Here is a 144,179-nt window from a genome sequence, read left to right as displayed (position 1 = left end):
CCTGAACCCGACCCATAATGTTCCAACATATCAAACACTGAAAACAGTGAAACTACACAATGGCCTACCGAATTCTTTCCCTGGGAAAGAATTCTGTGTTCTGCACCTTTGCTGTTTTCAGCGTTCGGCATTACTGGTTCGATATTATAACATTCGATCTTTGTAAAATTCGATGTTATAATATAGACCCGACCAAAACCCCCACTGACCTTGAGTGCATTTGTTCCCTCTCCAATGGGGACTGCCGAGTGTGAGGTCAGGAGCCAACCATGGGGCTGTCTTCCAGGTAGCCATGAAATTGGTTTGTGTCCTAAATCAGGACATTTCTAATGAAGCCCTGACCCCCCACCCTATGTGACATGAGCAGCCACATTACCGCAGGATATCTCCTGTTCAGTCTGTGCATGCTCATGCTTTCACCCACATGCTAATGAGGGCCACCATCACCAGTTTGAGCCTGCTAAACACCCATCTCTGATCCTGGCCATTTTCGGTGATGTGCAAACCTGCACTTGCATGGTGCCAGTCAGACAATGGGATGGGAAAGCTGGTATCAGCTACTCAATTGTACACTCCTCCACCAGGCTGTTTCAACATCTGAACAGTTAATGAAACTTGGGTCATCCAGGTTGTAGTTAGGGAATTTTCTCTCCATGCCACAGGGCCACATGGACCTCTCAGACTTATTCAGCATACCGACAATTTCACAATAGTCTTTTCAGCTACATGAGCAGGCAAAATAAATGACAATTTACAGGTCGGTTTTGGGAATAGATTGATTAGTTTGGAGCTGCTGTTGTGGCAGTGAGGCATAAAGCCCTGACTACAGCCCAGCAGACCTAGGTTTGATTAGTAGCTCAGGCGACTGATGGCATAGCGAGGGATGGGCATTAAAATTCTTAGTGGGAAGGAGATTCTGTGAGTTTCTCTTGTGATGATCCTTGCTGGAGGCTGGAGACATCACAATTCGGAGGCATGGTCCAAAGGGGGGATAGGGTGGAGACATGGCTGAGCTGTTGTGGAGGCAGGGCAAAATATCACATATCCCCACTGCATGCTCGCTTCTCGGACAATTCCACAGGAACTGGAGGGAAGGGGAGTAATAGAGTAGGTCAAATGAAGAAAAAAATAAAAAGGTAGATGTTGATGGCCAGACTGCTAGGACACCCTTAAGATCTGAGCTGACCCCAGCCTTATGGTGCATGGGGTAGGGTGCTGTAGGATGATGCAGTGGGGAGAAAAAGCTCCCCAAAAATAGCTTGACTAGTCTGTCCTCATTCTAAATACATCATAAAGTAAAGCAAAGATCTTTTTATCTCAGCCTCAAAGTTAGTATGAGAACACAAACTCCAAAATCTTATCTACGAACAATACTGTTTTGAAAATTGTCCACACAGTCAAACTTCTTGGTGAAATTTACTGTGTATAAAATCAGTTACCTTGAAAACTAATTATAAACTTGGTTTTCTTTATACAGCTAAACAGTTTAAGTTTGATATCACTAGAGTCACAACAGCAACATTTTACCACTGACGATCCTCTATGAAGTTAAGGTGTAAGATCACCATTTGGTAGACCTGGGTTCAAATCTTGGTTGGGGAACAACTCAGCAGCAGTAGTAGCTGCATGGAAGAATGGTCTGGCAATCTACTTCTGTAATATGCCACAAAAAATCCCTATGGGGTCTTCCCATAGAGACAATGTGAGTCAATTTCGACTTGGGGGCAATTACTTGCTTTTTATCCTCTACGTTCCACAAATTCTAAATTGCATTTTTCCAATCCCTCACTCCTTGAGAAAATTTACAGAAAAAGTGCTAGGTTCATTGTTACTAATCATTTCAGGATTCATCAGTATCTCGCCTTAAAATTGTTAAATTGGTTGGAATTTTCCCAGAATATAAACATGTTGAAATTGAGGGTGTTTTCCTTCTCATTTTGTCTCCTGAACAAAAGCCCTGTAATTATGGGTCGATATTAGGTGTTCGACCACTTAAATGTTCGAAACTCTAAAGGTCGACCTTTAGAGAATGAACAGTTAAGCGATCGAAATTTTACAAAAATTAAAAAAAAAAAAATACACAATAGAAAAAAAAAAAAAACTAAAGCACCCCCCCCACACACCCCAATTTAATATACCAACTCCAAGATCGCTCTACAGTGTAGGGAATGGAAAATTTTCCATTTCTGCACTGTAGTTCACTGAAGTGCAATCTCAGAGTTGGTATATTTAAGTAGCGGGGGAGTGTGGGGGGTGCAGGGTTGCTTGCCCCCTACCTAAACCCTTTCTACATGTTTTTTTTAATATACTTTTTTACTATTTCGAATGTTTAAGTGTTCGATCTGTAAAGGTCGACCTTTACAGATTCGAACATTTAAGCATTTGTTCTAGTAATATAGATCTGTAATTATTTCCCAGACTGAATGGTGTGCTGATTCACAGAACCATTAGCCATTTACCCCGCCATTTTAAAATGTCATCACCATTACTAACCCCCTTTTTTTACATTTTCCACTTGGGGTCAGGGTGTTGTTTCAGCTGTTGCCATCTCTTTTTATTTCAGTACTCCTGTCCTGCCCACTTTGATAGTCTTGCCTTACTGTCGCAGTTCTTCTCTCAAGCATTTCCTCCATCTCTTTGCTGGACATTCTTTTTTCATTTTGCTTCCTTTCTTCTTGCCCCAACTACGTCTTCACTAAATCATCTCCTGCTTTCCAGCACATATGCCTGAACCACACTAATCTGTTCCTTCATCTTCTCTATAAATGCAGCAACTTGAGCTTCTTCCCTGATATCAAAATGTCTTCTTCTGTCCCACAGTGTACTTCTTGCCACCCATCTCAGGCACTTCATCTCTATCACCTCTGGCTTTCTCAACTGCTCTGCCTTTACTGCCCAGGTTTCTGTACCATACAGAAGTACTGGTCGCACCACTGTTTTGTACACCTTACTTTTCAGCTTCCTTGGCATTTCAGCTTCTTTGGCATTCTTCTGTCACACACAACCCCTGACACTCTATGCCAGTTTGCTGCAGCCCCTCTGATTCCAGCTTTGATGACTTCATTCAGACTTCCTTTCTTCAACCACCTCTCCTGGATATTTGAAGTTGTTAGCTGGCTCTACTATTTTCTCTTCTATCTCAGTTTTTAGCTTTTTCTGATTTTGCCCATTTGTTGCCTTGACAACTGTCTTGTTTGTGCTCAGTTCCAGCCTAAGTGCTTTCAGTTTAGCATTCCGTTCCCTTATCATTTGCTGTAGGTCCTGTTCAGAGTCTGCTTGTAATGCCACATCATCTGCATATAGCAGCTTTGTTGACCTGTCTCCTCTCTCCCTCACCAGTATGGGCTCAGAGTTGAACATGTTATGTACAAGAACCCACTGTCACAGGGAACCCCTTTGTGAGTCCAAACACTGTTCATACTTATGTTATTGCATCCTTGTGCACAACATACACAAATTCTACCAGTGTTTCTGGAACTTCATACTATCATAGGACTGTCCAAATCAACTTTCTTGGGACCGTGTCTAGGAATGCCCAGCTGGACTCTTTCCTCATCCACTGGTTCTACTTCACTTTCTAGCTGTTTGAAAACATTGAGTTGGTTGTTATGATTCCTGATCTGCATCCAAACTGCACATGCCCTATTTTACTTTTTACTGTTCTGTGTATTCATTTATCAGTCACTCTCTCCAGCCTTTTCTTGCATTATTACAGGAGTTTGACACCTCTATTTTACTCACAGTTGTGAATGTCCCCTTTGTTCTTATACACTGGTAGTAGAATGCATATTCTCCAGTCATATGAGATATACCTTTCTCTCCATACGGCTATGAGTACCCTCTAATGCCAACTCTCCCTCAACTCGCCTGACATCTTGATCATATATGCTGTGACCACATCTGATCATGCTGCTTTCCCTGACTTTGTTTTCCTTGATGATAATTTTATTCTTCTAGTGAGGGTTCTTCTTCCTTTCTCGTTGTAGGCTGTATTAGTGGCAGTACAGCTATTGTGGCGTTTTCTTCATTTAGAAGCTGCTGGAACTTCTCCTTCTGCTAACTAGTAAGTATAGTATCGATGCTATTATAGAATTGTAGTTGAAATTTGGTAATCTTATATACCATAAACCATAGAAAATAGGTACCAGGCCTTAAAGAGTCTTAGGCCAGGACTCAAAATGAGTCATGGGCTCCATTCACTAGTTGTGCAAAAAGTAATTCTTCATTACTAGCAACTTTACCTGACTATACCAGTCATGATTCCAGCTGGTTTACCTGTTTCTGCATCACTAGACATAACCTAAGTTAACTACTGGCTCATATGTCCCACCTCCCTCAACCCCAGAATTCACACATGTAACTATAAATGTAATAACTCTTAACAAGCAGTCATACAACTGTCATCCTGGGAAATTTTCACACTTACTGTGGCTCTCACAAGGTCAGAAATCACTCTAATACCAACTATTGCAAGTCACACCAGCTTTGACCATTTACTACAAAGATATAAATCGTTGGATTGCACCTTTGCAAATTCCCCAAAGTGTCGATTCTATACCCTTGCAAGGGATCACAAAAAGCTGTTGCTTTACTTCTAAGCAAGATAAGCTAGTGATATTGTTTACAGAGGTTGCACTAACAAACCAGGTACTGGTCACTCGACTGGCCCTTTGACCTACCAGTGAACTTTGAAAAACTTTTGTCTGCAGACATAAAGTATGCACATCATAGAGCAGTTTGAAACACACACTCTTTGCTTAATAAATAATCCATACAGTTTAGAAAGAAAGTTAATGCTTTGTAGCTTAAAAAAACAGAGCTTCAAAGTTTCTGGAGGATGGGAAACCTCATTGGCAGGAAATATGCTACTCATCCAGTGTTGCAGAAGTATTTGCAAAATGCATCATCATGTGACTAGAACCCCATCCATGTGACATAGCTGTGAAAATCTCTTTGGGATTTCAACCAGTTTTTCCTTTCATATTGTCACAGATAGTAAACTTTTAGTTTGCCCAAGTAATGGACGAATGGTCACTGATGGGTTGTTCCCAAATTGTATTAGTTCTGGAATGCTTTTATTTCAGTCCCTTGCAACATGCTCCTTCCTAAACCTTTAGAAATCAACCATGATCGTGACTATTCCTGAAGCTGGACCACCAAACTGTGCAGCATAGAATCACACTTCTTTGTTTCTGTCATTCCCAAAGATACTTTGGGGAGCATGACATCTGATTAAGTGAGAATTATCTTTAATTGTGTAGCCTTATAGGTGAAAATCAGCAAGACTTTTGCACAGGTCTCGACAGATAAATGCAAAAGGTAAGGCATGTTATGGTCAGCACAAGAAGAGACAAGCAAGAATTAAATTTTGATTGTTTAATTCAAATCCAAGCTTCAGGGATCTTCTCTGAACAAACACAAAAAGCCAGAAGGAGTGTCCATGGAGCAACTAAGCAAGGCAAAAGGCGTCCCTGAAAGACAGAGTTAAGAAGAATATCCCTGAAGCCAAGATGGATGTAGAATGTGTCCTGTATGTTAAGACACAAAGAACTGTTTTATGGTGAGCTGTTGGAAATACCTGTTGAAGTGGATAGCAAGACTAAGCTTTTTCTGAAGAAGTCCTGTGCATTAGGAAGGAATAAAACTGTTCAGCTCAACTATTTATTTACTTTGGTATAAAGCTAGATTTGGATTAAACAATCAAATGTGATTCCTGCTTGTTGTTTCTTGTGCTGACCATAACATGCATTACTTTTTAGATTTATTAGTAGTATTGTATGCACTCTCACTGATTTTGGGTTCTTAGTTGTTGAAATGTCTCAACAGAGCTATAGCATTCCTCAGGCTAACAAATAATATTTACAGTTCTTTTGGCTCTGGTAAGCTGACAAGTAACATTTCCAGTGAGCTTACAAATGCCTTTGATTCTGTGTCATATCAAAGGCTTCCAGGAACTTCATATCTAAATACTAGAGGAAAGCACAAATCTAGGAACAAATCCTACCTAGATACATATCATTGCCTCAGAAACCATACAAACGCATACGTTCACTATGACAAAAAGAAGTTCTCCACAAACCAGACCACATATACAAAAAAATCTAAAGATTTTGGCAAAACTTAAAGAGCCTCCTAAAAATAGGCAGAAAACCCACACCAAATCCTTTCTTATCTAAAACCAGCCAGGACATTGCAGTCAAGTTCAACAAACTTTCCAGATCCATTACTATACTTAACTCAAACAATAACAACATATAACCACCCCACCTAACCCTCCCTCTGATCATAGCTCCGCACCCCAACTCAACATAACAATCATGCAAATGTCATAAAAAATACATTAAAAAACTGAAACCCACAACACTACCTCCTGACAACCTGCCATCCGAATACCTCGGTGCAGCTGATGACACCATTTGTTACTCTATATCTGTCCTAATTAATAGAACCATTACAGAAAACTACATCCTAGCTCTAAGAAATAAGAAAAGCCTCCTTTACAATGCCTTTACACAAAGGTTGCATAACCACTGAATTGTCAAACTATTACCCTATAACAATCCTTCCTCCCCTATCCGAAATACTTGAAAAATGCAAACATCAACAACTCCTAGTCTTTCTACTTGCTAACTAATTACCTTCTCCTACCCAACATGGCTTTTGACTCCCCCAAAGCACCAACACTATCCTACTACATTTCCTAGATACCATTAATCAAAGTAAAAATGCAGGTAATTTTGTCAACACCATTTTTCTGGATTTATCAAAGCCTTCGATACAGTCTCACATTACTGCTCCTCCAAAGACTAACTTTTACTGGCCTCATAACTCTCTCAACTAGTTGGTTCACCAGCTACCTAAACAATTGCACCCAGTCTGTAAAATGGAATGGCTTCCACACCACCTTCCTTCGAATCACTGCAGGAGTCCCCCAAGGCTCCATATTTGGGCCAGTACTTTTTAATATCTCATAGACGGTTACAAGGATAATGGCCATTGGGCCCTTACAAGCCTAACCAAGATTTCTTTCCAGAAAAAAGAAACCTGCAGACTGAATCTCAAATTTATATTTTGTCCTTATTGCACATTTTAACAATGTTTTTTTTTCTTCAAATGCAGCCTCCTATACACCAATACAGGTATGCATTGTTTTAAAATGTTGCTTCCTGCAACCATGAACATTTGCTTAACATAAGAGTCAAGAATGTCTTGAGAAATTTTAAAGTATGCCAAATATCAGGCCTTGCTACTTACACTCTCCATTAACAAAATGCACAAGGAATTAAAACTTGTCACCATAACACAACATGATGACGACCCAAGCTTTAGTATGCTCAGCCCTAATTCTTCCCACCTTAGAAACCATCACACAGGAATATTTTGCTTATATGGAAAGCTAGCTAAATAAATATCAATTGCTCTTAAATCCCAACAGAACCAAAACATAAATCAAAACAGCACTGACCTTAATATTAACTACTCAAACAGCATAAAAATTTATAACATCACCAACACAAAATAATTATGAGTTATCATTGATAGCAAGTTAAAATTTGATTTTGCAAATTAATACTGCAGTCAGAATGACATACTACAAACTAAGCTCTCTTTGTAGATCAAAGTACCTACTAAGTAATCATAGTAAAAAAAATAGCTACCACCCCTATATCTGTCAGTGATATTCACAAATCTCAACTCTTCCACTAAACACACACTAGAAAGCACATACAACAAAATTAACCAATTTGCCTGCAGTCTCCCAAACTGCCCCCACCACTGCATGGTGCTCTACCTTCAAATGGCTTGACTTTCCTCAATACAGTGCCCTCTCCCAGCTACTCACAGCACACAAAACACTTCATCATCCAGTTAAAACACTTTTACTGTCAAATCTCATCCAATGGCACATACCAAACAGAACCCTAAGATCCTCAGGACTTAAATTGACTGTTACTAATAAATCAAATAATTGATTCTATTCTCTGTCACAATCTGCAAGGCACGGACCAAACTTCCAACCCACATCAGTCTTTTATAGCTGCGTTAAATATCACCTGTCAACTAATAACACTAGACAACTGCACCATGCCTACAGTATGAAGTATGACAACTGCACCATGCCTACAGTATGAAGTACGACAACTGCATCGTGCCTACAGTATGAAGTATGACAACTGCACCGTGCCTACAGTATGAAGTATGACGACTGCACCGTGCCTACAGTATGAAGTATGACAACTGCACCATGCCGACAGTATGAAGTATGACAACTGCACCGTGCCTACAGTATGAAGTATGACAACTGCACCATGCCGACAGTATGAAGTATGAGAACTGCACCGTGCCGACAGTATGAAGTATGACAACTGCACCATGCCTACAGTATGAAGTATGACAACGGCACCATGCCGACAGTATGAAGTATGACAACTTCACCGTGCCGACAGTATGAAGTATGACAACTGCACCATGCCTACAGTATGAAGTATGACAACTGCACCATGCCAACAGTATGAAGTATGACAACTGCACTGTGCCTACAGTATGAAGTATGACAACTGCACCGTGCCGACAGTATGAAGTATGACAACTGCACCATGCCTACAGTATGAAGAATGACAACTGCACCGTGCTGACAGTATGAAGTATGACAACTGCACCGTGCCTACAGTATGAAGTATGACAACTGCACCATGCCTACAGTATGAAGTATGACAACTGCACCGTGCTGACAGTATGAAGTATGACAACTGCACTGTGCCTACAGTATGAAGTATGACAACTGCACCATGCCTACAGTATGAAGTACGACAACTGCACCATGCCTACAGTATGAAGTACAACTGCACCGTGCCTACAGTATGAAGTATGACAACTGCACCATGCCTACAGTATGAATTATGACAACTGCACCGTGCCTACAGTATGAAGTATGAGAACTGCACCATGCCTACAGTATGAAGTAAGACAACTGCACCATGCCTACAGTATGAAGTATGACAACTGCACCGTGCCGACAGTATGAATTATGACAACTGCACCATGCCTACAGTATGAAGTATGACAACTGCACCGTGCCTACAGTATGAAGTATGACAACTGCACCATGCCTACAGTATGAAGTACGACAACTGCACCGTGCCTACAGTATGAAGTATGACAACTGCACCATGCCTACAGTATGAAATACGACAACTGCACCGTGCCTACAGTATGAAGTATGACAACTGCACCATGCCTACAGTATGAAGTAAGACAACTGCACCATGCCTACAGTATGAAGTATGACAACTGCACCGTGCCGACAGTATGAAGTATGACAACTGCACCATGCCTACAGTATGAAGTATGACAACTGCACCATGCCTACAGTATGAAGTATGAACTCTGCACCATGCCTACAGTATGAAGTATGATGACTGCACCGTGCCGACAGTATGAAGTATGACAACTGCACCATGCCTACAGTATGAAGTATGACAACTGCACCGTGCTGACAGTATGAAGTATGACAACTGCACCGTGCCTACAGTATGAAGTATGACAACTGCACCATGCCAACAGTATGAAGTATGACAACTGCACCGTGCCTACAGTATGAAGTATGACAACTGCACCGTGCCGACAGTATGAAGTATGACAACTGCACCATGCCTACAGTATGAAGAATGACAACTGCACCGTGCTGACAGTATGAAGTATGACAACTGCACCGTGCCTACAGTATGAAGTATGACAACTGCACCATGCCTACAGTATGAAGTATGACAACTGCACCGTGCCGACAGTATGAAGTATGACAACTGCACTGTGCCTACAGTATGAAGTATGACAACTGCACCATGCCTACGGTATGAATTACGACAACTGCACCATGCCTACAGTATGAAGTACAACTGCACCGTGCCTACAGTATGAAGTATGACAACTGCACCATGCCTACAGTATGAATTATGACAACTGCACCGTGCCTACAGTATGAAGTATGAGAACTGCACCATGCCTACAGTATGAAGTAAGACAACTGCACCATGCCTACAGTATGAAGTATGACAACTGCACCGTGCCGACAGTATGAATTATGACAACTGCACCATGCCTACAGTATGAAGTATGACAACTGCACCGTGCCTACAGTATGAAGTATGACAACTGCACCATGCCTACAGTATGAAGTATGACAACTGCACCGTGCCTACAGTATGAAGTATGACAACTGCACCATGCCTACAGTATGAAATACGACAACTGCACCGTGCCTACAGTATGAAGTATGACAACTGCACCATGCCTACAGTATGAAGTAAGACAACTGCACCATGCCTACAGTATGAAGTATGACAACTGCACCGTGCCGACAGTATGAAGTATGACAACTGCACCATGCCTACAGTATGAAGTATGACAACTGCACCATGCCTACAGTATGAAGTATGAACTCTGCACCATGCCTACAGTATGAAGTATGATGACTGCACCGTGCCGACAGTATGAAGTATGACAACTGCACCATGCCTACAGTATGAAGTATGACAACTGCACCGTGCTGACAGTATGAAGTATGACAACTGCACCGTGCCTACAGTATGAAGTATGACAACTGCACCATGCCTACAGTATGAAGTATGACAACTGCACCGTGCCGACAGTATGAAGTATGACAACTGCACCGTGCCTACAGTATGAAGTATGACAACTGCACCATGCCTACAGTATGAAGTATGACAACTGCACCATGCCTACAGTATGAAGTATGACAACTGCACCATGCCTACAGTATGAAGTACAACTGCACCGTGCCTACAGTATGAAGTATGACAACTGCACCATGCCTACAGCATGAAGTACGCCAATTGCACCGTGCCTACAGTATGAAGTACGACAACTGCACCGTGCCTACAGTATGAAGTATGACAACTGCACCATGCCTACAGTATGAAGTACGACAACTTCACCATGCCTACAGTATGAAGTATGACAACTGCACCGTGCCGACAGTATGAAGTACGACAACTGCACCATGCCTACAGTATGAAGTATGACAACTGCACCATGCCTACCCACACATTACCTCACTAGACTCCTTTCAACTTTTCAAAAAACAACTTCTATTACATCTTAACAACTTGTACCAATGCAGACTAAATGACTTCTTCGCTCTTCAGCCATACCTCCCTACGTAAAAATCACTATCTTTCCCTGCTATTTCAAATGACTAAATTACTGTACTGTTCTAAAATAAAAAAAAAAAAAAAAAAAAAAAATAAAAAAATATATGAATATATAGCTTAGGCTATTTGTTTTTTACCTATTTTTTTTTTTCGCTGTATTTTCTACTACACTAAAATGTATGCATTGTTGCTTAAATGTTTAACCTTGTTTTAATTGTGGAGCTTTTCTCCCCGGGCCTCCACTGAAAATGGAAATTATCCAGCTGGACTAGCCCGGTCAACAAATGTAAAATAAAATAAAATAAAAAATAAAAATGAAGTATGACAACTGCACCATGCCTACAGTATGAAGTATGATGACTGCACCGTGCCTGCAGTATGAAGTATGACAACTGCACCATGCCTACAGTGTGAAGTATGACAACTGCACCATGCCTACAGTATGAAGTATGGCAACTGCACCGTGCCTACAGTATGAAGTATGACAACTGCACCGTGCCGACAGTATGAAGTATGACAACTGCACCATGCCTACAGTATGAAGTATGACAACTGCACCGTGATTACAGTATGAAGTATGACAACTGCAGCATGCCTACAGTATGAAGTATGAAAACTGCACAGTGCCTACAGTATGAAGAATGACAACTGCACCATGCCGACAGTATGAAGTATGACAACTGCACCGTGCCGACAGTATGAAGTATGACAACTGCACTGTGCCTACAGTATGAAGTATGACAACTGCACCATGCCTACAGTATGAAGTATGACAACTGCACCGTGCCGACAGTATGAAGTATGACAACTGCACCATGCCTACAGTATGAAGTATGACAACTGCACCGTGCCTACAGTATGAAGTATGACAACTGCATCGTGCCTACAGTATGAAGTATGACAACTGCACCGTGCCTACAGTATGAAGCATGACAACTGCACCGTGCCTACAGTATGAAGTATGACAACTGCACCGTGCCGACAGTATGAAGTATGACAACTGCACCGTGCCGACAGTATGAAGTATGACAACTGCACCATGCCTACAGTATGAAGTATGACAACTGCACCGTGCCTACAGTATGAAGTATGACAACTGCACTATGCCTACAGTATGAAGTATGCAACCCTAACTCTGTCTGCTATTGATTCTGTACAAGTGTATTGATACAATACTTTTGATTTTACTCACAATATCTTGCAAACATGTATTTCTTTAATCTGATATGATTTGTAAATGAACCGTTTGCTTTGAAATGCCTTGCAAATAATGTTTGTTGACTGCTTTTCTTTTGAACTGCCAAAAGTATATTTCTATCTTTGTTTTGGAGTTTTTCTCCCTGGGTTTCCAGTGAAAATGGACATTTCAGTTCTTAGATGGAATTTCCCAGTAAACAAAAATGAACAACTAACTAAACAAATAAATAAAAGCATAAAGAAAGGTTTTGAAAAATATGGGTCTTGCTGACCACCAAAAAAGCTAGCTCTCCTCTACTCTGCTAGAGCTGTAATGTTGCTTGGTACGCTCCATAAACCATTGATGGATCCCCAAATCACCATAAAAAGCCTGTAGCACATAGTAAGCCCTCACGAATACAAACAGAAATGCACAGGTGTCTGGTTTGACCATCACTTGGACTTTAACCAACACATAACACTTGACATGAAATTTGAGAATCATTCTTATCTGGGCTCAAACTGTGCTACTGACTCAGCCATTTCTTATTTTAAGAGGCCCACAAAGAAGATGAAGTGAATACACATAATATAAATCTTGTGTAGGTCCCACCCCTTAGCTGCAAAGTCTGCAATTAGAGAATGTATCCAAGATGGATGCCATTGGTTGCATATGACAAACGTGTGTGTGTGTGTGTGTGTGTGTGTGTGTGTGTGTGTGTGTGTGTGTGTGTGTGTGTGTGTGTGTGTGTATATATATATATATCTATATATATATATATATATTTTTTTTTTTTTTTTTTTTGCAAATTTTTTTTGATTATTTCATAATTTCTTACTTCTTCCACTTCTCATTCAATGCTGCTGCTGTTGACCTGCTGGAGTTCCTGCGCTGAAGTGTTGGCTCTTTTAACGCATCAGTCTACTTTTCTTGGTATTTTCCAGCATGCCACATCACTACGCTGTTTCTATTATACTCATCATCTTTCCAACAACTATATGCTTGCCATGTGTGTGTGGTCTACCAACACAGTGCCTTGGAAATGCTGAACTTTGTGGTCCTTCAGTTCAGGGCCTTGGATATGTTGATCCCTGTAAGCAGGAGTTATTTTTTTGGTCATGGTTTGCTTCTAGTGTTCAGGCAATGTTTCATCAGACTTTCACTAACTGCTGGATACTGTCTGGAAGAAATGCATTTATTCAGAAACTTCAGTTGGATTACCTTTAACCATGATCTTGGTTCTGTAGGATGGCTTGAACTTGTATTTGTCCTTGAACTTAGACTTGGCAGTTTAGAGCATTGCAAATATATTAATTTCTTTTAGAGCAGATTGTCAGACTGTGGGTTTGAGCTTATATGGCCTTGGAGTCATGGAACGTCAGTGGCATTTGCCTTGATAGCAGAGCAGGGTGCCAGTAACTGTAGGCTTTCTGGATTAGAAAAGTTTTTTTGCACGTTGCTGCAACTGCTTTTTGCAGTTCTTATTCTGCAGTTGAAACTGCTCACTAAAAGTCTTGCTAAACTGTATTTGCATCCTGAGAGATCTACCTGGACTGTTACGGTTTCATACATTTTAGAAATTAATGTTTCTTCTGAGTTAATCATTTGTCTTGTTTTAGTTTTATACGTTTTTTAATCTGCATGTTACTTTACTGTTCATACTGGACTTGGAGTGCATTTGCTTTGAATAGATTATATACCTTGCAATATTTTGTTTTTAAACAGCTTCATTTTACTTTTGTATGTATTTAGGAAATAAGCACACAAAATTGAAACTGAAGTTGAAGTTACATCCCTTTGAATTTATCAGAAAAGCAAATGAAAGAAAACAAAATAAGTAGTTTTGTTCAGATACCCAACAACAGAAAGTATTATTGGAGTACCCTTTTATAAAAATAGCTCATTACCAGTAATTTGCTCGAGCAAATTTATTAAACTGCCTGTTTCAAAGACACTGCTCACCCCATGCATCTAACTTGAAGTGCAAAACAGAAACATATTTATTAAGATTGCTTACCCAAGACAATCTTCTCTTACTATGCTCCCGTTTGGATTACTTACCACCAGTGAAAAGGCCTTCACTAGGTTTGAACCTGCAGCATGAAACTGTGTCTGCCAGTCAGGTAATATGCAGCAACATCTACCAAGACATTTGTGAAAAAACTGTATAACCTCCTCAAACAACTAAATAAATGTCACTGCTTTCCAGATAAAGGATAAACAGATTAACTGCTATGAAATACCAAAATTCAGCATGAACCCTGGAAGCATACTCTTGTTGTGGTGAAAAAAAAAACATAAAGCATGTAAATATGTATTTAAATTGCATAATACTATTAAATATCTGTCCAGTGTAAATTTGTGAATTGTGGCTTAAAGGGATGAAACCCTGACCATGGCACAGGCTTTGAATGGTAAACGCGATCCCTGAGGAGTCAGTCAGGCAAATAGGAAGAAGTATCAGAAAGGAGCAATGGAATTTACAGCCACTAACTACCACTCATTGGACGCATGCAGATGAAATATACGTTGGGAACTAGGAAGGACAGTAGGTAAGACATTCCAAAAAAAAATTTTTATATATATATATATATATATATATATATATATATATATATATATATATATATAGGTTTACTTCTAAAGCCCGACTCTCGGATAACTGACTTCTGACTTTCAAAATCCCGAGATGAAAATCACAAAATCAAGATTTTTACCAAGGTAGATAAATACGTGGCCAACATGCTCTGTTCTCCACTGTAGTGCAATCTCAGACTTGGTATATTTAGTTAGGGGTGTGTGGGAGGCGTAGCCCCCCCCCCACCTAGATGGGTTTTACTTACCTTGGCATGAGTTTTGTGTACAGTTGGCCATGTATTTACTTACCTTGGTAAACATAGCTGTTTGGGTTTCTGAACTTTCGTGATTTTTGTCTCGGGATTTTGAATGTCTGGTATTTGAGAGTCAGGCTTTAGGAGTAGACCCATATATCTTTATATATATATATATATATATATATATATATATATATATATATATATATATATATATATATATATGGGTCAACCTGAAAACATCGACACGCCAAAACACCGACAATGAGGTAACCGACACCACAAAACCGACAGTTCGAAAGCATTAAACTTCACATGCCTGACAAACCACAATCCCGAAAATCAACAAAACAAAACAAATACCTTTTCCGAAAAATGCACACACAACACAAGCACACCAAAAACCTTACAAACCTACACTAAAGCTTACATACACAACTATCTATGCACTAACTTTAACCCAAAGCCTAACCCTAAGGTCCGTCACTATCACACACTCACCTAACCCGTGCCCTAACCCTAGCTCACTTAACCCACCCCTAACCCTAAAGTCTGTCACTATCACATGCTTACCTTACCCGCACCCTAACCCTAACTCACTTAACCCGCCCCTAACCCTAAAGTCTGTCACTATTGCACACTTACCTTAATATGTTGGTGTTCTCAGCATCGGGCTTTTCAACTGTCAGTCATCTCCGTTGTCGATCTTCCGGTGTCGGTGTGCTCGTCGTCGGTGTTTTGGCATGTCAGTGTTTTCAGGTAGACCCATATATATATATATATATATATATATATATATATATATATATATATATATATATATATATATATGCATAAATATGTGTGTATGTGTATAGTGCTGCACTTGCTTGATGGGTTTTTTATCAACACATGAAGTAGCAAGTAAAACCTGTTGAATCAAAATGTGTTGTCATGAAAAGAGCACTGAACCATGAACCTGCCTCTTGAATTAGTTTCATTGCCTAACTGATGGGTAGGATAGAAAAGAAAGCCTCCAAACTGAATGGACAGGCATGCAACACCTCTTTCATTGGTGTCAGAGCCACAGGTGCTTTGAAAAGATGTGCTGTGTTTCTGCAGAGTTCCTTTATTATTTAACTAACTAACTAACTAACTAACTAACTAACTAACTAACTAACTAAATAAATAAATAAACAAACAAACAAATAAATAAATGCAATTGGGGAAAAATACTCCTAGTCAAATGGCACCCTAGGCAGCTGCCTAGTTCAACTGTTGCAAAGGCTGGCCATAGCTATGCACACTTTCTCATGGCTTATTGCATAGATACATACATATAAAATATTTTTATTTGTTTAATCCCTTTGTATTGCATAGCGGTTTTGTTTGCTTTATGAGCATTGTGTATACTTACTACTACATTCGATTAGATGAACAGTAAATATATGTGATAATACATTTAGGACCACTACAAAATCAGTATAGTTTTCAAATGTTATCGTGTAATATAGACCCAGGGCAGATGATTACACACCCTGCAATACTTTGATTTTAAACTTCATTTTATTTTTTGTATGTATTTATTAAATAAGCACACTATTAAAACTGAAACTTTAGTTGAAGTTACATCCCTCTGAATTCATCAGAAAATCAAATTAGAGAAAAAATATGTATACATTCTACAAATAAATAACTGCAATTTACAGTACTCTTAAACTATTGCCCTACAGTAGGCAGATGGGGTTTGAACCCCCACTCTGCTTCCTACATCTTGAGCTTTTCTTGATAACTAATATCTTGAATGTGCTAGCATTCCAAAACTGACCCCATGCATCCGTCCATCCATCCATCCATCCATCCCTCCATCTATCCATAACCCCCCTTTTCCCATTTTTGCACATAGGGTTGGGGTGTCACTTTAACAATGAAAATCATCTAGAGCAAACTTTCACACCATCAGGTGGCTAGCTCTGCTGTGGCATTCTTCCATACCACACACTTGCAGACACACTCACAGCTATGGCCAGTTTAGAGTGTCCAGTCCACCTACTGCATGTCTTTGGAATGTGGGAGGAAACTGGATCATATAGAGGAAACCCATGTGGACACAGGGAGAACATGGGGAGAACATGCAGACTCCAGACAGAAGGCACACCAGCCGAGAATCAAACCGGAGAACCTCTTGCTGTGAGGCGGCAACACTATCTGCTGCAGCACTGTGCCACCCCAAACTGCCTGACATATTAATTTACCTGTCCTCTTAAGAGGAATACCTCTTAATACCTTTCCATTTGAAATGAATACTTTCTGCTGGACGTGACATCCTTCCTCATATTTGTCAATGTCTGATATTTGCTCATACTCTTAAAACTGATACTTAAATTATACCTTAAGATACCCTGTCTTTAATCAAATTTTGTAATTGTTCCTTTCATAAATTCACTATCATCAGTACCGCGGTTTTGATCAGAAGAGCTTTAATTTGGAACAACCTATGTTTTTCACTCAGATCTCTAGAAGAGTTTGACTCTTTCCTTTTCTTTGCTTATTGTAAAACCCTTCTGATTGTTGGGGAGGGTGACTAGAGAGTAAGATACCACCTTGACTCCTATGATAGATGACAACACTACTCTCCATCCCTTGAGTGTGATACATAATTTTAAGTTATGACCTGCAGGATCTACCTCAGTCACATAAGAAATACAGCAAGCAAACCTTATGGTGTAAACTTTTTGGAATGAACAAGTCTTTCTGGGCACATCTGGGTGAGGGTACATCTGTTATATACCCAGTACAGCTTCCATATAAGACCTATCTTAGAGGGTCTGCAAAATATTTCTGTAATAATTTGACATTGCTTGCTTTTTATAGTTATGTGTAGTTCCTGGATATATTTTACAGGAAAAAAAATAAGAGTCCTGCTAGCTGTGGCTGTAAGACACACTGTGTGTACCAGAACTATGGCTAGTGAATACTACACCATCAAGTTCTAATTTGGATGATATATTAATCAGTAATCTTACTTTACACTTCATTGAGACATAAGGTACAGGAAAAAGAAAAGCATACTATAATGACACAAAGTCAAACAGTTGGAGCTACTAACAGTTTTTACAAATTGTACCATATTTGTTACTCAATCAGCTCACTTTGTTATGTGTTAAATTTACTGTTATGCAGGAAATTATAAAACACCACCGCATGCAATCAGAAGGTAAAATAATTCTGAGATAAGATATCTAAATATTTGTACATTTTGGGACAATGAAGGTAACTAAAAGCACTTAGACAACAACAACAACTGTTGAAGTCATATCAATACACTTACATAAAGGGACTGTTCTGATAATACTCTGAGTGCTAAGAAAATCTCTCTACCCATGCATCTAATGCTGACTGAAAGAATTTAAAACACACCTTTTGTTAAGGATGTCTGGCAGCCATTTTTCCACTGGAATAAAAATACATAAACATTTGAAGGCATTTGCATAAGACCCAATCAAATTTGTTTAACAACAACATCAGGCTTCTGCTAAATAACAACAAACATATATCATTCTCAGGCTTGTATTGTTTCCTTGTAAACCCTTGCCCTGACCAGAAGCATGAGCTATCACAGTGACACAGCAGTTAGTGTTACTGCCTGACACAGTGACACAGCAGTTAGTGTTACTGCCTGACACAGTGACACAGCAGTTAGTGTTACTGCCTGACATTACTTGGGTGACACAGCAGTTAGTGTTACTGCCTGACATTACTTGGATCCCCTGTTCATTTTATGGGTGGGATACCTTCTGTGGAGGGCACACATATTCCCTACATAGCAGACTGTGGATTTTTTCCAGGTACTGCAGTTCCTTCCACATTCCAAGGACATGCCAAAGGTGAGCTAGTAATGTTCTAAAATTGAACAGTAGTGTGCATGCCATGTGTGAGCGTGTGTCCTGCAACAGATAGTTGCCATATCTATGATAGGTTTAGGATACAGCTCTGAAATGGGTATATCAGAGTAACTAAAAAGTAAAAAAGGAGAAATAAAAATGCATAGCACTTCTTAGTGATGTTAATGTTAACGTTTTAGCACCATATGATGAGTGCAGGTCCATGTTACCGGACAGTGACTCTTTTGGTACCATATGTAAAAGTAATAGTTGGGGGTAAAGGCTATGCTAATGATGTCCATAAATAGCCCAGTGCACTGCTCATTTAGGATACTTTGTGTGGTATGAAGAGCAGTGCAGAAAAATGCAGAACCACACACTACTAGGTAGCAGCAAGGACATATGCTTTTAAATAGGTGATTCTGTACAGGGGAAGCAAGATAAATTTACCATGACGCATTGCTAGACTAGCTTAGCAGCAGTCAACATGGGAGTGTGTGGCTGTGTGTGTGTGTGTGTGTGTGTGTGTGTGTGTGTGTGTGTGTGTGTGTGTGCGTGTGTGTGTGTGTGTCTCTGCACGAATGCTTATTTTGAGGGTGTGTGTGTGTGTGTGTGTGTGTGTGTGTGTGTGTGTGTGTGTGTGTGTGTGTGTGTTGGATGTCTGCTTCCTGACAAACCATTGTTCGCATGAATGGGGACAGCATATTGCACTGGATGTGCGAGGGTGTATCTGTGTACCTCTATGCACCTATGTGTTTCCATATGACTGTGTATGACAGTCACATGCCTGTGTTAATGTGTGTGGGATATGCTGTCACACAGAGTGTCTGGTACAGCACAGATGAAATCTATAGCAGTGCAGGATGCATGCCTGTGTTAATGTGTGTGGGCTATGCTGTCACACAAAGTGCCTGGTACAGCACAGATGAAATCTATAGCAGTGCAGGATGCATGCCTGTGTCAATGGGCATGGCTATACTGTCACACAGAGTGTCTGGTACAACACAGATGAAATCTATAGCAGTGCAGGTTGCATGCCTATGTTAATGTGTGTGGGCTATGCTGCCACACAGAGCACCTGGTACAGCACAGATGAAATCTATAGCTGTGCAGGATGCATGCCTGTGTTAATGTGTGTGGGCTGTGATGTCACACAGAGTGTCTGGTACAGCACAGATGAAATCTATAGCAGTGCAGGATGCATGCCTGTGTTAATGTGTGTGGGCTATGCTGTCACACAGAGTGCCTGGTACAGCACAGATGAAATCTATAGCTGTGCAGGATGCATGCCTGTGTTAATGGGCATGGCTATACTGTCACACAGAGTGCCTAGTACAGCACAGATGAAATCTATAGCCGTGCAGGATGCATGCCTGTCTTAATGTGTGTGGGCTATGCTGTCACACAGACTGCCTGGTACAGCAAGGATGAAATCTATAGCTGTGCAGGCTGCATGCCCATGTTAATGTGTGTGGGCTATGCTGTCACACAGAGTGTCTGGTACAGCACAGATGAAATCTATAGCTGTGCAGGATGCATGCCTGTGCTAATTTGTGTGGGCTATGCTGTCACACAGAGTGCCTGGTACAGCACAGATAAAATCTATAGCTGTGCAGGATGCATGCCTGTGTTAATGGGCATAGCTATGCTGTCACACAGACTGCCTGGTACAGCAAGGATGAAATCTATAGCTGTGCAGGCTGTATGCCCATGTTAATGTGTGTGGGCTATGCTGTCACACAGAGTGTCTGGTACAGCACAGATGAAATCTATAGCTATGCAGGATGCATGCCTGTGTCAATGGGTGTGGCTATGCTGTCACACAGAGTGCCTGGTACAGCACAGATGAAATCTATAGCAGTGCAGGCTGCATGCCTGTGTTAATGTGTGTGGGCTATACTGTCACACAGAGTGTCTGGTACAGCACAGATGAAATCTATAGTTGTGCAGGATGTATGCCTGTGTTAACGTGTGTGGGCTGTGCTATCAAAAAGAGTGTCAGGTACAGCACAGATGAAATCTATAGCAGTACAGGTTGCATGCCTGTGTTAATGTGTGTGGGCTATGCTGTCACTCAAAGTGCCTGGTAAAGCACAGATGAAATCTATTACTGTGTAGGATGCATGACTGTGTTAATGTGTGTTGGCTATGCTGTCACACAGAGTGCCTGGTACAACACAGATGAAATCTATAGTTGTGCAGGATGCATGCCTGTGTTAATGTGTGTAGGCTATGCTGTCACACAGAGTGCCTGGTACACCACAGATGAAATTTATAGTTGTACAGGATGCATGCTTCTGTTAATGTGTGTGGGCTATCCTGTCACACAAAGTGTCTGGTACAGCACAGATGAAATCTATAGCTGTGCAAGATGCATGCCTGTGTTAATGAACATGGCTATACTGTCACACAGAGTGCCTGGTACAGCACAGATGAAATCTATAGCTGTGCAGGATGCATGCCTGTGTTAATGTGTGTGGGCTGTGCTGTCAAACAGAGTGTCAGGTACAGCACAGATGAAATCTATAACAGTGCAGGTTGCATGCCTGTGTTAATGTGTGTAGGCTATGATGTCACACAGAGTGTCTGGTACAGCACAGATGAAATATATAGCTATGCAAAATGCATGCCTGTGTTAATGTGTGTGGGCTATGCTGTCACACAGAGTGTCTGGTTGTCAAAGGAAAAATAACTTTAAAGTGATCAACACATGGCAGGTTCAGGTTAAGGCACTTTAATCTTGCAGCAAGGAGACAAAAACGTGGTAATACAGAGTTTGTCTAACTAGAATCAGGAAGTAAAGCTATTCTTATACATTTCTTACAAGGTATTGCCTACTAAGCTGACATAATAAATCACAAGTTCTTTCAATATTATTTCACAGCAGCTGTTTGTCCATGATTTTCTGCTGGCATATCAAGTTTACAAAAAAACTTCCTAAGAAAAACAACATGGCCTTGATGACCACCGGTCAGATACAACTTCTCACTATGAATTGTTGCCATTCAAGGTACTATGGCTAATTTGAGCACAAAGCAAGTACAGATTACAGTTAATTTCTTCAAGCAGTCTTTGTTTGATGTATCTCTTCTTTTCCACAGCTGTGCATGTTCTCATAACACGAACAGGGCTGATTGTTCATATTCAATCACATTATAGAAAACAGTATTGTTCTATTCATTCACTATTCATTCATTTTCCTGACCTAGCAGATAATCACCTGCTTCTCCGTACATTTCCAAGAGGCATAAATATGAATTTTGCTGTGCTAGCAAATACTAGGTCAGAGAGCATCTTGCAATTTCAGAAAGCATACTGCAGTTTGAAAAAGCATCTTATAATTTCATACAGAATTAAGCTGTACATAAAGTAGAATGAAATGTGTTAACCCTTTTAGCTTATAATAAGCACTAAACATATACATTAATACATATTTTTCTAACATTTCCCCCTGTTAATACTTTTTATTCTATTTTCAAAAGCATAAACAGTTGCTTCTTCTCCTAACCTCTTTCTGTTCAGAATTTGCAGTTAAGAGAGTCATTCAGTTTAAACTTATGAAAGTGTTTCATTTTTCAACAGCTCTTCAATTTCAGTACTTTGATATAAAGTCTCAGAAACTGAAATGTCTATAAAATCTTTGATCAATCTTTTCATGCAGGGAATACCACAACAAACACACACTCCTAATAGGAGTAATCCCACACAAATGGCAAACAGAATGTTCATTAGGATGGTACCCCACCCCCCCAAACAAATTCTGGAAAAAGTCCATCAGTGGGCTTGGGCCTGGTTTGGTCATGGCCGACACTTGCTGAATCACCTCGAGATGGTCGTTTATTTCATGCTGGTTGTCAGGAATATACGAATAGCACTCCTCTTTTATTAAAGCGCACGTACCACCTTTTGCTGATAGGGTGAAGTCAAGAGCCATGTGGTTTTGAAGCTCCACAGTTCTCATAGCATTCAGTTCATCAGTCATTAATTCGAGAGCAGAAAAAGTTGCATTACTCATTACTTCAAGAAGTTTGGACAGTTTTCTCAGCTCTCAAATCAATTTCATTGTGCCATATACAGGGGCTATACCTGCCCACGATATAATAGTGTCACTCAAGTCCATGTGTGTCAGATTATCTTTGTTCTTTATGGAATTATGGTTTCTCCAGCCTGCTTCGATTCGTCCCACTGGATTCTCAGGCCTTCTGATTGGATTTCCAGTTTTCTTGGTGACCTCTCTGACATTTCAAATTTTTCCCTGAGGCAAGACTGCAGTGTGTCGTATGGCCAGAACCAGGTAACCCAAAAAACAACTGCCGGACCAGTTCTCAGATAACCATTTGTATGCCTTTTTCCCACAAACAAAATAACAATTCTCTACTTTTGTATATATATATATATATATATATATATATATATATATATATATATATACACTTGCCCTGCATGAAACATTTTCTTATCAATAATAGATAGTTGTTTTAAAAGAACAGGATTGCGTTGTATCTCATCAATAGTTTTATGGATCGACTCAAGATATGAGTCATAGTTTGCATCACAGATATAACCTGCATTATTGGCTTTGGTATAGCATTTGTAAGGAACAGTCACATTACAATTACTCCAACCTACCTGAACAGTATCATTTTTGTAAAAACATACAATTCTCTTTTGTGTAACAGGCAGGTACAATGCTATTTTATCTTGTGATTTTACAGTTGTAGTATCAAAAAGCAAATTTTCCCAGGTCTCATTGACCCTTAGGGGGACAGCAGTCATTAATAATGCCCAGTATGCTGTTGGTATAGCTGTGCAGATCCAGCAATTCGAAACATTAAAAGTTTCAGCATACACATATTTAATTGCTTGGTAAGTGTTAAAGTTCGGATGCCAGTCTATGAATGATTCACGTTTATTCAGTTCAGCTCGTGTGGCTGGAAAAAGGAAAGGCCATAACAAAAAGATTAATGTTATCAGTATGGCCAACAGAATGATCATGCAATACTTCTGAGGTTGTTCAGCATTTCTATTTGCTCCATATCTGGTCATTTTGTTCTTGTGTAACAGTAACAAGTTCTTTGTCCAGTTCAAAGTTTTTAACCAATTTACAGTGTGTCAGATGAATCCAGGACGCTCGCTCTGCGATCTTGACTGCAGTGGGTGTTGACAGTAGCACTTGGTATGGCCCTTCCTACTTCGGTGTGGTCCAATTCCTTTTCTTGATAACTTTCACCCAGACCCACATGCCTGGGACTACTGCTACTTCCGATGGTCTGGTTTGTTCTTTATCTGAAACAGAATTTAACTGCAAAAGTTGTTTATTACTTAAAAGTCGTCTCATATATTCTGCAAGTAACTGTCAGCCTCCTGGTCTGCAGGCATGAGAGGTTTCCACTGAGGTATATAATATGCCCTCCCAAACAGTATTTCAAAAGGAGTTAAGCCCTTTGCATTTGGAACAGTTCTCATGCTCAACAATGCCAGAGGCAGGCAGTGCACTCAGTTCTTCTGTGTCTCACTAATCAATTTCCTAAGTTTGTTTTTCAAAACCCCATTATGCCTCTCTACTAATCCTGCGGATTGGGGGTGGTATGCACAATGGTTCTTTAAAGAAATTCCGAAATATCGGCTCAACTGTTGTATGGTTTGATTTACAAAGTGTGTGCCATTGTCACTGTAGATCTTTTCCGGTATGCCAAATCTAGGAATAATTTCTTTAACAAGGACTTTTGTAACAGTAGCTGCATCTGGATTTTTGGTCGGAAAAGCTTCCACCCATTTGGAAAACATATCTATAATGACAAGACAATATTTCTTATTTTCACATTTGTTTAGTTCTATGAAATCCATACAGACAGTACGGAACGGGTACGGTGATGTTGGGAAACTCCCTTGTTTAGGCTTCAGTGCCCCTTGTGCATGATGCCTGTTACAAACATGGCATGCTGCACAAACATTTTTTGTGTAGTTTGTAAATCCATATGCAGTGAACACTCGGTTCACTAACTGTACCATCCCCCCTGTTGAGACATGGCACTGCCCATGGCTCAACAAAGCTGCATATCTAAACAAGTTAGACGGCAAAATTGTTTTTTCTTCTTTGGAGATGTACAGCCCTTTCTCAAGAATTGCTCCCCGTTTTATCCATTTCTGTTTTTCTACATTTGTAGTAAGTGTCTGCATTATTTTTAACATTTCTAAATCTAAAATCTCAGAAGGTTGCAATTCCTCACTCAAAAGAAATACTTCTGAAACTGAAGCTGCCTGATTTGCAGCTGTATCAGCTCTCGCATTACCTTTTGAAATCCTATCCTGTTGCTTGGTGTGAGCTACACATTTACAAATAGCTACTTTTTGAGGTAACTGAATAGTTTCTAACAAATCTAAAATAAATTGCGCATGATTAATCGGTTTACCAGTAAATGTTATCATTCCTCTATTTTTCCACTGTTGTGCAAAAACATGTACAGTAGAAAAAGCGTACTGGCTGTCAGTAAAAATGTTCACACATTTACCTTTTGCCAAGGTACATGCCCTTGCAAAGCAATCAATTCTGCTGCTTGTGCAGATAAGTTGTGTGGTAAAGACTTTGATTCTAAAATCTCAGTATCAGAAACTACTGCATACCCCACTAGATTCTGCCCTGTAGGACCCCTTCTGCATGAGCCGTCCATGTAATATGTCACCTCTGCATCATCCAAGGGAACATCCGTCAAATCTTTTTTAGGCAGTGTCTTTTGCTCAATCTCCTGCAGGCAGCTGTGTGGTGCGCCATCCGCAGGGGTTGAGAGCAAGGTAGATGGGTTTAAAGTTGTACATCGTTCAGTTGTCATATGAGGTTGGCTCAAGAGTATAGTCATAAAGGAAAGATGTCTAGCAGGAGAAAGATATGCTACTTTTTCTTGCAGTAAAATAATTGCGACTGCATGAGGCACTCTCAATGTGAGAGGGTGGAGCAACACTACTGAGGCCGAAGCCTGTACTGCCATTGCAGCTGCAACTACTGCTTGTACACAGTGGGGCAGGAATCGTGCCACTGGGTCCAACTGTGATGAATAGTAAGCTATGGGGCATTGCTTATCCCCATGCTGCTGTGTTAATACTGATGTCATGTAACCTTGTTTACAATCTACAGTTTGGAAAAAAAGTTTATGATAGTTTGGTAATCCTAAAACTAATGAAGATGCTATCAGTTGTTTCAGTTTGCAGAAAGCTGATTCTGCTTCTGGTGTCCATTGTAATAAATCTTGTGCTGCCATAGGCTTCTTGTATATCAAGTTGGTCAATGGAGCAGACTTCAGGGCATAGTTTGGAATCCAGCTCCAACAGAAATTAGTCGTGCCCAGGAAGGACATCATTTCCTTCTTGGTAGTTGGTTTGGGTGCTTGTAAAATTGCTATTTTTCTATCTTCATCTAATGTTTTGTCTTTTTTGGATATTAAATATCCCAGGTATTTAACCTGCTTTCTCCAAAGCTGCAATTTGTTTTTGTTTACTTTATGTCCTTGAGTGGCTAGAAATTGTAGTAATGCTATAGTATCTTCCCTGCATTCTTGCTGGATGGGGGCTGCCAGCAGGATGTCGTCTACATAAAGTAGAATTTGGCTGCCTCTTGGTGGGCTAAATCCCGCCAAGTTGCTTGCCATCTCTTGTGCAAATATTGTTGGGCTTGAATGCAAACCAATGTTGGCTGTCAGGGTGTATCAGTATCGAAAAGAACGCATTGCTAATATCTACCACAGAGAAATACTTTTGTTGAGGCTTCAAATCATTCAATAGGGAGTGTGGATCTGGCACCGTAGGTGCTCTAGGTATTACTGCATCATTTACATCTTGTAAGTCTTGGACCATATGCCATTTTCCGTTTGCTTTCCTAACAGGAAATAAGGGTGTGTTACATGGTGAATCGGGAGATTCTGCCAGTACTCCTTCCTTAAGTAAAGCTGCTATTATAGGTTTGATTCCTACTTTTGCATCCTTTCTTAAGGGATACTGTCTCTTTTGAGGTCTGAATGCTGATTTTGGCATAAATAGTAACTGGTCCTGCTGTACGAATTAGTCTTACATCTGATTTCCCTGTTGACCAGAGAGTTTCTGGTATGCTCCGTAAGGCTTTTTCTTCCTCTTCTAGTAAGAGTGCTAATCAGCTGTCCTTGCTAGACTGCAAGTGTACAGCTGGGTGTGTCTGTGTTATCCAATTTAACTTCTGCTTTTGTACTCCCTGTTCTGACAATTCTAACTCTGTTTTTCCCACTTTGTGACTTTTTCTCCAAGATCTGCCCATTTCATATTCTTGTCCTTAGTTAAACTAACATGTGGTAATCGATTAGATTTATAGAGTGCAAAGAATTTCTGGGGCAATGAACAGCTAACTACACTGTTTCCTTCTGTGTCCCAGTACAGATTACGTAATACTAATCTGTTTGCATGTTTTTTAAACAGTTCTTGCTCATATTCTTTATTAGGTCCTGGTGTGCTACAATAATACAGAGTACAGTGCAACAAATGCTGTTTATCGGTGTCAAGGGAGGGGGATTTACTGATGGTTACATTCATCAGTTCTTCGGTTACTGCCCCTGGACCAGTCGTAACTAAGTCCTGGCTGTACCAATAAAATGTTTCACCCTCCGGTCGCACCACAAAAGTATCCATTTGTTGCTGTGCTTTCATACCCTGCATAGTTGGTACTACTGCTATGCCAAATATCTGCATAAGATCTCTGCCCAAAAGGTTCACTGGGCATTTTGCAGAAACAACAATTTTGCTTTTCTGGGTCATCCCTGAAACAGGGTCAGTTATTGCTATGTTATGGGAGAGTGGCTCCTGATACAGCTGTCCATTAGCTGCTTTCACTAATATGTAATCAAGTGATTCTGAGTTCTCTGGTAGTTTGGAAGGATGTATCAGGGTTTGTGAAGCCCGTGAGCCACACAGGAATTTAACTTCCCTCCCCTCTACCAGAAGTGTAACTTCCAGTTTTGTGTCTGCTAAATAGAGCTCTAGGCTCAATAATGCTAAGTCCAAAATTTCACTTTCTTCCCCATCGGTGATTTCTTGTACTTCCTCTATTTCTTCTATCACATTCTCTACTCCCTCTATCGCATTTGCATTTGTCTTTTCTTGGTTATTCCCTTCTAGTGATTCTTGACTATCATATAGTCAATCCTCACCCTCCTTATCTTCCATAGCTACCTTCTTGTTTTGCTTGCAATCCCTTGCTAAATGTCCCTTTTTCCCGCATTGAAAACATTCACCCCTTTTTTTTTCTCTCTTCAAACTCTTCTGATCGTTTATCAGATTGTTTGTTTCCCTGGGCATTTTTCTTGCCCTTTTTTCTGGACTGTACTACATAAACGTCTGCTCCATCTTCTACAGCAAATACATGGGCTTTCTTTTTCTTTTTACTGTTAAAATGCCTTTCGGCATGCCTAGCATATTCAAGTAGTGACTGCAATCTACTTGTAAGATGGTCTACCATGTGCTTTGTAATAAAGCTGCTTATAGGCAAAATACTGCCTTTCAAAAATGCATTCTTTAATTGCTGCTCATATGGGGAATCATGTGTTTGATCTTCAGGTACCTGCATTCCACATTGGTTATTAAAACACTCTAATAATCTAGCATAATATCTGTCAACAGTTTCACCTTCCTGTTGGATGCATTGATTAATGCAAGTCCAGTCTGCCCTAGGCTTTCATTTCTCAGAGATTCGATCTGTTAGACCTTTCACTCTGTTATCCAGTTCTGCATTGCTATGTGGGAGTGCCTTGTGTTCTGCATCACGGGGATTTCAGTTGCCACTGATCATGTGCCAATCTGGACCTACGATTTGTCTAACTACTTTTTCTACTTCTTCTCCATTTAAATGATAACTTAACCTCATGCCCTGTAAGTCTTCTAAGAATTTTCTGAAATTAACTTTTGGATGGGGAATTCCCTCTGTGGCTTTCCGGATGTCTTCTGGTGTCCACGGTCTATATACTAGGAGAGTTGGGTCCTGTCCTGCCTGAGGATTTGGTACTTCTATGAGTGGACATATTTCTTCTTCACTCATAGCTCGTAAATTTTTGTTTATTTGATATAACTCAGTATCTCCTCTTAAGTTACGTGTTCGAGACCTAGTCTCCATGAGATCTCTGACGTATGATTTTGGCTTTGCGGTGACAGCCGGGTATAGCGGAGGTGGATCAGCTTGTCCACTAGCTTTATATTCTGGTGCAGGAAGCAGAGGGGGTGGAGGGGCTGATGCTATTACTAAATTATTGTCTTTTTTATCTAGAAACATAGCTTTTGAATTATTGTTTTTTTGCTCCCTACGGTTTGCTTCCTCAATCCACCGGTGTGCCTGAGGAATGCCCAATTGACGTTGCTTTTTTACCTGACCTTTTGCATCAGCTTTAAGCTGTTTGACAAGTTTAATAAGTGAGGATTTTTCTAAATTGCCATTAAATTCATATTTATTAACCCATTTTGTATAATATCTAACATTGTCGGCATGCTGTAATTGCATATATTTTGCATCTTTGGTTAGCGGTGGGTCTTGGGAACTTTTTGTGCACTTATTACCCATTCTGTTCTGATTGTTAAAAATGTTACGTAACCCTTCTTATTCTCACGTGGTACCACGATTTTCTGTTTTACAGTTTATCTAGAATAACTGTCTTACCTATTCTGTTTCCCTGATCTATGACAAGACTGCAATTTTTCTGTCCCTGACTTGTACTAAACAAATCTCCTGACAGATATTTCCAATCAAGTCCCTGATCTAAAACAGAAAAAAGGTAAATCTCACCTTACCTGAGCCTCCATGATTGACCCACTCCTGGTTCATACAGTAACGTCCTCCAGTCGCAGATCGGAAAAGTGGCTGGCTTCTTTTGAACGACAATTCAGTCGGAGGTCTTTCAAACAGAAGAACCGATGTGGTTTCTTCCCCATACGGTTTCATGCCACCTGGCCCATCTGATCTGAGGCAAAGTGAGAGTTTCCAGTCCGGAGGACCAATCTGTCAAAGGAAAAATAACTTTAAAATGATCAACACATGGCAGGTGCAGGTTAAGGCACTTTAATCTTGCAGCAAAGAGACAAAAACACACTAATACAGTTTGTCTAACTAGAATCAGGAAGTGAAGCTATTCTTGTACATTTCTTACAAGGTATTGCCTACTAAGCTGACGTAATAAATCACAAGTTCTTTCAATATTATTTCACAGCAGCTGTTTGTCCATGATTTTCTGCTGGCATATCAAGTTTACAAAAAAACTTCCCAAGAAAAACGTGGCCTTGATGACCACCAGTCAGATACAACTTCTCACTATGCAATGTTACCATTCAAGGTACTATGGCTAATTCGAGCACAAAGCAAGTACAGATTACAGTTCATTTCTTCAAGCAGTCTTTGTTTGATGTTTCTCTTCTTTTCCGCAGCATGTTCTCATAACACGAACAGGGCTGATTGTTCATATTCAATCACATTATAGAAAACAGCATTGTTCTATTCATTCACTATTCATTCATTTTCCTGACCTAGCAGATAATCACCTGCTTCTCAGTACATTTCCAAGAGGCATAAACATGAATTTTGCTGTGCTAGCAAATACTAGGTCAGAGAGCATCTTGCAATTTCAGAAAGCATACTGCAGTTTGAAAAAGCATCTTATAATTTCATACAGAATTAAGCTGTACATAAAATAGAATGAAATGTGTTAACCCTTTTAGCTTATAATAAGCACTAAACATATACATTAATACATATTTTTCTAACACTGGTATAGCACAGATGAAATCTATAGCTGTGCAGGATGCATGCCTGTGTCAATGGGCATGGCTATACTGTCACAGAGAGTGTCTGGTACAGCACAGATGAAATCTATAGCAGTGCAGGTTGCATGCCTGTGTTACTGTGTGTGGGCTATGCTGTCAAACAGAGTACCTTGTACAGCACAGATGAAATCTATAGCTGTGCAGGATGCATGCCTGCGTTAATGTGTGTGGGCTGTGCTGTTACACAGAATGCCTGGCACAGCACAGATAAAATCTATAGCAGTGCAGGATGCATGCCTGTGTTAATGTGTGTGGGCTATGCTGTCACACAGAGTGCCTGGTACAGCAGAGATGGAATCTATAACTGTGCAGGATGTATGCATTTGTTAATGTCTGTGGACTATGCTGTCACACAGAGTGTTTGGAACAGCAGAGATGAAATCTATAGCTGTGCAGGATGCATGCCTGTGTTAATGTGTGTGGGCTATGCTGTCACACAGAGTGCCTGGTACAGCACAGATGAAATCTATAGCTGTGCAGGATGCATGCCTGTGCTAATGGGCGTGGCTATACTGTCACACAGAGTGCCTGGTACAGCACAGATGAAATCTATATCTGTGCAGGATGCATGCCTGTGTTAATGTGTGTGGGCTATGCTGTCACACGGAGTGCCTGGTACAGCACAGATGAAATCTATAGCTGTGCAGTATGCATGCCTGCGTTAATGGGCGTAACTATACTGTCACACAGAGAGCCTAGTACAGCACAGATGAAATCTATAGCTGTGCAGGATGCATGCCTTTGTTAATGTGTGTGGGCTATTTTGTCACACAGAGTGTTTGATACAGCACAGATGAAATCTATAGCTGCGCAGGATGCATGCCTGTGTTAATGGGTGTGGCTATACTGTCACAGAGTGCCTGGTACAGCACAGATGGAATCTATAGCTGTGCAGGATGTATGGATGTGTTAATGTCTGTGGACTATGCTGTCACACAGAGTGCCTGGTACAGCACAGATGAAATTTATAGCTGTGCAGGCTGCATGCCCGTGTTAATGTGTGTGGGCTATGCTGTCACACAGAGTGTCTGGAACAGCAGAGATAAAATCTATAGCTGTGCAGGATGCATGCCTGTTTTACTGTGTGTGGGCTATGCTGTCACACAGAGTGCCTGGTACAGCACAGATGAAATCTATAGCTGTGCAGGATGCATGCCTGTGCTAATGGGCGTGGCTATACTGTCAGATAGAGTGCCTGGTACAGCACAGATGAAATCTATATCTGTGCAGGATGCATGCCTGTGTTAATGTGTGTGGGCTATGCTGTCACACAGAGTGCCTAGTACAGCACAGATGAAATTTATAGCTGTGCAGGATGCATGCCTGTGTTAATCTGTGTGGGCTATGCTGTCACACAGAGTGCCTGGTATAGCACAGATGAAATCTATAGCAGTGCAGGTTGCATGCCTGTGTTAATGTGTGTGGGCTATGCTGTCACACAGAGCACCTGGTACAGCACAGATGAAATCTATAACTGTGTAGGATGCATGCCTGTGTTAACGGGTGTGGCTATACTGTCACACAGAGTGCCTTGTACAGCACAGATGAAATATATAGCTGGGCAGGACGCATGCCTGTGTTAATTTGTGTGGGCTGTGCTGTCACACAGAGTGCCTGGTAGAGCACAGATGAAATCTATAGCTGTGCAGGATGCATGCCTGTGTTAATGTGTGTGGGCTATGCTGTCACACAGTGTGCCTGGTATAGCACAGATGAAATTTACAGCTTTGCAGTATGAATGCCTGTGTTAATGGGGATGGGCTATGTTGTCACACAGAGTAGTAGGGATCTGCTCTACTTAGCCTTTATCCGATAGCACCCTTTGTGTGTGTGTGTGTGTGTGTGTGTGTGTGTGTGTGTGTGTGTGTGTCTATGTGAATGATTGTTTGAGGGGGGAGTCTCTGAATCCATGCATAATATCACCTAGTGAGATGGTAGTCTTCATTGGAATGCTGACTACTGTGACTCGCCAAACAGTACAGGAGGATGACTCAGCACTTCAGTGCAGTGAAAGTTACGCTGCTGTACTGTTTTCTATGAATCCTGACCTATATCTTACCCACTTAACAACTGTGGTATCCATGGTAAGCACCAGCATGTCTGCTGAACAGCATAGAGCAGTATATGCCTGGTTTGTGTTTGCTAACTGTATCTTCAGAGACATGGGTCAAGGCAAAATCATTAGATCCATTTTTACTGACCTTACTAGAACCTTTCACCTGGTCAGCCATTTTTTATGTTTTCAAACCCCACATACATTTGAACTGACCCTGGAATCATGCCAACTGGTCTTTTTTTTTTGACCAACTGTTAATTCCAAGTCAAAGCTGATAAACCATTCTTTTGCACCACCTTTAATAGGTATGGTGTCCCCTCCAGGTTGTCTGCTTTTCTGCTTCATATTGTTTTATTCAGGGCATAAATCACATAAACATAATCTTGCATGTGAATGATATGATGATCATTATGCAGATCTCCTCTGAAACAAAGAAGTCTAATAAAACAACTTAACTAATAATGAAACTGGTTCCACTCAACATCATATAAATAACAGACTGGTTGACTGCAAAGGAAAGAGTAGCCTTAGTGCAAATCAAGGCCATATTCAAGCTGCTGTAACTCCCAGCACTGCCCCCCCCCCCCCGGCTGCTGTCTATCCCATAAATGTGCATCACATATCTTAAACTCTTCTTCTAACATGACGTCAAAACTCCAAACAATGACAAACAGCAATGAAAGGACTGACAGGCCATTCTCCCCTCTGGTACCTAACATTTTGTATTCTCTCCTCACTGGAGATAGGCAAACACTTTTACTATGTCTCATTTTAAACTAGGGTATTTATACACGTCACAGCATGCTAGATATAACTGTTGCCGGTTACCTAACTCATGTCGCACCCTACTTTGCTAGTGCTGTTCTAAGTTAAATCTATTGATACTCTTTCGCCCAGCAGCCCATGTTACTTCCTCCATCTGTCCATGCTGCATTACCTGTCATCTCTGTACTTGACACAGTCAGCACACCAAATTACTTTACTGCCTCCCACTATAAACCTGCTAGCCTAGTCTATCCGCTTCTGTACTTTCTTATGCACACAGTTATATTGTCTATTGTACAATAAGCTGCAACTGCCTCTCCTATTGCTGTAAACGCTATGCTTGTAGCGATGGCTGTTCTATGCCATTGCTAGGACTGTCCATTGTAAATACACAATAGTTACAGTGCATCTATTTTTTACTAATAATGGGTCTTTGCGCTACACATGATATTTTAATCCTGTTTTTCCCTTGGCCCTGGTTATGTCTGAAATGAATGTCTTTTACATTCGCTCACCTAGCTGGTTAACAATGATTTAAACAAATTCCGTGTTGCGTGCAATTGGTTTGGAAGTACCAAGATATTTTATAATGAACACTCCTATATAAGTTTTTGGATGTGTTATTAGTTGGCTGAGTAATGGTTCTTCAACCTGTAATGGAAAATTGTATTTGCATATTAAAAGTAACCTTATAAGAACAACATTTGTCACATCTTACATTACTTATGTGGGATGGTTTAACTAACGGTATATTTACAATGTTATTATTATCTGAAATTCATTGAAAGATGGGTAGATAGAAAAATATTCCCGTTGTTTTTTCTTCTGTTATTTTTTATTCAACTAATATTCATTAGATACATACATTACATGTGTGTCATTGCATTTATTTATATACATCATGCTGACAAGAATATCTGTTTGATTTGTGGTTCCATGCTTACTGAGGAAAAATATCACATCAAATGTATTTTTACATACTGGTAGTGCATATTTCCCTTTGTCTGATTAAGGTTTTTGTATATGGACAGTGTATGTCAACACTACAAAACTGCACTATTTGCCATTATTTTGCAAGCATTTCTGCAGACAGATTGCTGGACAAGACCTGCAACCTGTCTACTTTTAAATACACAAAATAAACAATGCAAACCATAGTTCTGCTTTAATAAAATAATAAATATTTAAGAACAGAATATCATAGTAAGCATGTTTGTCCTTCAAGTGGAGTGTTCAGGTTGTGACAAACACAAACAAATACATTTATTTTATACAGACCACAAGCCAGTCATGTGAGCAAAGTATGTCATATAATCAGAGTAAATCAGCCGACCCCCTTCTTTTTTAATAAACTGCAATTTGTTTCCATGTCATTTAGACTTTTTGCTTGGCAAATCTTCAATTTCACTTGTCACACATACTTTTTCCAATCTAACAGTTGTTATATAGCTTGCTTGCCATTAGAATAAAAAATAAACTCTTGCAAAATGTCAAATTTATAATCATTGGCTATAGAATCCATAGCAGGCTTTGGAAATGCATTATTGACCCTCCTAATTCCTAATGACATACATACTATGTTCATAAATTCTCTTAGATAGATATATACATGTTTTGCTCATGTAGAATGTATTGTACCATACTCAGCAGGCAACATAACTCACCTTTCTAGTTTTGTAAATTAATACATTTGATATAGTGTATAATATCCCCATTAACAGTATTTCTGACTTGCTCACCATCAAATATTGATTGATTACATCTTCCTTGGCATATTATAATATTTCTTTCAAGGTTTTGTCTCAAGTTTTAAAGATAGATTTTGGTCTCTCCCCTAAGATTTTAGCTGTACCAGGAAAACCTTTTGCAATTCTCCAATTGTTATTTATAACATACCTAATTTTTTTTGAGTCAATGGAGTTGACTAACTTTATAGATAAATATTTGTCTACTCTAGAATCACTATGGCTATCTTATCTTATCTACTTGCTAGCAATGCAAGGTTTATATTTGTTCCCCTAAAACCTGTGCATATTCTACATCTACAAGGGTCTTTGGGCAATCCCTGTGAAGGAATCGCTTTTTCAGGTTGCTAGCCTCATGCAAATAATCTCATTGATTCTGTGTTAATCGACTGACCTTTTACTGTATGGTGAGTGAAACTGAATGCTTGCCAAACCCCAGATCTAAATGGCACGTAAAACTTTAAGGTTTAGTTAGAAAGGGGAGCTTGGCTCATTGACTTCCATCATATGACTTCTTTGCTAACAAAACTATTTTGTAAAAAATGACTGCCTTGCAGTTTGTGTAAAATGAGCATATTTGTTAGTGTTTGTCAAACTCTAAAGAAGTCTACCTAGAGGACAAAAGCGCTTACTGTGATATTCTGCTTTTACTTATTTTATTAAAGCAGAAATAGAGTTTGCATTGTTTATTTTGCAGATTATTGAAGTTTTCACTTTTGAAATGGTAGAGTCCTTGTTACAGTCTTGTATTTACATACTTTTAAATACAATTATCTGAAAAACTGTACTAAAGAAAGACAGCAAATGCTGCTGACAGCTTATAATAATGCAAATCTGAAACTAAATAGCATGACTAAATACTAACATAAAATTAGCATAAACAATAGCAAGGTTTACACTCTGAATTACTAAGGAACTGTATGCAATGATGTCATGAAGCCTTTTAAAAGGTTTTGTAAGGACTATTGTGTAACTCAATACATGCAAAATATTCACATCTGAGACTGTTTCTTTCAGAGGTTAGCAAAGTTTAACTTCAGTGTGAATAGAAAGCCTTTTTGTAGTCCAGTGGGATGATTTTATTGTGAATATTTTTGGGGTGGGGTAAAGGTGGTGAGTTTCCTTTAGAAGATGTTTAGCATAAAACATCTTCAGAGACAGTATACCTGTATGAATGCACTCTGTGACAGTAGTCTCCAGAGAATAGGCTCTCATGGCCATGTTAATAACATGGACTAGTGTTCAGTGAAATTTGTCATCATCCAGCCAGGAATTTTGTATCAGATAGATTGAGTCACCCTTAGGCCTGGACACAAACACTGACCAGCTGCCCCTCTCCTCCAGTATTCCCCCAGCAGAAGATGTTAACCTTGAGGAAATAGTCAATTTAATGAAAGACTTATGGTTGGGGTTAAAGGTATTCCCTCTCACAAGAAAAGGTACATTAAACTTTTGAAGCCTGAGGAACCTCAACATTCTTTTGCGGGAGTCATTTTTGGATCTTTCTCTAGTTATTAGTAAATCCCCCTACTTGCATCTCTCCAGGACAGAGAAGGTAGGTATGATTTACTGGGTCTCTGCATAAAATTGTGAGTCATTTAAGAAACTGGAAAACTGATTCATACATTTGAAAGCAGGTCCATCAACTGTACTTCAGACACTAAAACCGATTGCAGGTATTGCTACACTGATATCAGGCACCAGTGGAGAGGTTTGGGAAAGAGTATTTTTACCCCCAAGACCTAGTAATGAGTGTTGACACATACACATAATACCATACCATTGGCACCATTGCAAAAAAAAAACCAACCACCCCCAAAGACTCTCCCAGTCTTCCCAGTACTGATACTGGCAAAAACTTACCATGGCATCCAGTGCTGGCAAGGTAAGCACATCTATAATCAATTGTGCACTGATACAATGGCTGCTGTCGTAAGACATGAGAGTTTCTATAATTTCCATAGACATTTCTATCAGAACACATTCCTGGCTCAATAGACAACCATTTGCTGATGATTTAAAATCACAAATCTTGCATACTGCTCATGACACTGGAAATAAAATTACAGTCTTTGAAGTAAAATAAACAATGATAGCACCAATTCAGATGTTCAACCCCCCCCCCCATCTCTCAGTATACTTGTAACTTTTCTTCCCAAAGAAACAATTTATAGGAAACAAGAGGACAGTGAAAAGGAGAATCTGGATGAAAAAAGCACTTCTGTCAGCTTGAGCAGAGGATTAAGGCTTTGACCTGTTAATGAGATGCTTCCTTTACCCAGCTTACAGGGTATGAGTCCTTCCACTTCCATTTGCTTACTGTGTGACTCTGATCCAGTGACTTTAGCAGATGGTTGATGATGCCAGCACCAACTAATATCATTTGTGATACAGAGTGAGCAACTGAAAGGCACTTTCTGTATTATAACATGTTATACAGCTTTAAGAAGGGGAGTTACCAATAAAGGGATAAGCACGCCATGTACTCAGTCATTTTGAAGAAGCTGAAGTAAAAACTTTAGAGGTACGAACAGCAAACCTGCATTATGCTTCATTACTTTGCCATTCTAACATATAGTTAAACATGTCTTTTGCGATGTCAGAATGAAAGAAATTCATGGTGCTAGATTTGCCATTTGGGCCAATGAACGTACTAAAGAGTGCAGTTGTTCCTTTTCCTATCACAGTCATGTTCAATAGCAGTCTGAGTGACAATTATGTTTTCCAATACCAAAGTTTGAATTAACATTTGACTACTAAACTTTTGTGGTTTAATTCATTTATTTTTTTTAACAAAACTTCTGAATGAGAAATTGCTCTCATTTTTGTATTAGCAAAGGCCTCTATGTTCATTTTTAAAATGAGCCTGGAAAATCCAATACTGTCTCTAAAACTGGATTGTAACTAGAAGAAAATAGGAAACCCTAAGTCCAAAAGTTTGAACTCTATCTTATGGCATCTGGACTTGCAGAGAATCCAGAAAAAAAAATCAGTATGCAATATCCCCAAGTGTCACAGAGAGGAAGTAAGAAAGATATTTAATACATGTAATGTAAGAGAGGAGAGAGAGAAAGAGATTTATTTTATTTTATTTCATTTATTTATTTACACTTTGTTGACCAAGTTAGTCCCATTAGGCCAATGGCCTCTTTTTTTAGAGGAGACCTGAAGCAGCATTCATACTGACTAGGGAAATTTGGTTAGAACATCGGGGAAATTCCCCCTACTTGTCATTGTTGTGAGTGGGATACATTTTACAGGAGCACTTCTTGTTTCCATTCCAGGTGCAGATGTAGCACAGAGAAACGGAGGCAGATTGAGAGAGAAGGAAATGATGGAGAGAAGTGGAGGGGAAAGCAAATATCGAGACCAGAGAATGTGCTCAGAATACTGAGGAGTTGTTTCAAGGAAATCTGTTTGATGGAGATGAGTCAGCAAATGATAGATGTATAAGTACTACCCTCCAGTCAGGAGGGTTGTGGTATGATTTATTTAAATAAATGGTGATGCAGAGTGAGCCAGAAAATTAAAGAGATGCTTCCTGGGGGACATTATGGAGAAAATACAAAGGGATGATGCAGAGACAATCCTGAAGAACAGTAGTGAAATGGAAAAGAAAACATGCAGAAAAAGTAAAAGAAGGCAGAAGCAGAACATCAGAAAAAAAAGCAGAAGAAAATGCAAAACAGACGTATGTGGTAAGGATTCAAAGTAAAGAAGACAAAGAAATGGACAGGTATAAATTGTGGGTCAATTTAATAGCTTCTTTGGGTGTATAAGCACATGCGTTAAGATCATGTGTTCTTATTAACACAGAGGCATTTTGTGACATTATATATGAGACTGTTATTTTTAATGTAAAAGACTGTAACCCATGGAATCTTTGGGCAGGATTCACGAAGCCTCCGTGTAAGAGATACAAGGCTTACACGGAGGCTGCAGTTAAACGGTGTGACGTCAGCATGTCATGCATATGCATGAGGGCATGCTGAATCACACCTAAGGCTAACACGGTCCATGGAAGACAGTAGGGGCATGTCCGTAGGCCGAGCCCTGCAAGCGGACATGCCCCCAGGAGAGTAAAAGTGCCCAAAGTAAACACTCACAACAGAGTCCATGGAAATGTGAATAAACACAACACATGTCCCCACAGACAATGAACATAAAATATATAAATGAACATGTTATATATTTTTTTTAAATTGTAAAGATGTTTGCCCGTGAGTGCGCTTTTGCTGCGTGCCGTAGCTCAGCCACAGTTAGCAGTAAGTGGAAAAGCATATAAGAACTAACTATGCAAAGTAAGCCAAAAAGCAATAGCATAGCGGTAGAGACGTCGGCTGAAGAGCAGGCAGTCATGGTTCGAGCCCCCACAACATCAATTTTTATTTTTAGTAAAATAAGCACGAAACAAGTCCCTGACATATATGTACACATATAAAATTATATTTTATGTAAAATGTAATGAAATAGGCCATTTATTCTGAAGAAATATGAGATAATAAAATAAAAAAAAATGCCAGATATGCCTATAGCTGAGCTACAGTTTAACAAGGTGAGTGCATCTGCCCGTAAGTGAGCAGTGGTTTAACAGGTGCAAAATGAGTGCCCATAGGTGAGCAGTGGTTTAACATGCTGAAACTGTGTGCCCCTAGCTGATCTGAGCGTAAGTTGCGTGCTGACAGCCAAATGAAGCGTAAACCAGCATACCCCATTTGCGCGGAGCTGCACGCTGCGCCAACAAGCTAAAAGACGGGCAACGTTGAGCAAGCTGTAATAAAACTGCCTTTACACAGACACACCCCCTAGCCTGTCTAGACAGTCATAAAATATAAAAAGCAGTGGCCAGGTTTGAACCCAGGATACCATGCACCATAGTCAAGTACTGAACCACTAAGCCATGACAGCTGTACTTATAAATGCAGTAATAGCAAATATATAGGAATGAATAGAAAGTGGAGCATGACAAAGCAGGTTTTGTGAAGTTGATACAATTCCAAAATGGCCAATCACAGATAAGTTCGGGAAAAACAGCATATATAAGCCCCATAGGCGGGAATACACAGCATAAACGATTATAGAACTAACTTGCAGGCAGAATGTCAGGAGTAGATAATGGTAGTTGCTTTTGAGCACAGAGGTGGGGCATTGAGGAGTCCAGATATATGGTCTGGCTCCTAGTCCACAACCATGAGGCCCAACTCATGCAGGCCAGGTCCTGTGGGGAGCATATAGGGCTGAGACGTGGGACCGGTTGGCTCATGATCTCACCAGTGCCACAGAGATTCCAAGGACTGGTGAGCAGGTCCATCACCACCATGTGGACCTGAAGAGAAGTAAGCAGGACCAATTGAACCTTTGGATCCAGGAGGCCCGGCAAATGCCCAAAGCACCACTACTGAGTAAGTTACATTTAATTATGTATGTAAGAAATTAAACTAGCTGATATTATGGAGATGTGTATTCCAATATTACTTCATTTATATTACAGCTGCAGGTGTCCATTCTGCAAACCGCAGAGCCTATGGCAATAGGCTGGTGTGGTTGCACCACCAGGCAGGTCAGTAATCCTCTCCCAGTAACTGTAAAGAAATATAAAAGTATGACAGTTAGCAAAAGAGTGCAGTGTAGTCACTAAGTAATAAAATGTGCAAGTAACAGTGTAAGAGTGTTTGCAAGTATTGCTTCATTACAAAAGTGTGTTGCAGTCTGTAATCCAAACAGAAACATGAACATGTCTGAAATAAAGTCTGAAATAAAGATGCCCCACCTGTAATATAATAGTACACAACCTGCAGCAGGCTGAAAAGTACAGCTGCAGAAGATGAGCAAATCACATGTGTGAAATATATCCCTGTTGAAATACTGAAACATGACAGAAGTGAGACTGCTGGAAAGGATTGTAATAACTACAGGTAAAACATGTCAATAAAGCCTAGAAGTAAGTACCATCCTGAATAGTAAAATGAAAACAAGTGAGAGAGTGTGAGAAAGAGTTATGAATCCACCAATAAAGTAGTAATAACCCCTGAATAAAGTATACTGCAGTCAGTACAGAATGAAATGAATGTGACAAGCAGAACCAAACAGCGAAATGTGTTCAAAGTGTTGCTGCAGCTGGAATGTGTATCCCAAAATCTGGATATGTTGCTCTCAGTCTGCAATATGCAGATAGTATGATTGTCTGAAATACCAAACATCCACAGTTGTCTATAGCTATATAAAGCAAATGTAGCAGGATGATGTAGCTGAACAAAGCCAGATATGAACGTGTATGAATAACAATAAAATGTATATTTATGTAGCAGTAACAGCCCTATCACCAAATTGAAGTAGTTATCATATAGGAAACTGTAGTTAGAACAGTAGTGTGTATATCTCTGCAGCTATTAGAAATGTACAGCATATGTATTGGTATTCGAAGGTGTTAATAATATTTTCTTCACCCCACCCTATAACCACATATAATCCATTCCATGTGAAATTGGTATGTGCAATCACAATTAACACCCCTGGACATTTGTCCTGTTGGGTTATAAATATTTGCATGTATGTTGATGCATCTGCCCTGTTCATACATCCAAACCTGATGGCCTGTTGCCATCAGTCAACCCTGCATGTTGTTGGACTGTGTATTGCTGTTCAAATTATGCATGTGTTATGCTCGCTGTTCAATGGTGTGAATATCTGGGTGTTTGGTTAATGGGAATACTAATGCATGCTGTTACAACTAATTGCGAATGGTATTGTATGTTACTAACCCAAACTGTCATGACATAATGCAAAACATAGGACGACAGGGAAGGCGGGTTCCAGCGGACCCACCTCTCCCACCTCAGCTGGCGAGTGCACCTGGCACTAATGCCCAGTCTGGACCCTCCTCCGGTGGCCCTGTGCCACCTGCGGGTGGAAGCACTGCAGGGGATGGGGCCCATCCCCCCTCTGCAAGTGTGGCCGGAGGAGAACCACCACTCACCCTCCGTAGCGTCCGGACTGTGGTGTGTAGGGAGATCCAGGACTCTGTTCTTGGGCCCCTACGCCAGCTTGAGGCACAGGTGGCACAACTTATGGGCATGCCTGTTGCCCGGCCTACACAGCCCCAGCACAGACACCTGTCCTGGGCAGTGAAGGAACAGTGGCAACTGCCCATGGGTGGGGATATCAGTTCCACTGTTGCCATCTGTGGGCTCATGGGCTCTGGATATCCAAACATCCGTCCCCGTCAATTGTGTAACCCCCCCACATGTGTCATACACCGCCCCTGTATGCGTCTTGTTTGTCTTGTCTGTTGACCTACCCAACCTACCTCCCCAGCTATACCGACTTCCTTTACCTGACATACCACTCTCACCTGAAAAAAAAAAAAAAAAAGGGCACTCTGTACCCACAAAAAATTACGCCCCATACATAGCTGCCCATTCCGCACACATGTCTGCTGGACATGGAAACTATCAATTACAATTGGCTGTACAACAAGTATTATTGTTGTCCTGACACCTCTCTCAGGGGTGGAAGGTTTCAAATGTCACACCAAATTACAAACATATGCACAGCTGTTGCTGATGAAGAAATGGGCAGCTATGGGCCTTTCCTACATCCCTCCTGCAAAACCCAAGCTTGTTTCCCTACTGTCTTACCCTCTTTGTGACCCCTTTTCACCACTTTCCTGTCTCCCCATTTTCATTTCTTTCAAAGAAAATAGTGCGGGTGTGCACCAGAGTAAGCACTGTTAAGCGGTTGAAAGCGGGTGTGCGCGGAGCTGAATGCCAGTGCGCATGTGAGAGCTCTGCGCAAACCAGCGCTAACCCGGTTACAACTGCTTAAAGGTGCCTTAGTCACTCTGATTGACAGGTCCTGTAGTCAGTTCAAAAGCAAAATAAAATCCCACTGTCAGTCCCAAACACTGGACCTTGGAAACAGTAGTCTGCATGACCTACCACTAAGCCATGACTGTTATACAAGAACATTGTGCTAAAATAAATATATCATGTAATAGTAGGAATAAATGTAAAGGGAATATAGGATGTGTAGTACACAAAGCATGTCATGTATACTTACTGTCAAATCTAGTGGATTTCTATAATAGTAGTGTGTGAACAGAAACAGCCATGCTAGTTGGTAGCTAGTAGGTAATAATGTCAGTTAATGTACATATATAAATGTATGTATATTTACATATATATATATATATATATATATATATATATATATATATATATATATATATATATATATATATATATATATATAGTTGTAGGTGTCAGTGTGCATACACACTTAGTACAGGAAACAGGAGAGAGGAATGGAGAAATGTGAATCTACAACACAGCCTGAATCATGAGAGAGATGCTAACCTTTACACTCACAGAACAGTGTCCACAGCATACCAGCATGGTCCCCGCCCTTACAATCTGAAAGGGCAACGCCTATCTCACATACCCTTTTATAGCACTGTCCTGAAATCACAGTGAGAACTGCAATCAGTACACAACTGGCTGCATGCAATTAGCAAATGCTGGCCTACAATTGGTGCAGAGGCCATCACATGGACTTATGCAGATACCTACAAAAGCATCCTGTACTCACACTCCACACATGCAATACTTTCATTGCACCATCTGGAGGCAGACAGAGAGAGAGAGAGAGAGAGAGAGAGAGAGAAAGAAAAAAAGAAAGTAAGAACACAAACAACACACGTTACACAAACTAAGTTGAAGCTGTCAGCAGTGTCGGTACCAAGCTGGGCTAGCAGCAGCAGGAAGCTGTAGTAATGGTAACGCAACCAGCTGCGACAAACACAGGTAATGTAAAGTAACAAGTTAATAGTCTACATACTGTGAACCCTCCATATGTGTCATAGGTCTGTATCTATAGGTATGTCCATGTGATATGTTGTGTGCATGTAGTTCCACCCAAAGGGGATGACTATACAGTACATGCCATTCAGTGTTAGGCCATGATCCTGGCACCAGTTGTCCGTTTCAGTGAGGCCTGTCTGTAGGATGTGTGTGTCAGCTGGTGTAACGACTATGGCGCTTAGTTCGCAGTCATCTGGGAACTTTGTCATCCACAACCCACACATGTTTGCTTTCACATCTGAGAAGTAAATGCCAAACAAGAGGGGTCCTAGGACAGAGCCCTGTGGGATACCACATGTGACTGGCATTGAGTCTGACATGGCTCTCGCAATATCGATATTATGGATTCTGTATGTCAACCAGTGTGCAACCCATCATGTGACATATGTAGTAACATGTAAGCTAATGAGCTTGTCTATGATGCCTGAGTGGAGTACTGTGTTGAAGGCCTTAGGAAAGTCCAGGTAGGCTGTATGGACTGTGTTGCCCTCATCAATGGCTGTAGTGTCTGTTTTGAAAGGTCAACCAGATTCAAAAGGCAGGATCAGCCCATCACAAAGGCAAACTGTGTGGGATCAAGTGTCTGCAGGTACCCAATATCACTGTATATGCGTCCCATACTGAATCATTCCATAGCTTTGCAGACCAGGCTGGTTAAGCTTATGGGGCAGTAGTTCCCAGGGTCAGTAGAGGTGCCTCCTTAGTGGAGTGGGACCACTGTTGCTGTATGCCAGTGTTCAGGTACATATCCCATAGTATGGCCAAGGTTAAATATCAGTCTTATATGCGGTTGTATGTCCTCTTGGAGTTCACGTAGCACACATCCAGGGCTACCATCAGGTCACATTGATGCTGTGTGTTCTGCTTTGCTGAGGGTGGCCCTCACCTGGACATCTGAGATGATAGGGAAGTTACATTCAGCTGTGATAAGTATTTCTAAGTGTGGGGGAGAAGGAGGGGGGATACGTGCACTGAACCTGTCTGCCAGAATGTTGCCAATATCTGTGTGTTCAGTGAATGTTAAGTAGGTGTGTAGTAACTCAGAGCATATCTGAGGCATTTGGTCCATATGTTTAACATAATTGAAGAAGGCCTTGTGGTTATCTATAGTGTTTGTGGCCATTTCCCTCCCAGAGTAGGCCGTGGATGTTGTTATGAGAGACCGTAGCTTATTACCAGTGCTGACCACAGATGCCTTCCCTTTATGTGAATCTGCTCTGTCCTGCAGTAGCCTCCTTCTATCGTTATACAATCTGCCTTTGGCTGGGGTCCACCAGACAGGATGCCTAACCTTTGTGCATAGGGTCTGGGTTAGAAATATGTGTGCATGTTCCATGCATTCTTTGGGATGTCCGTGGGAAGCATTCGCAAAGGGGTCAGCAGTGTGGGTTGTGGCTTCCACTGGCCCAGTGGGCTGCATGGATACCATGTCAGTCCTAACAAGTGAATATCTGTCTAATCACATATATATCAAAGTAGTCTACTGTGCTGGTGGTGGTGGTGGTGGTGGTGGGATATGTATATCCAGGCCGAGTAATTTGTGTCCAGATCACACTAGTGGATGGCATTCCACATACAGTACCTTGGTATGTACCCCCAGAGTGAGGTTGTGCATTGGACCTGTCTCAGTGTGCTGACCGATGGGGCATGCTACTATGTTGTATGGAATGTGGCAGGTATTGTTGCACAGGTGTTGGCTGAGCACTGATATCTGGCCATGTACTTGTGTATCCACCAAGAGACACACACGTGCTACATATGGGAGTAGTAGTATATCACTACAGTTGAGTATCATGTATAGTATGTGTGCCATATATTGCTGACATAGTCTGCTGATATCCTGTTTGTGTTCTCTTCCAGGGACATGGAGCGTCAGCGAAATCCTGCCTACTCTGCTGCAGAAGATGAAGAGATACACCAGAGCCTGGTGCGGGATTATAACATACTGTTATCCTGCACCAGCCAGAATTAGCAGGAGAGGGCTGCACTGTGGCAAGACCTTGTCCGTAGGGTAAATGACACTGGCACACATAATAGGACATATGAGCAGGTATGACATCACTGCAGTGATTTAATCAGAAATGTCCGTCAGCGTGCGTCGGATATCCACAGGCAACAGGTCACCACAGGAGGTGGGGTGGCCACGCATCCCCCCTCACCAGACTGGAGGGGCTACTCCTAAGTGTTGTGGCTCCAGCCCCAGAACATCAACAGCAACACACCTGCATCATTATGGAGGCTGGATCCACACAGCAACATGACATGGAGCGTGCATGTGTCCATGTGTCCATGTGTCCACGTGTGCATGTGTCCACGTGTGCATGTGTGCATGTGTGCCTGTGTCCACGTGTGCATGTGTGCATGTGTGCATGTGTGCCTGTGTCCACATGTGCATGTGTGCATGTGTGCATGTGTGCCTGTGTCCATGTGTGCATGTGTGCATGTGTGCATGTGTCCACGTGTGCATGTGTGCATGTGTGCATTAGTGCATCACTGGTAACATTGAGTAGACATTGTAAACTGTGTTTCCTGTCTTCCTCCCACAGGTTCTGGTGCTGCTCTGGTGTCCTGCAGCAGGGAACCTGAATCTGGTGCCACAGGCACTGATAATGATGATATCTGTGTAATGGCACAGGAAGGTGTGTCAGGGTCCATCATTGGTCAGCCAATTGACAGTACACAGCTGCCAACCCCATCATTGCGCACAGTCATCCTGCCAGTGCATCCTATGTCACCATTGTCCCTAGGTGATGGACAAGATACAGTGGGCATTGACCAGGGTAATGTGGTATCTGTGGCACATGCTTCCCCACACAGCAGCCATTGGCAGGGTCCTGCGATGGTACCACACAGACAGTTGCCCATGGGTTCTCGTGGGAGCATACGTGGGCATACTGCCTCTGGCAGACGTGCCCAAAGAGGTCTGTCAACCTCAGCTATGTTTCGGGCTGTCATGCAGGCACAGTCGCGTATGGAAAGGTACACCAGACAGGGTCTGAGGGAGCTGAGAGCATGTCGCACAGCCATGACTGACAGTATGCGTGACATCGCTGATGCTATCCGTAATTTCACCGATGTCATAGACAGACATTGTGGGGACATATTACAGCAGTTCCACAACCACATGTCCATGAGCCAGGGCAATGGTGGACGGTTGCGGCGTCGACGTGGCCGTATGCCAGCAACAGCAGCAGCTGGCAGTCGGCGCAGATGACAACAGGCCCGCGGACGCCCCCATAGTGCCAGCAGCAGCCCCAGCAATGCTGGGTCTGTGCTGTCATCGGAATGCCCCAGGAGACCACATGCACGTGGCTCTGGACAGTCCCAACAGGGACCTGTGTCCAGTCAACACACTCCCACTTCTGATGACAGTACCCAGTCTGGCTTAGTACCGGATATGGTCCGTAGCACCCCTGCCAGGCACAGGTACCATGTCCGTGCCCACAGACACTGATCTGTATGACCTGCCAGGTGCAGTCTGTGGCTGTCCACAAACTCCAGTATATGGCAGCCATGCGGTGGAACTGTGTGCATGCATACACACATGCGAAATGTTAACACCTAGGGCTACCACATACATGCACACACTGCACCAACAGTGCCCCACCCTGTACTGCTGTCCCTCACCAACACACATACACACACATGTCAATTGGTGGTATCAGTGGCAGACTCAGGCATACCTAATTCACACCCTGTGCATATGATGAAACTGTGCCACCTCCTGCAATCTCCAACATCAGTGCAGGAACAGGTAAACACGTTGCTGATGCACAGGGTGACTACATAGAAGTGTATTACTAGTATCATGTTGGTAACAGTACAGTGTGCTGATATGACTGTGTGTATATCCCAGCATGCCTGATGCAGTAACTGTATGACTGTCCTGAATTGTTATCTACACCCATAGTAAGTACCATAGTGTAACAGCTGCACATTATTGCATACCGGTGGTAAGGATGTCAACAGATAGCCGAATACATAGGTAGCATAGGGGAGAAGCTAATGCAAGTAGTGATACACAATGATGGACATGTACAGTAATGGTGGCATGTTGCCCACAACGACTATGCAATGTGGATGTTTGCGCATGTTGATATGTGTGCAGTACCAATGTAATACAAATCACAATTAACTATGACATAATATCAGTTCTACCATGGACATCTGAGCTGTGCATTCCTGGGTACATGTTGATAGTGCCTACATATTTGCACTGTTACCTACTGTAAGTGTTACCCCTTCTTTGTTGTACAATGGACTACTTCCAGCCCTGCTTACTGTAGCTTTGTTTGCATGCATGTTTGCTTGGGGTTCCCTGGAACACTGCTTCCACCTGCAATGCAGAGTTACAGAGCTTCTGTGGACTCCTAGTGACATCTGCATAGCGTACTATACGTATGTCAATTTTCCACATGACAGAACGTCACTGTCTGTCCTGTTCGCATGTACGTTTCCTGTGACACATTGCACACGACTTACCTGGCATTTACCCATGTGTGCAGTCATACATGCCAGTGCTATGAAATCAGTAGCAGTACACCCACACATACTCACCTTCAGTATGTTGTTCCCCATTGGCCCTATGTGTTGGTAATCACCATGGCAATCACACTACTATGGTAGCATGTGCAAAGGTAACCTGAGAATCACCTCTATGGTCCAGTTGTGGTTTATGTGAGTCATGTGGCAATGTCACAGCTGCCACATGTATGCAGTCAACCATCTCCCCTGGCCAGGAACGTACAACACATGTGTGGGATGCCACCACATAGCCAATCTGGGGACTGAGTACTCTGAACCCAGTACTGCCATACCCTGTCAGGTGGCATGACATACTACAGTGACTACAATACCAGTCTGACATAGACCCGCACTGACAGCAATCCGAACACATTGGGGCATACTTGGAGACTCAGAATAGCATCCTGCCTGAGCATCACACACCTCCGCAGCTGGCACACAGGCATACATTACGTTGGAACAGAGCACATGCCACACATGGCACACACATCCCGTGTGCCACACAGTCACAGCCTGGAGGGCTACACAACAGACCTGCTACAGATGTGTCAGGTACCTGTCTTTGGCGCTGCAGTGGGGTCCCACTCAACAGGCTGTACATGGTGAAGGTCACAGTGATATGCCTGTGGGGCACTATGGTCCACCACAAAACACATGCATACAGGTCAGTCAGAGGCATGGACACATATGACTCAGTTATTGACCATGCCACTATGGATGACCTGAGACATACCTCCCTGGACTACATGATAGGGAACATAGAAGGGATCTCTCAGCATGTGGCACGGGCCAGTATGAGCCTGATCTTGGTTGCCATCATACCCTCACCAGGTATGCTACCACAATATGTAGGAAGGGTGTTCTATGTCTACATTCTGCTCAATCTCCAATGTCATTCATAGGGTATCCAATGGCTGTCAATGTGTACTTACATGCTAGGGAAGCCACAATGATTTGCGAAGGGCAGCTTGCACATGACACCCATGGGCCACTGTATATTGGCAAAGCCCCTTGATACACACATAGTGCCTTTTGCTGCAGGACACGGATTACATAGCCACCTCCACGGGTATCACACAGGATAGGACACTAACAGTGATGCTACACAACACCAGCAGTGTACACCACAAGATGCATGCACTGGACACTGTCCTCAGCACGGTGAACTGCAATATCTGTGCAGTACCAGATTCCTGATTCACGGCTCACAGGTGCAACCCATCACTGCCAGGTTATACCTCATACCATGCCTGTCACCCCCTACACATGTAACACACATGGACAGGGGGGTGGTATCTCAAGGCACCACAGATACACACACCTCCAGGTTGTTGGCACAGCACAAAGCATCAGGGCCTATCCATGAGCAGCTAACAGTGTGTTGGACTGCCTTCTGGTTCATAGCCTGGCACACACAACCCTCCCATACACAGGAAACCCACCTATCCTCCCTAACAACACTGGCAATATGACAGTCTCAGGAAATGTCTTTATATGGCTGGACTGCATCCAGCCAAACATTGTGTGAGCATTACTGTAGCTACAACACACTAGCTGAAAGGTTCCCAGCATGTAGTCACTGAATTGCAGTGAAACAACATGTTACCACTCCCACAACAGGTGGGAACATGCAGCACCTGTTCATCGACTACATGTAGACTATATGGCCCAGACCAGATGTGTATCCCCTGCTGTAGGTATTATACCATATACAACCCACACTGTATAGACACATACCACGTGCGGCCCCTGCACAGTAAGACACAGTCATATTGTTATGCATTACGAATACCATTTATCCACTTGAGGCATGTCAGACATGGTAACTACTGAAGGTCACAGGTATATATGTGTATGTGTCACACACATACATCATGTGTGCATTGCCATTGCTGGTTTAGGCAATGGCATGCATTGTTATGAACAACAACCCACACATGGTCATATTGTGTGACACAACCACACGTGGCAGTTGTGGGTTTCCAAAACATACCTATCTGTGCTCTGACAGTGGTAATAGACCCAGTAGTGGAGTGCACTATTGGCATTACTGGGCAAGTAGCCCTGTTTGGCTGTACTGATAGTGTGGTGACATCCCCTGTGTTTACTGGGGGAATATGCAGCATCTGGTGTATTGTAGTATTTGCCAAAAGGATCTGTTCTCTCACACTTGCAATTACACACACCCACACTTGCCATTTGCAGGATTCATACCCCTACCTAACTATGTCATGACACGTGAGAGAGACACATTAGCAAAGCGCACTATTTGGATTACTAGGAAGTTCCTCTTCTCCGGCTGTACGTATAGGGTGCTGACATCATCAGTGTTTGGAAAGGGTAATGTGCATCATGTAGTGTGATCTCCTGATTGCCAAAAAGCACATGTCTTTCATACAGAATTGCACACACACAAACTCCCCTCATCCAAACACACACACTTGCAGGTTTCAAACCCCTACCTAACTATGTTATGACACTTGAGAGAGACATGCATTAGCAGAGTGCGCTATCCGGATTACTGGGAGGTGTTCCTTCTCCAGCTGTACTTATAGGGTGCTGACATCATCAGTGTTTGGAAAGGGTAATGTGCATCATGTAGTGTGTTCTCCTGATTGCCAAAAAGCACATGTCTGTCATACAGAAATGCACACACACAAACTCCCCTCATCCAAACACACACACTTGTCATTTGCAGATTTCAAACCCCTACCTAACTATGTTATGACACTTGAGAGAGACGCATTAGCAGAGTGTGCTATTCGGATTACTGGGAGGTTTCCCTTCTCCAGCTGTACTTATAGGGTGATGACATCATCAGTGCTTAGATAAGGGAATGTGCATCCTGTAGAGTGTTTTCCCAGTTGCCAAAAGGGACATTTCTCTCACACAGACTTGCACACACACTAACCCCCCTCCACACACACCGGGCAGTTGTAGGATTCAAACCCCTACCTAACTATGTTATGACACTTGCGACAGACACATTAGCAGAGCACGCTTTTCGCATTACTGGGAGGTTTCCCTTCTCCTGCTGTACTTATAGGGTGTTGACATCATCAGTGCTTAGATAGGGAATGTGCATCCTGTAGAGTGTTTTTCCAGTTGCCAAAAGGGACATTTCCCTCACACAGACTTGCACACACACTAACCCCCTCCACACACACTGAGCAGTTGCAGGATTCAAACCCTACCTAACTATGTTATGACACTCGTGACAGACGCATTAGCGGCGCACGCTATTCAGATTACTGGGAGGTTTCCCTTCTCCTGCTGTACTTATAGGGTGCTGACATCATCAGTGCTTAGATAGGGGAATGTGCATCCTGTAGAGTGTTTTCCCAGTTGCCAAAAGGGACACTTCCCTCACACAGACTTGCACACACATCAACCCTGCTCACACACACACACACACACACACACACACACACACACACACACACTGAGCATTTGCATGGTTCAAACTCCTACCTAACTATATTATGGCACTTGAGGGAGACGCATTAGCAGAGCATGCTATCTGAATTACTGGGCATCTGTTCTGCACCTGCAGTATTTATAGGGTGCTGACATCTTTATTTCTACAGAGGTATGTACATCTAGTACTACCTGTCAGGTGGGGGATAGCATATATATGCATTTGCAGCCACCTACTTCAGGGTCAGATATGCACATCACACTGGCAGGTTATGTTCTATACCATGCTTCGTGACCACAGGACCTGTAACACACAGCACAACCAGTCCAGAACACCACTCCCACATCCAGGACACACACTTTGCTTCCCTGGGAACAGTGCCGGCATATGCAGGTGTTCACATACAGCATTCCAGTTGTCAACACCAGGTACAGGCATATTGTGTGTGGCAACTACTCAGGCCTCTACAACTTTACCCTACAGCCACTACAATTTGTGGGTCCATGTGCTATGGCAGAACCACTCACCACAGCCACATGGGGGAATACATATTGCACCTGTCCATCTGCAACATGGGTACTCACTGTTCCACACCAGAGGTAGACCACCATTGTTGATATCTGACCATACCCACCTTTCCCTGGACATCCATATCCCATCCCCACTCCCAGGCAAGGTTGTCACTGCAAACAAACTGTATTTAGCACAAGCAGACTCTACACTTGTGAAGACTGGGGTAGACGACTTCAAAGGACCCATGCTGGGGGACTATACTGGCCACTCTGCATAATCCTTGACAATTGCATTCTATGAGCATGTGTAAGGTTTGCATTGATCATGCTATCCCACATATACCCATGACTGCTCCACAACAGGACACCTGTCAGGTGTACACCAGCCATATATGAGCCATCCAACAGACAGAGTGAGCTAATACATTGCAGAGCTGTAGCCCACAGAGGGAGGACATCTGTGAACAGTACCGCACGACACTTCAATCCCACATAATCATCACAACACAGTGTTGACAGTGGAATTGTCCAGACAATGCAGATAGGGCTCCCCTCAGTCTGTTATTGACGCCCACTTACTGTTAGAGGTCCTCAGCAACCCTCTTCCAGCACACACCAACAACATGGATGTGGCTTAGCACATTCAAACCCTGGGATCTCCACTGTGCCCCTGCTTGACAGAGGCACAGCACACTAGCCTCACACATTGCCTTATGTGACCTACTTTACAGTGGCACAGTAGCCTACTGTACTGGGGATGCAGATGCCAAGCACACTCTGGCTAAGCTGTCATTCCCTAGGGCAAACAGCCTAGTATTGACCTCTACACCCATATGTTTAATTGTCAGATGCACAATATTTGTTGCTGTTAGACTGTTTGCAGGTCTTTATTGCCATAGCATTCCCTGTTCCTATGAACAACTTGTGTATCTGTGGAAGATGTTTGAATATGAGGGCGATCCACTATATCACTTATGTCTCTGTAGTCATTTACTGTGTGCACTGGGCAGATTGCTGTGTTGTGGTTGGTTCCTGGAATGACACGTACAAATACCAGATATGTGTGGCCAACTGCTAAACGGACTTATGGCCTAAGTGTGTGAGCATGCCCAGTTCAGCCTTTCCATGGCATGTTGTCTGACATATGCCTCATTTATCAAAGTGTGCGAGCATGCCCAGTGTGAGCTTTCCATATGTTGAACTCTGCAGTCCACCACATATTTGGGTGAGTGTGAACTTCAACAATATCTCACGTTTATGGTTGTGTGTTGGGTGTCATGTTGTGTACTTACTGGCCAACTGCTTCGTGTCTGACCACAACAGGGATTATACTGTGCCTGCAGGGATTGCATGGGATACTTTGCATACAGTTGTCAACATCCTTTCATAATGACCTAACACTGTAGTACCGTATAGTGTACTGGTTCAGTACTTTCACTGTGGTGGACAGTATCCTGGGCTTTAGTCCTATCACTGCTTGACATCTTCATAGTGAGCACAACAGACTGTGTAGGGGCCAGTTGTGCACATATGACCATGTTGCATTATGTTCAGATATGGACTACCTACACCAGGCTTGTCCAACATTGGTAGTGTATTCCACAACATAGGTGGACATTGGCAAACACTAGCGATGTTCCCTAGGCCATTTCTGATGCTTGTCAGAGAGTGTGTTTGTCCTTCGACACACATTGTAACTGAGGTTTGCCATGACATATGTCATGGTTAGTATACTGTGCCTCCGTCTACCTGTGACATAACAGTGATACCCAGGGTAAACCTACCATCTCCCATCCACTCATCAGGATTCCTCTTGAGGGGTGTCGATAGGTGACTCTCTGGCTAACCTGTACTGGGAGTTTACTCAAGAGTGGGGGTGGCTTCTGTGTTATGGATCATTCAGTACAGCTTGTCCTATGTATGTCAATGCTGGGGTTCAGGTCTCTCATGTGCATAGCTCACTGCCATTCAGATTGTACAAGGTGCAGCATGTTCATTGATTCCAGCTTGGACATGGCTTCATACATCAGGCACGGCTTGCCTCTGGGTGGGCAGTATGGCAGTGTGTGGAGCTGCAGTTTGTTTAATCAGGCAACACATGGCATCTGTTCATGCTCTTTGCTACTCCTGGTGAGGTACTGTTGTGGACTTTACAGTTGATGGAGGTGTCTGCTGAGGTACATCCCACAGGGGCTATTGTAGTCAATTGTGATGCTGATGAAGGATGACTGCAGAGCCACAGTGACCTCCCCTTATCTAGATCTGACAACCTTCATGATTGGGTGGATATATGGTATGTTTCTGTGAACACTACAGCCACATGTTTGTCCAATGCAGGATATCTATCACCTTGTGTCCCCAGGTCTCTCATTACATGTTAGGTACGTAATGGGTTAACACCTGTGTGGTAATTGGTGGGCACTTACTGTATATCCATGGTGGTTGTCTATACACATTTCTGCAATTAGCTTGCTGACATGGCTATGGCACCAGTTGTCTGTTTCTATGTGGCCCTTTTGTGGGTTGCTTGTGTCAGCTGGGGTCAGATATGGTGGGCAGTTTGTACTCCTCTGCATACATGTTCAGTCACAGTCCTTCCATGTTGGCCTGTACCTATGGGACATATATATGGAACGGGGGAGGTCCCAGGACCAAGCCTTGTGGGATGCCACTTATATCTGCTTTGTAGTCTGACATGGATGCAGCATGTCTGACCATGTCAGTTCTGTCCTTGGTCTGGTTTGCAACCCCTCTACTGACATAGGGGTTTATATTTAAGCTGGTGAACATATCCATAGTGAACACGTAGGGTATTGTCTGGAAGCATTTGCACGGTACAGCTACGCTGTGTGGACCACATTGCCCTCATCAATGACCTTAATGACTGTTTCAAATGGGTCAAACATGTTTATGGGCAGGATCTGCAATTACAACAGCCATACTGGGTAGGGTCCAGTGTCAGTAGGTCCCCGATAGCTTTATGTCTGCGGTACATGCTGATCCTTTCCATAGCTGTGCAGACCAAGCTTGTCAGGATCCTGGGGTGGTAGTTTTCAGTATCCATTCAGGCAACACCTTTGTTGTGAAGGACCACTGTTGTTGTACACTGCTCTTTGGGTACATATCCTGTGGTAAGGCTGACATTGAGCAGTAGTGTGATTTGGCATTCCATTCTTCTTGGAGTCCATGTTGGCCTCAGCCCAGGACACCATCTCATACCTTTGCTGCTGTGTGTTTTGCTTTGTAGATGATGGCTGTTACCTCAGCATCTGCAATGTCAGGGGGCCAGCAGTCTGCTGGGATAGATATTTTGCATTCTGGGGGGGGGGGGGGGTTAGCACTGCACCTGTCAGGTTGTATGTTGGCAATATGTGTGTGTTTGGTATGTTGTTTGTAATATCTGTGTGATTCGGAGCATATCTGTGAATTCCCAACATGGTTCCTACCATCAGTTGAGTAAGCCTTGTGATTATCCTTAGTGTCCTGTACAATTTGTATCTTCATAAGTTCATAGGTTCATACTAGGCTATCCACCCTAGGGCATTAGTAAGCCTAGCCAGAGTGTGTGTGTGTCTTTTGCCACCCCTTGCTATGTGAATATTATGGCCATTTATGATTTTCTTTACTGTGCCTCTGTCTGGACGTGACACAGTGAAGACCCCCAGTGTACATCTACGATCATCCATCCACTTGGCAATATTCCTGTTGAGGGGTGTCAGTGAGGTGCTCTGCCTAACATGGAGTGGGATCCTGTTCCAGGGTGTGGGGAGCCTCTTGGTTATGTATCTGTCCCTCCAGCACATTCTATTTCATTATGTGTTGAGGTTGACATCTGTCACTCTCACAGCTCCAATGGCTTTGATTTCCAGGGGTGGAGCATATCCATTACTCCTGTGTTGGACATGGCCTTGTACAACAGACATACAATGCCTCTGTGTAGGCAGTCTGTGACTGCATTCAGCTGGGGTGTCTAAAGCCAGGCAGCATATGACATATATTTGACACCCTTTATCCTCTTGGTGAGGTACCTTTGAGGTCTTCCTAACTGCTGCAGGTGTCAGGTATGGTACATCCCATATGAGTCATTGTACTAGATTATGGGTCTGATAACAGAACAGTACAGGGGCACAGTGTCCTCTGTTGATGTAGATGTGAATCCTTTCATGATACGCTGTCCAATATAGGCAGTCTTCCTAGCCACATTGACATTGTGAGTGTCACATGACAGGTTACTGTCGACTTGTGTCCCTAAGTCCCTGATTACTCCTTGCATACATAATGGTTTACCACCTATGTGGTAATTTGTGAGTACCTTGTTTGGTATTTGGTGGGACATTCATACTGTCCTGTGTCTTCAGGATGTGTGGGTGGGGTTCCTGTGTGTGAGAGTGCGGTCTGTCGCATGCTACAGACTGTACAGCAGTTTTGACTACAGTTAGGTGCACATGGGTGGTCTCCGCTGTTCGTGCATTGTCAGTTACCTGCCTGTATGGGTGTCTGTGCTGCATATGGATACTCCCCCTCCTTTGAAGTTTTGGTCCAGGTGTTGGGGCCATAACGCATGATATGAGGTATAACCTGGTAGTGCTGGTGTGCTGTCAGTAGGCTTGCAGCAGGCTTCTGTCACTGCACAGACATCGATGTTCTCCATACTGGGAAGTGCCTCAGGAGCATGCATATTGCAGTTTACACATCTGGCATTGGTCAGCATTACCCTTATGTTTCTTACCACTTATGTTTTCTAGGGTGGTGGGTTAGTCTTTCGGCCTTGCCTACGTGGCTCTATGGAGGTGGCAAAGGCCTTATCCAGTATCCAGATGCCCAGGGGTAACAGGTGCAAGCCATCCCTGGAACAGTAGCATGGCTTGTCATGCATGACATCTCAAGCAGACAGACATTAGATCCTCTTGGACTGACAGCTGTAATTGTGCCACCTGTTAAAGCTGATCATTCTGTGTTTGTACTGTGGCATCATTCTTGGTGAGGGTTGGATGCTGCAAACGGCCAGTGTCATACCGGCCTGGAGTACATACTCAGAGAGCTCATCCATGTCTCTTTTCATGTAGTCTAGGGAGGTACATCTTGGGTCATTCACACCAGCATGGACAATGAGTGCATCATATTTCTGCTTGCTTTGGGGTGACTTGCGTACTTGTGTTATGTGGCATATTGTGGCAGCCTACAGGCAGCTTACTGTACCCTTTCCCTTGTTCAGTCTGGTGAGTGGGACAGCAGTGTGTCTGCCTATACAGACACCTATTACAACTGTATCAGGCATATTGTTTCTCCTTCTGGCCTGTGACTGTTTGGCACACCAGCTTTATGTACTATGTGTTGCATGTGCTATGTTTGGAGGTTGTGGTTGCTTGGGGTCTGCTTTGGAGGCCTCTGTTGGTGTGGTGTGTTTGTAATTAGGGCCTCTGGGAATGTTTTTCTGTGTTTATGTGTTTGGTTTACAGTTGTGATAGGTCTATGTGGGACTGGGTTTGTGGTGTATGTGGTTACCTTCTCCTCCTGACTAGTTTTGACAGTACTGAGTTGGTGGAGCTCAGCCTCTGGTTTGGATAAATGGTTGCATCTTTCACATATATTTGTATTTATTGGGGGAGTTGAGGGTTGTCTGTGTTCTTGGGGCAGATGTAACATTGCCTCAGGATTCACAGATTCTACTTGTTGTGGCTGGCCTTAGTGGATTGTATGTGTGGACATATTTTATTGCCATACTGCTGATCAGTGATTACTTCCCTTTTTATGTTTGCTCTATCATGTAGTAGCTTCCTCATTCTCTTGCATGGTTTGGTAATGGCTGGAGTCCAGCATGCCAGATGCCTGCATATATGGCATTGTGTCTTGTTGTTATTTGTGACTGTATAATCCAAGCATTCCTAGCTGTGTTCATGGAATGCCTGTATAACAGGTTCTGCAGTGTGTCCCATATTCTGCACCTGCACAGGGCCTTTAGTGGATTCCACATCAGTTTGGAGGGGTGCAACTTATGCTTTACACATGTTTTTCACCGTGTTTTTTTGGCCAGGGACTGTGGTCAGGATGTGTATATCAGGTGTGATTACTCTATGGTCTAGTCTTACCAGTGAGGGATACACTTCTCATCTTGCCATCCAGTATGCATGTTGCTGATTATCACATCCAGTATGCTTACCCCTCTTGTGGGAGTGGTACATTGTTCCTGGGCATTTTGGTTTATGGATTCTGGGAACTTTTCTCCTACTGTGTTGGTGCTAGTATAATGCTCCCAGTGTATGTCTGGGTATTTTCAGTCAACCAATATAATGTGGTTTGGGGGCTTGATATATTCATGTATTCCAACATAGGCCAGGTGCAGTTCCTGGTGTTAGGACAGTAGTCTGCAGCAGGCTATATACTGGGAGGCGGTTTTAGCCACTGGTACTTGACCATGGCTAATCCATGCTGCTTCTTGTTGTGGTACCAACATGGGGGTGTGGTTATCCTTGACAATTATTGCTAGTCACCCTCCTTTTGTAGCTTGTTCCATGTTTTGAGGCTGTACAGCACAGTATGCGGTGTAACCTGGTAGTGTTAGGGTGCTGATGTGAGCCTTGACCCAGTTTTCTATTACAGGACAGATATCAACATTCTCCATAATGTGTGCGTTTACACTGCTCGCATCTTGCTGTTTAGACTTCTGGCATTGGGTAGCATTACATCTAGGTTCCTATCCCTTGTGGCACCTATGAAGGTGGGTTTGTGTTTTGAGACTTACCTATTCAGGGCATGCTATGGGTACTGACAGCCTTTGCCAGTATCCATGGGGCCTGGACAGATAGGTGCACGCCACCCCTAGCAAGTGGTGCATCATGTCATGCTCAGCATGTCTTCCCAGGCTGACACACATTGGCTCCCCTTTGACTAACTGCATTACTTCAGCCAATTATTGCAATTGATCATACCATCGTCATTTTGCGGCTTCATGCTTGGTGAGGGTGGATGTTAGTCAGGGTCCTCAAGTGTGCATATAGTATATGGTGTTACATTACTTAATACATGGCATTCATGCCTCAGGTGGTGCTGCAGGGCTGCCTCTGTCAGATGCACATATTACACTCCCTGTACATGTTTGTGAGCAGGTCATGTCATTTTAGGCATTCCTGTTATTATTTGAGTGAGTCAGAGAGGAGTATCATTCCCAGCGTTCCTACTGAGCCAGTGTATGTGCTATGTGTTGCCTCTTTGCCAAGGCCAGGGCATACTGGGCACGCCTCCTTCTGCCTACTGGGGCAGGCTCAGGTTGTTCCTCCTCCGAGTCACGCTCTGCCTGTGATGGCCTTGGCTATGGTGGGGGGCTGTTTGGCCCAGCCCTATGCTGGTCCTGCTGCAGCTGTTTTCACAAGATCATATTATGTAGCATAGCACATACCATGACAATTTGGGTACATGTAGTTGGTGAGTACTGCAAGGCTCCACCAGATGTGTCCAGACACCGGAACCGTGACTTGAGCAGCCCAAACACACGCTCTATTACATTACGTGTTTGTGCGTGTGCCTCATTATGACGTTCCTGTTCAGGTGTTTTTGCATTTCTGATGGGTGTCATCAGCCACGGCTCCAGTGCATAACCTGCATCCCCCACTAGGTGCCCGTGTGGGATGTCCTCATTGGCAAATGTCTGGTACAGCTGTGTCAAATTCCAGATGTGGGAATCATGGTAGCTCCCAGGGCAGCCAGCACACACATTCATTATTATGCCCTGGGCATCACACACGACTTGGCAGTTGATGGAGTGGAAGCCCTTGCAGTTAATGTAGGCCCTACCCCGCTCACCAGCTGGTGCTTTGATGCGTATGTGCGTTCAGTCTATTGCACCCACTACCTCAGGGTATTCCGCTATTTGCTGGAAGAGACGTATATTGCTGGCCAATACCTCACGGGCATTGGGGAAATATACATGATCACCGACATGTGCTGACATGGCATCCAGGAACTGGTGCAGTACCCTGGAGGCTGATGCCTGTGATATCCCCATCATATCACCAGTTGGTCTCTGGAAGGTACCTGTTGCTAGTATTCTTAGGCCAACACATACCTTGGTTTCCACTGGGATGGGTTCCCCTCTGTTGGTTCTCTGTGTGAGGCGTGGCCTGCACAGCTCGACTATTTGCTGCAGGAGCTCTCTGTCCACTCTATAGCTCTACTATCTCCAGCTCATGTAACCCGTGGTAGGTGACCCTGGGCCTGTACACTCATCACAGCCTCGTCACTGTGGGTTGTCTGGCACCATCTGCATTGTCACCACCCTCAGCAAGTTGCCTATGTCTCATTATGACAGCTATGGCAGCCCCTAGCATTTCTGCTCTGAGTTCAGCTTTTCAGTTTTCACTTCTAATAGCTTACTCCTGTCTTGCAGTGTCTCTTGAGAGAAACATCCTGCACTGCTGTTTGCAGAGTTTTAAGTGCTGGGCTGAGCTACTATTCTGCCTGTGTAATTGCCTGCTTCTAATTGTTTTCACCTGCTAGCTCCAGCAGTATTCCCTGCTAGCTTCCTACTAATTCTGTTGCTTCCTTTTTCCTTTCTGTTTCCTCAGGGGGGAGCAGCATGCATACCAGCAGAAACACGCTCACAGTGGTTTACACACGCGCACACATGCTTACATGGTTCAGGATCTGCCTATTCGGGTTAAAACGCGCGCACACCAGCGCAAACAGTGTTACAAATCTACCAACACGCTCCCACATGCTCAGTCTGCCTTACACGCCGACACTGCCCTACTTGCTTCATGGCGGCACACGCGCATGCACGCCCAGCAAGAAACTTTGGTGTAAGTAACAGTGTACACCTTCCATTTCTTGACATTCTCATGCTTATCTTGTGGCACTCCTCTTTCCATGATCTGTGTCTGTCATCTGTCATGTAACACTGACCTCCAATGAACTGCATTTCTTTCTACCATTCCCCCCTGTGATGTCACCTATCTCCTACTCTATTCCTCCCCCTTATGTATCTCTTACACTACTCAGACTGTGCTCATTTGCTATGTGACTGTGGGATTCAGTGTCCTAACCCTCATTTACATCAGATTGCCTACTAATGCTTAGTTACATGTCTTAGACTCAGCTTCCCCCCTTAGTAACCACTACACGGTGGCCATGTTGTTTTTGGTCTGCTGGTCCCTCCATTGTCATTCCATGTATTGCATAAAACCCACATTTGTTGGTTTATAACCTTCATTTTTATGTTTTATACAGCGCAGCCCATTTGCGCGGGGCTGCACTGCGTTTAAACATCGGCGATCGCCGAAAAAAAAATTATATTTTTTTAATATTTGCATCTGGTTACCTTGCCAATGGCCACATATTTGGCCATTGGCATGCTGTCTGACACATATGCACCCTTTATTTGGAGCTGACATGGCTCCATTGTGATTTTTGCAGAAACGTACTTAGTTGTCAACTGAGTACATTTCTGCAGCTAAAACGGCTCTTACACGGGCTGCTTTCTGTTTCCTGGATCGCTACTCTACCTCATTTGCATGCCTTTTGGCTGCAAGTGAGGTATTTGGCATATCCACGCCCAGTCCGTGTAAAAGACGTTTTAGCGGGTCTCTTACACGGAGTTTCGGGCTGTTCCTGGATTGCGAGGCTTGCATGGAGTGTTACACGTCTCTTACACTCAGTGCAAGCATTCGTGAATCCTGCTCTTTATCTGATAAAAGCATTTAACAGAAAAGCAAAAAAGAAATTTAATGTGAAGATTTGAACAGAGGTAAAAAGAGACACTTTGAAAGGACATTTGAAAACTTTATGTAAAGAACTACTGAACATTACAAACATTTATGACAAAAAGGGTTTATGGACTGGTATCTGGGATTGTAATATTGTATTAAAAATAGAAAGAAAATTCTACATATACCAAGCAAGATAAATGTTAAGGGGAACAGAGGTGTCATAAAATACTGGGTACAACCCAAAACGTGTTCTTTTAGAAAACAAAGAAATTTGATAAGTAACTGTGACTGAATAAAATGTTATATATGTAGGGAAATGGGACATGTTGCTAAAAAAGTGAAATTAAATGTTATAAATGTAACAAAATTGGATATTTTTGGATGGAGTGCAAAATGAGAATAAGAGTAAGGGGAAAAAGAGAAGAAAATGAACAAAGATGTGAAATGTTAGAAGCAGTAGAAATAGAAGAAAAATCAGATGAAAATTTAATAAAGAGGGCATATAAGAAGATTCTGAAACAAGTGAAGAAGAAGACATAAATTGGGAGGTAGAAAAGAAAAAAAATATTCTATTGGTAAAAGGGTGAAGGATAGAAAAAGAAAATTTAAAAGGATAAGTATGAAAGAAAAAAATGAAAGAAAATGGACAAAAACGAATATCTACAGCTAATGACTGGAATTAGTGTAATGCTTAAGATCTTTGACTCATAGACACAAGGTACAATGTTTGATTCTCACTGTTGGGAGGGAAATTGACTAGGCTTAAAATATTCTGTTAAGAAAGCTAGCCTAGTGATTAGCTATGAACTTATGAAACCATGATTCTAAGGAAAAGGAAAAATGAAAATTTTAGAGTGCTTTGTGTAAATGTAAATAGTATTAAGAATATAATAAGAAGAATAGGGATTTTGGAGTGGTGTAATACATGTGGTATAGATGTAATTATATTAGAAGACACAAGATTTTTAACAAATGAACAAAGATCAAAACAGAGAATCTATGCGCAGGAAAGATAAACTGGAATTTGGGAAATGAGAGATGTTCTGGAATAGCCGTATTCTATAGAAATATAGTAAAGGTATTAGATGTAACTTTAGCATAAATGGGAAAATTAATCATTGTAGATTTAAAATGGAAAGAGCAAGTATATAGAATTATGACATTATATGCTTATACTAATTGTAAAGAAAGGGAAAGCTTATTTCATCAGATTTTTGACTATGGCAATAAATATGAATATAATAACAGAAGATTTTAATTGTGATTTAAAAGGCAAGTGTAAAAACAAAAGAAACTATACAAGAAAAATGTTAGAAGTTATAAGATGTGGTAAGTTAAAACTCTGGGTCAAAAATTCATGGACTTACAAAAGGGGTATGTATAGAACTAGAACAGATGATTTTATAGTATCAGAGTTTTAGTTATAGGAGAAGAAGAGGTAGTTGAAACATGATGTTATAAGCATCTTGCAATATTATAGGCAAAGGGATAAAAAGAATAAATGAGAAAGCATGGAATGAAGAAGGAACAAGATTAGTAATACAGTTCTGGGAATATTATATTACTATGAGAACATTTATATAAAAACTGGTCTGAATGATGAATGATATTTAAGGAAAAATGTAAAAATGTTTTTTACAGTGGCAATATGATGTGAGAACAGTAGAGAAAGAAAAATATAAAGGAATGTATAATGATTCATAGGAAGATTTAGAACAAACTGATAAAAAGTACTTTAACAAAGAAAATGAATGATATGAAATAAATCAACAAAAAATACAAGAATTGTTATATAAGCAAAAATATTTTTACAAGGAACAAGAGAAGTACTGAGTTACGTAAGCAGATTAGTAAAGGAAGATGGTAGTGTAATGACAGAAATAAAAAAAATGTAAAAGGAGGAATGGAAAGAACTCAAGAAAAGATTATGAATATTGTAGCACAAAAGAAACGTTTAAAGAAAACAAAAAGAAGGTAGTGAAAAAACATGGAAAGTAAAAAGTTAACAGAAAAGAGAATAAATAGTTGGAAATGAGATTTCTTTAAATAAGCTATATAAAGTATTGGGACACATAAATATAGATTTGGCTGTAGGACTAGATGCAGTAGGGTATGAAATATATAAAAGTGAAGGATTGGCAAAACAAATATATATATATATATATATATATATATATATATATATATATATTTTAAAGATTTTGAATGAATGGTTAAATGGAGGTTTTATGTAAGAAGAATTATGTAGTGGAATACTTAAATTCATTTGGATGAAGGAAGATGGAAGACAATTAAAAAACTGAAGACTGATAGCATTGAATAATGATGATTATAATATCTTTACAAAAATAATATAAAAGAGATTTGAGACTAAAATGGAAAATAGTTTGGAAGATAGCATATATATATATATATATATATATATATATATATATATATATATATATATATATAGTTTAAAGGGGAAGGGTTGTCAAGAATTGTTAATGATAGAGAAATTGAGGATGCTATAAATAGAAAAGAAGCAAAAATCATGATAGGAGACCTTAATAAGACATTTGATACAATTGGACATAAAATCTTATGGGTAATAATGAAAGAATATAATATAATTGAGAAAGTTAGGAAATTATGCATGTCAATGTATAGTAATAATAAAGTAAAAATACTTGTAAATGGCTGGTTAAGCCAAGAAGTACATATGAAGAGTGGTATAAGACAGGGAAGTCCCACGAGTTCTATACTCTTTGCCTTAGTTAAGAATGTGATAACATATAAATAAATTACAAAATGAAGGAGACGGGGTATATAACACCTGAAGGGTTAAGAATTCCAGTTTTGTTAACATACACAGATAACATTATAATAATTGCAAAAAACACAATGTGGATAAAAGAAGTAATAATTTAAAGAAATGAGTGACTAGAAGTGATAGGGATGGCTTTATATAAAGAGAAAAATAAAGGTTTTGGTGATGTAGTAAAGATAGGGAGAATATATTTTATAATGAATTAAATTTCTGTGTTAGGCATAACATTTGGTAATAAAGATGTAAATAGAATTCAAATGGAAAAAAAACAATAGTAGAAATAAAACAAACCTGTCTTTTCTGGAGAGCATAGACATTATCATTCAGAAAAAAGGCTTATTTGATAAATTCAGTACTGATGGGAAAAATAGCATAAATACTACATGTATTTCTGTTGCCAGCAGTATCTGAAAATTAATTATTGCAGGTATTTTTTCATTTATATGAGGTTCTATATTAAACCAAGTAAAAAGAGAAGTTTTGTATATAAGGAAAGAAGTTTAGGGTTAATTAATCTAGTGGTATATGCTGCTTCATTAAATTTGTACAAAGTGTTAAAGTGGATAAATGAAAAATATGAAAGATTAGTAGCAAAACTGTATAAATATAAGTATGATAAATTTAGGGTATGGTAAAAAAAAGAGTAAAAGAGAAAAAGAGTATAAATGAATAAATAAGTTACCAAGAAAAAAAGTATTTTGTGGAAAATAAAAATTGATATAGAAAAAGATAGAAAAGTATGGTATAAGAATGTATTCATAAAACATTACTGTGAAAAATCAATGGTAGAATCTAACAGATAAAAAACAAATAAAGCTAGAAAAATAAGAAGCAAATTGTGTAATCTGAAAGAAGAATGTCAATATTTTTGTGAAGACTGATAATAGATAAATTGCCAGCAAAAGGAAATATGTCATATAAAAAGAAAAGTGATACAATACGTTTACATCGTCAAGAAGAAGAAACTACGGAACATCTGCTATTGAAATGTAAATAAGTAAAAAAACGTTATGGGAAAATTAAGGAAAGAAGATTGTTTTTGAAGATATAAAAGAAGGGGATAAAATAAACATGGATATGATGTAACAAGGATACTGTAAGTACAGAAGCAAAGAATATGTTGAAAGAATAGCTAAAAAGTAATTTTATGTTATATGGGTTATATAGAATGAAAGAATAAATGAAATTATGCTTCATGGTAAATGGATTTCAGTAACAATGTTAGGTCAAATCAGATGGTGGTTATGGAAAAAGTAGTGGGAGTCTAATAGGGGTGAAATATGAGTATGAATACAATGGAAATTATAAATATGTGTAAATAGTTTTTATATCTACAGTGGATATAAAAAGTGTACACACCCCTGTTAAAATGCCAGGTTTTTCTGATATAAAAAAATGAGACCATAATAAATAATTTCAAAACTTTTCCCACCTTTAATGTGACCTATAACCTGCACAATTCAATTGAAAAAAAACAAATCTGTTATGGGAGAAGTATAAAAAAATAAAAAAACATACAATAAGCTGGTTGCATAAGTGTGCACACCCTTAAATTATTACATTGTTAAAGTACCTTTTGATTTAATTATAGCATTCAGTCTTCTTGGGTAGGAGTCTATCAGCATGGCACATCCTGACTTGGCAATATTTGCCCACTCTTCCTTGCAAAAACGCTCCAACATTTTCAGATTGCGAGGGCATTTTTTGTGCGCAGGCCTCTTCAGGTCACCCCACACATTTTTTATTGAATTTAGGTCTGTGCTCTGGCTGGGCCATTCCAATACTTTAATTTTCTTCTGGTGAAGCCATTCTTTTGTTGATTTAGAGTGTTGAAAGGTGAAATTTCTCTTCATCTTCAGCTTTCTAGCAGACGCCTGAAGGTTTTGGGCCAAAAGTGACTGGTATTTGGAACTGTTCATAATTCCCTCTATTTTGAGTAAAGCCCCAGTTCCAGCTGAAGAAAAGCAACCCCAAAGCATGATACTGACACCACCAAGTTTCATCATGAGGATGGTGTTCTTTTGGTGATGCGAAGTGTAGTTTTTGTGCCAAACGTACCTTTTGGAATTGTTGCCAAAAAGTTCAACCTTGGTCTCATCAGACCATAACACATTTTCCCACATGCTTTTGGGAGTTTTGGTGTATTGTTTTGCAAGTTTTAACCAGGCCTGGATGTTTTTCTGTGTAAGAAAAGGCTTCCGTTTTGCAACCCTACCCCATAGTCCAGACATATGGAGAATATGGGAGATTGTTGTCACATGTAGTACACAACCAGTACTTGCCAGAAATTCCTGCAGCTCCTTCAGTGTTGCTGTAGGTCTCTTGACAGCCTCCCTGACCAGTTTATGTCTTGTCTTTTCATCAATTTTGGAGGAACGTTCAGTTCTTTGCAATGCCACTGTTGTCCCATATTTTCTTCACTTTTTGATGACTGTCTTCACTGTGTTCCATGGTATATCCAATGCCGTGGAAATGTTTTTGTACCCTTCTCCTGACTGATACCTTTCAACAATGAGATCCATTTGATGCTTTGTAAGCTCTCTGTGAACCATGGCTTTTGCTGTAGCAGGCAACTGAGTAAATGTCAGGAAAATCCTACTAGGATAGCTGAACTTTATTTGGGGTTAGTCAGAGTCTATTTAATTGATGACAGGTGTGTACCCAAGAAGACTGAATGTTGTAATTAAATCAAAAGGTGCTTCAAGAAAGTGTTAGTTTAAGAGTGTGCACACTTATGCAACCAGCTTATTGTATGTTTTTTTATTTTTTATATTTTTCCCCTAACAGATTTGTTTGTTTTTCAATTGACTTGTACAGGTTATAGGTCACATTAAAGGTGGGAAAATTTTTGAAATTATTTATTATGGTCCCATTTTTTTATATTAAAAAAACTGGCATTTTAACAGTGGTGTGTACACTTGTTATATACACTGTATGTATTTGTACATTTGTAAATATCTGTAAATATATTGTAATTAAGAGTTCTTTTTGTATTTAAATAAAGGATGCCTATGCTGTTTTGATAAGTGCTGTGGGACCAAGTTTCATCTGAATATGGAGATAAGTTACCAGTTTTAAGAGAGTGATATAAGGCGTATAACAAATCAAATAAAAATCTGATATTTGTTATATGCTTTTTTCTTTACAAGTAGCCAAGGTGTTCAAGAAAATATGGCTTCATTAGTGACTGAACTAAAGAAATGAGCAAATAACTATGAATTTGCTGAGTTACATAGTTCAATGATCAGAGGTTGAACCATATATGGCATTAAAAATGATCAGGTAATTAGAAGACCTCTGAGAACATCAAATCTGAGCTTAGATAAAGCACTGGGTGCCTGCAGAATGAGTAACATGCTGAATCTGCAGTAAAAATAGCTCAGAGAGAAACTAGAAGTGTATAAGATTAAACCTATGGCTGAAAATAATACAAAATAAGCCACAAAATCAACATGTATCCAATATATCCTTACTGTAAAAGCAACAGAGTAGGGGTAGGGAGCACACAGAGAGACAGAGAGAGAGAGAGAGAGAGAGAAAGAGAGAGAGAGAGACAGATGATGCATCCAAGATAACACCTAGAAGGGGCACCTCAGTTGAAAGTCATGTGAAATCGGTGTTGTTAGAAGTATGAGAAAACATGCACTAAATTTAATCAAAACTGCAGGCTGTATGGCAGCTAGATCTGTTTTGCAAGGGCATGTAAGCATCAAAAATGTGTATTTTGCTCATAATTTGCATATTATTGAAGAGAAGAGTGAGGAAATGTTTGTGGATCATATGGAAATGCTGACTAAAATGTGATTTATTACATGGCATGACTAAACTTATTCATACCATGCAATCTTTGAACCTCTCACACACACATTTACAGGAGCACTAACACAAACAGTGCCAGGAATGCTATTTCATAGCCAATTAATAGACAGGTGAACAGTAGGCCTTTGATGAATCTAGCCTGAATTTGCAGAACAACGTCTGGTTAAAGGACTTGCCCAGTCACACAGCAGGCAAATGGAGGTAGAGAGAATCAAACCCTGAACTGCAGGAAGCAGCCCTTAACAGGTCATAGCTGTAATCATCTGCAGTAGCAGCCAGACTTTATGTGATTTCCAGAACATTCTTATTAATTGTAAAGGAAATGTTATTCAACTTAATTAAGATGTAAATAAGAATACAATTAACAGCAAGAAGAACAGGTTAATTGCAAAACTATAGAACCATATGCAAGTGATGACACTTTGCAAAAGTATACAGATTTATTTATTGGGTTGGGCTGTGTACCATGGCAATACCACAGTAAGACATCTCCAAATGCAATGCCAACAGTTTATCTGCCTAGGATAGTATCCTTAGCCCTAGGTTCAAGTTCAATTTTATTTAAGTGCTCAAAGCTAAGCAATGTATAAATAACTAAATGAATAAAAACATAAAAAGGAAAAGATAAATGAGAATACAAGTAGAATTGATTCGACACAGGAACAAGTTCAGAAGCAAACATGAAGTTAATATAAGAAAAAAAAATTCAGTAACATCATTATTTAGCAAGCTATTTAAATGTCAATTCAAATAGATGTGTCTTGAAAAATGCTTGAAATTGCTAAGAGAAAAATACCATTTTGAAAATCCAGGAAGCAGATTCCAATGGTACAGATCCAAGTGAACAAATGAATGAATCCCTCCGGATTGAAGCCATACCTTTGCAATCATTAACAGCCCTAGGGAGGTAGAACACGGGGACCAGGATAACCAACACCAACTTAGAAGGTCTAGTAGACAGAAATTAATGATACAGGACAAGGTGTACCAGAGCCAGAACTTTAAAGATAATTTGCTGCCTAGCAGAGAGCACAGAACTAATAACTAAGCTGGTAGTTGGAGGCAGCAGTTGGTAATTGGGCTGCAGACGTTTGTGCAACCTGCAGGCAATCCAGTTCTGAATCTAGAAGCCCTAGTAGAAGGCATTACAACAGATGGACTGTCAATAGACCAGAACTTGCACCACAACAGGGAGATCGTCAAATGGTCCACGATGCTTGATGGAGTGATGTGTCTCAGATGGTAATGGGAGGAGTTGGCAACAACCCAAATCTCATCCTTCAACTGTAGATTTATTGTTAATAATCAACCACAAATCATGGATCTTTGATACAAAATTATGTTTGTTATTATAGTAGGTAAGTTTGGAAGACAAAACAGGCACCAACGAGTCGCTGGGGGTAGCATGGATAACCACAGCAACAGCCTTAGTGGCATTGAGTTTAAGAGTCTTTTCAAGTATCTAATAGTGGATGCATTCCTAATTATGTGCAAGTTGTCCAAGAGCCATCACAGATCCCTAGGGAAATTAAGGTACAGCCGCATGCCATTAGAGTAATAATGGGAATGCAACTCCCTTGAACATATGTCTTCCAAGGAAGCATATAAACAGTCAGGAGTTCAAGGCCAAGAACGGAACCTTATTGGGTCTCACAGTTTATATGATAGGATACAGAAAATCTCACCCCAAAGAAAACTCTCTGGTTGCCCAGATAGGCAAAGTGATTCTACACAGCACCAGAGATACTGCAGTACTGCTTCATTTGGGTCAGTAAGATGGAATGTTCCTCTGTACCAAGTGCTGAGAAGAGATAAAAAAAAATCAGAATAGAATGTTGTCATGATCACTCACTAAAGATGGTTGCTAAAAGCTCAGAGCCATCATAGTATTGTGTCTGGCACTAAACACAGATTAGAAAGGATCACTGATCACTGATTTTATTATCACTCAGGTAGGGGATTGACTGATGATACAGTACTTCCCAAGCAACTTACCTACAAAAGGAAGGCTTGAGATCAACCTATAGCTGTTCAAGTCATCATGATTGAGACCTCCCCTCCTTTTTGAGGATTTGAGTAATCAGTGCCACCATTAGGAGTGTTGTAAATACTCCATCCTCTAAGGAGACAGAGATACTCTCGTAAAGACTAGATCTAACACCTCCAGGCAAGTCAAATCAAGTCTGGTGGGGCAAGGATCCAGTGCACAGATACTAGCATGCATACTGAGTAACATGGAGATAAAATTATTGTAATCAAGAAAAAAAAAACTTTTATCAACTAGAATTTGACCTAGACTCCTTAGGACTACTGCAACAACCCCACTGACCATATGGCAGGAGCTCTGCTCTAATATGGATAATTTTTAAGGTAAAGTATCAAGCAGTCAGATCACATTTTTCACTAGTTAAAGCTCTGTGTGTGTGGTAAATTAGGCTGTGTTTCAGAACTGAAGAATGATCCACAATAATGCTGGTGGTCAAGAGCTCCATAGACAAACTCAGACATCATCTACAAAATCTCGGTCTGGTGAACCAAAAAATTGCACTCCAGAGCAAGCTTGCCCTTGAGCAGACTTGAGCCTCTCCATTTTTGCATCAATCTTTAGCCATTTAAATTTAGATCATGGAGCTCAAGGTCCATTCATAGCACATGTGAAACCATGTGGACCAATCATACACAGCTTGGGGCCAAGCTCAGAAATGAGGAAGTCAAGGACGTATTTATAAGCCTCTGTCCACTTGTCTAGACCACTAGCAGTACAACCCTGAAGAAGACTAAGTAAGACAGGATTTAAAATGTTTGGGGGTGAATTATCCAAGCTTCCTACAATGCTGATAATCCTATCTGGGGATTATTCCTGGTGCTGGTCAACCATAAACCAATTAAGTGAGTGATCATACAAGGTGATAGAATATACCTTTAAGTCACTTGCAGAAACACCTGGATGGAAGACCAAGTTTGGAATTTGTCCCCAAAAAGTGGCAAAGGCAATAACCTAAGCAAACCCGAATCCCTTATAATGCAAATAAATTATCTAACTTAACATGTTCCTCTAATTTCTTATTAACCCTGACATTGAAGTCTCTCAAAATAAGCCATCTGGGAGATGTAACCATTGAGGTGACAAGGAAGTCAGTAAATTACTGAAGGGAAATCCTCACACTACTGGACTGAAAATAAATGAGGAGGTACTTCTGGATTCCTCCCAGAATTGTAATGTTCTTAAAGGGGCTGGTACACACGACTTTGCTCTTATTCGGTGCTACCGATGAATGATCATAGTGCCTCCACTAGACTGAATTGGATGCAGGTGATGAATTACAGAGAACTCTGGGGGAGCTAAGAATGTCAGTACAGGACCAAGATGTTATCACACCATTTCTTCATAATAAACCCATACTAGGAAAGACAGAATATCAGTGTTGTTATAGACAGACTTGGCATTTTGATACAGAATCTATATTGGCCCATTAGACCCAGACTGTATGAGGGATCATTGGATACATCACTCTAGATAGAACAAGGACTGACCACATGACTTTTCACCCTATGGCAGATACTATAGAAAAGATAGATAAGTTGGGATTTATCCTTTGATGCAGTCTAACACTGGTGATGACAGCTCTTCACCTTAAGATTTCTACGAGTACCAAGCTTGTTACAGATAAACAGAATAGATCTAGCCAGCTTTGGTGGAAAGACAGAGTGAAGAGACAAGACTATCTCTCTGATGTATACTTAAAGTCCTTAGTGAACCAGATATTCAGACTGTAGAAATTAAAAAATATACATATATTATAACATAATTTGTACAATGAGTCAATTAAAATAATAATCTAAAAAATGCAAGTAAAAAGGGTAGTAAAGCATAGAAAACACAACTAAAAAGTAAACAAACCTTGCAGTGTGCTGTATAAAAATTCAAGGGACATGTCAGCAAATAAGTACTGTCTCCATTGTTTTGCCAAAATAAAACACTGGTTAGTTTACAGTTAGGTAGGCAAGAGAAATCCTAAAACTAAAATCCTATTCATGTGACTGATGCTGAAAATATATAAAATCAGCTAGAAAAATCTTAGGATCCAAACTGAAATCAAAGCAGAGTAACTTCATACATAATAGTGCAAGGTTATACTGTAAAATGTTTCCACAAGACAGGCAGTCAATACATTATAGTGCAAGGTTATGCTGTAAAATGTTTCCACAAGGCAGGCAGTCAATACATAATAGTGCAAGGTTACACTGTAAAATGTTTCCACAAGGCAGGCAGTTGATACATAATAGTGCAAGGTTACACTGTAAAATGTTTCCACAAGGCAGGCAGTCAATACATAATAGTGCAAGGTTATACTGTGAAATGTTTCCACAAGGCAGGTAGTCAAACTGGAAAATAAACTGGAAAGTTAATTTGAAAGTTAAAATAAATCTGTAGGATCTGCTATACAGGCAGAGGAGATGTTGATTAGGTTAAAAGACCTATACATGAAGTGATATACCAGAAGATTTGGCTACAATAGAAAATATAGTGAGTGCTGAATATTGTGATAGAAGACTATGGCATTCCAATGCATTTGGAAGGGGGTAAGCTAGACATCCAAGAATTCCAAGTGCAAGTTCCATCCTATAGGTCAGGCATCAACAGAAACAAAGCTTCAGTTCAGAAAACCATAATATATAATCACTGAGTGATTCAAAGTCATCAACACACCAATGAATGTCCTTGAAGACACTAGTTGTTCATTCAAAGCCATCAACACACTAATGAAAGTACTTGAAGATACTAGTTGGTTGTTTAGTATAATGCATTATAGTGTTTGAAATATACCTGCAGATTACAGAATAAGCTAAATAAAACTAAAGCTGCAGCACATAAACAGTCAAAAGACCAGTAGATATTATGCCACTGATGAAAATGCATGAATAAAGATTTAAGGCCACACAAAAACCTATTGGAACACAAGGATGGACATGAAGGTAGAAGGTTATAGCAAGGCAGCAGTACAGGACAATGGACCACTGGTAGCTATATATTTTATTGCAGAAGTTTAGAAGTTGTTGTAATGGCAGTCAGCTTTAGATGCAGCCAAGTTCATAGGTTCATAGGTAGGTACTAGGCTATTGGCCCTAGGGCCTATATACGCCTAGCCAAAAAGGTACCCTGGCTTTCGCCACCCAAGAAAATTATTTTCCTGTGTCCCTGTTGCATAGAGCCACAGAGGTGATCCCTTGGGATGAATTTCCTATTTCCCATCCAATCAAGATTTTTCTTGAGGAGTGCTAATGAGGAGCTTTGTTTGATATAGATAGGTAGCTTGTTCCAGAGTATGGGAAGTCTCTGGGACAGGAATCTATCCCTCCAGCATGTTCTGTTTATTGTGGTGACAAGGTTTAGGTCCCTAGAGCATGTAGCTCGGAGGGATTGGGATTTCTTTAAGTGGAGCATGTCCAACAGCTCTGGGTTTGACATAGCTTTGTATGTTAGGCAGAGATTGCCTCTGAGTAGGCGATATACAATGGAGTAAAGCTTGAGTTTTTTGAGACGGTCTGCATAGGGCATCTTTGAGGCTGGTAATCCTCTTTGTGAGGTATTTCTGCTGCCTTTCCAGTTGTTGTAGATGTTTTGTGAGGTACATACCAAAAGGGGCATTGTACTCTATAATGGGTCTAATGAGTGATGAGTAGAGGGGATGAGAAACCTTTTGTGATGAGGTGTGCCACATAGAAGGATTTCCTGACTACTGTGGCGATGTAATTATCAAAGGAGAGACTCCTGTCCACCTCTTATCACACTTTCAGTGTTAAGTAGGCTACCGCTTATGTGGTAGTTCATGGGTACAGAGTTTTTACCAAAAGGGATGACAATGCACTTTTTGGCATTGAGCTTGAGGCCATGGCTTTGACACTAGGCATATGTCTCAGTGAGGCCCTTTTGTAGAATGTCCACATCATTAGGAGTTTTGATTATGGCTCCTAGTTTGCAGTCATCTGCGAACTTCATTAGCCAAAGACCTCCTGTGTTAGCCTGTACTTCAGAAAAGTAGATACCAAACAGGAGAGGACCCAGGACTGAACCCTGTGGTACTCCACTTGTCACTGGTTTGAAGTCGGATTTGGAGTCTGCTACTTTCACAGTGTGGGTTCTGTCAGTGAGCCAGTTGTCAACCCATCTTGTGACATAGGGATTTTATACTTAGTTTAGTGAGTTTATCTATAATTCCAGAGTGGGGGATGGTGTCAAGGGACTACTGATAGCTATATATCTTATTGCAGAAGTTTAGAAGTTGTTGTAATTGCAGTCAGCTTCAGATGCAGCCAAGTATGAATGAAGTACTATGTTGGCATCAATATGTGGAAAACCAGAATGAACTGCCATCTGTATTAGTTTCAGAGACATTTGAGGCACTCTCAGGAGGTAATATTGTAGGAAGGACCCTTTCCAGATGCCAGCTGAGATTGAAAGAAGACTGTTCGCATCAATATGAACAAGCAGGAGCCAAAAATGTTGTTAACTTGCCAACAATCCTCTCCAGAGTCAAAGCCGTATGAAAAGACTGGCAGGATTGTTGCAGCTACTTCATAATGAAAAAATAGCAGGTTAGCGATAACAGCATTAAAGAAAACAGTCCTGCAGGTACTGGTTCCATTAACAAAAACAGTTCTGCAGTGACTTTAGCAGCATTTTGCAGGAAAATCATTCCAGTCCAGCAATAATCTAACAATGGTAGATAACCATCACAAAATAAAGACCAGTACCTAGGATACTTAAGTAAAGTGGATAACTTAAGTTTAAAACAAATGTAATGTAACACTGATGTTACCACTACTTAAGCACTGGCAAATACAACATGAACTGCTGAGTCACAGAAAACATCAAAGCTCTTTTTTAAGTGACTAACAAAGCAAGTAGTCAAAACATCTATGCTACTGCTAAAAACACAAGTACAAATGCAGCAGAAAATAGAAAGTGAAGCAAATTACAATGCTAGTATCCAGCATACTGCTGTATTGCACATTCTCCTTCCAATCTGAATGGAGTCCAAAGGAACAAAGTAGCATAAGTACTTAGGAAAGCATAATTTTGGTGTTATTGTGAAACCCAGCAAGACTGCTGTGTGGGATAATAGTATGACTACAAATATAAGGAAAAATAAGCTTAGAATCTGTATAGACCCTCAAGATAGGAACAAAGTATTTCAGATAGAACACTCTCAGTTGCTGACAATTGAAGACATTTTGCCAACAGTACCATGTATCAAATACCCCCCCCCCAGATACCTTCTAGGGATCCATGCAAATTAATGGAAGAAGGCAGTGTAAAGCTATGTACATTTAATACACCACTGTGAAGGTCACTGTGAAGGTGCACATTTTCAGGTTATCTTTTTATGTTTCATCAGTGCCAAAGGTAGTTCAGAGAGCTGTTGCAAGTATTGTGAAAGGCCTAGGTGATATAATAATAAAAAATGCTGATTTGTTAGTATGGGGTTCATAGGTTCATAGGAGGTTACTAGACTAGTGGCCCTAGTGCCCTTACAAGCCTAGCCATGCTAATCCCAAGCTGCCCCAATTTTCCTTGGTTGTATGGACATAATTTTCAGAGCGAGTCTTTGATCAACACCAACTCCCCCTGCCCATGAGGTACATGGGTGCAACTCCAGAGTAAATTTGTGGTCTCCAATCCATTTGTCTAGGTTGCTGTTGAATAGTGTCAGTGAGGACCTCTGCTTCACTTGAATTGGAAGTTTATTCCAGAGGAGTGGCAATGCCTGGGAGATAAATCTGTCTCTCCAGCATGTTCTGTTTATGTCACAAGCTAGGTTAAGATCCCTAGAGTGAGTGACTCTTGTGCCATTTGACTTGAGGATGTGCAGCACTTCCATCAAAGCAGGGTCACAGTCTGCCCTGTAGGCAAGGCAAAAGTTGCCTCTCAGGTGTGTATAAGATACAGAGTACAGCGACAAGGGACTTTCAGTCTATCCACATAGGTCATGGTTTGGAGGCCCTGTATTTTCTTGAAAAACCTCTATGGTCTCACCAGCTGCTGCTGATGCAGGTGCCTTGTGAGGTACATGCAAAAGGGAGCTTTGTACTCTATTAATGGTTTGATGAGGGTTGAGTACAGTGGAGTTATAACATCCTTAGTCCTGGATGTGATAGCTTTACTTATGAGATGCTCAACGTAGAAGGCTTTCTTTACCACTGTAGAAACTTGGTGGTCAAAGATCAGATTACTATCAACCTGTGTTCCCAGATCTCACATCACTGGGTTTGAACTTAGGGGGGGGTACTGTAAATATTGTAATTAGCAGCAAATTTCACTTTGCCAAAGGGGAGAATAATGCACTTTTTGTGTTTAGTTTTAGACTGTGACTTTGACACCAATCATTTGTCTTTGTTAGCCCCTCCTGTAATATGTTACCCAATTTGCAATCATCAGCAAACTTGGTAAGCCAAAGGCCATCTACTTTAGCCTGGATTTCTGAGAAATAGATTCCAAATAGTAAAGGGCTCAGTACAATCCTTGTGGTATGCCACTAGTGATGAGTTTACTTGTAGAGGTGGAGTCACCAGCTTTGACAGCATGTGTTCTGTTGGTAAGCCAATTGGCTACCCATCAAATTATGTAAGGGTGGATTTCCAGCTGGGACAGTTTCTCAATGATACTTGAGTGGAGGATTGTGATAAAAGCATTGGCTAAGTTATGATAGGTGGTATGCACTGTCTTGCTTTTATCCAGTGCTATGGTGACTTTCTCAAAGAAGTCTACCAGATTAAAATTTTAGCAAGCTAGAAATGGAAACGATATTGTTGAGTTCCGGTGGTGTGGTTGCATTTAATAACACTTGCCACCAAGACTCCTGCTGTTCTAATTTTAATTTCCAGGGTCCACCCCTTAAATTATAACCTACTTGTTGGAATACGCAAAATTTGAAATGGTGAGAAGGGTTTCTGTTAATATGTTTAAATAATGCATTGGTTCGGTTTTTTATTTTTAATATCATAAAGGTGCTCTTAGATTCACTTCTTTATTTTCTGCTCTGTCTTCCCCATGTAATATGTGGGGCAGGTAGCTAAGTATATGACTCTTTAGCTATTGCAATTGCATCAGCCTGTAACCTCTGTGCTGCTGTTCCCTGGAATTTGTTGACTCTCTATTATATGCTGGCAATAATTGCACCAACCACAATAATTAATTTTATGCACTGTCTAGAAAAAAACTTAAATCTTATTTTAAATAAATTTAGTAATCTTAGGATATTTTCATCTTTATTTTATTTTATTCACTTTATTTCTTGTTATTTAATGTTGTTTATTATTATTGTAACAATGTATCTAAAGAGAATATGTGGAAGTATGATTCTATTGGTTGTTTTACTTCACATGAGCATGGTACTGGTTATAAGAACATTGAACTAATGGTTTTACCTTTTTTCTGATAAAGTCCAAAATTTCCTCTGGTATAGTATGAGTGGTGCCATCCACTACCAGGTGGGCACATACTGGGCATTCCCTTTCAGATTTCAGATGCAGTTAAAGAATGCCTTATGGTTATCCTTGGCTAGGGATGCTATTTTCACTTCGTAGTTCACATTAGAGGACTTTAAAAGATTTCTCATTTGCTTGTGGAGAAAATTCTTCCTCTGCTGAGTCAGTTCTCTCTTGTTCTTAAACATCAGTTTCTTCTTGTTATATAACCTGTTTATATTTGAGGTCCACCAGGGTGGATTGTTTTTTTGGGAGGTACAGCTGAGTCTATACAATTGTTTAATTGTTTATACAGGGCATTTGTGTACATCTCTGCATAGTAGTCATTGCTGTCTGTGATTGAGGGAGGTGGGTGTAAAACTTTTTATACCATCACTTAGTAGGCTGTAGTTTGCTTTGGAAACATTTTAAGATGTTTTGCTCCTGTTGGGGTGTTAAGTCCAATAGTTACCTCGAACAAGACTGATTTATGGTCAGACCTTACCAGGGAGGGCATCACACAGGGGGAGTGAAGTTACCCCCATGTTGGTCAGTACTATGTCTAGGACATTTGAGCCCTTTGTGGGGGTGCAGACTTTCTGTTCCAGAGCATTTGTGTTGACAAAGTCCAGGAACCTCTGAGTGAGCATGCTTCTGCTCATGTACATCTCCCAACTGATGGAGGGATAGTGGAAAGCTCTCATGACTAAGGTGTTGGGCTGTATAATGAGTGACTCGAGTAAGTCCAGGTAGGTTGTGTGCTTTTCTTGGGTCATGGTGGGGGACCTATAGCTAGCAATGATGTAGCAGGGTACTTTGCCTATAGTTAATGGGGCATGGAGTAGTTCAAGACAGTCAAATTGTTTTATAAGTGTTGACATCTACTTGGCCTCATACCTCTCAACCATACCGAGTTCCTTGGTATTTACCAGTTTTGAGGCCAAAATATTGGGGTGCCACAAATTCCTGAGTGGCTCCCTTAATTTCTGAATTTCCCCGTCTTTTTTTTTTGCATTACGAGTATCACTTTAAATTTTTGGCTGATGTCACCATGCCTCACCAGCCTATAGGGGCATGTGCGATGACATCAGCTATTGCCTCTTGAACTTGGAGGGAAATGGGAATAAATATAACAGCATTACAGCAATGGCAGCATAGTTTAAAGTTAGTCCTCTCTAGGTAAGAGGAAAAAAACAGAAAAACACATAATTATTTTAACATTTGCCAAGTCCTCTAGGTAAGAGGGGCATTAGTTGCTTAGTTTATCTGGTGTGCATGTGCAAGCGTGTACGTTTGCTGCATTTAAGTCCGGCATATATACTACCCACCCTTTGCTGCATTTTGCGTTTAGAGTTCTTTGTGAACCATTGCTGAATTTTGCATTTAGAGTTCTTTGTGTGGTAAGTCCGGCATTGCTGCATTTAGAGTTTTTTGAACGGGGTCTTTGCATTTAGAGTTCGTTCTTGTGGTTGAGCATTTTAGAGTGTGGGGTACATTTAGAGTTCTTTTGAACTGGCTCTTTGCACGTGTGTGTGTGTGTGTGTGTGTGTGTGTGTGTGTGTGTGTGTGTGTGTGTGTGTGTGTGTGTGTGTGTGCGTGTGTGCGTGTGTGCATGTGCCATCCATTCCTTATTGAAATATTACTAGCTTATTTTTTTTAATGTAACATAGGCAATTTATTCTTCAAGGAGATCAGGCACTTTACTTGTAGAGGAAACAATGAAATATAAAGTTGTTTGCTAGCAGCAACCTTTGCATTAGTTACAGATCTCGAAAAACAAACTGAAATTAAGAAATAAACCAATGACCCACAGGTTGCTTCACCGCAATTCTCAATAACAGTCCAGAAAATGTATTAAATAAATCCACTTCAGAATGAATGAATGCAGAAAGTTTACAGTTTTAATTACTCCTCACGTGGCGACTTCTTCAGATTAAAACTTCAAATACAAGTGAACAAAATAAAAGGTGTTTCACTAATTGCAGTAAAATCATGTGATAAAGTTGACCAGTTAAATTCTACATTTCATTACTAAACCAAAATGAGCTGTGTGCTGATCTACACATTATAGATACTGCAATCTAGTTTACAAAGCAGAAAGTATTTCTAGTGCTTTGTCAATACTTTAAAATTCTCTGCATGTCACATAAATTCATTACAAACCCCAATACGAACAGTCAGTAAATGTCAACTAAAACAGTTTTATACCAAACTAATTCTATGTAAAATACATGTGTATTAAAGCTGTTAAACGCAACAATATTATGTTGTTTATTAAACTACACCTCTAATAAAAATAATAACTCTAAATCCATGAGTAAAAAACTTTATAATAAAACCAGTTATTTATGTTATTTTTAACCTATATATATACCATTTATGTTACTTTTAAATTCATATTATAGTATATAAAGTTAAATTAAACATATTGGTATAGTCAATTTTTTATTTTTTATATATGTTATTTGTTTTTTATTTGTTTTTTATTATTGTTTATTGTTAATTTATTTTTGGTATTATTGTTGTTAAATGTAAAAACTGACTTGTACGGTAAAGCAGTATATACTTTAAAATTTAAAATTTATAATAATTTATAAATCATGTTGTTGGGTACCACTAGAGGGTGTCCTACTCATAGTGATAATAAATGTTTTTAATTTACCTTTTTATGCTCCTTAGTTTGAGTAAGCATTTAATATTACATCCATCATTCAGACCTGGTTCACAAAATGCATTTGTTCTAAACTGCCATTGAAGTTCACGTTCCTCAAGAATTAAGTTGAACGGTCCTCCCCTGAGGTCATGGCTTATCTGGTCTATAGCTTTGAAGGAAAATTTGTGTAATGGATGAATTGAAATATGTTTTGCAAGTGCGTTATTGGTATTATTATTGTTAATCGCATAAATATGTTCATACACTCTTTCCTTCAATCTGCGTTCGGTTTTTCCAATATAGAACGCATTGCATGAACATAGGGCTATATATACAACCATTTTAGAATTACAGTTGAAATTATGTCTCAAACGGTAGTTAACATTATTACAACTCCATGAGTGACCAGTGTTCATATGTTTGCACAAATTACAGTTCCCGCAAACTGTCATCCCTTTCAAATGTGTGGGAATATTGTTGTAAATATCACTAGTCTCCATAATTTGTTTCAAGTTTTTACCTTTCCTGAACATTATACTTGGTCTTTGATTGAGTTTTCCTATTAGAGTTACATCATACTTTAGTAATGCCCAATTTTTATGAATTATCCATTTGACTATTTCACTATCTCTACAATAAGTAGTGATAAATGAATATTCAAATGCATTCGCATTTGCTTTATTTTTCTGTTGTTGATGGTGTGTTAAGTTACAAATTAAACTAACATTATTGTTTTCATTATTCAATACATCATCAAATGTATTAGATGTGGGGAGAGGTTTATTTAAAATAGGGTTTAACCGTCCACTAGTTCTTTTAATGAGTATCTCATCCAATATTGACTGAATAAGTAAAAGGGGGTACCCTCTTTGTGTAAACATTTTCTCAAGTAATTCACATTCTTCTATAAAGTCTTTATCTTGTGATGTCATCCTCGCTGCCCTCACCATTTGCCCCTTTACGATTGATCTTTTTTGGTGCTTTGGGTGTGAACTTGTGAAGTGCAAGAATGCATTACAATATGTATCTTTTCTATGTATTTTGGAACATAGTTGGTTGTTATCATTGTCTTTAAACAATAAGACATCTAGATAATCAATACTGGTCTCCTGATATGCAAACGTTAAGAAGTCAGTTGTAGAATTTATGTATTCTATAAATTCCACAGCTGATTGTTTGTTACCATTAAATAATATAAAGATGTCATCTAAGAATCTTGTATAATACATAATGTTAAGCATTCTTTCTGTTTTGTTGAATAAAAAGTTCCTCTCCCAATATGCCATTACTGTATTGGCAACAAGCCCATGGCTACCCCCTGTTTCTGGAGGTAGAAGTCGTTGTTAAAAATAAAGTAGTTGTTTGTCAATATGATTTCCAATAGCACTTCAACTAAATATATATCTTGGTTAGGTGCTTTTTTGGTGTGAAGGAATAAACTGGTCCATTCTACCCCTTCACCATGAGGTATAGATGTATAAAGATCTTTAACGTCTATAGTTAAGAAATTATATTGTTGGTGGTATTGTAGGGAGTTAATGTTTTCTAAGAATGTCCATGAATCCTTACACACTTGTTTTTCACTAGCTAGATGTTTTTTTAGTATCTCATCAACTACTTTCGCACATGGGTATGTGATAGACCCCCTACCATCAATTAGGGGCCTAAATGGTGGGTCTTCTGGATTTTTATGAATCTTCGGAATTGCGAAGAGAACTGGAGTTTTTGGCCATAATATGTTCATATAATTATATGTGTGAGTGTCTACTTTTGCATCGATGAGTAAATCATTGATGTACCCCTTAATACGCTTATAAGCTATGTTCACTTCATTAACTGATGCTTTTGAATATGCATCAGTATTTAATAGGTTTTCCACTCTTTTAACATATTCAATTTGGTCAAAGAGGGCAATTCCACCCCCCTTATCGGGTTTGATAGCCCGAATTTTTAGTTTTGTGAATAAGTTTAAAGCTGCTAGTTCTTCACTATTAATATTGTTAGGTACCCTGTTCTTCTTATAAGAAACATTCTTGGTGTAATACCTCAAGTCCAATTCAGTTATCAATTCGAACATATTAAGCACAGGATGAAGGGGTGGGTTAAAAGTACTTGGAATATGCAGTGATGTAAAAAAGTCTGGTTCATATGGTGTTGTATTACCAAGTAAAACTTTTAAATTAAGTTTTCTTACAAAAAGTTTTAAGTCGCTAATTGTATGAGCAATGTCCAAGTTCCTACTTGGTACAAAAGTATAACCTTTCGCAAGCACTTCAATTAGTACTGGGCTGACTTCAATGGATGAATAATTATAAATGCTGAAGTCGCCCCTTTTATTTTTAAGAATAGTCACCCTATTATGAAGTGCTTGGGTTAATTCCTGCGCTTGTTGTTCTTGTGAAATTTGTTTGAACCTTTTATTTGGTTCATTTGTATTTGAAGTTTTAATCTGAAGAAGTCGCTTTATGTGAGAGCGACGAAAAGCGCTTAATTAAAACTGTAAACTTTCTGCATTCATTCATTCTGAAGTGGATTTATTTAAAACATTTTCTGGACTGTTATTGAGAATTGCGGTGAAGCAACCTGTGAGTCGTTAGTTACAGATCTCTTTAATGTGGAATTATTTAGATGACTTTTACTTCTGCAGAGATTGTGCATATTTACTGATACTGGTAGGTTGTAGAAGTTTGAGTAGATTTTTAAGATTAAATATTGCTCTTACAAACTTAGAAAGTTGACAGAATGACAGGTTTTACATTAACATGAATTTTCGGAAGGGTCGGAAGTCTGAAACTCAAATGTCTGTCATTGCTTTCTAACTTCAATCTTTAATGATTTGCTACTAATTTGCCAGAAAAACAAAATTTTATGAAAAATGGACCAAAAATATGAGGCAAAAATCTGGACATTCTGCAAAAATCTGTGCAGCTGAGAGGTATGCTGAGGCTATGTTATATATGTAATATGATACAGTTATTACAGATTGCTAATGATAACCAAATGAGAATTTCATACTGAGGTTATGGTACCATCACTCTACTATAAACTGACTGGCTGACAGTATCACATGACACACAAGTGCCATTAGGTCTTCTAAAGGAGTATACTGCTCTTATTACTTCACACATCACTTTATGTGACATCCCTCTTAAATTATAAAAAATTACTCCCATTCATTTTATACAGAGAGTATATAAATTACTAACATTACTCCATATTTATCACTTAAAACATAATTAAAGAGAAGAAAATTCAGGTACATATTTATCCTATTTGATATTAGATGGTCAGTTTCACTGAGTACTGTACCTTTCAAGATATTCTTGTTTCTAAACTTTTGACTCAACACTTTTATGCTCAGTCCTCCAGAGTAGTTGTTAGTCAGTTCTGTGGTATAGAGAGAAGGAACCCTGCTATGACACAGGTAACCAAGATTTGATTGGTGGCAGTAGCACCAAAGAGGATGACAAGGGAATGGAGAAGAATGAAGGGACTGCACTTTCTCACCTGTCTATGGGGGGGGGGGGTTATGTGTGGGAAGGGATGTAGTTGATACACTGCTGGGATTTCAGCAGTGGAGTGTACATCAGGCCGTGAGGGTTTGTGGTCATGAAGGAGGTGATATGGATCTGCTTCATAGTTTCCTCATTGCATGCTCCTTGAGGGTGGGGCTCAAGAAAGGCATGTCACCACAGAGGCGGGGACACTTGGCTCACAGTCTGAAAGCCCAAAGTATGAGCCAGGAACCAGTAGGCGGGATGGAGCTCAATTTTGCCTGCCTGCAGTATGATGCACTCTCCGTAGTCACCCCGACCCTCACCCGTTAATGACTGAAGGGGAACAAATGGGCCTGGGTAGCAGAACTGATGGTTATCTGTAGGTGGAGGAAAAATGATAAACTGGGCAAATGTTTTGCTGAGCAATTAAAAAGTAAAATATATTTCCCTTTGCTTTATTACAGTAGTTTACATGTAGATTGCTTACTGTATGGAATTGACAGTGAGAAAGAAACTGATCATTTTAATTTGGAATATAAAAATACTGCACCACAGTGAACAGGAATCTTACCAGATCATTTCCTCACGAATAGAAGGTTTAGAAGAAAATTACCCTACTGACACTAATTTGTTAATTCTGGAATACAATCAACACATCCAGACTAAATGAAGTCTGTAATAACAGCTGAGCTTTTTTTTGTTGTTCAATGTTCTCCTCGTAGACCATCAAGTCTCCTCCTTGCCCTCCCTGTAATCCTGTATATTCCCCCCGGGATAAAGGGACTACCAGCCCATTTGTTTCCCAGACAGGAGACTGCTGGGTACTGAGAATAGTGTCATCTGGTGGGGGAAGGATGTTTGTACATCTATGTGCCTAACAACTTCACCTTGTTGTGGCTGTGGTTTTTCACAAATGTTTCATCTACAGGATGCGTTTCCTACCTCCAGTAATATAGTGGACAATAATGCAATCACAATCCTTCCAGTGGATCTACAGTGGTCCCTCCTTCTACGGTGAGCGAGACGTCAGTTGCTTCTCCTGTTTCTCCTCCACTCTTGGGCCAGGTCCTCTAGTGACTGGGCTGCTAATTAAACCTCAGATGGCCTGTGCAAAACTGAGGGCTTTATTACTCTTTGCAAACTTTGCCGACAACAGCTGAATTTTTTGCAGTGCTGTTATAATACTGTAATAGCCATGACATGCTAATGAATATTTAAAGGTATGATTCTGAATTCATTGTTAAGTAATGCTACTGTTCTGTTATTAATAGAAATATTGTACATATATTTACAAATATGGGGATGTAGTATATAGTAGCACATAGCTTTTGAAGGAAGGGGTTATACATGCAATGTGCTCATTCATCATGTGGAAACCAAAGTAAAGCCTTTGAAGAGTCAGTATAAAGACTGTACTATTTCTCAATACTTAACATTTTGGTTTACCTTTTAGTAATATCTTAAACTTTCATTTCAAATCATCCACCAAATCCTATTTTTTTAATATTTTCATTTGGGGGGGGGGGGCACAAAACCCAAGAAAACAGCATTCAGATTCTGTACCTCCTACAGTAAATATAGTCAACTGTCAACTCTAAAGTCGCTGTACCTCTGGGTTAAGGGACAATTCTTACTACAATGATTCTAGTTTGAGCAAGTTTCAGCCAATCTGTTCAAGCGCACAATCTTCACATGCTTCTTTAGATGATATCCTTTTGTCATAATAACCTGTATACATAATCATGGTTTGTGTGGTATGTTTGATCTGCTTGAAGGTTTTCAATGAAGCTCAATAATTTTTTTTAGTCCAATAAAAGAAACAATATTTTGGTGACAGCAGTGCTGTTGTTTAGCTGTACAGGACACCTGGATATTGGGTTATAGCACCCTAATAATTATGTGGGCTGTACAGGTATCAGATGAATGTCTTGAATCTGAAGAAGGTATAGCAATATTTATTCTCTGCTAGACAACTCCAGTGGAAGGTTACTCAAGCCATCCCCAGAAGACTGAGAAATATGACTGGGGAATTGGGTCATCTGTACTTTTAGAGATGTCAGAACAGCAAATATGGCACCAGTTGTTTCATTCACTTTGTAATACCCACTTCATAGTATATGTGCATAGCTCTCAACTGTGCAGATTTTCACAGACTGTCCAGATTTTTTTTGTCATAGTTTTGGTCTTTTCCTTGTAAAAGTTGTGTTTTTCTGGCAAATCACTAAGGACTGAAGTCACTAAATAATGACATACATTTGAGTTTCAGATGTCATATCCTTCAGAAAATGCATGCTAAGACCAATCCAGTTCTTCTATGAACTTTTTAAGTTTATAAAAGCAATATTTAAACTATGTCCTATTTTTGTACCCTTGCCCCCATTACTTTAAGTCTTGTCCAGATTTCTTGTGCTTAGAGGTGGAGAGGTATAATATGTGCTCACAGGTTCCTTAGTCAATCCCAGCAATCAACAGCTCTAAGGTACATGACCTACTTTGAATGGGACAGTAGCACATTGCAACACGCACATACACACACAACCTCTTTTGGGCAATTTTGGAGGATTGCCAAGCCACATATCTTTATTTCTTTGTGCTGTGGCTGAAACTTGGGAGTCTCTAGTGAAAAAGCATAAAGACAGGTGGAAGACATGTAAAATGCTGACAGAAGACACCCGAAGTAGAACTAAGAGCTGTGAGACAACAATGCTAACTGCTACATCACAGTGCTGCTCTGCTACAGTTATTTCATTGAGTGAATTAGACAACCTATATGATAAAACATCTTCCAGATGAGAGCTGTTGTACAAGTTTTCAGTGAAATTGCATTCAAGTACTTAACACCATTATCCTTGCTAAATAAACAGAATGCAGACATCATACCACGTTGAGGATTACACAGAAACACATGCATTAGCTGTTGTAATGCAATGCTTGCAAAAATGACCACACACATGAGTCAGCTGATTTTTAAATCTCAAGGAAGCAAATAAAATGAGGTCAGGTGATAAACAGTAATAACATGTATATATTTTATTATGATTGTTTGTATAAAGGACAGACAATAAATGATGAAATATAGATATTGCACCCAAAACACTCCAAAGCCAGCTACTCTAAAGCTCTTACAAGGGTACCTAATTATACTGAGCAAAATTAATACTAATACAAATAGTAGTGTTTGACCAATGCAGCAAGAATTTCAGGAGTGGCCACAGTGTCACCAAATAAATATAAGTACTCTTAAAGGTTAAAATATTTCCTAAAAGATCAGCCACAATGAAAAGTTTAAATATATTTAATAATAAATAATAAAAACAACATGGAACACTGAATATCTATTTACAATAAATGCTAGAGTTTCAATTCACAGGAAATATAAAAAATAACACAGATGGAAAGTTTCACACAGATACAGAAAAACAATACTTGACTAATCTCACTATATTTTCTTGACTGACTAAAAAATCACTGTTCCTTAGTTCACTTAGTAGAGCAAAGCAAGGTGAAGTGGGTGAGTGGTTCTTCTTTGTCAGTTTTAAAAACAGACTGCTCTGAGACTTCTGCTCATCTAGTATTAAAACATCATTTAAGTGCTGGATTGCAGAATGACATTGTATACATCTGGTCATCTGACTCTGGTTCCCACACTACTCCCTTTACTAGAAACTGAATTAGAATCTAGCACATATGTGTCATAATACACACACATAAAGCTTTGCTAAGATGTGTTGTAGCATCTGAAAGCTATAAAACCATTTCAAAAACTTCCACCCTTCCAGGGTAGCAATTAGTTTACCCTAAGGACAATACAGTAGGATTCCCAGTCCTCGTTTTCACAGACATTCTGTCTCTGGCTGCAATCAGAACTGTAAGATGCAGTCTTTATGGCCTAAACAAGGTAATTTAATTTCAGACTATTTTTCAAAGTTAGCTGGACTGGGATTAACCTCTTCTCTTCCAGTATCCTCTGTTACAATAGATTAATTTCAACAGTTTCAATACAGCCTGACATACAGGTGTATTTCTTTTCTGTCCTGCAGGACCCACTGTTGGGACACTTTTAACAGAAGAAGCTTTACAAATACATTTTCAACACAAGCACCTGTACAAATCAGTTTGATATACAAATGACATATAATTCTTTACAAAACTCCAGCTAGCTATGCCTGCATATGTTACACATCCAGTGCCCAACTTCCCCTGGCATAGCTGGCAATACCCCATATCATCACAGCTTGGTAACTTAATTATTACAATAAAATATGCTGAAGTTCTTCAAGACGTCTACAAAAAGTACATACCTAGTGCAATTGTAATATGTAGCATCATGAGACTTGGCAAGAAGGATATAAATTATGATTTCAAAATAGCTGAAATCATTACAAAACCACATTGTTAAAGAGTTAGGGATGTATCTATCCAACTGAGAAGAGCACCTCATTTATCTAAGCTAATTCTGAATAGCCTGTCAAGTCACTCCATGGACATCACTGAACCAATTTCCACCTCACTGATCCAATCCATTATTGAATACATTGTTGCATTCTGCAGCAGAAGGTACAGAGGTTGAAGGACATGTTGTTTTGACTGTCTTGAGCTAGAGAAAGTTGATGGCAGATTTTGCTACCACAAGGACCCAAATGAACTTTTTCTGCTATGGTACATGAAGATAGGTGCCACAGATGAAGGAGGGGTAAATTTAAATAAATGAGTTAAGTCATAACTGAGATATGTCTCCTTGATGTAGGACAAAGTGGGAAGTTTCATCAATCATTTATTTCCAAGTCATGGGATGAGGTAGACATTCTCAATGTATCCCTGAGTTTCAGGGTTAGTTAGAAACTCCCACTGTGGAGTTATATTTCCAATCCTTGGGAAAGGGTGGGAACTTCTACCATAGGCATATGCCCAGATTTCAGGATAGAAAATAGGCAAAATTCCTACTATGGATATTCTACCAAAGTTCAAGGCATAATGAGAACTCATACTATTGTGGAAGTCATCTATTAATTAATTAATTTATTTATTTACATTTGTTCACCAGGAAAGTCTAACTGGGCCAGAATTCCATTTTCAGTGGAGGCCCGGGGAGAAAAGCTCCATAGAAATATAAGCAAAATACAATAATTAGATAGGACAATAGCATACATATAGTAAGATGCAGAACGCACATTATCCAGTTAATCTATCCAAAGAAGTATTCAATACTGTTTTCTAGTAGATACAAGTTCAAACATGCTCCACCTCAAAAAATCCAAGTCCCTTAGAGCTACACACTCCAGGGACCTAAACCTCAGCACAAAAAAAAATAGGACATGCTGGAGGGACAGATTAATTTCCCAGAGGCTCCCCTCACTCTGGAATAGAATCCCAATTCATGTTAGACATAGCCCCTTGCTGACCCTCTTCAAGCAAAATTTGGACGTGTGGATGGGAAATCGCAAATTCACTGCTGGGATCTCCTCAGTGTCCCTGCTAGACAGAGGCACAGTAAACTAATCTTAAAAGGGTACCTTCTGTGACCTACTTTACAGAGGCACAGTAGGCTAATCTAATAGGGAACTAAATGCCAAGAACCAAGCAACCATGTAAAAAAACACCAAACCAGCGAATTCAGTCCAATGCAGTTTAAAGTATGAGACACCAAGCAGTTGTTTTTAGCGCTTTCATCCACTTTAATATTCCAGTGAACTTCTTCAGAAAAACCTAATCTAATAGGGAGGCGGAAACCAAATACACTCTGGCTAGGTTTATAAATGCCCTAGGGCAGATAGCCTAGTATCTACCTATGAACCTATGAACCTATGAAAATCACACAAGCATTTCACTAAAGATCACTGTGAGAATAATAAAATTAGTACTGCGTACATATTAAATAATAGTTAAGAACAAATGAGATTTCCTTTATTTATTTATTTTTTATGAGCAGTAATAAACACTGAGGAGAGGGAGAAAATGAGGTAAGGAGTGGACAGTGTGTTGACAGCGTTATAGATATCCTGTCAGTCAGGTTTGGCACAGGAGCAGTGCCAGTTTTTGGATAGATGTTCTAATAGTAGTCGTTTGAAAGTGGTAGATTTGGGTGTGTTTTGGATGGTGTGGGGAAGAGAGTTCTGTAATTTGGCTATTTGATTTGAGAGTAGGGCTTCACCATGAGTGCTGTTAGCTTTGTTTACTGTGAGCAAGTTTCAGTCTACAGATTTTAGACTTCGAGGGCATGAGTAGGAAACAACAAGTTCCTTGAGGGATGGGCAGTTGTCAGGATGGTAGATGATATTGTGTGTGAATTTAAGTTGGTAGAGATGGAGAAGGTTAGTTAGCTCGAGCCAATTTAATTTATGTAGAGCAATACAATGGTGGGTTTGGTGGGGAAGTTTGGCTGCAAGAATGGCTATTATTCCCAGTACTCACGGTAGAGGGGAAACTACCCTTGTGGGGGCATATCTCTAGGCATTAGGACAGGGTTGCTGCCTCCATAATGCTAAAGACAAAGCTAAGCTCCCCTTTGAGTATGTCTTTAGGTGTTGGATGAATATGGTAGTTTCTGCTATATGGTATAGTCTCGAGGATTCAAGACAAGGTGGGAGATTCATTGTGGGATGCATGTTTTCAGTACCCAATCAGCTTTGAGCAGTCAGCCTGTCACTCTGTCTAATTCTCAGTCTTGCTGCTGCTGTGTATGTTACCTTTAACTAGGAGAGATCTCCAAAAAGGGGCATCTGTAATTTTTGCTGTAAGGCCGGTATGCACATGTAAGTGAGCTGGTTGATATTAATAGCTGTGCTGCCTGCCATATCTTAATGATATGTATTAAATATTCTCCCATGCTGAGTTTGCTGACTAGACCAAGTCAGGACAAATGTATAGCTTCTCCTCTGCTTTGTTCTGATAATATTTTGCCAGTTCTCTTGTTCAGCCTACATCTGTTTCTATTTTTTTTCTTTCTGACCCACAGTCATCCTGCTATAACTAACTATCCACTGTGTTTTCTCTCTCTGTTACTAAATCCTCTACTTCTTTTGCAGTATAGTATATTCCCTCTGTGTTCCCATCTTACAATCTTGTGAATCTTAAGAAGTGAAAATCCCTATTACTTACACACACACACACACACACACACACACACACACACACACACACACATATATATATATATATATATATATATATATATATATATATATATATATATATATATACATATATATAAAATACCATTTTGTGATTGCTTATTAAAGCTGCATCTTTATTACAGTTATAACACTAAGTATAATTGCTGCTTTTTTCTCACCGTCTTGTAATAAAGATATTTATCTATTTTATTTTGCATTGCACAGAACACATATGGTCATAAGTTCATAGATATGTACTAAACTAATGGCTCTGGAGCCTTTACAAGCCTAGCCCATAGAAGTGCTTTGGCATTGTGCCGCCCAACATTAGTTCCCAGTGCCTCTATCAAGTAGAGCCACTGGAGTGATCCCCGGGATGAACTTTCTATTTCCCATCCACTCATCAAGATTTCTCTTGAAGAGGGTTCATAGGTTAGTACTAAGCTATTGGCCCTAGGGCCTATACAAGCCTAGCCATGACAATTCCCTGGCTATTTCTTCCCACAGTATTTACTTCCCTGGACCCTGTCTAGCAGGGTGACTGACATGATCCCTGGGGTGAATTTCCTATCTCCCATCCTATCATCTAGGTTCCTTTTGAAGAGGGCCAAAGAGGCACTCTGCTTGACATGTATGAGCAGTCTATTCCAGAGTGTGGGGAGTCTCTGGGTCAGGAACCTATCTTTGACAAATGAATGTCTAAATAATCTATTTTGTTACTTTTCCACATGCTGGTAAATCTAAGGAAATCCGTTGTTGTATTTAAATATTCAACAAATTCATGGGCTTGAATTTCATTGCCTTTCCATAGAATTAGGATGTCATCTAAAAATCTATTGTAAACCAAAATCTTATCCCAATATTTTGAGTTTAAAATAAATTTAGATTCCTAGTTCAGAAGTACTAGGTTGGCATAAATGGGGGCACATTTAGCCCTCATTGCCACACCCACCATCTGGTGAAACAATTCCCCTTCAAAGAACAAGAAGTTGTTTCTAAGTACAATGTCCATAAGTTCGACCACAAATTCTATTTTGTGCAAGTCATGTTCACAAATTTGGACCAAACTCTCACAAAACATTTCCACACCCTGACTATGGGGAACACTGTTAACACATTGACAACATCAATTGTTAGAAATGAATAATTGCTTTCTTTTTGGCATTTTCCTAACCTGTCTAAGCAATGCCAAGAATCTTTTATAATATGTCCCACTTTCCCCACTAGTGGTCCTACCATTTTGTCCACCCATGCGGCCAGGGGTTCCATTTTTAAACCCCTGGCCGCCACAATAGGTCTAAAAGGGGGGGTCTATCACACTCTTGTTGGCCTTTGGAATTCCAAATATTTGAGGAATAACTGGGTTGGTAACCATGAGAAATTTTTATTCATTTTGGTCAATAACTCCCTGTAACATGGAATCTGATAAAAAATGTCTATCCATGTACAGGCATGGTTTATTTCATGCCTTGAATCCCTCGTATAGGTGATGGCATCATTTAAAATCTCTTCCATCTAACTGGTGTAATCTATTTGCCTCATTAGTATGACCCCCCCCCCACCTTTGTCAGGGGTCATGATTCGCATGTTTCTCTCACTGGCCACATCTTTTAAAGCTACATTCTCATCCATAATAATATTAGAATGTAACTTGCTCTTTGTGTTAAAGCATCTCCTAATTTACTATTCGCACATTTGTTCAAATAGGGCAATCTCAAAGTTATAAATAGGGATAAATGTACTTTTTCGTCTTAGTTGCCCTTCATGACTCCTACCAGTGTAATCATGAAAAAGTAATTTTAAGTTTAACTTTCTCACTAAAAGTTTCAAATTTAGTATGGTGTCAGCCACCTCCAACTTCAAATTTGGGACAAAAGACATTCCTTTACTCAAGACGCTAAAAGTGCTTCAGTTATTTCTTTATCACTATAATTATAGATTGTAAAACCATTCTTGGTGACTATATTATATACTACAACATTACAGGCACGTAATTCAACCGTTGCTTCATCATTTTCATAAAAACTACTAAAAAAAGTACATTTATCCCTATTTATAACTCTGAGATTGCCCTGTTGGAACAAATGTGCAAAAAGGAAATTAGGAGATGCCTTAACACAAAGAGCAAGTTACATTCTAATATTATTATGGATGAAAATGTAGCTTTAAAAGATGTGGTCAATGAGAGAAACATGAGAATCATGACCCCTGACAAAGGTGGGGGGGTAGTACTAATAAGACAGATTACACCAGTAAGATAGAAGAGATTTTAAATGATGCCATCACCTATACGAGGGTTTCAAGGCATGAAATAAACCATGCCTATACATGGATAGACATTTTTTTATCAGATTCCATGTTAATAGGGAGTTATTGACCAAAATGAATACAAATTTCTCACAGTTACCAACCCAGTTATAACACAAATATTTGGAATTCCAAAGACCAACAAGAGTGTGATAGACGCCAACTTTTACACCTATTGTGGTGGCCAGCGGTTCGAAAATGGAACCCCTGGCCGCATGGGTGAAAAAATGGTAGGACCACTAGTGGGGAAAGTGGAACATATTATAAAAGATTCTTGGCATTGCTTAGACAGGTTAGGAAAATGCCAAAAAGAAAGCAATTATTCATTTCTAACAATTGATGTTGTCAATTTGTTCAGTGTTTCCCATAGTCATGGTGTGGAAATGTTTCGTGAGAGTTTGTTCCAAATTTGTGAACATGACTTGCACAAAATAGAATTTGTGGTCAAAATATTTAAATACAACGATTATTTAGACATTCATTTCCTATGGAAAGTTCTATTTTCAGGAAGCAGACTTATTCCAACACCTTGTTATTAATAAGGCAAATGGTAAGGGTCTCAAGACTTACTAGTGATGATGAGGTGTTTAGAAAAGAAATTTATAAGTTGATTGGACTGTTTCTGGAGAGAGGGTACCCCATTAAATTATTAATAAAAATCAAGAAGGAAACTATGTCCAAAAGAATTTCTTTATTTAAAGCAATTTTAAGATCAGAAGGTTGCATGCATATGGCTGCAAAAGAAAATACTAAATCAGATGTGTTGATTCTGCGATTCAACCAGCAGACACATGGGTTGATAAATGTGATAGAAAGATGCTGGGATTTATGTCTAGGGGAGAAATACAATGCAAATTGGGAAATAAACCCTGCATAGTTTTCAGCAAAGGAAAAAACATTAAAAACATTTTAGAAGAACCATGTGTGTATAAAGAAAAGGGGAGGTATAAATCTTCCATGTCTAAATGTGGAAATTGCAGAATATGCAAGTACATTAATGATAGACCCTACGTTTACGTAGGCAATAGTAGTGTGACTTTGAAATGTCCAGGAAGATGCAATTGCAACTCTACAATGGTAATATATGTTGCAATATGCACCTCCTGTTCTGGATTTTATGTGAGGAAAACCATACGCAAACTAAGGGAGAGATGTGGGGAACATGTAAGAGCAATAAAAAAATCATGATGTACGCAATGCTTTATATGTTCATAGTACTAAATGTACTAATTTTAAACATTTTATTTTCTTCATTATAGATGGGGTTCTCCCAAGAGACAGAGGAGGCGATGTTAAAACATTGGTGGAAGCAAAAGAGTCCAGGTGGCAATTACGGCTGAATGCAACAGTGCCACCTGGTTTAAATGACTCACTTTCAATAAAGCCCTTTCTTAAACTAAAATCAAATGAGAATTCATAGGAATAAGTTCTATAATGAAGTAGAACGTTTTTTAAATAGGAACATATATAAGTAAAGTTGTCCACAAACAGTGGTTAAATGCCTTAAAATGTTATTATATGAATTTTATAGAAAATACTTTATAAGATACATGCTTTTCACTGTATGATGAATTTTAAATGGAAAAATATTTTTATAATCACTTAAAGAATTGAAAAATATAGTATCTTAATTGATTTGTTTGAATTGATTGAAAATTATAGATGGTGTGGGTGGTTTTATTTGTTGTTGTTAAAACAAGCACAGTGATTCAGTGGAGTGAACTGATTTAGTTTAAATTTATTACAAAAGGACTGATTGGTTACTGAGTATGGTTAGTTGACTATATAAAGTAGATTAATTCATTGCTTAAATGACTCTGAAGAAGCCTGTATGTATTTTTAATGTAAAAGCGCTAAGTTATTTAAGCTTTTCATGAAGTTGGAATAAACGGCACTTGTTTTTATTACTGGTTGCGGTCCGTTTGTCTTTTATTTTTTTTATTACTGTGTACGGTACCTTGCGGACCAAGTTGTTTGTTTGAACGAGTTTATCAATAATTCCTGAGTGGGGAATGGTATCAAAGGCCTTGGCCAGATCGAGGTAGGCTGTAGGAACTGCCTTGCCCTCATCCACAGCTCTGCTGACTGACTCAAAGAAGTCAACTAGGTTTAGCAGGCATGATCTACATTTCACAAAAACAAATTGCGTTGGATCTAGAGTTTGGAGATTTCCTATATCCTTGTTAATTAGGTCCATGATGATGCGCTCCATAGCCTTACATATCAGAGTCGTCAGGCTAATGGGGAGATAATTCCCCGGGTCTGTAATGTACATATACAAGTTTTGGTGCATGATATCTATGTAACGTATGTGTGAACACTATGTACATATAGTACAAAATGCAACTCTGTTACAGTAATGCATGTGTGAACACTATGTACATATAGTACAAAATGCAACTCTGTTACAGTAATGCGTGTGTGAACACTATGTACATACAATACAAAATGCAACTCTGTTACACTAATGTGTGTGTGAACACTATGTACATACAGTACAAAATGCAACTCTGTTAAAGTAATGCGTGTGTGAACACTATGTACATATACTACAAAATGCAACTCTGTTACAGTAATGCATGTGTGAACACTATGTACATATAGTAAAAATGCAACTCTGTTACAGTAATGCGTGTGTGAACACTATGTACATATAGTACAAAATTCAACTCTATTACAGTAATGCATGTGTAAACATTATGTACATATAGTACAAAATGCAACTCTGTTACAGTAATGCATGTGTGAACACTATGTACATATAGTACAAAATGCAACTCTGTTACAGTAATGAGTGTCTGAACACTATGTACATACAGTACAAAATGCAACTCTGTTACTGTAATGCATGTGTGAACACTATGTCCAGATAGTACAAAATGCAACTTTGTTACAGTAATGCATATATGAACACTATGCCCATATATTACAAAATGCAACTCTGTTACAGTATTGTATGTTTTAACAGCACGTACATATAGTACAAAATGCAACTCTGTTACAGTAATGCATGTGTGAACACCATGTACTTATAGTACAAAATGCAACTCTGTTACAGTAATGCATGTGTGAACACCATGTACATATAGTACAAAATACAACTCTGTTACAGTAATGCATGTGTGAACACCATGTACATATAGTACAAAATGCAACTCTGTTACAGTAATGCATGTGTGAACACCATGTACATATAGTACAAAATGCAACTCTGTTACAGTAATGTATGTGTGGACACTATGTGCATATATACATACATTACAAAATGCAACTATGTTACAGTAATGCATGTGTGAACACTATGTACATATAGTACAAAATGCAACTCTGTTACAGTAATGTATGTGTGAACACTATGTATATGTGTATATATATATATATATATATATATATATATATATATATATATATATATATATATATTACAAAATGCAACCCTGTTACAGTAATGCATGTGTGAACACTATGTACATATATTACAAAATGCAACTCTGTTACAGTAATGCGTGTGTGAACACTATGTACATATAGTAGAAAATGCAACTCTGTTGCAGTAATGCTTGTGTGAACATGACACACATATAGCACAAAATGCAACTCTATTGCAGTAATGTGTGTGTGAACATGATGTACATATAGCACAAAATGCTACTCTGTAGTACATGTGTGAACACAATGTACATATAGTACAAAATGCAGCTCTGTTGCAGTAATGTGTGTGTAAACACTATGTACATACAGTATAAACTGCAACTCTGTTACGGTAATGCATATGTGAACACTATGTACATATGGTACAAAATGCAACTCTGTTACAGTAATGCGTGTTGGAACACGATGTACAAATAGTACAAAATGCAACTGTGTTGCAGTAATGCGTGTGTGAACATGACATACATACAGTGCAAAATGCAACTCTGTTGCAGTAATGCGTGTGTGAACACGACATACATACAGCACAAAATGCAACTCTGTTGCAGTAATGCGTGTGTGAACACTATGTACATACAGCACAAAATGCAACTCTGTTGCAGTAATGCATGTGTGAACACAACGTACATACAGCACAAAATTCAACACTGTTGCAGTAATGCGTGTGTGAACATGACGTACATACAGCACAAAATTCAACTCTGTTGCAGTAATGCATGTGTGAACATGACGTACATACAACATAAAATGCAACTCTGTTGCAGTAATGCGTGTGTGAACATGACGTACATATAGCAAAAATGCAACTCTGTTGTAGTAATGCATATGTAAGCACGATGCACATATAGCACAAAATGCAACTGTGATGCAGTAATGCGTGTGTGAACATGACATACATACAGCACAAAATGCAACTCTGTTGCAGTAATGCGTGTGTGAACACGACGTACATATAGCACAAAATGCAACTCTGTTGCAGTAATGCATGTGTGAACATGGTGTACATATAGCACAAAATGCAACTCTGTTGCAGTAATTCATGTGTGAACATGATGTACATATAGCACAAAATGCAACTCTGTTGCAGTAATGCGTGTGTTAACATGATGCACATATAGCACAAAATGCAACTCTGTTGCAGTAATGTGTGTGAACACGACGTACATATAGCACTAAATGCAACTCTGTAATGCGTGTGCAAACACTATGTACATATAGTACAAAATGCAACTCTGTTGTAGTAATGCATGTGTGAACACTATGTACATATAGTACAAAATGCATCTCTGTTACAGTAATGCATGTGTGAACACTATGTACATATATTACAAAATGCAACTCTTTTACAGTAATGCATGTGTGAACACTATATACATATATTACAACATGCAACTCTGTTACAGTTTGCTATTACTGATGATATTGAGATTTCACTGGACGCCACATCAGTTCTGAATTTCCCATTAAATAAATAAATACAGTCAGACAGATAGATAAACATGCATCACATGAGATGTTAACACTGTTCACCTTGCTGATAACATGTTCCAGAAATATCTTCTTCTTCTTCTTCTTTCGGCTTTTCCCGGTTAGGGGTTGCCACAGTGATCACCTGTCCGCTCATGATCGGCAGTGGAGTTTTACGGTGTTGAGTTGCCAGCCCGGCGCCCAACCTTCCACAGAAGGCACACACTCATGCCTAGTGCCAATTTAGAGTGTCCAATCCACCTACAGAATGTCTTTGGGGTGTGGGAGGAAACCGGAGCACGAGGAGGAAACCCATGCAACCACAGGGAGGACATGCAGACTCCGCACAGAAGGCACCCCAGCCAAGGATTGAACCGGAGAACCTCTTGCTATGAGGTGGCAATGCTAACAGCTGTACCACCGCGGCTGCCCATGTTCCAGAAATATAATGTCTTAAAATGTTCAATACCTTTAGCTTTGTCGATTATGGATGGTCAGTAAAACCAGCATGTAAATTATGTACTTAAAGGCTGTTCATAAACTGGGTAGTTCAGGTATTGAATTGTCTTCTCAAAAAGTCTGTCGCTCTTGGATTATTTTTTGGGTGAATATACCAAAAGATGCCTTGGCTTGGTGGACTTGATTGCAGCTGGTGAGACCAATCAAGGTCCAGCTTTAAGGCTTTTGTTAAATCAGGCACTTCTTCCAATGTGGACTAGATCTAGTCTGGCCTATGAGAAACTGGTGACAGGCAGTCTGCATTTTTTCCTGACCTGATAACAACATACTGAACGGGCAGCAGGAGTGAAGGTGTAACTTACTGTGTGCATTAATGGGTTGAAATCCTTTTCTCATGGTTCAGTTCTGAACGAACGTATTGCAACTTTGCAAAATGAGGGTCCTTTGGTGGTGAGCTGGATGTCAGAGAGTTGTCACAGAGGTCTCAGGCTACCCACAGGGAAGACACAAGTCAGTCTCAGGCTTTTACATTCACCTCTCATGCTAAGTCAAGCAGAGAATGGCACAGAATCAATTAAGTCACGTCAGGCCACACCTCAGAAATGGTAAAAAGTAAAAATTATATTCTACAAATAAATACAAATGTATATGAGATACTGAGTATGAAATCTGTTTCTCATAGATTCTTGCATTTAGCACAGTAAGAAACAATTTACCAGTAGTAAGAGTTCTGGTTTATTTAAGCCATTACTTTTGACAATAAAATAACAACACACTGTAAGTTCTGTTTATCACTTGTCTATGGGTCTTATATCCTACACTAATGGCATCAACTTATACATGATGGTTAGGGGATATGGACTCATAGTCCACACTGCTGACCACCATGGAATAATATGCCAGGGTTGATTAGCTTTAACAACCTATAACAAATGCACACTGCTGTTTTGTATTTTGTACTTGTTTGCTATATGCATAGAATATTACATGGCGGTCTGAAGTGAGCCAAGGATAGATAATTATACAAAAAAATAATTGCAAGGTATTGGAATATTCTAAAATGTATAGATGGATATTATGGAGAAAAAAGAGAAGCAGGAATAGATTAGTATGAAGATATATAGTGACAGAATAGTCCGTAGTCACCTGCTCAAAGCTAAACCAGGCCTGAAGGAGGAAGGTAGCACATAACGTTCAGAAGTCTAGAAAGGAAGGAATTAGCCTGAGGCTTTCAAACAAGCCCATCTATACTTTTTAGGAAGATAAGCCTTCCATTTTCTCTTGAAGTGTGTGATATTCTCCAGAGCAGTGATTTCTTTCGGTAGCCTGTTCCAGATGGCAGGCCGAGCTTATGAAAGGATCTTTCACAAGTGACCAAAGACTGAGGCATGTTTAATCTGAGACAGCAGTTTGAGTGAAGGGAGTAGGAGTAGTCTTGTATGCAGAATTTACTATCTAAAGGGGAAAGAATAGCTTTCATTCAGTAGTTTCAATGTGAGGGTATTAAGCAGATACACAGTTCTTACAGAACATGGGAGCTATTTGTCCATTTCTATGGATTTGCAGTAATGTTTATTTGTGTAGGCTAGGTGGTTAAACCTGAAAATCCTGTTTTCTGTGGTTTGCAATAATGAGGTATTAGTCCTGATAATGGTGCAATAGGCAACGGATATTTGAATATTTGTTTAAGTACAATAATGGAAATAGCCTATTCTTCATCACGTATACGTTGAAAATGTCATAAGCTGCTTTAAGCTGTTGTAAAGTATTTGCGGCAATCTTTTTGGTTTGTTTATAGAATGAAAGGCTGTTTCTAGAAGGATACTGAAATATTTTTGTTCTAAAGAGAATGTGACAGGAATGCAATATGGATCCAAAATACAAGGAGGTATAAAATTAGCTATTTTTTTAGAAGGACCAATTATCATAAAAAATTGATTTTTATGGTGATTAAATGTTTATTATTAGTGAGCCAATTCTAGATGGGGACCACTTACCATTCCCAAATAAACTTGACACTGTACAGTTGCAACATAGTAATATCTGGTTTTCCAGGATTTCACTCACCTCCCTCTGTGCCTAGTGTCTCCTACTGCAAGCTTACCAAAGACTTAGCCAAAACCATTTTACACGCAGACAGACAGACAGACACACACACACACACACACACACACACACACACACACACACACACACACACACACACACACACACACACACACACACACACACACACACACACTTCCCAGGAGGATATACTGATACCTCTTCAGTACCCGTGCCCCTATCTTGCCCTTTCCTGCCTTCACAGTACACACTGACATCAGTCCAGTCATTCTGGCATCAAAGTTTCAGTTACTGAACACTCCCCTAATTTGCCACCCACCCACCAATAGACTGAATTATAATAGCTTATAGTCAGTCTCTCTCCAAAAAGGACAGATGTCAATAATCTCACTAATACTGTCAGGATACCTTATAAAGTAAAAAACAAAACATTAGTCACAAGCCTTCATCACTGAAAAAAAAAACAAAAGCACTTTATTTAAGAGAACATTAGGCAAAATAATAGAAAACAATCAAATGCACAAAGGTTAATGACCACGCAGAAAAAATAAAAGATTTTAAACAGATAGTCGGTAACAGGATAACTCTAGCTGTATTTAAATAGTTGTATCCTATCACTTTCTAGAAAATGCTGTATTATTGTTTTGATGAAGTGAATGACTGATACTGAAACAAATTTGCGAAGGGCTATGCATATAGCACAGAATGGAGTTCTGCATGCCATCAATTCACTGCTGGCTCTAACTCTGGAGCACATCTTTACTCGAAATGATTCAGAAAGCTGTACTTTCAGCTTATGCATAGCACAAGGAACAAGTACTGCTTTGTCATGATCAAGGATTATGATTTTGATGAAGCGTTACTATGTGGCAATGCAAAATCAAGACAGCAGTGCTACAACAGCAGGACTGAAAGAACATAATGCAAAATGACACTTGTGCCTCAATAAAATGGAAAAAAAAACTCATAACATAAATTGAAGACTAGAAAGGTGCTACTATGCTGCTATATAATTCCAAGAACGTGCTGCATTGTAACAGAATGGATAAAACGACAGGAATTATAGCAATAAAATCCTTTTGAGCAAATAGACCACATTTATTCTTTTCTAGTTCTATACATTCAGAAAAAAATAAAAAAAACACAGATCTTCCCACTGCAGACACTTGGGAATAGCAGACGTAGTTTGCATGTCTCATCCTTACAAGTTCTTTGAAGGACTAGCTGATATTCACGCACGATCCTATAAAGCTCCTTCTATATGGTGAAAGTCTTTCAAACCTTCCTATGAAAATTTACAATTCAGCTACTCGCTTTTATTGAAAGTGTATAACTACTATGAATAGTTCAAAAAGGTCTGAGAGACACACACAAGGGACTTTCAGTTAAAAATGGAAGCAGTCATGTCGTAGAAAATGTGTAAGATGCTTTTGATTCATACTGTCGTCTGTCTGTGTCAGTGAGAAAGAAAAGCATTGCTTCCTTATGCCTAGCATGACTAATATGAGGGGGATTTGAAAGGGATTCTGGGAGAAAGTACATATAGCAGTAAAACAAGCTCAAATTAATATGGCAGGCTCCATGACAGTCATTTCTATAGAAGAACATATTAAAATGTTAAAAGAAATACTTAGAGTGTGATGCATTTAAACAGCTGAGAATATAAAGACACAATGTAAGGAGGTATCATTTTGGAGTTCAGAGGTGGAGTTTTCCTTTAATAAGACTGTACTGCATCAGTGTTTTTTTTTTTGCTCTTTAACAATAAATGCTTACCCTTCACATATGCAACCACTTGCACTGGCAGCTTTTTATCAGTTCAAGCATACTGTGCCAGCTACAGCAATCCAAGTGAAGAGTCTAACACAGCGGCTTTCAGATACATTGGGTTAGAGAAGGTTAGGGGTACATCATCTCTCTGACGTTCACCAATTCTTAAATTTGCAAAGATCCCCAAAAATGTTTGTGGCTAGATTCTTGAGGACTAACTTCCCAAGCAGCAAACTTCTTCCTTCTATTTTTTAAGTCATGACTGAGGAAGGGGGCACAGTGCTTGTTGCATCCTTCTGACCTTGTCTGAGCCATGTGATGTTTGCAAAGGATGCTGGAATATAAATAGGTTCTTGCCTTTGACTTTACTGTTAGAATGTAAATATAGTCACCCTATGTCCGCTGACCTCGGGAATGTTGCATAATGTCTGGTGATCTCAGATTTGAAAACCTTTACACTGTCTCAAGGTTCAGTTCCAATTAGTAATAACAATGACCAGGATTCCACAATGGTCAAAGTTCCTGTTAAACACACCCGAGAAAGAGGTGTTTGCATAGATCTAGGACCGTATTTCAGATACCTTTAAAAGAGTTGAACTGACATTCTTGGTTAATGTAAGTCCATCTCATATGACTATTTGCAACCTGTGTATAAACTATTATGGTCTATTGGGGAATGAAGTTCCTTCTTCCCAGACCCCTGCTTAGATTCTCTTGCTCTTCAATGTCAGGCTATATAAAATGCCAGCATCACTTAGATGGCAATCTTCATCATCATCATCTTCATGTCTGTCCACTGTTCCTGTGAAGGCAGCATTGCCATATGTGATGCAACCAATTTTTTTATTGATTTGGTAGTGATTACATACTTGTGGAAATTCTTTCTGCTGTATGTGATGCTATGAACTGATTGCATGCAAATGAGGCTTCAGCTGAAAATCTACTTTAATAATCACCCAATGAGCTGTGACTCCAAGATGTCATCTCATCCTCCTCTCTGTCCACTGGGCATTAACAACTCACTGTAGCGTTGGCAGACTGATGACCAATTGGTAAAACAAAAGTATAGTGGAACTATAATGTCCAGTCAGAATGCATCAGTGTGAGTGAATGCAATGAAAAAAAAAACTCCACATATAATGTGTAAATGTACTGAAGTGAGGTCTCAGAGGACAGAAACTCTGATTCACACTTTTGGTGATTAATAGGGTTTTGATATGAAAAGAAAAAAACAAAACTTTAGTCTATCTGCCTAAGGTGGGAGCTGTTGAAAGGCCTGAAAAATTGTTCCTTTTTTGTTTATTTATTTACTTACTTACTATGTAGTGTTAAGGAGTTAAGGGGACAATTAGAGCTTGCATCATTTTAATGGAGTTTGATATCTCAATGAATATCAAGGCCAGAGGTGTGGTTAAGTGGGATCAAAACTGTGTCTACCCTAACTGGGAATGGGCAACTCTTTGTTAGGGATCAATCAGAGATCTCCAGCAATTTCTTTGGTCAGTTTAAATGGTTGTTAGTGTCTCTGCGTAATTACCTGCATACCGATGCCACAGAATGTGAGGTGAGTGGAAATGACTGCATTAAGGCTATCATTCAGTGGTAAAGACTGGGACATGGAAATGACTGCATTAAGGCTATCATACACTAGTAGGGACTGGGGTAATATACAGGAAGAAGTACTGCAATTGTCAGGTGACTCCAGCTCCTGTTTACATCCATTGTCACTCCTTTGTTCAGTTTCTTCCTCTTGTCATGAATATTTATCTCTTAATGCATTCTTTTATCATTGTTTTATGCATGTTTTCTGTGAGTCCTTAGCACTCAACTTATTTTCAGCTTTTCCACGAGAGTGGCTTGTTGATTTGAAATGGTAACAGGGATTACTTTAATCAGAGTTCTTTCTCTCTATCTTCTCGAATTCCTCCCTGCATTAATCTTGACTTTGGGGCATTCTTGACAGCACTGTCCATCTGAAGCTTTTGATTACTGCTGTGAGGAAGAACCATCGTTCAAATCATAGAAAGAGGAGGGGGGCACTTATTACTGCTGTAAATATAGAAACAGGAGGGAGGGCACTTATTACTGCTGTATATTGTAGAAACAGGAGGGAGGGCAGCAATTACTGCCGAAAATCACAGATACAGAAGGAGGACACAGATTACTTCTGTAAATCATAGAAGAGACAGCACCGATTACTGCCCTAAATTGTAGAAACAGGAGGGAGGGCATTGATTACTGCCATAAAGCATAGAAACAGGAGGAAGGGTACCGATTACTGCCCTAAATTGTAGAAACAGGAGGGAGGGCACCAATTTACTGCTGTTAATATGGAATATCATAGTGACAGTGTAGGATCAATGCCTGCTTTGCTGTTTGGGTGTCTAAAAGACAAAGTAAACTTAAACAACTCAGGTAGACACTGATGTTTTAAAATGGCCACATACAAAGTACTCAGAGAGTATGGTCATCCAGGTTTGGTAAACATGCTTTGGTGCCTGTATCATTGGGTTTGAGGAGAACAAAGGAATCCCCACATTCCAATTGTTCATTTGGCATATATCTCCAGTTCCCAGAACTTCGGACAAGATGGGGTATCCTTATATGGCTATTTCTCCAGGACTCAGGTTACACTGGGAAATCTTATTCTGTCAGAGGTTAGAACAAGGTGAGAATCAAGACCCTGTACCTTAGCATGTGGTAACAGCAGTCAGGGTGCAGAACATCTGTATATTTCAGGACAGGTGCAAACTTCCATTGTGCTTTATGAACCCAGGACTACAGCCGGGATGGAAGTTCCTCGGGTCTCAGGACAGGATAAATGCTCTGCAGGGCAGAATTCTATCTAGGATGGAAGTTTAAGCTGAAAGCCCTATACAAAGTAGGATGTTCTTTGTTTTAAAAAACTAGGCGGACATCAATGAATAACAGAAGATTATCATGAGAGGACTGTGTACAAGGATGAGGCAAACGTGTCCACCCCAGAAATGGCATACAAACAGAACAGGAGAAGCATGTTTGTTGTTGTTGTTGCTATAGTGATGGCTGATCACATTAAAGTTTGCATATTTCCATTGTTTGCCTTCCAAAACACAAACGTAATGCAGAAAAAGTAATGATATTACAGTGAGCTTTTAAGAGATGGGGGATGGAATTCTCAGGAGAATGCAGCTTCTGCCATTGATGTGGGTACTTTTAAACCAAATGTGTAGACTGTGTGTGTAGATAATACAGGTTAAGTGAAAACGTCTATGAGAATGTAGAAGCAGTCTGGGAGATGGTCGTTTGTTACCACTGTAGGACTATCAAATACCATTGCAATTACATGGGTTAAAATCCAGGTCTGGAACACCAGGGAGAACATAGACATGATAGGGGTGTTAATGGCTTTGAAATATTTAGCTACTGCATATGGGGGAGGGGGGCAGAGTTTGTGTTACCACTTAATTCTGTGCACAAAATATGTGTTACCACTTTGTGGGGACACAGTCCACCTCACCACTTAACTGTGGGAGAGCTGGTGGAGGCTTTTGATAACATCCCTTTTTATGAGGTATATAAAATCCATGTTTTTACTTTGACCCGAAATTGTAGAATTATATCAATGTGTTTTAAATGTGTTTAAATAGAATATGCATAATAGTGGTTAGGAAACTACAAAGCATTTCTGCAACAGAAAAGTTCTGATTCATGCCGGCCTCAAGACAGAGCCCCAAGAGGCCACCATGACTCAGAAACCCAAGGTAGTACATATAGTACTGATTATTGCAGCTTCTAACATCACTCTTCTTTATTGTGGATAGTGAAGCAAATGACATACTTAGTGCAAAAAATATACAAAAACATCCCAGAAGTGGCTTATGAGCATTTTTGCAATGTAGTTATGAAGTGAATAACTTTAAATGTGGGAGGGCTACTGAATTCTAACTATATGGAACTAATTTTATACAGGGTATACTGTGCCTGAGCCATGTTTCCATCATATACTATATTGTACTAATGCACATTCTGAATGGTTTGGATGACTGTTTGTTATTAATTATATACAGGCATATGCACATGCATAGACACACAGAGACACACACAGACACACTCACACACAGACACACACACAGACAGGCAGACACACACACACACACACACACACACACACACACACACACACACACACACACACACACACACACACACACACACACACACACACATTTTCTGTTTATGATTCTTTAAATCATCATCAGAAAAAGTTGGAAGCCTCGTTTTGGTATTGTAAGATGTCCTTAGAGTGTGTATTATGTTATGTAGAATATGCAACAGAATTGGATGAACTCTAAAGAAACGTAGGCATTTAATAAAATATTTTTGTTGACATGTATCATGAAGGGGAACAATGATCTTGTGCATATTTGAGGTAAAATAACAGTAGACATTTCAGTTTGTTGAGGTACACACTGTGTAGATTCTGTAATGCACTTCATGATTCTATAATACTTTTTATTCTAAAACTATAGTCATCAAACACAGCTTTGCCTCCTTTCTTATATTCTTCCTGTCTCCCTAAACAAAGGAGTACTGCCTGCGTCAGTCTTCATATGGTGAAGATGATTAGTAAGTTTTTGAAAATACTTGGCATAATTGACCTCGATTTTATCATGTACTACGTTGTTCATATACTTGTAAAGCAGTTTTATGTTCACTTATTCCAGCATTGCCTACATCACATGAAGTGCTGATTGTGTATTGTGTGTCATAAGAAGCGTTAATTGTGTGCTGTGGGTCATATGAAATGCTGTTTTTGCAATGTGATTTCTATGTCTGTATGTTTAGTATGAAGTGTTGTTTGTGTGTTGTGACTTCTGTCACTGCAAGTATGGTATGAAGTGTTGTTTGTGTGTTGTGACTTCCTGTAAGAGTATATGTCATATGAAGTGCCGTTTCTGCTGTGACTTCTGGCAGTATTTATTATATGAAGTGTTGTTTGTGTGTTGAGACTTCTGTCACTGCATGTATGGTATGAAGTGTTTGTGTGTTGTGACTTCTGGCAATATTTATTATATGAAGTGTTGTTTGTGTGTTGTGACTTCTGTCACTGCATGCATGGTATGAAGTGTTGTTTGTGTGTTGTGACTTCCGTCACTGCATGTATGGTATGAAACGTTGTTTGTGTGTTGTGACTTCTGTCACTGCATGTCATACGAAGTATTGTGTGTTGTAACGTCTCATACTGTGTGTTCCATATGAAGTGTTATTTGTGTATCGTAAGTTTACACATCAAGTTCTAGTTAAACACTGTTATAGCAGTGCAATAGCGACAAATGTATAATAAATAAAATAAATTAAAATGAAAATAAAACAGTAATAACACAATGCAGCTAAATCTATATACTAGGTTTAAGAAAGATGTATAAAGTGAGCATCTGAAGTCTTTTAGCTTTGGGACAGTTTTAATCCAGAATAGAAATTCTACAGTCAGGGCCTCTAGTAAGCAAAACCATGAGCCCCAGAGCTATTTGTAATTGAGTGCAGTAATAGTACAGACAGTGTTCTATATCAGTGGATCCAGGGCTGATATCTGAAAGAACAGAGGCTGACCTAACAGAGGTTCCTTAAAAAATAACATGCTAGATACATACAACTGTAACAGACCATACATGTTAAAATCACATATGTTATATTTTTCAAAGTTGTAGTTATTGTCTGCTCTCTATTACCTATTACATAATGGCAGCAAGCTGAGTTGTAGTAATTCATGTCTTCTCAGATACAGAATTAGGAACCTGGTGTGTACAGCTGTTGCAAATGTTGCTGAGACTATGGACAAAACTCCTGTCATAGAGTCATTTATTTAGTGGTAGTTAAATATGCCAGATTCATTTCTTCCTAAAGCTGTGTGAAATGCAGTCTGGTACTGTGATCTGACTGACAAAGTTATGTGTGGAAAGAATGACTGCCTGGAGATGTACACAAAACTTTTGGCAAAGAACACTCACAGAAAGTGTAAAAATACCAAAACAGAGAAAACAGATTTGCAAAAAAGTAATGTAGGTGAGACAGGCAAGTCCTCTGTAGCACACCCTCCATTTATTTATTTAATTTCTGCAGTTATTACAAAATTGAGAACTATAAAACAAAGGAAAGTATCTAATTTATGAAGTCTGTATGTGGGGTGTGAATTGTGTAGGTGTTACGTAGGTGTTGTGTTCGTGTATAGTGGAAACAACAGAGTACTAAGGAAACAAACTCTTGAAAGTTGTGGGAGAAGATGAAATTCATTATATCCATTCAGGATATAGCTGTCTGGGCACTGGTATGCTTGGATGTTCTGTCAGGTTATGGAATCTCATATCCCCTTTCAGGATGTTACAGTCGTTGCCTACACTCAGCGATTAGCGTGTGCCTTTTTTGCCAGATAAAGTGTCAGAGCTGATGACAGGATATAAAAAGTGTAGTCAGTTAAATTTTATTCAGTGGTGATGTCACTATTTTCCTAAGCTTCTTAATAGAGTTTCCTCATATTCTGGCTCTCAGACCTTCCCTGAAATGGTACTTGCCCCTCTGGTGCAGAAGCAAGTCACATGTCTGTACTGCTAATGGCATTAAGAATGACTCAGGGCAGTGAAGGGTCAGCTCAGAGGGATACAGATCAAGTTCCTTATATAGCTTTCCATATCCGATAGGAAACGATGTGGGTACCTATCATCACAACACTGCCACACAGCAGAGGCTAGCTCTAATCATTTAATGTCACCGATGAAAGGGGCAACACAGGTGCAGCTGCGCTTTTGCATATCTGTTTCTATGGGGGGAGGGCTCAGGAGAACCAAGTCCTTCAGCTCATGGAGATCTTTCCAATGAAGCCGAGGTTTGCTTTCCCAGTGTCCCTAATTCTTGTCTATAACTAAACTAGTTGCACTGGTGGGCTTGTAAATAGGGGTTCTGAATACAGTTGTCTGTATGGACTAAATCAGATTGAAGACATCACCTATAGGATAAGCAGGTATAACCAGGATTTAAGAAGTCAGTGAAGCAATAACTCAGACTAGATAATAAACTCCAGGAACTCAGGGCAGGATGGAATATAAATTAAATTGCTCCGATAATGTTGGAACTCCCAGCTTGACATTTTTGGTGACTGTAATTTCAAGGTTGTGTTTAAATAAGCTCCTTTTAATAGTCCACAGTGCAAGCCTAACTTGCCACCAGGAATACTCAGACATGGATTTCAAAAACAGCCCTGAAGCAATCCTTAGGACTGTCTAAAAACTGAAGGGGTAATTCAAACAGCTAGCAAACACAACAGTGCTTGGGTCTTATAGTAACTTCTTCTAAATGGACATAATGCAGCTGTTAAATCGTTTTGGTGCATTATGTTATAAAATGAGTATGAAAGAACAGTGCCGCTATTTTTAATGGTACTGCATGAACACCTTATTTTGCTAAATGTCACCATCACCAAGCAGGACTGCATGTGTTTCACTAGCAGTCTTATTTCTTAGCAGTGGGTTACTTTAATCCTAACATTAACTACTAATGAATTACTAAGCAATTATCAACTTCCACAATGTGTTCATGTGCTGCCATCTTGTGGTCAAATGCAGGAGCAGCTCTAAACATACACCACCATGAAAAAAAAGCATTCCTTTACAGAATGTTGTTAGTTTTATTTTGAATCAAAATTATACCACAGAGTATTTTTGTTATATTTTTCAATATAAGATTATCTAAAAAACATATTTTCAGCTTCAGCTGGGTTGGAGTCACTGAGTAGTACACTAATGTGGCACAAAGCCAATGACGGATAGGTAGACAACAGATGAGTGTTAAAGGGACCTGAACAAAGAAATAGTTATCAGTAGAATGATTAGGCAGGGTGTTAAAATTCATGGAGGTAGCTGAGGTGAACTGGAAACTTTGTAAATGACGCAAAGGGATGGAGCTGAGAATCTACAAAGAAAGGCAATCTGCAGTTTCAGGCCACATTGTGCAAAACAAACAAGAACACAAAAGATAAACGCAGCATGCAGTGTGAGTTGTGACTCATATTGGCAGACAGCTGGTGTGTGCACCTAAGAAGAAAATATTAGAGGTGGTAGAGGGCAGTGAACAGGTGCCCACCAAGTGACACACCCTATTGGTTTGTTAAGAGGTGGAAAGGAGAATACAGGAAAGCGAGAAATGAGTATAGTACGGAGAGGAAATATACAGAAGGAATGCTGCAATGAAACACAGTTTGGGGGTGGATAGGCTGTTTTATGGTGGATAAAAGGTCTCATTTTATATAAACAAGAAGAGAAGGAAAAAGGGTAGCTGTGAAAGGAGCAATGGAGGAGAAATGGAGGGTGAGGGCAGAAAGCGGAGCCACACAGTCACACGCATGAAAGTCCACAGGCAAACAGGAACAGATGTGGACACACAAGGGGGAGACATGGGAAATATATACATAGACAAACAAAAGGAAGACAAACGACTGTGGATAAAATGGGATGCAGGTAGCCTGACAGCCAATGACTAGTCCAGGGGTATATTACTGGAACACAGTAGGTGACTGTCCTGAGTTTGGGTGGCCAGTGACAATGCTTATGCCCACCCCTCATGACCTCATGGCATCAACCAGACAGTCCAATGAATCTGCAGGACAGGATGCTGGATGGAAACACAGCAGGTCATTACCTGGTCAACTGCAGTCTCCAGAACTCACTTCAGCTCCAGCACAACCAGGGCCAATGACAGGGGCAGACTACCTGCGAGGGATGTGCTGGAACCTTCCCTTGATAAGGCATTTCCACCTTGCTCACTATCCACTGACACATCATTGGCCAAGGTGACAGCAGGTTGCAGATGATGCATCAGGGGTTCTGGAGGGGAGCACAGAAACTTGTAGAAAGAAGACAAATTTTTGAAACCTGGCATTAATGATGAGGACCCAGATGTGAAATGGCAGATCTACACCTGTAGAGGACATAGATGTCACAAACACCAGTATGACTGAAGTGTCTGTTGCTGTCTATGGCAGCTGGAAGTATTCTTAGCATGTTGTACCCATTATGAAAAGATAAAATGAATATGTAAGTAATCACATAATACATAAAGGTGCAAAGAAATGCATATGACAACGTAGCAATACTATTCCATACACACACACGTGCAAGCAATCAGAAGCTGAAATGAGTCTCACAGCCTAACATAGCAGTATAGTAGCATGTGCTAATGCAAAGACAGAAGTATAGTAGCATGTGCTAATGCAAAGATAGAAGTATAGTAGCATGTGCTAATGCAAAGATAGAAGTATAGTAGCATATGCTAATGCAAAGATAGAAGTATAGTAGCATATGCTAATGTAAAGACAGAAGTATAGTAGCATGTTCTAATACAAAGATAGAAGTATAGTAGCATATGCTAATGTAAAGACAGAAGTATAGTAGCATGTTCTAATACAAAGATAGCAGTATAGTAGTATGTGGTAAAGCAAAGAAGCAACAAGCAGTCTAATTATCATGCTGCTAAACAGCAGTATGCACTACTACAGCTACTTGTAAAGGAAAAGAGGCAGCTACAGTAATGTTTCTGCTGCACTGAATGGTGCGCTCTAGGATCACAGCCCTGTCTCTGGTCCCACAAAACAATCAGTGCTACCACACAACATGTGACACCTACAGCATACACAACACACAGACAGTCACCTGCAGCAGCCAACCCGCACTATCCTGAGATCTGTAAAAATAAATAAACACAGTAAATCAGAAAGACACTTGTTATACACAGCAAAAATATTTACGGAATACAAAGCAGTTCCCACCATATCTCTAGAACTTAGAAAAGCTTTCAACCCCATCCCACACTCAGATATCATAGATAAACTCTCCCAGCTAAATGTCAATCACTATGTAACTCACTGGATATCAAATTTGTTCACAAATTGAACCCAGAAGGTTAGTGTGGGTGGCTCTACCTTCTCTAAAAGATGTCACTAGCAGTATACCCCAGGGGTTCATCCTTGGGCCACTCCTCTTTGGGATTTACTTTTCGGAGGTCAAAGGTAATGTTAAGGGATTATGGCTAACCATGTTTGCAGATGACTGTAAACCTGGTACAATCATAAATTCTGCAGATGACAAAATGATCTTCCAAGACGGCCTATCCTGAACAAATAGGAGGTGTCAAAACCATGTACTAAAACTAAATGACTAGAAAGGTATAACTGCATCCTTTGGCCAGCATACCTCCCCTTTAGCTATCACATTCATAGGTTCATAGGGATTTACTAGGCTAATGTCCACATGAGCCCTTTTCAGCCTAGCCAATCATCCCGAATCTCTGACAAGTTCTAGTACCCTTGATAACTATAAGCAGGGGTTTGGGAAATTAAACATTTACAAGAAGACATTTGAGAGATGAACCATTTACAGGCTGCCTTTGTCCATCAGAGACACAGGTGCCAAGCCGGGGATGAATTTACTATTCCCTGTCCAATTATCCAAGTTGAACTTGGATTGGGTTAGGGAGGAACTCAGCTGTATACGGATGGAGAGCCTGTTCCAGAGAAGGGCTGCTCTCAGATACATACCTGCCTCTCATGCAAGTCCTATTCATATCACAGACAAAGCTGCCAACACAACCATGAAAACTGATCTCATAGTCAGAGATCTGGGTACCAATGTCAACAATGACCTGTCCTTTGATCACCACATATCCACTGTTGTAAGGAAATACTTTTCTATTACATCTATATTGAAAACTATTGCATCCAGATCCAGAGATGTAATGATTCCACAGTACTCAGCAATCATTATACCGATCATTGAGTATAATGCCCCTTTTGGTATGTATCATTATACCGATCATTGAGTATAATGCCCCTTTTGGTATGTATCATTATACCGATCATTGAGTATAATGCCCCTTTTGGTATGTATCATTATACCGATCATTGAGTATAATGCCCCTTTTGGTATGTATCATTATACCGATCATTGAGTATAATGCCCCTTTTGGTATGTATCATTATACCGATCATTGAGTATAATGCCCCTTTTGGTATGTATCATTATACCGATCATTGAGTATAATGCCCCTTTTGGTATGTATCATTATACCGATCATTGAGTATAATGCCCCTTTTGGTATGTATCATTATACCGATCATTGAGTATAATGCCCCTTTTGGTATGTATCATTATACCGATCATTGAGTATAATGCCCCTTTTGGTATGTATCATTATACCGATCATTGAGTATAATGCCCCTTTTGGTATGTATCATTATACCGATCATTGAGTATAATGCCCCTTTTGGTATGTATCATTATACCGATCATTGAGTATAATGCCCCTTTTGGTATGTATCATTATACCGATCATTGAGTATAATGCCCCTTTTGGTATGTATCATTATACCGATCATTGAGTATAATGCCCCTTTTGGTATGTATCATTATACCGATCATTGAGTATAATGCCCCTTTTGGTATGTATCATTATACCGATCATTGAGTATAATGCCCCTTTTGGTATGTATCATTATACCGATCATTGAGTATAATGCCCTTTTGGTATGTATCATTATACCGATCATTGAGTATAATGCCCTTTTGGTATGTATCATTATACCGATCATTGAGTATAATGCCCTTTTGGTATGTATCATTATACTGATCATTGAGTATAATGCCCTTTTGGTATGTATCATTATACCGATCATTGAGTATAATGCCCCTTTTGGTATGTATCATTATACCGATCATTGAGTATAATGCCCCTTTTGGTATGTATCGTTATACCGATCATTGAGTATAATGCCCCTTTTGGTATGTACCTGTCCAAACACGTGTCACAGCAGGAACAACCACAATGCTTTCTCACTAAAGGAATCGAGGGCCTAAATTATAAAAACTATGCAGACCATCTCAAAATCTTGTCCCTTTTCTCAAAATTATACAGGCTACAAAGAGGTGACCTCTGCCTTGTGTACAGAGCTTTAACAGGCTGTGTTCTGTCAGGACTATTGTAGATTTGCAAGTCCAATAGTATCATAAACATTCACTCAAGGAATCTCATTTTATTTGGCAAAATAAGTAGAACATGTTGGAGGGACAGGTTTCTATCACAGAGAATACCACGTCTATTCAATCATCTTCCATCTCACATAAACCAAAGTACTTCTCTTACTTTATTCAAATGCTGTTTGGAAAAAGTGATGGGTAACCACAAATTCACCACTGGTTTAGCACCCCTGTCCTTCACAGATAGGGGAAATATGTAAATGTTCTAATGTATCTTTGTTCAGCTCATGTCTTGAGTTATTTGTATGTAAAATATAAGGGCTGAAACTGTCATGGAAATGTAAGGCTGGGCTTCAGATCCTCAGAGACTAGTAAGCACCTATGAACCTATGAACCCATGAACCTATGATACAGTTTATTTAATTATTTATTCTTTATTAACTGGGTAAGTGAACCAGTCCGAGAACCCTTTTCAGTTACAACCTGGGTCACAAGGGAAAAAGCAATGACAAAAACAGTAGTACATTTAGCAAAGTACTCCTTACATCACAATAATATTATGTATTAAAATAATTTTTACAGACAGACGTCTAAAAATGCTGGCAAAGCAACTATTTGACAATACATGTCTGCAGCAATGACAAAATATACCAATGCAGTCAAGGTAGATAATTGTTTATATACTGATCATCATCTTCTTTCGGCTGTTCCCATTAGGGGTCGCCACAGCGGATCATCTGTTTCCATTTCTTCCTGTCCTCTGCATCTTGCTCTGTCACACCAACAACCTGCATGTCCTCTCTCACCACATCCATAAACCTTATCTTAGGCCTTCCTCTTTTCCTGTTACCTGGTAGCTTCATCCTTAGCATCTTTTTCCCAATATACTCAGCATCCCCTCCTCAGCACATGTCCAAACCAACGTAATCTTGCCTCTCTGGCTTTGTCTGCAAACCTTCCAACCTGGGCTGACCCTCTAATATACTTATTCCTAATCCTGTCCACCCTTGTCACACCCACTGCAAATCTTAACATCTTTAACTCTGCCACGTCCATAGTGATAAAGGACAATTATTAGTCACACTGTATTATCAGAAGGAAGACGCTTTAGTAAGGTATGGCACAGGATGCAAGCGATAAGGGAAAGCAGCAAAGCAGTAATGCAATAAAGCAGAAACTGAAGTGTCAATCATTGCACTGCAAATGTATAAAACACACATACCGCGGCCCTATTTTGGGCTGCTTGGCTGCTGAAACAATGTACATCCATGCCTGCTAGCAGAAGTGTAGTTATGAATTAAAATGATTTCACTGAAACCTGAACAATATTAAACATTAGTAAGAAACATATATAGACTGCATCCTACAATTGTGTTATAAGGTTGCTGAAGCAGTACGCTGCAATGTTATATTGGAAAAAGCCTAGTTAAGAGTAAAGAAAGCTTACTGTGACAGGAGGGAAATAGTAACTTTACTATACTGTACTATCAACATGGCTGGTAGTCCATCAGATAGCAGAAAAGTAAAGTTAGTTTTCTGAAACCTTTGCCAGAGGAAGAAACATGCCCACCGTCTGCCTTCACTGGCCAGAGCTAGTGAGAGTTAACCTCTGTCCATTACTGTACAAGTAAATGGGTAATTACTTGCTATACCATTTGGGGAATCCTTGCCTAACCTCTGCTACCCATATCTGGAGATATCTAGAATGAAGACACAGGTCATCATACCAGTGCTTGCACTGCTCACCATTTCATGGGATGCCAATCACCCTCCACAACAGGTCATATCAGATGAGATGGTTAGCACAGGTGGGGTTTGAATCCCAACAGTGATTACCACAGCATGCATTGCAACCCAAATGTGAAGAAAAAGTCCTTGCTGGTACAGGTAGACCAGACTGCAAATGTTAGCATATGATTGTTAAGAATATTTGATATACTGTTGTATGACAGAATAGTAGCTGAGGTTCTATGTGTTGGCTTATAAATTCGTGTTGTGAGCATGCTTAGTTGGTGGTAGCTGAAGAGACTCATTGAAGAGTGAGAGTAACAATCTAACTTATTAGATCAGTTAATGTTACAATTGCCTAATATCATGGTTTTGCCTTGAATGGATCATGAGATCCATTGCAGAGTATTTTATGCTAGTCTGGGAGAAAAGTACAATGTAGAAATGTAAAATGATTATATTTTTTGAAGTTTTGCTTCCATTGCACGATGCTTATTTTAGACCTATAAGATATTGCAGCTCTGCATGTCTGTATAATCTGGGACACATTAAAAGATTAAAAAGGATTCCGAGAAATTTTACAAGCTATATTGTTTGTCTTCAGAATTTTAAATTAGGTTAGAAAAGCCTGGTCTGTTTATCATTACTTATAGGGTACCCAAGAAGGACCACAAATTCAGATTTAAAAGCTTTAAAATTAACACGTAGCTGCTTCACTAGTTCTGTTAATTTCATATGAACTGTCCACCAGAAATAACAAGCATTTGGTGATGATCGTCTAGGTAGAAGGTAAATTAATGTTTAAGATTTTTTTGTTTGTAGAAGGGGGGTCTCTATGGTATAGTGTCTCACCAAGTATTAATCACTTTTATTCTTTATAAAACAAAAAATAAAACAGCGAAACAAAGTAGCAGCCGTATCATCATAAAACAAATGTAATGGTTAAAAAGGTAAGCGCTTTCACAACAGCTTCATCAGGCCTATAAAAGTCATCCCACAAGCATCTAATATATATAAAAAGCATTCTAGTTCCAAATCAAAGGCAGCCTATCAGATGTAGGCATGATTTCACATGTTATCAGTAAACACTGGGGTATTTTAACATCTGACCCTGGTATTCGTAATCTAGTAGACAGTAAACCAAGATTTAGCTACAAGAAAAAAAGATCTATTAAGAGACTACCTTGCTATCCGAAGTTTGATAATACTGCAACTGTTTTGTCTGAAGGTTCGACCAACCCATGTGGAAGGTGCAATTATTGTAGTTTCATTGATAGTAGTGGTCAATTCCTACATCCTGATACAGGATTTATGCATCGCTTTAAAATCAATGCAGACTGCTCAGCTCCTCATGTTGTTTACTTAAGTTATTGTGTAGTTTGTAGAGCATTTTACGTGGGCAAGACGGACAGGCGATTAAAGGAGAGGATCAGAGAACACTTGTATAGTGTTCAGGTCCGTTCATTGAATAATGCCCTCTCTAAATATGTTTTGGCCGAAGGGGATGACCATAAGTTTAGGTTTATGGCCATTTATATGGTGCAACCTAGTCTACATGAAGGGGATGTTGTTAACTACACTGAAACTAGGGAGGTGACGTGGATAATCAGGTTGAGGGCTGACCATGGTAGGGGACTTAATGAACAAGTACCCTTTAAGCCAATTTCGAAAGGTCACTTGTTACGGACCTAAAAGTCCGTAAAATGTGATTATACGATTCAACAACAGAACATTAGTCTCTATCTTCTGTTTTATTTGGACTTTAACTGAATTTTATCCTTTATTTGTTAAATAGATAAGCCTACAGGTGTCCACTTGGAGCATAATTTCACATCTCTACATTGCACCTCAATTCCAAACTAGCACACGATACTGTGCAATGGATCACATCAGCTGTTTGTATGTTTAAAATGCCATTAGATGAATGAACTTGAGCTAGAGCGTTTGATCTGGGATATGGCCATACCGCTCTACTCTTCAGAATTTTGCAGAATGACCAGATTTTTGACTCATATTTTGGCCTATTTCTTATAAAATGTGCAGTTTGTCTGGCAAATCATTGAGGGTTGAAGTCACTAAATAATGACAAATAGTTGAGTTTCAGGCATCATACCCTTCAGAAAATGCATGCTACCATGGAACCTGTTATTCTATCAAGTCAACTTTCTAATTTATAAGAGCAATACTTACAATTTGCCCTAGGCTTTGGGCCTTTGCCCCTCCACCATTGTTTTTGGCTTTGACCAGGATTCTTGCACTAAGAAGTTGTGAGGAGTGGGTTTGGTACTGACAGGTTATGTGCTAGCCCCACGTCAGACAGTGAGTCTGTGCTTCTCACATTCTCTGGATGTGGTTGCTAGAATCCGTTGTTAGAGAATTTAGCTTGAAAGGGTGGCTGTATAGAAGATTCTCATGCCTCCTGTAGTCTATCATTTCTGTAGCTGTAGGTGTGTTACAGACAATGCAGGTAAGTCTGATTAGTAACATTGTGTCCATGCCAATATTACAAGTATTTTGTTGGGCAGTCTGTGTTGGCAGTTCTAATGTTATTGCTACTGGTCCAGGAACAACTGTGTGGGTGATGTCATACTTTTTGAGTACAGGGGCACAACTTATGTATTATTGCTCTATTTCATTAGCTGAAGTACCCATCACTCACATTCTACTAACCCAAAGCCAGTTGCCCAAAACCATACTGCCTATACTGATTGCGCAAAATTGTTTGCATTCACTGTCAACAGCAAGTTAAAAAAAATGCCCTTCTTACACCTACCCAATGTTGCGGCTTGTCACCATACCCCAGTCTGTAAATATACTGCCCCACAGCCTTATCAGTTCAGAGAAACTATATTTACTGATCAGTTCTGTATATTCAAATTCCTTGCACTCATGTATTTAGATGTGAATATGTGAGATATGGGCAGCTGGAGCAGAAGTACAGGAAAAACAAAAAAAATAAATGTATATACATTTATTACTGTATATATATATATATATATATATATATATATATATATATATATATATATATATATAAAACAAAATGTATGCTAATAAGAGCATTGTTGTTGTGGCTACTTCCATTTGAGTAATTTGGGATTGTATTTGTTGCAATTTGAACTTGACAGAGAACTGTTAAATGTGAATTGTTATCTTGTAATCTTAAATTTGCATATTTTGTGCTATATTTTTTTAAAGTGGTAGAAATTAAGTAAGGATACTGGGAGAGTAGAATAAGGCAGAAATGCAGTAGATTGGAAGGCTTGGGTGGGGGAGATAATGCATGAGGTAGTTTGTGTTATATAATGAAACTGTGTATGGGGATGTCTGTCTGTCTATTTGTAGGAAGGGTATTTAGAATATATCAGTATGGAGAAGATCAAGGCATTTTGTGATTAAAGGGGCAGCATGTTCTTTTTGAAATTATTGTGACGTTTTGGTAAATTTGGAGAAAAATCTTCTCATGATGAACTTCAGAGATAAATGTATGCTTGCACCTCTACTATAATTAGCCATAGTGTGGGGCAGACTTATAGTGCTGTTATTGTATGGCAAGGAAGCTCAGATGCATAAGGCTGTGAGTTCTTAATGAGCACTATTCCATAGTCCTGGGATACCTGAAAAAGGGACATGTGTGCCAGTGGGCTTATCTGTTTAAGAAATAAAGGAAAAAAATATCACTGAAGAATGAGAGTCTCAAAGTTATTAGACCAATTAATATTACGATTGTCTAATATTATGATTTTGCCTTGGATAGCTGATGAGATAAATGACAGAGTATCTTATGTTAGACTGGGAGAGTATATTAGTGCACACATTGTGTAAAAGTGAGTTACCTTTACGTGCATAAAAGTGATCTACCTTTACATGTTCAGCGTTGCACGTGTAAGAGTGAATTACCTTTAAATGTTCAGTGCACCATGTATAAGAGTTACCTTTACATGTTCAGTGCACAGTGAATAAGTGAGTTACCTTTATATGTTCAGTGCACAGTGTGTAAGAGTGAGTTACCTTTACATGTTCAGTGCACAGAGCATACGTGAGTTACCTTTACATGTTCACTGCACAGTGCATAGGTTCATAGGTTCATAGGTTCATAGGCAGGTACTAGGCTATCACCCCCGTCTTGTAGATTTTGGCTGGAATGGAGTCAGATCCTGGTGCTTTACTATTGGAGAGAAGCTTAATTGCTTCCTTAACCTCTGATTTCTTTGTAGGTTGTGCCAGGGACGTGTTAATGGCGACTTGTGGCATATGGTCAATGGCTTCAACATTGATGGAGGAAGGCCTGTTCAGGACATTGTTGAAGTGCTCAGCCCATCTTTCCAAGATGGCGTACTTGTCAGTGAGCAGGGTGGATCCATCGGCACTGAGCAGCGCTGGTGTTTCAGTGGACTGTGGCCCATAGATGGTCTTCAGGGCATCATAGAAATGTTTGGAGTTGTTACTATCAGCATACTTCTGGAGCTCATTTGCCCTTCTGCTGAGCCAGAAGTCTTGCGTCTCTCTGAGCTTTGGTTTCACCTTGCTTTTGATGGCGTTATAGGCTGCTTTCTTGGAGACGGATGTAGTGTCTTTCTGGAGGGATCTGAAGGCTAGACACTTCTTATCCAGCAGCTTCTGAATGTCTTCATCATTGTCATCAAACCAGTCCTGGTGTCTGCGTGTCTTCAGATCCAAGTGAGCAAGAGTTGTATTGTAGACCACATCCCTAAAAGCTGCTCAGTCCTCTTTTGCACCATTGGTGCCAAAGCTGAGTTGGTCAAGCTTACTGTCAAGGTCCTCACTGAGATTCTGGTGCACAGAGTGCCGTTCTAACTTGCTGACATTCAAGAGCCTATTGGTCATTTTCCCCTGCGGGCGCCACCTGGGCTGGATGTGCATGTTGAGTTTTGAGAGGATGAGTCTGTGGTCTGTCCAGCAGTCAGTGCCACACAAAGCCTTAGTCACTCTAACATCCTGCCTTTCCGTTCTCCTTACTATGACGTAATCAATGAGATGCCAGTGCTTGCTGCTTGGGTGCATCCAGGACATCTTGTTACAGTTAGGTAGGCGGAAGACTGTGTTTGTGATCAACAGGTCAAGAGATGCACAGGTCTTCAGAAGTAGATGACCATTTCTGTTGCTTTTGCCGACTCCATTCCTCCCAATAGCTCCCTCCCATGTCTGGCAGTCTGCACTGACTGGCATTGAAGTCACCTAAAATGACGAGTTTGTCCACCTCGTGCACAGATGCTATGAGGGACTCTAAGTCTTCATAAAACTTGTCTTTGATCTCCTCTGGTTTGTCACGGTGGGGGCATATGCAGTGATGAAGGTGACGTGTTGCTTTCCTTTAAGGGGGAGCTGCAGAGACAAGAGTTGGTCATTGAATCCTTTTGGGAGGCTGGCTGACATGCTGATCAAATTAGATCTAATGGCAAAACCCACTCCTGCTTCACAACGTTCATTGCTGCTGCGGCCACTCCAGAAAAAGGTATGACAGGCTTTGACTTCTATCAGCTGGCCTTCATCTGTGAACCTGGTCTTGCTGAGGGCTGCTATCTGGATGTTGTACCTGCCGAGGTCTCTTACAACAAGTGCTGTCCATCTCTCAGGTCTGTCTGTTTTGGAACTATCCACGAGCATGCGCACATTCCATGTGCCAATGATATCCGAAGTCACCGATATTTTTTCCTTTTTGATTTGACCAGATGACTGGGATTCCCACCTGCTGCGGCAAGCAGGCCAGAGGTAGGGTGAAGCAGGCTATATTTAGGGCACCTTTTCTAGCCCCTTCCTCAGACAATGGAGGTGAGCACAGCGATCCTAATTAGGGCTTTTCAGACACCCAGGGGGCTTCCAAACTCCACTGCTGCTTCAATCCAGTAGAGAGAGACCCATTACCCTGGGCCTCCTGTGTGTGGGGATGTGGCTACAGCTTCCAGTGTATCTGCACCTGCTGCTTCATCATTTGCCCATCACCACAGGACTCGACAGAGGGAGTGATGTCCTAACTTGCACATGAACTGGATTATAGTGAGAAAGAGTTGCGCAAATCGTTAGTGTCACTCTCTCATCCCAACCTATCTTGATCTAGTGGCAGGACATAGTTGAGATGTCTGGAGAAGGATTGGGATGCAGTGGATGGCCAACAATGTCCCAATGTGTCTCACTGTGCCCTGTTTGTGCTCCACACCACTTGCTGAGTCTGCCTTCCTGCCTGTTGAATCAATCTGGTGATTTCCTCCATTCAGTCCACCGGATCCAGTCTTCACATGCATAGGTAGACAAGCCCTGACTCACTGAGGGTTACAAACCCGTCGGCTACCCTCACTTGGTTTTGATGGCCAGTCGAAGCCATTGCCCAGGGTGTGGCCGCTGTTGCATGCAAACAGCTACGAGGAGCCACAGGTGAGAGCTGAGTGTCAGGTGAGGACCAAGGTGGATGAACTACTCTGAAGAGCATGACATGTTTGTCCATCACAGGTACTACCTCTCCCTGGCACCCCATAACAATGAGGTACACTTGAGAGGTATGATGATTTATTACTGGTTGACTTAATTATTTTGTTCTGTGTTACAGATTTTAGACATACTTTTGAAATAACGATTCCAAACTTGTCATTTGTGTTTTTTTCACCCAGCATGGCTAGTCCCTTGCCAGTGTTGCTGCTTTAATAACATTTACGCTAATCTCTTGAGAGAGTCATAGCCTCAGGTCAGTTATTTATTATTTGTTAAAAAATAAGTAAATAAATCTTTTCTGTGTGGTACCCCTACCATATGCATTTACTGGTTTAACACTACTGTGCCTTTGGGCTTGTGATTCCCTCATCAGCTGAAGAATGTAAACAATGTTTCAATGCTCACACATAATGCCTCCCACATCATGCTAATTCATAGGGTTGGGTGAATATAACACCTTCCATTTCATGTTAACTCATAGGGTTGTGTGAACATAACACCTCCCATATCATGCTAACTCATAGGGTTGGGTGAATATAACGCCTTCCATTTCATGTTAACTCATAGGCTAGGGTGAGACATAACACCTCCCATGTCATGCTAACTCAAAGGAATAGGTGAACATAACACCTCCCATGTCATGCTAACTCATAGGGTTGGATGAACATAACACCTCCCACATCATGCTAATTCATAGGGTTGGGTGAATATAATGCCTTCCATTTCATGTTAATTCATAGGCTTGGGAGAGACATAACACCTCCCACGTCATGCTAACTCATAGGTTTGGGTGAACATAACATCTCCCACGTCATGCTAACTCATAGGTTTGGGTGAACATAACACCTCCCACGTCATGCTAACTCATAGGGTTGCTGCATTGAGTTAAGCTAACACTTAAAGGGCAGCTCCTCTCATAAATTATATTACTGTAATCTATGTAAATCTATATTACTGTAATCACAGCTACTGCCCACTAGATGTCTCCCTTTCCCCTTTAATATCTTTTGTACCAGTTTTGTATTTCTACCCCATGCTGCATATTTCACCCCTCATATTCCTATCCCTTTCTTCTTCCACTCTTACCCTATCCTCCTAGATACTCTACTCACTTGGCCTCAGCCAGCTTTCTCTGATAATTTTTCCTTCCTCCTTGGTTTACTTTGTGTATCCCCGCTCCGTTCGCCCTGCGGGCTCACTCCGCTCCCCCCCTACCCCCAATTCCCACCCACCCCCAGGGGTCCTAGTCTTATAGCTCTACAACCACACCCCTTTCCCTCCTATCCCATCCCTCTCCTTCCCGCCAAATTATTACCTAGCCTTAACACACCCCCACTCCCCATCACTTTCTTTACCCTATTACCTTAATTTCTTACATTACCTTTCTCCCTTTCTTACACTTCTCTCTTTACTCCTACCCTGTCTTCTCTAGTCATATCATTCTTTATTCCCTTTAGCATCCAATTCTTATTTTCCAACTTTTCTAAAGATATACTACCCCCTCTCCTGCTAACCACACTCGTCCTCTCTCCTTTGTACTTTCCTCCTTCCTCCTCACTTCTCAGATTACTAAATAATGACTCCCTACATACCAACTTTGCCTATACTCTCAATCTTACTCTTGACCACCCTTCTCTCAACATACCATCTCACCTTCTTTGAAATTTCACTAAACAACTATCATAATTCCTCACAAAAACACACTTCTACTATATTCACTTTCACATCATACTCTAATGTTAATTCCACGCCTAGCTATCATTTACCTAAATTCCACAGGCTACATCACCTTACCTACCTCCTACAATCAGACAAAAAAACAAAACCTCTCACATTTCTAAAGAGCAACCTTTTAACTAAACTAGTTAATCCTACCCTACAAGATGGAGACATCCACCCCAACCCTGGCCCTATCTCCCCTCCTCCCCAAAACTGCTCACCTAACCTTAAAAATAACTTCCTCATAGGACACCTCAACATTCAAAACATAAGTAAGAAAATACCCTTCATCCATGCCCTCTTAGATATCCACTCTTTTGACATCCTTTGCCTCTCTGAAACCTGGCTAAACCCAGGCACAAAAGACTCAGAGATTATACCCCAAGGTTATAATATAGTAAGACATGACCGCTTAAAACGTAAAGGTGGTGGAGTAGCAATACTTTTCAAAAATCAACTTAACATCTCTACTCAACCAGCATGTCCAAACCAAGATAGCAAAATAGAAGCCATCATTATTAAACTCCAACTTAATGCCAAAAAAGCCCTTTACTTTATATGCGTGTATCTTCCTCCAGGTAACAACATTCCAATATTAGAAGACTTTCTAAGCTGGGTTTCTACCACCTACCCCAAGAAACCATAATTCTTGGCGGCGTTAATATAGATTGGAACACTATTAATGCTGACAATCCCTCCTCTCATATTAACCTACATGGTTTCACCCAAACTATTACCTCAACTACAAGAGTCAATAAGCCCAGTAAGAGAGAGAGTATATTAGACTGGATACTCACAAATAAAGTCAACAAACAGTATAAAGTAGGTACTATGCCAGACGATATCAGCGACCACTCCTAACCTACATTACTAGACAAAAGTCAGAATGTGTTAACCTCCCAAATACAAGGCTAATTCGTTCTATCAAGCATTTTAACATAGACCTTTTCCAAGCTGAACTGAGAGCATGCAATTGGAATTGCTTAAAATCACTTCCCTGGAGGAGGCAGTCTCATTTTTAATACTACCTTCCTATCCATACTTGATAAACATGCTCCTGAACGTTCTATTAGAATAAAACCAAAACAGCCCCATGGCTTACCAACAATACTAAAAAACTCATTCATACTAGAAACAAAGCATGGACGAAATGGAGATGCCATAGACAAAACCCTGATTTAGTTCTTTTTCGCCAGCTTAGAAATCTGGCTAAGAAATCAATAATCTCTGACAAGATAAAATTCTACTGTGAACTTCAGGAAACTCATCTTAACAACTCTAAATATTTCTGGTCATCAGTAAATAGACTTCTTTCCCCAGGAATTGCTAAAACTCCATCCCCACTTAATGCTGACCCAGAAACCCCTCTCCAGACTGCTAATGCTTTCAACTCTTTTTTCTCTGAAACTATTCAATCCCTAGCCAAACAAATGAACACCAACAACTCTTATATTCCAAATAATATAGCTAACTCCACCTACAACTTCTCTCTAAAACCCATATCTACTTCTTTCATCTATAGACTCATTCACAAACTGAAACCTTGCACCCCTTCTGCAGACAAGCTCCCTTCTCTCTTCCTTCAGAAAGCTGCCAAAGAAATTGCATACCCCATATCCCTACTTATAAACAGAACTATCCAAGAGGGAAGCATCCCTGACATCTGGAAAGTCTCCTTTATTATCCCACTACATAAAGGTGGTAACTCCCTTGACCTTTCCAACTTTAGACCAATCGCCCTTCTCTCACCCCTAGCAAAAATCATGGAAAAATGCATTCATCAGCAACTTGTGCACTATCTCTCTCTTCACAACATAATAGCAAACTGTCAGCATGGCTTTAGACCTCACCACAGTACCACCACTGCCCTTCTTTCCTTTGTAGATACTATCAACAAAAATCGAAACAACAATACTCTCTCTTCCGCTCTTTTCATTGATCTCTCTAAAGCTTTCGATATGGTCAACCACTCTCTCTTAATCAACATTCTTGAATCTCTCCTGAGATAAATTCGCCATTAATTGGTTTAAATCTTATCTTAACAACAGACAACAAGCAGTAATATGGGAAAACCATATCTCATCACTCTTGCCCATTTCCATCGGAGTTCCCCAGGGCTCCATTCTTGGTCCACTTCTGTTCTCTCTCTTTATTAACGATCTACAGACTGCAATCCCACAAGCAACCTGCATACAATATGCAGATGATTCAACCCTTATCTGCTCAGCACCATCCTCTACAGAACTGATCTCACTGACCCAAAATACCTTTAATACTGTAGAAACATGGTTTTCTAAACGGTTTCTCCTTCTAAATGCCAAAAAAACAAAACTCCTCCTCTTCTCCCCCACCACTCGGTCCCCCCCTTTAAACTTTACCATTTACTCAAATAATGGTACTCTCATCTCACCTGATCTCACTACAAAACTTTTAGGAATAACCATTGACAATACTCTCTCCTTCGATCAGCAAATTAACAACAACATCAAGTTAGTTAACAGAAAAATAGGATCCCTTTATCGCATCAAACCTTTTCTAACCCCAGCAACTAGAATCAAAATTGCTCAATCTCATCTTTTATCAACTCTCCTATATGGTTCCCCTATTTATACAAACCTTAAGAAAAGTAACCTTAACAAACTTGCAACTTGCTATAACAACATAGCTCGCTTCGCCACTAGTAACCCATTTAGGACCCACCATTGTATAAACCTAAAACAACTAGGCTGGCTCGAATTTCAAAACTACCTGATAATTCCTCAACTCACTATTGCCCACAACATATTACACCTACCCGACAACACCCCAATACTCTCTCAACTTCTAATCCCTTACAACAATCTCAACTCACTTCGCTCCTCTTGTAAACTCATGGCAAAATCTATAAAGGCAAACAACACAGCAGGTAATTCTTTATTCACTAATACAATAGGTAGAAGTTGGAATCTCTTACCTAGTGACATAACCCTGACTACATCCCTGCCACTTTTCAAACAGAAAATTAAACAGTACTTCCAAAATCATTGGCTGTGTTCCTGCAATACACCTGACTAACCATTTTCTCTTACTCTGTTTCCCCTCCACTCTTTTCTTCTCTATCCACCTCAGTTTTGTTTCTTTTACTGTTTTGAGATTTAAGTATGTACCTTTTGTACAATTGTGGATATTTAATGAACTGCTTATTGTAAACTTGTTTCTCTTTTAAATTATCTTTCATTCTTTTTGTTTTTGTAATATCTGATTTTAGCTATTATCTCAGAGTAGTAATTTTTTTTTTTTATGTAATGTACTTAGTATATAGTGGAGCTTTTCTCCTCGGGCCTCTGCTGAAAATGGACATGTATCCAGCCAGACTAGCCCGGTCAACAAATGTAAAATAAATAAATAAATAAATAAAATAAATAAATTATTATATCTTGATCTTGTATGAAGTACTAATCCTACTGAATCATCTTATATAGTAGATATTACTTTATTTTACAATTAATTACACTCCAAAATGAATTGATGGGTGCTTCCATACTTACATAATTTTCCTTATCAGTCTATCATTGTTTTTCCCATAATGCAATGCGTGCTTCTATAAGTTAGACCTAGACACCATCATTTCAGATGTGCATTTAATGACATAGGAAGTATTGTGAGTCATTGGCTTCTTAGAACATTGGTGGGCACAGTGCCATTGTTTCTGTTTTACTGAAACTATTATTTTTATTATGTGTAAGCTGCAATATTTTAATATATATTTTAATTGTCTACATTACAGGTTTTGTTGCACTTCTTGATTGTAATTCCTAACAACTTCCATCATTATCTCCCTACCACATATTACTACAGTATAAGGCTGCCTCTCATTTCTCTGGATGACTTTGCTCAGCCATCTGTGATTAACAGTTCACTCTTAACAAACCCGGCCTGTCGGACTGTTATCAGCTTTTTAATATCTGGAATGAACTCATACGCTAGACATATAATGTAGACTGGGACAAATTCATATACAAAATATAGAGCTATATAATGTAGACTGGGACAAATTCATATACAAAATATAGAGATATTTCAGTTTGAAATAAAATGTGGTTGGATGTTGGTTGCTTGCTGTTGTCTGTGATAAGAAAAAGATAAATCAGGAGATAACCAGCACTTTGTTAGTATTTAGCTAAATTAGGAAATTATTGGGACAACCTTTTGGATAAGGTACAGCGGGTAGAAAGGCAGAATTGTACATTAGAAACTATATCTGTTTAACATGAGAAATGAGACTGTAAAATGACAAGACAGAAGCATCTTGGAATGTATATCTGGAAAAATCTAAGCCCTTGTCCTGCTTCTTGTTAGCACAGTCATGGCTGTGAATGTTGCGTCTGTGTACAATTAGGTTCACCATATTCTGTCCCAGTGCAGACACACATGTTTATTTATGCAGCGTTACTTAAATTATTTCACTTGGTCCACGGAAACTTGCTTTGGGAAGGGAGTCTCAGCATGAAACTGATGAAAAGACTGAGACTGAGAGACAGAGACAGACAGACAAACTGGCAGACGTGGTCACAACGTAGTCAAAGATTTCAAACTACTTGACATGTAAAACGACTACTTGTGAGACTTAGGCAAAATTAGCTGTATTAAGCTTGTGTGTGGTATGTAGAGTTCAGTAAAAAAACAGGTTATGTGTCAGCAGTTGTAGTTTAGCCAAATGTGGAAATACTTTATTTTTCCACTTGTTTTTAATGAAGGAAAATATTCCATTCATGAACATTAATTACAGATGACACATTCTGTACACATTGGAATGACAGTAGTTATGTCATCTCCCCTCACACTGAAATCTCCTTTTGTGTTTTTTTGTTTCTTTAACATGCTTGCCATTTGTCAGATGAGGTGTATTATATATTTTTGATTTCTACGACACCTCCCTGCTTCATAGCTTCCTCTGCTTGTTTATTTTTCGGCATCTGTCTCATGCTGTTCTATGAATATATCTGTGACCAACTCCCATACAACTTACGCATTCAGGAAGAAGTCATTTTTCAACATTATATAGTTTCACGGACAATCAGTCTCAGTTTACTTTACCATATCTGTATAAATATTTTCATTACTTAGTAAAATAATATGCTTAGAGTTTTTTATTATACTTTAGTTGAAACAGTTTTACATAGTAATATATCCCAGGTGGAGTCACTTGTCGGACTTCTGGCAGATCAGGAAAATATTGTTTGCTGTTGTATAGCAGTGAAGGTTGAAGTCCTGCATAGTATCCCTTAGTAGAACAACGGCCATGTTATGAATAGTGTGGCTCATGCTGTGAGGACTTCTGTCCCTGCTTCTAACTGCACAGTGAGCTGCTTAGCAAGTCATGTCTCTAGCTCTGTCCCCCACTAATATTTAACCTAACAATGGCTTCACTGCAACAATCAGCCAGAGAAAAATATGTAGCCTGACAGCACTTGGTCCTACATAAATGCCAGTCTGCTTTCTGGATCTATGTCCAAAGAAGGGGGTCACTAAGAGATATAGTACCACACCACTTACAAGGGGTTGGGACAGCATAAGATTTTCCTTAATTTTTAAAACACTCAAAAGTAAAGCTCGTGTTCACCTCTGGGGCTCCTTGCAGATCAAAGTATTGCCAGATTTATATTTTTCTAAGTTGTGTGAGTTATAAATCCCTGAACTCAGAATATTTACAACAAAGCCCAGAAAGAATAAAAGTTACCTTTCTCATATTATTAACATCTATGAATTTGTCTTATCTGGTTCCAGCCTTTAAATCTGGGTTAATTTCACCAAACAAATTTTATAGTGAGAAATGCTTTTTTTATGTTAAAGCAGATCTGTAATAACAATAGCTAGAAAGAAAAAAATAAATCCCAGTGCTTGTTTAAAATGTGAATGGCAACTGTGGTGTTAAAAAGCTTCTCTAGGAAGTGCACCTTCAGTTCACTGAGTGTAATACATTTCAGAAGTCTTTGTATGACACGAAGCAGTCCTAGGCTTCATCACTGTTGTACTTTTGTGACTGGGCCCAGCTGAAGATCTACACTTGTAGAAGTACTTGCTTGGTTCACAGTTCCACAGTTACACCTGTGTACCACCAGCCACAGGGTGTCAATTGTCCATTTTGTCTACATGCATTTCCACTGTTTCTCACTAGATGGCAGTGAACACAGTGAACAAGGGAATGCAAGCAGTTCTCCTTTCCTGTTATGGAAAGCAGTGATATGGAAAACTCTCTTGTTGCGACCTAATTCCCTAGTTTTCTGGGCTTATTTACAAATCACCTGTATTGCAGCTGAGCACATCACCTTTTCAAGAATGGGATGGCAGAATGCAAACAATCTCAGTGATATAGCAAGCTGCTAGTTAACTTGGTAAAACATATAGGACAGTACCAAATACTACACTGAAGCTTGTTGATGCATCTAAACAACCGGACAAGCAGGTGTGCTGCATCACACAGCATTACAACAGTGACAGTCAACTTTAATAACTGCATATGGAGAAACTGCACAACAACTTACATAGCCATATAGCACAGGTGAATAAACTGACGGTGTGTGCACGCTTCAGGAAGGTTTCACAGGTATGTTCTGCTGCAGTAATTACATGAAGATGGGGATAATGTCCTCTGGGACCCATGTCTCAAGGCAGTGCTGCATTCATCATGCTTGGCTACTCCCAAGTCAGTTAAATGACCTGTCATGGTCTTACCTTCTGCCAATTACCTGAGTGTATTCATAGCACATGGGGGGGGGGGGTTCCCCTGAGGAAGCCAGGTGTAACATTTTAAGAGCTTTTAGCTGGACTGTAATGAACTGCAGTTGTTGTTGTATCTTTCGGCTTTTCCTGGTTAGGGGTCGCCACAGTGGAACTCCGGTCCGCTAATGATTGGCAGTAGATTTTTACGTACCGAGTTGCCAGCCCTGATGCCCAACGTTCAACAAAGGTACGTCCATTCACGCACATCTCCACACAGAAGACGCTTTAGCTGAGAATCGAACAGGACAACGTCTTACCAAAACATGAAGTGCTTTGAAAGAAACCACCAAAGTAAACCTTAACATTCTTGTCTCTATTTTATGGCGCCTCAATCACTAGTTAGTCTCAGCTGTTCAAGGTGGCAGTTGTGTTATGTTGGACATTTCACACCGGCATGAGTAAAAAGGGCTTACATATTAGTGATTTCTATGTGGTCCTAGGACAGTGCACATTGGAGAAAGTGTGAGACAGGTGTTAAATTACTTGCAGTGACTGCTTTCTTTTATGAGGTGCAGTGACCTTGGAAGTAGAACAATAAAGCAAAGAGGATGTGAGAAGGCAGAATCCTCTACATGGGGTGTGCAGAAGGTTGCACAAAATGATTTATGTTTGTATCTCACTTGTTGGTAAAATGACAAGCTTCATGCTTAAATACACAAATTACGAGAAAGTGTGTACCTGAGCAATGATTTATTTGATTTTTGTAACTATTGTGATTCAAACTCATTTATATTAAGGAGGGGAAGTGGCCCATTTTACAGGCTGCAGCATGACAGACTTGCACCTGGAAAACACACACATCACTCCCATTAAATACTGCAGCAATAATGATACAGCCACTGAGCTTTGGTCACTAAGATGCAAATCAGGGACCAGAGGACTGGCTGGTATAAAAGTCATCAACTTCAATGTGAGGGGAAGTGATATTGTGCAATAATCTCCTTAACTCCTTAATAATTTTGTCACATAAGTGACCAAAGACACAGAATGAGGCATGACTACTGTTCTCACTGGCAAACATTCGGAGGCCATGAGCATAGTCTTTGCATGCAACAGCTCTTGTGGTAGACTAAAAACAAGAATAAACACCACACACATCTCTTCTGATGGTTCTAAGGAATTCCTAAGGATCTTTTTCTCCTGGCAGCTCAAATCTTTTGTGTACTATAATAAAATACACAATTGTGGGGTCTACCTGCTCACCTAGAAAGTGTACCCATGACTCTATGTTGGGAGTTGCAACCGCTACAAATGATGTGAAACTGTTTCCTAACTCTAGCAGCATTTGGAAGGACCATTTAGAAGGGAAGAATAACAATAAGGGTGCTAAAGTGTACACATTTTACAAAGGATGAATGCATACTTGGAGATTTAAAAAGTGTCGAAGAACAAGCCCAAAGATTCAGTGGCTGAAAGACAAAAAAGGAATGTTTTTACATGATATCAAGCATTCCATATAGCTCCACATGTACAGATTTGTTCCTCACACCTCCTTACCTAAATATACTAACTGCACAGTGACACAACCATAGTAAAAAGAGAAATACACTGAAAAGTTTGGAAGGGCTTCAGGTCTAGTCACCTGGTGGTGTATTCATTGACTCTAGATAATTTAGTCCCATTGACTAATATTGACAGGACACCCCAACCCCATGTAAAAACCGAAAAAAGGGAGCTGATGATGACAAGGATGAGTGCTGAATCATCAGCATGGACTGATCCTTTTGGGGAATCAGAACTCTGTCACTTACTCCTGGAAATATTACTTTTGTCAAATGTTAGAGCTCTTCTAACGCTCGTTGGAAGAAGAACCTCATATAGCACAATGTGTAGAAAAAATGGAAAATTATTCTTTGGACTACTTATATCCTATTCCGTCTTTAGACTACCGCAGCTATCTGGAAGACTCACAATCCTCCTTATACCATTCCCGGTAATGTTTTTCACAGTTCTTATGCATGGCACTAGCATCATGGTGTTTTGTATTTCACATATAAACATCATAGAAAATAAATATTCATATTAAATGAAAAAAAAAATACTGCAATTACAAATGAACAGTATGACTCAACCATAACTCTGTGATACATATGGATATTGATGGTGTAATGATGAATGTTGTTAGTGCATATGCTCCACAAGTTGGGTGTGCGATGGATGAGAAAGAAAAATTTTGGAGTGAGTTGGATGAAGTGGTGGTGAGTGTACCCAAGGGTGAGAGACTAGTGATTGGAGCGGACTTCAATGGGCATGTTGGTGAAGTGAACAGAGGGGATGAGAAAGTGATGGGTAGGTATGGTGTTAAGGAGAGGAATGCAGAAGGTCAGATGATTGTGGATTTTGCAAAAAGGATGGACATGGCTGTGGTGAATACGTATTTTAAGAAGAGGGAGGCGCATAGGGTGACGTACAAGAATGGAGGAAGATGCACACAGATGGATTATATGCTATGTAGGAGAGCCAGTCTGAAGGAGATTGGAGACTGTAAAGTGGTGACTGGGGAAAGTGTAGTTAAGCAGCATAGAATGGTGGTCAGCAGGATGATGCTGGTGATCAAGAAGCAGAGGAGGAGTGTGAAAGCAGAGCCAAGGATTAAATGGTGGAAGTTAAGAAAGGGTGATTGTGAGGTGGAGTTCAGGGAAGAGTTAAGACAGGCACTGGGAGGCAATGAAGAGTTACCGAATAGCTGGGTAACTACAGCAGAACTAGTAAGGGAGACTGCTAGGAAGGTGCTTGGTGTGACATCTGGACAGAGGAAGGAGGACAAGGAGACATGGTGGTGGAATGAGAAAGTACAGGAGAGTATACAGAGGAAGAGGCTGGCGATGAAGAAGTGGGATTGTCAAAGCGATGAAGAAAGTAGACATGAGTATAAGGAGATGAGACACATGGCAAAGAGAGAGGTGGCGAAGGCTAAGGATAAGGCATAGAGAGAGTTGTATGAGAGACTGGACACTAAAGAGGGAGAAAAGTGCCTGTACCGATTGACTAGACAGAGGGACAGAGCTGGGAAAGATGTGCAGCATGTAAGAGTGATAAAGGATAGTGATGGAAAGGTACTCACAAGTGAGGAGAGTGTGTTGAGTAGATGGAAAGAGTACTTTGAAGGGCTGATGAATGAAGAGAATGAGAGAGAGAGAAGTTTGGATGATGTGGGGATAGTGAATCAGGAAGTGAAGCAGGTTAGCAAGGAGGAAGTAAGGACAGCTATGAAGAGGATGAAGAATGGAAAGGCTGTTGGCCCAGATGACATACCAGTGGAAGCATGGAGGTGCTTAGGAGAAAAGGCAGTGGAATTTTTAACCAGATTGTTTAATGAAATTTTGGAAAGTCAGAAGATGCCTGATGAGTGGAGAAAAAGTGTTTTGGTACCTATCTTTAAGAATAAGGGTGATGTGCAGAGCTGCAGTAACTACAGAGGGATAAAACTGATCAGTCACAGCTTGAAGTTATGGGAAAGAGTAGTGGAAGCTAGGTTAAGAAGGGAGGTGATGATTAGTGATCAGCAGTATGGTTTCATGCCAGGAAAGAGCACTACAGATGCAATATTTTCTCTGAGAGTGTTGTTGGAGAAATACAGAGAAGGTCAGAAGGAGTTGCATTGTGTCTTTGTGGACTTAGAGAAAGCATATGACAGGGTGCCTAGAGAGAAGTTGTGGTACTGTATGAGGAAGTCGGGAGTGGCAGAGGAGTATGTAAGAGTGGTACAGGATATGTACAAGGGTAGTGTGACATTGGTGAGGACTGCGGTGGGAGTGACCGATACGTTTAAGGTGGAGGTGGGTTTACATCAAGGATCAGCTCTGAGCCCTTTCTTATTTGCAGTGGTGATGGACAGGTTGACAGATGAGATTAGACAGGACCCCGTGGACTATGATGTTTGCAGATGACATTGTGATATTTAGTGAAAGTAGGGACCAGGTTGAGGAGACCCTGGAGATATGCTTTAGAGAGGAGAGGAATGAAGGTCAGCAGGGCTAAAACAGAATATATGTGTGTAAATGAGAGGGAGGGTAGAGGAATGGTGTAGATGCAGGGAGTAGAGTTGGTAAAGGTGGATGAGTTTAAATACTTGGGATCAACAGTTCAGAGTAATGGTGAGTGTGGAAGAGAGGTGAAGAAGAGAGTACAGGCAGGGTGGAATGGGTGGAGAAGAGTGTCAGGAGTGATTTGTGGCAGACGGGTACCAATAAGAGTGAAAGGGAAGGTCTACAAGAGAGTAGTGAGACCAGCTATGTTATATGGGTTGGAGACGGTAGCATTGTCGAAAAGGCAGGAATCAAAGATGGATGTGGCAGAGTTTAAGATGCTAAGATTTGCACTGGGTGTGACTAGGATGGACAGGATTAGGAATCAGTATATTAGAGGGTCAGCTCAGATTGGACAGTTTGGAGACAAAGGAAGAGAGGCAAGATTGCGTTGGTTTGGATGTGTGCTGAGGAGGGATGCTGGGTATATTGGGAAAAGGATGCTAAGGATGGAGCTGCCAGGTAAGAGGAAAAGAGGAAGGCCTAAGATGAGGTTTATGGATGTGGTGAGAGAGGACATGCAGGCGGTTGGTGTGAAAGAGCATGATGCAGAGGACAGGAAGAAATGGAAACAGATGATCTGCTGTGGTGACCCCTAATGGGAACAGCTGAAAGAAGATGATGATGATGACAAGACAGAAAAGAAAGTATAAATATATAAAGGGTAATATCAGGTAACAAGATTAAAAATATTGTATGTCCACATTCAGCAAAATACTTCTAAATGCAGAGAAGTATACACATTACAAATAAGAATAAATTACAGAAAATACACAGAAAATGTAGAATATAGAACACATACAGGACATGTAGAACACAGAGTACCCTATCCAAAGCACAGAGTGTTTTTTTCATGTAGCTTCCTATAGACTCAAAATAGTTAATGAAGTCGTTACAGAATCACAACAGGAACCTTGAATAGGCAACTTCAGAAATATGAATATATATCATTGTGAACTAATACTTTGAAGAAATAGTTTACAAGAAGTTAAAAAAATGTTGCTTTAACTTATGTGAATAGTTACATGTCCCCAGATACTTACAAATGCTGGAAGAAAAGTATACCCTTATTATCTCTTTCATAGTTTTCCAATGAGTGGTAAATAATTAGATGGATTTGCCATTATTAATACTAAGTGTCATATTCCCTAGAATTGCCTCTTGTCATAGTAAGTCATCTTGGATAACACTACAGTTCTTCAATTTACCATTTATAAATTTATAAAATGTCTGAACATGGGGAAAAAATGACTAAAGATTTGCAAAATATCTGCTTTCACTACTCCACCCCTCAAAAAAGGGTTACTTTCACAGAAGAGATAAGATAAGCATTGTGATAAATCATGCATTGGATATAAAACAAGTAAAAGGAACATAATTATCTTCATAAATCCATAATTTTCTCAATAAGATTTCATTCTTAAGTAATGAAGTAAATTTTGCTATACATTTTAAACGCATTTCAACAATGTATTGTGAATTTGTTCTTTAAGAGTAAAGTGCAAGTCTTAAAATTTAATTATTTATGACTAATGCTTGTTTAAACATTTGGTACTGTAGAAACAAGCTTTATTTATGTAATATGATAAAGACAATTGTTATGTGCTTGTGACTTAGTGATTTTTCAAGTTTTTCTTTGCAGACATGAGTTTTCAGCTTGGCAAAAGATATCCTTTCCTGATAACCATGACTACAATTCGGTCTTCTTGTCCGTCATAGGTTCATAGGTTCATAGATTAGTACTAGGCTAACTGCCCTTGTGAGCCATTTTAAGCCTAGACAATTATCCCTTGTGAGACTCAAACCCTGCACCTTGTGTTTGTAAGGCAAACACCTTAACCATTAGGCCACCCTCCCAACCCAACAATAAACAGCCTTGCAGGTCTTGAACCCAGGATCCTATACACTATAGTCACAGTAGTTAACCTCCAAGCCATCACACCAGTTTTGTCATCTGCATATACTGTAGGATGAGGACAACAGTTCAATGTTTATAAATAAAAGGACAGTATTTTGTCAAGTGGTATGGACACACACCCTGACTGGCATACAGTGTGTGAGTACAACCCCATACACATCTCTGATTTTTCAGACCAAGTTCTTTAATAACGTTTTTGAGATATATTCAGATGACTACCACATTGCCTTCAGTTCCATCCTGTCTGGGATTTAAAAAGCAGAGGACTGTAGGTGCTGAAATACATGGCTTAGGTGAGAACACAAAGTAGTTAAATGCCTAATACAAACATGCATTCATCACACTGGGGATCTTTTAGTGCCTGTTCGTCACATTTCCTGCCCAATCCCTGGCATAATATAAAGATTGCTGTGAGTATGAAATTTTTAGAATTTTGGACTAAACAAACAAATTAGAGATAGTATTAAAATATTTTTGGAATTGAGATATGATATGAGATATAATATGAAATACAATATTCTCATGGACAAGCAGCATGGCTTGAAAGATAAATATAGCTCTATTACAGCAATCCATTCTGCTATAGACTACATCTTAGCCAATTTGAAAGATGGACTGACTATTCACTGGTACCATATCTCTTGCCTTGAAGTGTTCAACAATGTAAATTATGGCTTCCTCTTATAAAAATGTGCATCAATTGGCTTCTTTGACTGCATATCTTCTTAGAGCAAATACTTCATTAGCTTCCCACTTCCTCTGGTATACATTTATGTATGTATGTGTATGTATCTATGCTGGTATTGTATGCATATATGTATGTAACTATGCTGGTATTGTATCCATGCATGTATGTACCTGTGCTGGTATTGTATGCATGTATGTATGTATTTATGCTGCCACTGTATGCATGTATGCATGTATCTATGCTGGTATTGAATGCATACATGTATGTATCTATGCTGGTATTGTATGCATGTATGTATGTATCTATGCTGATATTGTATGCATGTATGTATTATCTACACTAGTATTGTATGCATGCATGTATGTATGCATGCTGGTAGTGTATGCATGTATGTATGCATGTATGTATGTATATTGTCAAAGGAAAAAACTTCAAAGACCAATACACGTAAGGTTCAGTTAAGGCACTTTTAATGACTTGCTGCAAGGAGACAAAAACATGCAAATACAAGGATTTGTCTAACTACTAACAGGAAGTATGCTTATTCTTATACTATTTTACAAGACATGGCCTTCTAAGGCTGACGTAATCAAACACAACTTTCAGTATTGTTCTACAGCAGATGTTACTCAGATTTTCTGCTGACATGACTAGATTTGTGAGAAACTTTTTGAGAAAAACAACCTTCCCTTGGTGACCACTAATCCGTTTACAGGCTTCTATTGTACAGTGTTACATTTCAAGGTACTTTTCTAACTCAGATACAGGAAAATGCTGATTGCAGTTCATATTTTCAAGCAGGCTTTGTACTAATTATCTATAACTTCTGCAGCTGTGTATTTTCTCACAGCACAAGCGGAACTCCTTGTCTAAGTTTCATACAAGTAGTATTGTTTTATTCATTATTTTCCTAACATAAGCAGAAATCATCTGCTTCTCAGTAAATTTCCAAGGCACAAGCAAGATTTTAGCTAACAATACAAGGTCAGAAAGTATCTGCAGTTTGTACAGATTTATGCAGTATGAAATAGAATAAATGTGTTAACAACCCTTTTCAAGCTCTAAATGCACTAAGCATATTACTAATACACACATTAATACATATTTTTCTAACATTTATACACTGGTATTGCATGCCTGCGTGTATGTAGCTACACTGGTATTGTATGCATGTATGTATGTATATATCTATGCTCGTAATGTATGCATGTAGGTATGTATCGGAGCTGGTATTGTATGCATGTATATATGTATCTGTGCTGGTATTGTATGCATGTATGTATATATCTATGCTTGTATTGTATGCATGCATGTATGTATTTCACTGGTATTGTATGCGTGCATGTATGTATCTATGCTGGTATTGTATGTATGTATGTATGTATCTATGCTGGTATTGTATGCGTGTATGTATGTATGTATGTATGTATGCATCTATGCTGGTTTGTATGCGTGTATGTATGTAAGTATCTATGCTGGTATTGTATGAATGTATGTATGTATCTATTCTGGTACTGCATGCATGTATGTATGTGTGTATGTCCCTATGCTGCTATTGTAAGCATATATATGTATGTATCTGTGTTGGTAATGTATGTGTGTATGTATGCATGTATGTATCTATGCTGGTATTGTATGCATGTATGTATGTACCTATGCTGGTATTGTATGCATGTATGTATTTGTCTATGCTAGTATTGTATGCATGCATGTATGTACATATGCTGGTATTGTATGTGTGTATGTATGTACCTATGCTCGTATTGTATGCATGTATGTATGTATGTATGTATGCTGGTATTGCATGTGTGCATGTATGCATCTATGCTGGTATTATATGCATGTATTTGTGTATGTATCTACACTGGTATTGTATGCATGTATGCATGTACAGTATCTATGCTGGTATTGTATGCATATATGTATGTATCAGTGCTGGTATTGTATGCGTGTATGTATGTATCTATTCTGGTATTGTATGCATGTATGTATGTATGTCTCTATGCTGCTATTGTAAGCATATATATGTATGTATCTGTGTTGGTAATGTATGTGTGTATTTATGCATGTATGTATCTATGCTGGTATTGTATGCATGTATGTATGTACCTATGCTGGCATTGTATGCATGTATGTATTTGTCTATGCTAGTATTGTATGCAAGTATGTATGTATCTATGCTGGTATTGTACGTATGTATGTATGTATGTATCTATGCTGGTATTGTATGGGTGTATGTATGTATCCATGCTGGTATTGTCTGCGTGCATGTATGTATGTATGTATCTATCTATGCTGGTATTATATGCATGTATGTATGTATCTATGCTGGTATTATATGTTTGTATGCATGCACTTATGCTGATATTCTATGCATGTATTTATGTATGTAACTATCTATGCTGGTATTGTATGAGTGTATGTATGTATGTATGCTGGTATTGTATACATGTATGTATGTATCTATGCAGGTATTGTATGCATGTATGTATGTATATACACCAGTATTGTATGCATGTATGTATGTATGTATCTACATTGGTATTGTATGCATGTATGTATCTATGCTGGCATTGTATGCATGCATGTATGTATCTATGCTGGTATTGTATGCATGTATGCATGTACATATGCTGGTATTGTATGTGTGCATGTATGCACCTATGCTGGTATTGTATGCATGTATGTATGCATGTATCTACACTGGTAATGTATGCATGCATGCATGTATGCATCTACGGTAGTGTATGCATTTATGTATGTATCTATGCTGCTTTTGTATGCATGTATGTATGTATCTCTGTTGGTATTGTATGCATGTATGTCTTTATCTGCACTGGTATTGTATGCATGTATGTATGTATGCTGGTATTGTATGCATGTGTGTATGTAGCTGCGCTGGTATTCTATGCATGTATGTATGTATCTATGCTGGTATTGTATGCATGTATGTGTGTATCTGCACTGGTATTGTATGCATGCATGTATCTATGCTGGTATTATATGCATGTATGTATGTATTTGCGCTGGTATTGTATACATGTATGTATGTATCTGCACTGGTACTGTATGCATGCATTATGTATGTGTCTGCACTGGTATTGTATGCATGTATGGATGTATATACATTTTATTTATATATATATATATATATATATATATATATATATATATATATATATATATATATATGTGTGTGTGTGTATTTCATCCCCTACCCCCTTTTTTCACATATATGCACATATACATATTTCTATTATATGCTATGTTTATAATGATGTACATTTAAAATAGCACATACTAGAATTGTGACTTTCAGAGTTCTTATCATGTGCTTTTTATTAGGCATTTTATTGGTTTTTAATAAAAGTGATGACATATTTAAATGGATTTGAAATGCTTTAACATTGTGCTAAGTCTGAAGAAGCATCCTTGGAGATGCGAAAGCGCTTACTATATGGAATAAAGAGTAGATTTTTCATTCAGTGGTTTGCTTCGATTGTTGTGGAGTACCTGCCATTCTTCTACATTTGATTTTGGACAGTTTCTTTGTTTGGAGGTACCTTACCCTTGTGGTGTTTTCTCTTTTCTGTGCATGTATGGATGTATCTACGGTGGTATTGTATGCATGTGTGTATATATGCTGGTATTGTATGCATGTATGTATTTATCTGCACTGGTATTGTATGCATGTATGTATCTATACTTGTATTGCATGCATGCATGCATGTATGTATGTATGTATCGATGCTGGTATTGTATGCATGTATGTATGTATCTATGCTGGTATTGTATGCATTTATGTATGTATCTATGCTGGTATTGTATGCATGTATGTATGTATCTATGCTGGTATTGTATGCATGGATGCATGTTTGTACATATCTATGCTGGTATTGTATGCATGTATGTATGTATCTATGCTGGTATTGTATGCATGTATGTATGTCTCTATGCTAGTATTGTATGCATGTATGTATGCATCTATTCTTGTATTTTATGCATGCATGTTTGTATCTATGCTGGCATTGTATGCATGTATGTATGTATCTATAGTTGTATTCTATGCATGCATGAATGTGTGTATCTATGCTGGTATTGTATGCATGTATGTATCTATGCTGGTATTGTATGGATGTATGTATGTATATATCTACTCTGGTATTGTATGCCTGTATGTATGTATCTATGCTTGTATTGTATGCATGTATTTATGTATCTATGCTGGTACTGTATGCATGTATGTATGTATCTATAGTTGTATTGTATATATGCATATATGTATCTATGCTGGTATTGTATGCATGTATATATGTATCTATGCTGGTATTGTATGCATGTATGTATGTATCTATTCTGATATTGTATGCATGTATGTATATATGTATCTATGCTGGTATTGTATGCATGTATGTATTTATCTACGCTGGTATTGTATGCATGTATGTATGTATCTATTCTGATATTGTATGCATGTATGTATGTATGTGTCTATGCTGGTATTGTATGCATGTATGTATCTACTCTGATATTGTATGCATGTATGTATATATGTATCTATGCTGGTATTGTATGCGTGTATGTATTTATCTACGCTGGTATTGTATGCATGTATGTATGTATCTATTCTGATATTGTATGCATGTATGTATGTATGTGCCTATGCTGGTATTGTATGCATGTATGTATGTATCTATGGTTGTGTTTATCTGAATTTGTTAAATAAGTTGGAGCACTATCACATGTTGATCAATTTTAGTCTCAGTCTGGATTGATATAGAAAAAAGCCGGTGTTTTTACAACTCAAGTAATGTAGACTAAGGATGCAACCATAACATAAAAGAAACACTAAAGCTGAATTGTGTCATGCAGTGTAAGCATACAGAGAAACATGAAACAGAAATGAAACAGATTATATCCAGTGTGTACAGAAGCACTGTGTGTACCACATTCCTGATTATATCCAGTGTGTACAGAAGCACTGTGTGTACCACATTCCTGATTATATCCAGTGTGTACAGAAGCACTGTGTGTAGCACATTCCTGATTATATCCAGTGTGTACAGAAGCACTGTGTGTACCACATTCCTTATGGGACAATTGCTGAAAATGCACATCATGGGGGATGAGGAAGCGATGATATTAAATTAAAATGTGATAAGGTAAGAAAGATGATTGTGACACTCATATACTAACACAGTCTCTAAAGTGTTCCACAAGGGTCTGTCCCTGGATCTCTCCTCCTTTCCTTATTTAACAACTTTTCCACATGATCTCTTACAGAGGTACCTAATTATGTTGAGGACATTGTTTGTACTGCTGAAAACTAATTGGTCTTCTCATTGCAAAAATCCTTACAAACTGACTTTGCACTACTTTCAAACTGGATGGCATCAAATGGATTAGAAATTAATATCCAAAAGTCTAATCTTATGGCATTTATCTGCCAGAAAGCTACACTCTTCTTCATCTGTACTCAGCATTTACTCCAAGGGCTCACCTATTGCTAACACTAAAGAACAAAGATACTTAGGCAGCCATATCAACCACAATGTCACCTTTCATGCTCATACTGAACAGCTGTGT

This window comes from Protopterus annectens, chromosome 7.part0 (genome assembly GCF_019279795.1).
Source record: "Protopterus annectens isolate FY-2018-M chromosome 7.part0, PAN1.0, whole genome shotgun sequence".
Lineage (NCBI taxonomy): Eukaryota > Metazoa > Chordata > Ceratodontiformes > Protopteridae > Protopterus > Protopterus annectens.
Note: the sequence above shows the minus strand (reverse complement) of the source record.